General features: G+C 39.1%; 2 protein-coding genes across 6 annotated transcripts; one reads left to right on the forward strand and one right to left on the reverse strand.

Annotated features, from left to right (window-relative positions):
* Positions 1 to 23047: 23047 nt before the first annotated feature.
* On the forward strand, positions 23048 to 36120 carry LOC129762969 (protein ILRUN). 2 transcript variants are annotated; one of them, XM_055761609.1, is made up of 7 exons: positions 23048 to 23340; positions 23412 to 23514; positions 23630 to 23749; positions 23989 to 24009; positions 24076 to 24290; positions 24348 to 24475; positions 35969 to 36120. In XM_055761609.1, the coding sequence occupies exons 1-7, from the start codon at positions 23283 to 23285 to the stop codon at positions 36011 to 36013; spliced, it is 690 nt and encodes a 229-aa protein (XP_055617584.1). In that variant the 5' UTR covers positions 23048 to 23282; the 3' UTR covers positions 36014 to 36120. The 2 variants fall into 2 exon arrangements, with proteins under 2 accessions (XP_055617584.1, XP_055617585.1); XM_055761610.1 differs by lacking the exon at positions 23989 to 24009 and having other exon boundaries at positions 23050 to 23340.
* An 8737-nt stretch (positions 36121 to 44857) lies between these two features.
* Positions 44858 to 108180, reverse strand: LOC129762212 (uncharacterized). 4 transcript variants are annotated; one of them, XM_055760262.1, is made up of 4 exons: positions 62973 to 63192; positions 62671 to 62902; positions 61288 to 61394; positions 44858 to 47694 (listed from the first exon to the last, which is right to left on the reverse strand). In XM_055760262.1, exons 3-4 carry the CDS (start codon positions 61392 to 61394, stop codon positions 45096 to 45098), a joined length of 2706 nt encoding a protein of 901 aa, XP_055616237.1. In that variant the 5' UTR covers positions 62671 to 62902; positions 62973 to 63192; the 3' UTR covers positions 44858 to 45095. The 4 variants fall into 4 exon arrangements, with proteins under 4 accessions (XP_055616237.1, XP_055616239.1, XP_055616236.1 ...); XM_055760264.1 differs by lacking the exons at positions 62671 to 62902; positions 62973 to 63192 and adding an exon at positions 108046 to 108180; XM_055760261.1 differs by lacking the exons at positions 62671 to 62902; positions 62973 to 63192 and adding an exon at positions 107290 to 107723.
* Positions 108181 to 114983: the final 6803 nt, after the last annotated feature.

Below are 114983 nucleotides of genomic sequence, written 5' to 3' on the forward strand. Positions count from 1 at the left end.
GCAACTTGGCGACATAATTTCGCCGATCTGTTGCCTCTTTTGTACGCCATCAGTCTTCCAATTGCGGCGCGCTTGTTTAGGATCCGTTGCTCCAATCTCCTTCGCCATGGAGGCTCACGCCTTTCACGGAGATGTTGGAGCAGTCCGCCTCTTGGCCTAATACGGTATCCTAAACTTTTGGCGGTCGCCACAGCAGCACAGTAAACTTTCAGTTGCAGCTCCTCCATGTTCTCAGCATCAACCAAGTGCAGCGGAAGAACGTGCTCGTTCATGAGCTTTACTGCACTTGTCAGCCTGCGGGAATGCTGCAACTTCGGGATCCTGGGGCGCGACAATGGGTCTGTGTCGCGGAACTGTGAGATCGCCTCGTCGTAGTGGAAGACCAGATCGCGTAGTAGTTGTTGATCTGGCTGTGGGTCTTCCGGCTCAGGGGGTTGTAGTACTGTGGCCTCCACTGGTGCTGATTCGCGTGCCCCACTCGCGAATGAATTGCTCAGCCGTACTGAACTTCGTCTCGACACATCGCTTGCTCTGTTGTTCCTGGAGCTTATTTCTCTCTGCACCTGCTGCTTGATCTCGTCGATTTGCGTTTGGGAGAGCATGTTGTTGCGTACTATCGCTCTACGCCTCGCGTTCATCGCGTTCTGATCAAGCCTCCCGACGAACTCTGGATACGCTTCCTCGAACATTGTTAGTATTCGAGGGCGACCGCTCATGTCCGTCTCCAAAGCAGTGCAGATGTAATAGGCGCGGATCACGAATTCATTCATTTCGTGTGTCCACATGATCCGGCGCCTAGTGGTACCCACAAGTGTGGACGACTGTCGTCTGGCAGTCGCAACACGTCTCGTAGGCGCAGCGTTTCTTGGGTGATGTCGATGGCTGCTGTTTCCGTGTGGCGGTAGCTCTTCGGGTTGAACCCGGCTGGTGGCCCGCTCTTGCACATCGCCCTCCAGCCGCTGGCCGCTCGCTCTTACGCCCGTTCCAGGACCAGCTCCAGTTCGGGGACCCTCCTCGGGTGATCGCATTCTAATTACTCTTCGTGAACGTAGCTCCATTTTCTGGGTGTATCTCCTTTGCCCGGGAGACAGCGGGTTGGCAAGGCCTCCATGACCCGGGAGGCCTTCCCCGGGAGAGATATAGCGCTCTGACTCGCTCGCACCCCCTCACTTAGCCACTTTCGACACCCGTTCTCGGAGCCAAGACCAGGTGTGTGTTTCCAGTTCACGCCCGATCTAAAAATGTCGTCATATGATCTTCGTGGAGGCGTGAGATAGGAACATTTGAGACCAACAGGCAGGCTCCTACCCTATGTTGATCCCCATTTGAGAACCAACTGGGTCAGACTCCCTTTTATTCAATTCGTTTATTTCTTACAACTAGCTACAACCTAAATTCTATTATTATGCGTGGTCAGGCGAATTGTAGTAAAACACATAACACATGTGTCCGAAAAGATGTCAACCGGAATCGAAAGCATAAATAGGAAACGTTTGCGCATTTGCGCAAGCATGTGTTTGTCATTAAATTCACGCTAGCGAAGCTAGCGAAGAAGTGCAAAAGTAAACAAAGGAAGTTAATGGTCAGCGCGTCATATTATGCAATAAATAACCATCGGAACCTTGGCCTGAATTTACGACATGGTTCGCATGTTTATTTTGGTTGCACAGCGTGACGCACTTGCTAGAATTTTGTTGCCATAAGGGCATGTGTATCGGGTTGTAGGTGGTCCAGTGATCCTGTTACACACTGTTGGTTTTTCAGAACGCTTATAGCTCATCTATTTCTCGACAGATCGTAAAGTTCGTCTCCATTTCATTTTTATTTACATTGTTTGCGGAGACTACAAATCTTACAATTCATTCGTTTCCGAATCCACAGTTTAAGGTACGGTAATGTGCTCAATAGTGAAATATATGATAGTGAATGAGCTGAGGACCACTATGCATTCCCTATCATAGCCATCATTTTGATTGTACGATATGTGCATACGCCAAAAGATGCCCGGCGTTGAACATTGAATAAGTACAAAGCCTTCAGAAAAATATCAAGAAGCAACTATAAGATAGTGAGAAAAAATTGAGAATGTTTGTAAAAAACGCAAAAACACAACATCAAAGGTTCTTTTCAGAACCTTCAACATGTTCATAAAGAGTAAACAGTAAACTAATCCATTTTTCAGTTAGATAGGTAGGTATTCACGTAGGAGAAGAAAATAAAACAATATATTTAAAATATATATTTAGCAAAAGCTGTCCCCTTTGTATAGTCCTACGTCACTCCGGTTATGTCCCCGACATTACCCACTCGTCTTTTTTATTGTTCAAAATTTGTATTTTTTTCTATTTGGATACACCAAATGGAAGCCCTGAAACTGAACTTGTATCCTTTACGGATTAGATGAGATAACGTGGTAGAATCCGAAACCACATTCTATTCAAAAATGTGCACATCATCATTTATCATTTTTAAACACAAGTCTAAATAGTTAAGATCTTCATAAATATAAGCCTAATCCAAGTAAATCTATGACTACAAAAATGTGTTAAGGATAATAATAGCATTTACTCCTTCGTTGTCACGTTACCATTATTTGTAGGGGGTTGTAATAACTTTATGGCCAGGTGATGTATATTGAGCATCCTATTGGGTGCTCTCTTGGGAAGTTCGTGTAGTTGCTGTAGTGAACTGATCTCATTGGATGCTGAGTTCTGCTTAAGTATAGAAAAGGGAAAGGAGAATGGGCAAGTGCATTCGAGCTTCTAAGGAAGACATATATAGAGAACATAATATTACGATCGCGACTACTCAAGATATCATAATTTGATATGCGTGAGTGTACCCTTTCGAATTTCTGAATTAGCAGCCAGTTAAATTCATTTATTGTATTTTTTACGTAACCAAACAACATGCTCGATATTATGAAATCCTTGACATCAATTACATAAATTTTTAGTAGCAAGACCTACACGATAAAGACGTGAATTGAGCCCGAATTGATTGAACTTTGAGGATAATAGAGTAAAACTATCTTCCAAGATTATACTTTCATTGATTCTGCCAACTTATAAATGCCTGTTTGTTCGAAAATGGTGAATAGCTCGTGATACGCCCGACTCACATTGTGAGCTAACGCCCGAATGTAGCCATCGGGGAGGAAAACGAGTGGTTAGTGCAATCGAAAAAACATAACCATTTTAATAGTCAAATTGTTTATTTTTTTACTATATTTGTTTGTTTCAAGCAATGAAATGCTGGATAAATTTCCTGTTTAATGGTCTATAACACAATATATGTCACAATAACGATTTTGAGTATTATGCGTTTGAAAACTCTTAATGAATCGTTATATTTTTTCGTAGAGTGACCCCCCTATACAAAAATCAAAGACATAGCCCCATGTCAAAAGTATTTTGACTTAATGCTACGTAGTTTGTTGGCAACCCCGCAATATTTAAATACAGAACATGAAATTGATTCACAACTCTTCTGGAACATGGTTGCTATTTATTGAAATGTAAGCTGCCTTTTTTCAATTCATAAAGTCTTTTGTAAACTAAACATTCAGAACTAAATGCGGCATGGTTGACGTCCAAATTCATTTTACGTTCTCTATTCATTTTCAAACAATTAACACATTTCAATACAGTTGACCTGCATTCAGATGTCTTGTGTTTCTGACTACACCTAGAACACGTTTCACAATTTTGTTTGCAATCCGTGCTCTTATGTCCAAATTCTCCGCATTTGAAGCATCTTAACACACTAATCGCGGGAACTACGGAGCACCGATCAAACCCCACATTTATTTTTTTCGCACTCAGTAAATTATTATATGTGTCAACATCTACTTCATATCCCTCCTATCCAAACGATAAACTTTTACTTAGTCGCGGCAATACATACACACACTCTTTACAGATACACGGGCCAAAGGTTGTGCAGTCCACTTTTGTGAATTCAACAAGAGCCAAAGGTTGTACCGCTTATGACAACTCTACACGAGCTGATGATTGCGCCGGCTAGTGACCATTCTATCCTGGATTCCTCGAGTCGAGAAAGACGCACCACGCTAGATATGGGGTACAGACTAGGGGGTCAGCTGCATCCCAATAGGAGGTATCCCATGTCGGGCACACGTACAGAGCATCGAAGACTGCAACATACCAATTATGAGAACACTTGTAATACTAACCTCGAGCCAACCGCGAGTAATCGGTTACATATTACTAACATATTTGTAAGCAAACATTGTCGAAATATTGAATTCCCGGCCCCGTTAGGCTGACGCCATATGAGCTTTAATAAAAATATATATTTTGGATAAAAAAAAACAGGAAGTGGGTTATATCTATGGTATAACCGCAAGGGTGACGTAGGACTATCGTTGATTTAGAGATCATTTGTTTGAAGTTGAATCTAAATCCATTCTGAATGAATGAATAAATGAATATTTGGGGGACTTCGAAAAAGAGAGCGTTACGTTGGAGGCACAAGGTTTTATGCATCCAATATAGGATACGAAACCTTGTTCTGAAGAATAATCTTCAGAAGCTAACCTGCTAACTGTACTTGATTGACAAATCACAAACCCAAATGTATTATATGGATATTTTATGGATAGAAAACATTAAAATAAACTCTTTCGCTTGAATGTCATTTTTAATTCCAAGGGGAACTGGCAGATTATTTTCCAGCAACGATTAGATATTTCCACATTTTCCTCGATACTGGAAGCCAACCAGTGGTTAATACTAACTCGATAACCATCTGTTAATAGTACTTGATGAAAATTTTTGGTCACAGTGTTACATGGATAGAAAACATTCAAATAAACTCTTTCACATGAATGTATTTTTAAATTCCCAGAGGAACTGGCAGATTATTTTCCAGCAATGATTAGATCTTTCCGGAACTTTCTAGATGCTGAATGGCATCCTGCGCGTGTATGTGTCGATCCTTCGCCGTCCACCTCCTCCAGCACGTTAGGCAACGATGTTGTCTTGTCGATGTCCTCTCGAAAAATGAATGTGTCTCACCACCAGAATATCGCTTAAGTATGCTTTTTGTGTGTGATTGAATCGAGAGAAGGTGTGGTTTACGATGGCAATTTGGAAGGCAAACTAGAGGGGAATGAACTCTCTGAGCTCGGAACTTTCGGCGACTGAGCAATAATCGATTGCGGGCGCATACAATATTGGATACGGAAATATCCTACTGATGGGGAAGAATAATCTTCTGAAGCTATCCTGTTAATTGCGATTGATTGAAAAACCACAAAACCAAATGTATTTGGTCACAGTGTTACATGGAAAGAAAACATTCAAATAAACTCTTTAACATGAATATATTTTGAAAATTCCCAAAGGAACTGGCAGATTATTTTCAGTAACGATTAGATATTTCCACATTTTCCTCGATACTGGAAGCCCACCAGTGGTTAATGCCAACTCGATAACCACCTGTTAATAGCACTTGATTGAAACATATTTGGTCACAGTGTTACATGGATAGAAAACATTCAATTAAACTCTTTCACATGAATATATTTTGAAAATTCCCAGAGGAACTGGCAGATTATTTTCAGTAACGATTAGTTATTTCCACATTTTCCTCGATACTGGAAGCCCACCAATGGTTAATGCCAACTCGATAACCACCTGTTAATAGCACTTGATTGAAACATATTTGGTCACAGTGTTACATGGATAGAAAACATTCAATTAAACTCTTTCACATGAATATATTTTGAAAATTCCCAAAGGAACTGGCAGATTATTTTCAGTAACGATTAGATATTTCCACATTTTCCTCGATACTGGAAGCCCACCAGTGATTAATGCCAACTCGATAACCACCTGTTAATAGCACTTGATTGAAATATATTTGGTCACAGTGTTACATGGATAGAAAACATTCAATTAAACTCTTTCACATGAATATATTTTGAAAATTCCCAAAGGAACTGGCAGATTATTTTCCAGCAATGATTAGATCTTTCCGGAACTTTCTCGATGCTGAATGGCATCCTAACTGAAAGAGTTCTGCGCGTGTATGTGTCGATCCTTCGCCGTCCAACTCCTCCAGCACGTTAGGCAATGATGTTGTCTTGTCGATGTCCTCACGAAAAATGAATGTGTCTCACCACCAGAATATCGCTTAAGTATGCTTTTTGTGTGTGATTGAATCGAGAGAAGGTGTGGTTTACGATGGCAATTTGGAAGGCAAACTAGAGGGGAATGAACTCTCTGAGCTGGGAACTTTCGGCGAATGAGCAATAATCGATTGCGGGCGCATACAATATTGGATACGGAAATATCCTACTGATGGGGAAGAATAATCTTCTGAAGCTATCCTTGTTAATTGCGATTGATTGAAAAACCACAAAACCAAATGTATTTGGTCACAGTGTTACATGGATAGAAAACATTCAATTAAACTCTTTCACATGAATATATTTTGAAAATTCCCAAAGGAACTGGCAGATTATTTTCAGTAACGATTAGATATTTCCACATTTTCCTCGATACTGGAAGCCCACCAGTGGTTAATGCCAACTCGATAACCACCTGTTAATAGCACTTGATTGAAACATATTTGGTCACAGTGTTACATGGATAGAAAACATTCAATTAAACTCTTTCACATGAATATATTTTGAAAATTCCCAAAGGAACTGGCAGATTATTTTCAGTAACGATTAGTTATTTCCACATTTTCCTCGATACTGGAAGCCCACCAGTGGTTAATGCCAACTCGATAACCACCTGTTAAAAGCACTTGATTGAAACATATTTGGTCACAGTGTTACATGGATAGAAAACATTCAATTAAACTCTTTCACATGAATATATTTTGAAAATTTCCAAAGGAACTGGCAGATTATTTTCCAGCAATGATTAGATCTTTCCGGAACTTTCTCGATGCTGAATGGCATCCTAACGGAAAGAGTTCTGCGCGTGTATGTGTCGATCCTTCGCCGTCCACCTCCTCCAGCACGTTAGGCAACGATGTTGTCTTGTCGATGTCCTCACGAAAAATGAATGTGTCTCACCACCAGAATATCGCTTAAGTATGCTTTTTGTGTGTGATTGAATCGAGAGAAGGTGTGGTTTACGATGGCAATTTGGAAGGAAAACTAAAGGGGAATGAACTCTCTGAGCTCGGAACTTTCGGCGACTGAGCAATAATCGATTGCGGGCGCATACAATATTGGATACGGAAATATCCTACTGATGGGGAAGAATAATCTTCTGAAACTATCCTGTTAATTGCGATTGATTGAAAAACCACAAAACCAAATGTATTTGGTCACATTGTTACATGGATAGAAAACATTCAATTAAACTCTTTCACATGAATATATTTTGAAAATTCCCAAAGGAACTGGCAGATTATTTTCAGTAACGATTAGATATTTCCACATTTTCCTCGATACTGGAAGCCCACCAGTGGTTAATGCCAACTCGATAACCACCTGTTAATAGCACTTGATTGAAACATATTTGGTCACAGTGTAACATGGATAGAAAACATTCAATTAAACTCTTTCACATGAATATATTTTGAAAATTCCCAGAGGAACTGGCAGATTATTTTCAGTAACGATTAGATATTTTCACATTTTCCTCGATACTGGAAGCCCACCAGTGGTTAATGCCAACTCGATAACCACCTGTTAATAGCCGCGCGTGTATGTGTGTGTAGCGATGTCTTCCCAGGGAACCGTTTGTGGCATCACTCTCCTCCTGATAGATTCCCTTCTGGCCTAGGGTGCACAAACAGGCTCTTGGTGACACCGTTCATCCGCGCTTTCATGATAAATAAAGAGCTTCACCGCAACAGCGACAACATGCTCCAATCGCTGTTCAATTAGAACTGAGTGGATTTCCGAGCGCCGCTCGCTTATATACCGATTGATGATTTCAATAGCCTGTTTTGAAAGCAATTTTAAGACTATTGAAACAAGTTTTTGGATCAAAAAGTAACAAGTATATAACGCGTAGACATTTTATCTTTCGAATGAAGTGTTTATCATACCATTTCGTTCAGTTGTTTAGGAGCTATTAACGCTCAAAATCTCGGTCTCCGGCGTAACGCTTTCGTTTTCGAAACATTGATTTTACACCCCGGTATAGAAATGAAAGACGTAGTCCTACGTCAAAAAAAACATCTACTTCAATCATAGCGCTATACTTGTTGTATGTGAAGCGTGGATTTTCGAGAACTTTCAAAACTTTTACATCTTTAATTGCGATGTTTTCATTTTGACTCTTTAAATAGTCAATGAAAACATCGGAGGAATGCTGATCGCTCATGCCCACAATTTTTAATCTTGGCACCGATATGGGAACAACAGCATGATAATTTTCACCCAAATTGCTTTCAATATCATTTTTGACATCATTTATGTTGGCTCCAGTTGAAAACACAACAATGATGGAGCCATCTCTACCATTCCTAAAATTACCAATTTTGTGTGTTTTTGGATCTAGTTTCGTTTTTAAATGCTTACGAGTTTCCTCGCAAGCTTGTTTGGACTCTTTGGGTTTTATTACAATAACCGACTGAGTCTTACGACTATTTTGCTTGATACTATTGCTCTTTATATTATTATCATTACCATTGTTGGAACTTTTGACTACATCCGCGAAACTTATGTTATTTAGAATGACATCATCGTTATCATTGTTCTGATATTTTCGTTTCTTACATTTAGGAATGTTTTGATGCGATTCAGAAGGAATTGCACCAGGTTCATTGAGCGAATCATTCCTTGCAGCTAAATTATTCTGCGCGGTAAATGTTAAAAATGAACTTGTCATAGAATCCAATCTCTCACATATCAATTTTTCAAGAGACTCACATATATTTTGTCTCAAATCTTTCATACCGCACTTTGGCGCGCTGTCTAACTGAGCCGTAATGTGATCTCGCATGTCCGTAAGCGAGTTGAAGAGTGAAGACAGTTTCATCACCTCCTTCTCTACCTTTCGCACACCCGAGATAAGATCACTTTGCTCCCCACAACCCTGGTCTGAAAGACAGTCATTACATTTGAAAAAAAAGTCACAGGAGGGTTGTATCCAAGACACAACCGCATAGTTGACGTAGGATTCCGTTAGGCTATCTGGTGCATGCTGATTTTGGATAAATTGTAAAACTCTTCGATAATGATTTGGGTCCGTTTTGTCTGGTTGTTAGTACTGTTTGTTCACTGATAATGATAGAAGGATGGTGATTAGTCATTAGATAGTGCGTATGACGTACCAAAGCCGCCCTCTGTATTCCTGGACGAGATGGCTTCTGTGTAATGTATGGACGAAATAAAGAAAAAAAAGCTCATCAATCATCATCGAACACAAGTTTTCTCACCAGAAAAAAAGTGTTACTTTAGTATAGAGAAAATATATTTGAAATGGAAAAGGTAATTTCATTTATAATTTTTTTCTGAGTGTTTATTCAACCCATTTCCTTTTCGCTTTAAACCCAACGGAACACGATGCTACATGCCTCAAGGCGAATTTCAATAGAGCTAACAGCACCCAATACGATATATAGAGCATATGTGGAATCACTTTTTCGAATACTCCTTCATTTTTCAAATTATGCTCGTCGCATGAACTTTCCTTGGGAGAAAAAAAAATCGTTTCATATTTCAAGTCATTTCAACACAATAGCTACCATATTCAATTTTACGCTTATAGTTCTGCTAAAAGTTTCAAAATACATTATTTCAAGTAATTTTAACACAATAGCTATCATATACAATTTTACGCTTACAGTTCTGCTAAAAGTTGTTTCAAAATACATGATCGGTCATTGATATGAAATTTCACGAAGCAACCAATATAAAAGTTCCAAATTTTAATTTTATTTATATTCCATCTAGCATAAGTTCTATTCAGCTCATTGAAACATCATTCTTCAATCTACCCATCGAAAGATTCTTATTGGAACGAAAATAACAAAAAAAAAACACTCATTCATCGCTCCCAACTTATCCGCCAGCACGTATGCAATCAGCAATACCCACGCTAGTTACAATGAGCACTATCCATTTGTGCGCGTCGTTAGTATAACTATCGACCACGAGGGTATTTACATGCTGATTTCCCCCAGACACCTTGGATTTGAAATCTCTGTTAGGGAATACATGTCGGTGAGAATAAAAGCTCCCCCTACTTTCATGTATCTGCGATGCCGATTTCCCCCAGGCAGCTTGGTTTTAATGTCTCTGTTAGGGAACCGCCGCATGTGTCGTCAATTTCGACCTATCAGAAGTGAGTATTTCCGTTAGGATAGGGGTTGAGATTTTTCAATTGTTCGATAGTTAGTTCCATGACATATATTATTTTAGTCAATGTAAAAAATTGTTATGGAGTGCCGAAATTGAATGACGCAAAAATCTCATCAATCCATCATAAAATGGCTGAGCAATAAGCATTTCAAATTGGACAATCTTCACGGTGCGCTCGATTTTCGATTTTCAATTTGTACCCCAATATGTTCCCGAAAGACGTAATCCTACGCCAAAACATTTACGTTCTCCGTAATAAGCTTTGCTGTCGGCCTGCTCAGAAGTGTGCATTTGTAGTGGAACACTCCGCTACACTTACCGATACAGCAAACCGGCAGATTGCTTACCACTATCCCCAGTTTACACACCGAACATTCCATAGCCAACACAGATTAAGGTAAAGATGGAAGCTAGCCATTGTAGTAGTATAGGTAAACCCACGTGTAAAAATGGGGTAATAGTGTTTGTGAGAGAAGAGCGAAGCACATGTAAATAGATCAATTCACTTATCAGACTGTGTGGCGCTTCATTGACACTGACAATACTGATTATACGCGAGCGTAACATGAGCAAATTTATAACACATGCGAATTGGGCCTCTTTTGATATTAACAAGTTCTTCCGCATGCTGATAATTCCTTCATATTTTCCTTCGTTGGTCGTATTGTTTTCACATATTCACGTTGGAGAGCCTTAACTCTTCTCTTCGTTGGCCGAGACATTTTGATTGAATGTAGTACTTTTCCGTTTATTGTTTTTGAAAGCATAGGCAGCCGTGGCAGTGTTCCGAGCTCTGCAATACAATGAAAGATTTCGAATGCTTAGAACTCGAACATTTCTTAATAGATCGGAAAGACACATCAATCACTATTACTAAAATGTTATTTTTCCTGAGATATGCAATTGGATAACTATAAAATTTCAAGCGCTATCTAAACGCCCTAACTGCGCTGTTTTGATTTTCCGAATTTATGGTTTCCCAACACAGCTATCAAAACCAAGGTGCCTGGGGAAATGGGCACTGCTAAGCCCCGCCGCACATGCCCACACTCGCATTGGCCGCCACGAGCCGAGTGCGAGTGGCTGTATTTAAAACCTATGACGCAGTACCAAACTCCGCATTTGCTCTAACGTGTCGACGCAGGCACGTACATGAACGTGCACGTGCGTATCTGCTAGGTGACCGAGACATTGTTTTCGAGTGGCAGTGTCACGAGTGCAAAATGGAGGAACTGATTGAAGCTGTTCGAAGTGAATAATGCATATACGTGGTAAAACACCAAGACTATTTAAATACAAAATTAAAGGATTCTATTTGGAAACAAATAGCAGAGGCGCTAAATCTCAAGGATGGTAAGTATTACTTGTATAAATCTTACTGATGATATAAATGTGAAAGTATGGATGTTTGTTTGTTCATGGCATAAAATATAGTCTAGTATTTGTATAAAATAGATTAGGTATGTAGGTAATAAAAACTAAAACTGTTCTGTAGGCAGATATGAAATTCTACATTTATTTAATATACTAATATGTGTAGGTATTTACAAAATAATTACAAGTAACAATGTTGTATTAATTGTCGAACGATATCAATACGCGCCCCGTTGCACGCTGTGGTTTTGCCAAGTCACTCGTCCTTCTACGGAGTTAAAATAATCCGTAAATTTGTCTCTTAATTCAAATGCCCTTTTCGAAACGGGACCTCTCAATCGCGACAGCACGTTAGGCAACGATGTTGTCTTGTCGATGTCCTCACGAAAAATGAATGTGTCTCACCACCAGAATATCGCTTAAGTATGCTTTTTGTGTGTGATTGAATCGAGAGAAGGTGTGGTTTACGATGGCAATTTGGAAGGAAAACTAAAGGGGAATGAACTCTCTGAGCTCGGAACTTTCGGCGACTGAGCAATAATCGATTGCGGGCGCATACAATATTGGATACGGAAATATCCTACTGATGGGGAAGAATAATCTTCTGAAACTATCCTGTTAATTGCGATTGATTGAAAAACCACAAAACCAAATGTATTTGGTCACAGTGTTACATGGATAGAAAACATTCAATTAAACTCCTTCACATGAATATATTTTGAAAATTCCCAAAGGAACTGGCAGATTATTTTCAGTAACGATTAGATATTTCCACATTTTCCTCGATACTGGAAGCCCACCAGTGGTTAATGCCAACTCGATAACCACCTGTTAATAGCACTTGATTGAAACATATTTGGTCACAGTGTAACATGGATAGAAAACATTCAATTAAACTCTTTCACATGAATATATTTTGAAAATTCCCAGAGGAACTGGCAGATTATTTTCAGTAACGATTAGATATTTTCACATTTTCCTCGATACTGGAAGCCCACCAGTGGTTAATGCCAACTCGATAACCACCTGTTAATAGCCGCGCGTGTATGTGTGTGTAGCGATGTCTTCCCAGGGAACCGTTTGTGGCATCACTCTCCTCCTGATAGATTCCCTTCTGGCCTAGGGTGCACAAACAGGCTCTTGGTGACACCGTTCATCCGCGCTTTCATGATAAATAAAGAGCTTCACCGCAACAGCGACAACATGCTCCAATCGCTGTTCAATTAGAACTGAGTGGATTTCCGAGCGCCGCTCGCTTATATACCGATTGATGATTTCAATAGCCTGTTTTGAAAGCAATTTTAAGACTATTGAAACAAGTTTTTGGATCAAAAAGTAACAAGTATATAACGCGTAGACATTTTATCTTTCGAATGAAGTGTTTATCATACCATTTCGTTCAGTTGTTTAGGAGCTATTAACGCTCAAAATCTCGGTCTCCGGCGTAACGCTTTCGTTTTCGAAACATTGATTTTACACCCCGGTATAGAAATGAAAGACGTAGTCCTACGTCAAAAAAAACATCTACTTCAATCATAGCGCTATACTTGTTGTATGTGAAGCGTGGATTTTCGAGAACTTTCAAAACTTTTACATCTTTAATTGCGATGTTTTCATTTTGACTCTTTAAATAGTCAATGAAAACATCGGAGGAATGCTGATCGCTCATGCCCACAATTTTTAATCTTGGCACCGATATGGGAACAACAGCATGATAATTTTCACCCAAATTGCTTTCAATATCATTTTTGACATCATTTATGTTGGCTCCAGTTGAAAACACAACAATGATGGAGCCATCTCTACCATTCCTAAAATTACCAATTTTGTGTGTTTTTGGATCTAGTTTCGTTTTTAAATGCTTACGAGTTTCCTCGCAAGCTTGTTTGGACTCTTTGGGTTTTATTACAATAACCGACTGAGTCTTACGACTATTTTGCTTGATACTATTGCTCTTTATATTATTATCATTACCATTGTTGGAACTTTTGACTACATCCGCGAAACTTATGTTATTTAGAATGACATCATCGTTATCATTGTTCTGATATTTTCGTTTCTTACATTTAGGAATGTTTTGATGCGATTCAGAAGGAATTGCACCAGGTTCATTGAGCGAATCATTCCTTGCAGCTAAATTATTCTGCGCGGTAAATGTTAAAAATGAACTTGTCATAGAATCCAATCTCTCACATATCAATTTTTCAAGAGACTCACATATATTTTGTCTCAAATCTTTCATACCGCACTTTGGCGCGCTGTCTAACTGAGCCGTAATGTGATCTCGCATGTCCGTAAGCGAGTTGAAGAGTGAAGACAGTTTCATCACCTCCTTCTCTACCTTTCGCACACCCGAGATAAGATCACTTTGCTCCCCACAACCCTGGTCTGAAAGACAGTCATTACATTTGAAAAAAAAGTCACAGGAGGGTTGTATCCAAGACACAACCGCATAGGCAGTAATTGTTGAAAATTTGGTAAATTTTCATATTCCTCATCCATAGTTCTAGTTATACTTTTTGTGCGTAAATAGTTATGCAAGACACAACTCGCCATAACAATTTTGTCTACTGTTTCTCCTTTCATTTCAAAAGGCCGTATAAATATTCTAAACCGGGAACTCAATATGCCGAATGCACATTCAACTGTTTGTCTTGCTCTTGAGAGTCTGTAATTAAAAACTTTGTTTCTATAATTGTCTACCACTTGTCTCTGAGGAAAAGGTCTCATAAGGTTTTCCATTAAAGGAAATGCAGCGTCACCAACAATAACATAAGGCACAACTATGTCTTCTCTTCCAGGTAGACCCTTGGGCTCGGGAAGGTGCAGCTGTCTGTTCATCATTATATATTTCCATCTGGAAATCTGCCTTTAGAACACACATCAATAAATACAAATGTTTAATTTGCGTCTACTACCGCCAACAGCACAATAGAATGATGTTGCTTATAATTAAAAAATGAGGATCCACTGTTTATCGGTTTCTTAATTGTCACGTGTTTTCCATCGATAGCGCCCACGGTATTAGGCATTTGCCATATATTTTGAAAATCGACGGCATTTTTTTCCATATATCCAGTGTAGGTTCCGGCAAGTAAATAAGTTGCATGTTTCTCCAAATAGCTGAAGATACTTTGGTTATAATATTTGAGATAGTCCTTTCTCCCATTCTGTAACTATAACCAATGCTCCGATATGAGTTACCGCTCGAGACAAATCTGTAAAGAAAAAAAAATACATTTATTATATTTCATATAGTCGTGCTTGTTTTTTTTTTATTTAAATCGTTTATTTTTACAGGCTCAGTTACATAGGTTTAAAGGAGCCGAACTCCTTACTGTATTGTTACTAGTATATATACATTTTTCCTTAATTCTAATGTTAATAATATAGGAAACCGATTACTCGCGGTCAACTCGAGTTTAGAAGGGTGACATATTTTCTTCAGGAAAAGGAGGGGATATGAGGATATGTTGACAATGATCACACTCACACTCTCAATCACACTCATCACACTCAATTCTTAAACCTATCTTATATCTAATATGTATTTACATTTCATCTTATTCTTAAGAAGGGATCCGATCTCTCACAAAGGAAAAGGAAAAGGAAAAACTAAGGGTATAAGGACAATCACACACGAAGATCGATAGCTTTAAGGAATACATATATTTGGGACATGTAATCAAGGTCTAACCGAGCCAACACATCTCTCACCGGCACCATGGGCTGCCTTCCTCGGGCCCGAAGGGTGACTACTAAATTCGATCTGGCGACAAGATACAGCTCGCACGACCAAACAACGTGCTCGATGTCGTGGTAACCTTGGCCACAAACACAAAGATTGTTGTCGGCAAGATTAATACGAAAGAGTAGCGCATCTAACGAACAGTGATTGGACATGAGGCGGGAGAAGGTGCGAATAAAGTCCCGACTCAAGTCCAGACTTTTGAACCATGGTTTAAGGCTAACCTTAGGGATAATCGAGTGGAGCCACCGGCCCAATTCATCTTCGTTCCATTTGCGTTGCCAGTTAACTATGGTATTTTTGCGGACTAAAGAATAAAATTCATTGAAGGCGATTTGACGCTGATAAATATCGCCTTCAATTGCACCTACCTTTGCTAATGAGTCAGCCCTCTCATTACCCAGAATTGAGCAATGTGAAGGGACCCAAACAAAGGTAATGACATAACAGCGTCTGGATAAAGCACTCAAAATTTCTCGTATTCTCTCAAGGAAGTACGGCGAGTGCTTTTCCGGCCTCACTGAACGGATAGCTTCGACAGAGCTAAGACTATCCGTTACAATGTAATAGTGTTCAACAGGTCGTGAGGCGACGCTGTCCAGCGCCCAATGTATTGCTGCCAATTCAGCAATATACACTGAGCAAGGATTCTGAAGACTGTGTGAGGTGCTAAAAAATTCGTTGAACACTCCAAATCCTGTGGACTCGTTTATAGTGGACCCATCAGTAAAGTACATATTATCACAATTGATACCCCCATACTTTTCATCGAAGATCGTTGGAGCGATCCTCGATCGTTGGTAATCTGAATATCCATGGATATCTTGCTTCATGGACAGATCAAAATGCACAGAGGAATTGATGTAGTCAGGGAAACAAACACGATTGGGAATATACGAAGAAGGATCAACCTGCATGGAGATGAATTCATGATATGAACTCATGAATCCGGAGTGAAAATTTAGCTCGATCAGCTGCTCAAAATTTCCGATCACCAATGGGTTCATGACCTTACACCGGATGAAGAACCGAAGAGATAATAAATTGAAGCGATCTTTTAGTGGGAGTAGGCCTGCCAAAACCTCGAGACTCATGGTATGCGTTGAGGGCATACATCCCAACGCGATACGGAGACAAAGATACTGAATTTGCTCGAGTTTAATGAGGTGTGTTTTGGCAGCTGATTGAAAACAGAAACTGCCATACTCCATCACTGAGAGAATAGTTGTTCGATACAACATTATAAGATCTTCGGGATGGGCTCCCCACCAGGTGCCGGTAATTGTACGGAGAAAGTTTATTCTTTGTTGGCATTTTTTACTCAGATACCTAATATGGGCCCCCCAAGTACATTTGGAGTCGAACCAGACCCCAAGATACTTGAATGACATAGCATGAGTGATCGGTTTACCCAAAAGTTGAAGCTTTGGTTTTGCTGGTTTATGCTTCCTAGAAAAAACCACCATCTCTGTTTTCTCCGTGGAGAATTCGATCCCTAGCCCAATGGCCCAGGTTGAAAAATTGTTCAAAGTATCTTGTAAGGATTCTTGCAGGTCGGATTCGTTTGATCCTACGACAGACACCACTCCATCATCTGCAAGTTGTCTTAGGCTGCAATTTTGTGTAAGGCAATTGTCAATGTCGCTTACGTAGAAGTTGTACAAAAGGGGGCTTAAACATGAGCCCTGGGGGAGTCCCATGTAAGAGACCCGACTTACTGCCGAATCTCCGTGAGAAAAGTTCAAATGTTTCTCACAAAGCAAGTTATATAACATATTATTCAATAGAGGCGGCAGACCCCGAGATTGTAATTTGTCTGACAAAACCTCTATTGAAACAGAATCAAAGGCCCCCTTTATGTCCAAGAATACTGAAGCCATTTGTTTTTTTTCGGCGTAAGCCATTTGAATTTCTGAAGAAAGCAACGCAAGACAATCATTCGTCCCCTTGACCCTGCGGAACCCATATTGTGTATCTGAGAGTAGGCCATTCGTTTCAACCCATCGATCAAGGCGTAACAAGATCATTTTCTCCAACAATTTCCGTATACAAGACAGCATTGCTATTGGGCGGTACGAATTGAAGTCGGACGCGGGTTTTCCGGGTTTTTGAATAGCTATAACTCGTACTTGTCTCCAATCATCTGGAACAATATTATGCTCCAGAAACCGATTGAATAAATTCAACAAGCGATGTTTCGCCACATCAGGGAGGTTTTTCAGCAAGTTGAACTTAATTCTATCCGATCCCGGAGCAGAATTGTTACATGAAAGCAGAGCAAGAGAGAATTCTACCATCGAAAACTCGGAATCAAGATCGCACCTATCATGTGGTATATCTCGAACAATTTTTTGCACAGGAGCGGAATCGGGACAAACCTTTCGTGCAAAATTAAAAATCCATCGATGTGAATATTCCTCGCTTTCATTGGATGAAGATCGATTTCTCATGTTTCGAGCCACTGTCCATAATTTTTTCATTGACGTTTCTCGTGACAAACCTCCCACGAAATTTCGCCAATAAGCACGTTTTTTCCCTTTGATCAAGTTTTTAAATTGATTTTCAAGGTCCAAATACGTTTGAAAATTCTCAATGGTTCCACGTTTCCGAAAAGCTTTAAATGCATTTGATTTATCTCCATAAAGCTTGGAACACTGGCTATCCCACCATGGATTGGGAGGCCTTCGACGAATAGTGGAACCTGGGATGAGTTTCGTTTGAGCGCGAACCGCGCTGTCATAGATCAAACGAGAAATGAAGTTATACTCCTCCAATGGAGGCAAACCATCTCTGGAATTGATGGCTAGAGCAATCGCGTCCGCATATTTTTTCCAGTCAATGTGTCTTGTGAGGTCGTATGCCACCCATTGGTGATAGTAATTTTGATTGGCAAGTGGTCACTACCGTTGGGATCCTGGATTACATTCCACTTGCAATCTAACGATAGTGAATTCGAGCAAAGCGAGAGGTCAAGAGCACTTGGGTTAGCAGGAGGTTTAGGTACACGTGTTGTTTCCCCAGTGTTCAAAACGGTCATATTGAAGCTGTTACAAAGGTCATATATCAACGACGAACGATTATCGTCGTACGGTTCCCCCCAGGCAGTTCCGTGAGAGTTGAAGTCTCCCAAGATTAATCGTGGCTCAGGAAGGAGTGAGCACATGTCAACAAGTTGCTTGCGGCTAACCGCAGCTCTCGGAGGCCAATACAAGCTGACAATACAGAGGTCTTTGCCTCTGATGTTTGCATGACAAGCAACAGCTTCGATCCCTCCAATAGATGGAAGGTCAATTCGAAAAAATGAGTGGCACTTATTGATCCCCAATAGTACCCCTCCGTATCTGTCATCGCGGTCCAAGCGTATTATATTAAAATCGTGGAAAGAGAGATCATTTTGAGAAGAGAGCCAGGTTTCGGATAGAGCAAAAACATCACAATTGAGTTTATGAATTAGAAATTTGAATGTATCCAATTTAGGGATAAGACTACGACAATTCCACTGTAAAACAGTGATATCTCCGACCTCTCTATTTAAATTAGACATCAAGAGAGATAATCATTGCAAGGAGGGGCCATGTTTGCATCAATTGCTGCAAAATTGTCTTTAGTACTGGAAGCATTGCGGTGACAATGGTTCTGATGGAGTCGGAAACATTAAAACACGTGAAGATTTGATCCACAAGGTCAGACAACTTTATAAATCCCGATTGGGAAGTTGAACTTGACGGAAAAACAGGGACAGTTGGGGTTTTTGATGTCCCCTCGAGTGCTGGGTCGTTCGAAGGTGAACTATTACCACGGAGGCCAGGAGGGACCTGATTTTGCTTATCCGCTGCACTCGATTTTTTGGGCAAGCTAACAGGGGGTATCACCGGAGGGACTTGTCCTTGAACTTTGGGAGTGGTCACATTTTTGCGCCGGGGATTCCCTTGAGAAATAAACGGCGTGCCCCCGTTAGCTGTATCCGCTTCCATTTCGTCAACTGGCAACGTAGCGAAGACATTGTGTGTATTGATTGGTTGTTGTTCTTGAGCCAGTTGAGAAGCGCCCTTCAAAATTTCTGCGAAAGTGCGTTTAGAGCGTTCCCTCAAAGAGCGCTTCTGTTTCTCCCAGCGAGCCTTGTATGTTTCACAAGCTGAGAGCACGTGTGGGGATCCCCCGCAATATGGACACTTATGCTCAGTCGCACTGCAGGATTTCCCCTCATGTTGTTCTCCGCAAGTGGCACATCGTTCTTTATTGGCACAATAAGCAGCCGTGTGACCAACTGACTTGCACTTTAGACAAGTCATTGGCTTTGGAATAAAAAGTCGCACGGCTAACCTCAATTTATCTACCATCACGTAGTCAGGGAGAGCTGAACCAGCGAAGGTGACTCGAAACGAGTTGGACGGCGTAAATTTCTTTTCTTCTCCTTCATGGGAGACTGTTCCGAGCTGGCGGCAACCCAAGATCTTAACAGTCGTCGAGGGCAGTTTTTTAAAACGGCCGGTACCTTCACTCGTAATGTATTCGCACGTCAAGCCCGTTTCGGTTATCACACCCTCAATTTCGACTATGTGAGAGGGAATGTAGACCCGATACTCAATTGTAAAATGCTGATCGACAACAATCTTGTTTGCGTCTTTTCGATCATTCACGACAACTCGCAATTTGTTTGGTCTAACCTTCGAAATTTCCGAAACGGAGGTATACCTTGCCAGATCTTTCGCGATCTGCATGACTCTCAACGCCTCTCCATTTGACTTAGGCCTGAAGAAAACAACCCAGGGACCAGTTCCGGGCGCATCTTCTGGATAGACCTTTACACGGGGAGTGGGAATAACAGAGGGGGAAGGCGAGGACGGGGATTGAGAGTGGGAAGGCGAAGGTTGAGAAGGAGCGGGAAGAACAGAGGGAGAAGACGAGGTTGAAGGTAGAGTGGGATCGTTAAGGGCAGATGGGAGATTTGCTAGTTTTTTGGAGGGAGGCTTGGTAGGGTTAGCTGACTCGTCCCCAGAAGAAGTATCTTCCGTATTTGGAACACGTTTGAGTGACTTTTTTTTATCCGTTAGGAGGGAACTAGAGTCAGAGACCTCCATATCCGAAGGTCCCCCACTCTCTGCCATTTTAAATTTTCACTTATATTCTAAGTATTTTTTTAAACAATATTTCACAATAAAATAATTCACAAAAACCAAAAAAAAAAAAACTTATAATTATTAAATATTTTCTCTCAGTATATTTAATGTTATTCACCTATGAACGCACTCCAGTGCAGATGAACGGCAGCGTGCTGAAAGCTCGTTGGTGGTGGGAATGTGCCTACGACACCACTACACACAGTCGTCGGTGAAAGCTTACCCGCACTGTCACTGTTGGCACGATGACTCGGCGAAATCTCCAATGTCGGCGAAGCAGCGACAAAACAAAAACCAATGCTTGGCTTTCCGAGGATGAAAGCCTCTATCCACTTGCAGGCAGGGCACTTCACTCACTATCCAGATAGCGAAATGAACTCTTCAGCGGCAAAAAAACAACAATCACGCTGTAACCGATAACGGAACTTGGACGCGACTTTCCTTCGTCTGGTTACTACGGGCAATCGGCGAAGAATGATCGTCGTGCTTGTTAATGATGACTAATTTTATTGCAGGAAGTGAAGCCAAGAAATGTTGGGAAAAACTGAGAAACAATCACCGAGATGCGCTTCGTCGGCAGAAAATTTCTAAACCGAAAAGTGGATCAGGGGCTGTTAATATAAAGCCATGGCGCTTTCTAAAAAAATATGGCATTTTGAATCCCGCATATGGCAAATAGGCCAAGTAACACAAATTTTACTGAAGACATACTAAATGACGAATCATCTCATGGTAACTCAAATACTACAGAAAATGACATTCAAAAAAATGTTGATGATACGGATATTCATGAATCAGTAGTTGAAGAAACTATTGAAAACCCTGAATCACCATCTCCTGGTACATCAGCTGATGAAGGAAGTAAAAGACGACGAAAAAAGAACACTTTAAATAACTTACTAGCTAAATCGATTGAGGACCATGAACGTAGAGCAGCTAAAAGACAGCAACAACGGGAGCGCTTAATTGCTAACACCAGTAATGATTTCACCATAAGCAATGTTAAACATGATCCACTTTTTCATTTTTTTATGAGTATATACGAGACCACAAAAAGATTGCCGCCACTGGCTCAACACAATACCAAAACAAACGTATTTTCATTGGTGTCCCAAGAAGAATCTAAATACTTGGTAGAATATCCGCCTCGTCCACATTCTTCCTATTCACATGTTAGTGATGTAGGATCATATTATTCATCATATACGCCTTCACCTGCAGAACAGCCACATTTTGATGCAGAAACATATCGTATGCTTCCTCCTATACAACAACAGCCTCAGGAAAGTGGGACACCATTGACACCAAATATTATAGTCATTCAGGGTAATGAACTCAACAATTCTGGAAATACGTTTCAAACTATTTAAATTAAATTTATAAATTATTATGGTGCTTTAAATAGTTCCACTTAATTTTGTAACCGTTTACCTACATAATAAACTTACCTTAAGAAAACGGCCAATTTTTCTTCAGTACTAATTCGTTCATGACCACCATATCCTTGATCTTCTAAATCTGTAGCAATCATCGCATGTACTTCCTTAAAATCGTTCCTAGTCATTCTAAAATAATTTTTAAATTTTTCATCTGAAAACTCAGAAGTCAAATTGAATTCTCCATGTGTTTTCCTTTTGGACAGGTAAGAGCTCTTCCATATTTTTTTTTCGGATGATTTCCTTATTAACAATAATCTATTTGAAAACTCGTTATCACTGTCGGATTCTGAACTTATATCAATCGCGTCCATCTTGCTTCACTGACTGATGTACGACTCGTGAAACGAATTGCGGACACACACGTGCCCACCAATGTCAATGTGACATTGGCGCAGTGTCGTGAACGAGTGCGAGTGTGGGCATGTGCGGCGGGGCTAATACATGTAAGTTGGGGGAATTTTTGTTCCCACTCGCATGTGTTCCCTAACATAGCCATGAAAACCAAGGTACCTGAGGAAATTGGCTTTGCAAATACATGCAGGTTGGGGAAACTTTTGTTCCCACCGAAATGTGTTCCCTAATACAGACATCAAAACCAAGGTGCCTTACATTACATGGCGTTTGTTCATTTTTTTTACTTACACAGTAAATATGTTTAATTCAATTGATTTCGAAAATTGTTTCATTCTATCAATAATTTAATCAATACAAACAAATGATTACTAAGCCAAAGGTGGTCCCACGTCATCCTTGCAGTTATATCATAGACCCATTTTTTTGGTGATATAGAACAAGTATTAACCACCGGAGCAATTTTATCATTATTTTAGTTTTCCGACCCACCGACGGAAGCTTCACTGTTCACTCCTTTTACTTTCCTCAGAATAAATTTAACTACGAAAAAATAAAATCATAATAAAAACTGCGCTCCGGTGGCGTTAATACGTAATACGTAAATTAACTACACTACATTTCAGTCACAATTTAAAAAAATGAAACAAAACATTTCACATTACTGTGTATAGAAAATCGACATCGATAACTTTTGCAACACTTTCGGTGGCTTTGTTTTTATTATTGTGTGTCATTTTCGACGTTTGCGATGGATACATGATAACATCCACGAGAACATTAAAAACATATATCTGTCGATTTCTTGAAAATACTAAAGAAATGGTTCGTGATCAATAGAGTTTTGCTGATTCGATTGTTTCGCAAGCTGTGTAACTGCGTCAAGAGTTATTGTTGTCATATAAAATAAAGGATTAATCACATCGCAACAAAGGAATCATTCATCGAAAATGGAGGACAACCAGAGCATGGATGATATCGAACAAAACTTTTTAACACAATTCAGTTGTGAGGACATTGATGTTTTCAATAGTAATTGAATTATATGATTTACTTTGTAATATATCTCAACATTCTAGCAATGGTGACTACTGACAAGGAAGATCTTATTAAGCAGTTCCAAACAATAGGAGAGAATCTGAATTATTCTACAGCAACATTTTTCCTGGATATGAGTAACTGGTAAACACGCTTGAGAGTGAAATATAATAACTGCTAAACCAACTCTGTTTTGAACACGAAAAAATTTGATTCGCTTTTTTGCTCGCGGAAAATACATTATTTTATTTCTTTGTAGGAATCTACAAACCGCTGTAGGATGTTACTTCGATTTCATGGCATTCTCGCGAGTTCCTTCAATGAAAGTTTTGAATGACCTCACTATTGGAAAAGACGAGAAAGTCACCCCGAATACTCCGTAAGTGTGCCTCTTTTCAACAAATATTTATGATGTAAATAAACTTTTGAGTAACTATATGCGAAACAGAATTTCGATTTGTAGCAAATGCTACATGTTGGTGGGAAACAAATTATTTTTTTATACAGTAGATCATCAATTTCCTATAAAGTGAGAAAAATGAAATTTTCCGATGGTATTATTTATTTATGTATAACGTAATGTCTGGATGGCTGCTGATGATATGCAAAAACACCTAGGATCATTAAAATATCTACAGAGTACGAGATGAACATCCATTATCCATAGAGTATGATTGAATGTGAACTTTTTGTTTTCTTCCACAGTTTCCAGTTATGTTGGCTTTTACAAAACAACGGGGAATCGAGTTGGCCCGATGGTGTGTACATGAAAAATGAAGAAGATAGTAGGAAATATTTTATGCCTGCGTTATCACCAAATGATACGGCGACATTAACAGTTGATCTTGTTAGTCCAGCTACTTTAGGTTCGTTTGTATCTAGATGGTTTCTGCGTACAGCGAATGGAACTGTTTTTGGAGGTATGATTTACATAACTAGATCACATTAACTACTGTTAGATAACTCTGGAATTTCAGAACCAATTTCATCCACTATTGAAGTATGTGAAAGCGGCACTCTCGCCATAACTCAACGGTTGGCACAGTTGCAAACTGTGAGCTCATCTGATGTAGAAATAGTTGATAGTCAACCGGAAATTGAACAGGTAAGATCTGTCTTGTTTTTTTTCGTTTGTTTGAATGGTTGTATGTTAACAACGTTTTTTTAAATGATCTGTCTGGTCAGTGCCGTTACTAGTTACACATGATAGAGCAATACAAAACCGAATGTTTAAACCATATGGTCGGTGTTCCACATACCGAAACTCGGTTACAAAATAAGAAAAAATGAGTCAATACAGTAGAATCCGTTTGCTATGACTATGACCGTTTATATTGATCAACCAATTATAATGACATTATTACACAACGAAGTTTGGTTTCATTTGAAACTCTTTGTAAAAAAAGTCGGATATAATGCCTCCATTCACAGTGACATGTCACCTATTATGATCCATTTCTAATAAATTATGCTCGGTTATAATGACCGACATTTTTTCACAAAACGCTATGAACACGGAAATGTAACTTATATTGATACACAATGTATTTCCTTTTAAACAACTTGATGAGCGGATGGATGAGAAATTTAGAGGAGACCTGAATGAACAGTTGAGGCATATCCATGGTATAATCAGCAGTACAGCGCGAGAAGTGTTGGGCTCAACAGTGGCACCTACGCCCAATGAGTGGTTTGATGCGGAGTGCCAATGAGCGACAGACGAGAAGAACCGAGCCAGAGCTTACATGCTAGCTACAACTGTGATACGTCAGAACAGAGGAAGATGTCGTGATGCTAGGGCTGCTAAAAAGAGATTCCATCGCAGGAAGAAACGTCAGCATGGGGAACGAATTCTTGCGGGGCGGAGGATTGCTTCTCCAGGCACGACGCGAGGAGCTTTTATAAAACAATAAACGGTAACAGGGACCGCGGACCGTGCCAACCCCTGTAATGATCAACGACAGGGATCAACCTAATTACCGATAAATCGGAGGTGCCCAGGCGTTGGCAGCAAAATTTTGATGAGTTGTTGAGTGCTGAAGATGGAGTTGTCGAAAGGAATAGGATTGAGATAGATGAAGTGAGGAAAGCAGTGAAAGAGCTGAAGAACGGCAAAGCAACTGGGAAGGACGGCATACCTGCCGAGATACTAAAAGTCGGGGCGAGTAACTACTTTGTTTTATGTATTGAATTATCCAGAGGATATCGTCCGATGAAGAACTACCTGCGGTCTGGTTGGAAGGACTCCTTTGCCCGATATATAAAAAGGGTCACCGCCTTGACTATAGCAATTATCGCGGCATAACTCTCCTCAATCCAACTCTGAAGCCCGAATGAGCTAATATTTTGCATAGGGTATTTTATCGTGCAAATCAACATTTTGCAGGAAGTCCCGTATGACAAATCGATATGATGATTTTCATTGGCCATACCATACGTTTTGCCTCGTATTCCGAAAAAACAACTATGCCCAAAGTGTCGATTTTTATTTATTACAAAAAAAAATGTTCGAGATGACAGTAGATCTCGACGTTTCATGCAATTTTACGACATTTGGCATCAACATTTTTTTCGATAACCCCGATTTCCTTTACTACCCCCTGGGTTTTCAAAAAACTCAAACTTTTACGGTTGTGCGACACTAGTAAATGAAGTTCGATTGAGTTGATATTTTGCAAAGGGTAGTTTTTCGTGGGAATCAACATTTTTATTCAAGCTCCCTTTGAAAATTCGAAGGTCCTTTTTGCCCATACATCCATTGGCACTCTAATGAGGATATTTTTGAAGTAGTCGACGAATTTATTTACCTGGGTACATTAGTGACATGTGACAACGAGATGAGCCGTGAAATCAAGAGACGGATAGCGGCTGCAAACAGGGCGTTCTACGGATCGCGTAACCAGCTGAGGCGCGACAAAAATTAAGACTGGTTTTAAAATTCATGGTGAAAAAAAATAAAAACAAGAAAATTCATACCGTGAAAAGCTTCTAGGGTTAGTACTTAGTCATGTAATTGTTACGCATCACTTCACGCACCCGGTTCGGCATTTATTCCACATGTTGGCGTACCAACAAGCTTGAATTCTATCCCACAGTCTCTCATAGATTCTGTATAGGGTTCAGATCCGGTGACTGCGCTGGCCACCCAATGACGTCATGACTTTGTTATCCTGGAACCACTTTTTGACGGTCTTGGTGGTGTTGCTTCGGATCGTTATCCTGCATGAACTGCCATTTCAGAGGCATCTCCAACTCCGCGTGTGGCAACCTAACATCCCTTGGGCGATGGACGCAATGGTTTTTCCGTCCGAACCGATGAGGTTTATCTTCGTCTCATCTGACCACAGTATATTTCCCCACTGCTCTTACTTCTCCGGACCGCTCCAAGTGGACGAACCAGCCTACGGCTGAAAGTTCTCTATAATAAAGAACAAAAAAAAACCAAAATGATCGCCACCACAAAATAACGCCATATATATTTTTTTCATAACCCTATCAATATGGGTATCAAATGAAAGGGCTTGACTAGTAGCATATAGTTATTGATGAAAAATGTAAATTCAAGATAGCGGGCGCTAGAAAATGGCAGATTACATATTTTCTATGGAAGGGCTTGACTAGTAGAACATAGTTATTTATGAATAATGCAAATCCAAAATGGCCACCACCACAAATTGGTGATACATTTTTTTTTTCAAAATCCCATCGATATGGATATCAAATGAAAGGATGTGACTATTAAATAAAGTTATTGATGAAAAACGTAAATCTAAGATGACGACGGCTACAAAATGACGGATTACATATTAAAGAAAGGGCTTGATCAGTAGAACACATCTTTTTATGAAAAATGCAAATCCAAAATGGGGCACGTCGGATTTCCGTTATCCACAGTTAGTTGTTTCATCATATGCCCCACGATTTTATTTTAGTTTCAATGCCCTTGGAGAATGGAGGGAGGGGTGTGATAGCTACTAACTGCTGCTTATCTGGTTATTTTCAAGCTTTTAGTACATTATCTGTATTATTATTATGTTTAATCACAATGAAACCGTTTAACTTGAAAAGTTTTTTATTTAATTTATTTTCTAGCTGTTTAGTACATTATCTGTATCATTAGTATATAGCTCTCCAATAAAACCGTTCAACAATTTTTAAAATTTTGGATTTGCATTTTTCATAAATAACTGTGTTCTACTAGTCAATCCTTTTCGTTTGAAAGCCGGAATTCAAATTATGATTAAAAAAAAAGTGTTCGGATTTTACGGATTCACGATACAATTAAAAATATGTTCAAACTTAAAAAAACAAATATTTCATGATTTTGTGGAATTCTGTGATTCATAACTTACATGAATGTCTTCTAATTTTATAGGAACGGTAATTTTTCATGATATGGTTATACTTTTTTATAAGTTGAAGCTATTATCGTAAGCGCTTAAGCGTCCGAATTCCGATGCTTTATTATAAATAAGTGCGCTATACATACAACGTCCCGTCACCGTAAAGTCAACGTAATGCAATGAAACATCAAATATTATTCCATGGAAATCGTATGGTAGCATTCACATACACCATCAACGACAACTTTGACGTCGGCAAAAAAGTTCTAGAGAATAGTTGACGGGACGGTGATGTTGACGCAGTATGTGTAGCGCACTTTAATCAGAAACATCAACTTCAAAGTCAAATGTTCAAGGCACCATGGCAGCACTCTCTATTGGTGGAACTCTATCTATTGTACTAGTACTAGTGACGCCATCTACAACAGTTGCAATGCCTTCTTTCGAATCAGCATGCCTAGAATCAGTTCTAAATTTTGAAAAATTCAATGATTTAAATGCTTAAAACCTGAAGTCCCGACTCTTCTTCAACAATAATACTATAAAAACTGTTTTTCTCAGCTAGTCGCGAATGATTTTGAATGAGAAATTTGGAACTGGGAGATATGTTGGCATAAAAAATGAAACCAAAATCAAAACAAAAACCGAGACACCGATTCCAGACAAAAACCCAACCGTCCGTCTTCGTAAATTATTCTTGTCTACAAATCCTATCGGTCGTTTTCATTGAACGTATGCTGTAAATTAACGTGACGTGGATGTTGTATGTGAATCGCACTTAAACGACCAAAACATACCGTTATTGTTGTTTAAAAAAAATGGGTGAGATATTTTTCCTCACGCGCCTTACAGTCTAGATTTTGCCCTTTCTTATTTATTTAAACCTAAAACATTTAGATAAGTATAGAACGTTCTGACTGGTACTCCTTTTATTCCAGCACAGTGTGTCAAAAAAAGGTTTGTTGCATTCGTGGTCCCGAAAGATACTTCAACTAGAGCGCTGACTGGCATCGTCTAAATCAGCCTTAAGATGAGATCAGACAACTGGCTTCTACCGAGATGAAAAATAGAAGGTGGGAAGATTCAAGTGGGAAGGTTTTGGTTGTGTTGAACTTTGATTGTGTTAGTAGCCAGGAAGATAGGAGGTTCACATACCAGGCATACCAGTCAGTTACTCAAATGGTACAAAATTGAATGTGTCAACGAATAACGTTGAAAGAGGATATACAGAAGCTAATTACAGATTTCCAAATCATATTTTTCGCATTATGAAACAAACAGAACATATTACGAACTAAAATGTTTATTTTTTTCTTTGATTTCAGAAATAGTATTCTAATGTCTACTATGTTTGGATTCTAGAGCAACTTCATGGAAGTTTGATTTTTGTCAGCAATTGTAATTATTTTTTTTCACAATTAAGGTGCTGAAAACTTCAGTCGTCTAAAATTAAGACGCAAGCGGAAAACTTTTCGTCTCAATCTAAGTCATACGGAGTCAATTGAATTTATTTTTCAAGTTCATTCTACATGAAAAAAACTTGCAACTTTTTTCCCATGCACTGTCAAATGTTTATCCGTCAAAGGAACAAAAGATTGTGTGACTATGACTTTGTTCGTTTTTGGTCGACGTAACGAGAAGTAAAATTGAATTGAAATTAAATTTAGAACACTTCAAAAATACTGAAATTTCAGTTTCTGTTAAAATGTCGGGCCCTTATGATTTTGAACGCTAACATTGATTTAGGAAAAAAAAACTAGTTCGTTCATTTCATTTGCTTATTTTTACTTTTAGTAACAAAACTTTTCCTATGTAGTGAACTATTATAAGAAAAGTAACATACATAAACAAAATCTGTGACGTCACAGATTTAAAAAATCTTCCCACCTTTCATTTTCCATCTCGGGCTTCTACCACAGCAGTGGAACTCCATACAATTCACTGATTAAAAAGTGTCCAGATTTTCATCGCTTGTTTACGTGAAGAATATATTTTTTTCAGGCACACTTGATTTGAGAGTGTATGGATTTCTAGCTGTCTTGACGCAAGGTCTTTAATGAAGAATGATAAGATTGGAAAGTTTCTATAAACATGTTTATAATTACATAAGTTTATTCAAATATTAATATTGCCCTTCTTTAACTATTCAGTGCAATTTTATCAAAATTTGAAGGAGAAATGAAGTTGATTTATAGAAGAATAAGATTTCATTTGATATGACGATTTTTGAAATCGCCTCGATGGTTGTAAAGTTATGACGTTTTGGAAGAAATCTTACTTAAAGGCCCCAGTGGCATGTGCTGTACACAAAAGTCTTCTCCATTCACATGAATTTTATATTTTTTTTCCAATTTTTACCTTCAAACCAACATATCATATCTTTCCAATCATCCGCAAACATGCCTAGTAGTAAATTAAATAAACCAAACTCATAAACGACAAAAAGAGTCTTCGATTGTATATTTTTTATATATTTTTCACAATTTTTTCACTACCATTTGCTTATTGGCGCTTTTTTAGTTGGAGTGCCTTTTAGTTGGCGGTTCACCAGTTGGACCAAAAATCAATTATCCGTCATAATTGTATGTCACTTTTACTCTGTTGTTCCAATGCCATTTTTATAGAAGGGTCTTTGAACGTTAAACTCAAAAAATGAAGGCACAGTATAAAAGTATTTAGTTTTGCAGTTTGTTTGACAAATGAATTCGTTTGAAAATATTTAATCATATATATACATATATATAAAGTGAATTATATCACATCCACTATTCAAGGAAGTTAATGATATTTTCTAGCATCAATCCAAATGCAGTAATCCTAATTATTCTTATGGCCGCACTAAAAGACATGAAAAACGCGAACTTTGAAATTTGTGAACTATTGCAGTATTACTTCAGCCATTCCATACCAAACTGATATAGTGGTTTTCAGATTTTCGTGAAAATTGGTAGCTTGTTTTCGTTATGGTAAAACATTGAACCTGTATTTTTTTTTGGGTGATTCGATTTCTTTCACTTTTTGCCAAAAATGACTTTTATCAAAAACTCATAACTGTTGAACCACATAGCCGATTCAGCTGATCGATACATCAAATTGAAGTTAATTGGGCTAGTCTTTGTTGAAAGAATATCAAACTTGTAAGAAATTTGAATTTTGTTTCCGTAATTCTTGATTGTATCCGTTTTTATAGTTTACATGGTTTCGGAACCAACGGCGCTATATTTTTCTATATTTTTTCTTGAAAACTGAGCTTTTTTTACAAATTTACATTTTTTACTAAAAAATTGGATATGTTCTTTTTTCTTTTTCGAGGTTTTTTAAAGTTAACCGATAGTTCGGAATATTTATTTCTTCCCCTTTTTCCTATTCTCAAAAATTCATAACATTTGAATTGCTAGAGCGATTCAGATGATCGATATAACAAATTAAAGCCTAGATTTTTTTGCAAGTGTGAAATTATTGACTTAAATTAACAATATCGATTATCTAAATCGGTTCAGTAGACCAAAGTTATGATTTGTTAAAAAACGTCATTTTTGGAAAAAAGGAGAAAAATGATTTTTTGAACCATCGGTTAAATTTGAAAAATCATAATTTAAAAACGAAGAACACATTTTTGGATATGTTATCTAAAAAATCCTCAGCTTTCGAGAATTAATATAAAAAAAATATAGCGCCCTCCGATGAAAACTATGAACAATCACGATCAATAATTAACAACAAATTTTTTTTTGCGGTATAGTATTTTTTTCAAAAAAAAAACTAGCTAACTGTCCAATTTAATATGTCGATCATCTGAATCGGTTTAGTAGTTCAAAAGATATGAATTTTTGAAAAAAAATATTTTTGGAAAGAAAGGGGAAAAACTAGATTTTTCGAACCACCCTAAAATGGAATGAGATCTGATATTTAACGATAAGGAACAAAACTACCAATTTACACGAAAATCTGAGAACCACTATGTCGGTTTGGCATATAGTACTTAAAAAAATATAGTTTGGTGTTCATTTTCCCTGCAACTAAAAAGCTGATTACTAGAAACTAATTGACGTTAACGTTTCATTACCTTGTAAATTCTAGATACAATACCAACAGAGGGTATTTGAAAAAAAAAAAGACGGGTGGGTAATGTCGGGGACATAACCGGAGTGACGTAGGACTATACAAAGTTATAAAAAAATCAATTTGTGTTTTATTATTATTTTGGATATTATTTTAGAATGCATTGAACTGTATTTCGTAAACTCTTTTTTGAAAGGTTTAATGGCCCTGATAAGCGCCGTGTTTTATGGAATGGTTCCAATTTAGAAAACTTAGTACTCGTGGTTTTGAAAAAAACCATTTCGAACGCCCTCGATGCCGCCTTGTTCTGGATTTGCCACCAAAGCAGATTGTATAAAGAACAAACTTTTTTCTTCTGCTACCTGATGCCGTTTTGCGATTGCGTTTGCCACTCGCCACTCGCTGCAACTGCCTGTTGTCTTGATGTCCACCGAACCGAATGTGTTCTGGTCTGAATGCGGGTTTTCTTATCGTCGCGAGCAGCTTTGCCAGCTAATTCGATCACTTCGGCGGCCGAAACTATATAACGCCGGCTAGGTGGACTGGCGCACTGGTACTAACGCGCTCGGCCTAGCTACCCTTGCGGGGAACTCCAGATCAACACGGTTCAAGCGGGATTTTGCCTTTCCCTTCACTTTTCCTCCTTTACCATGTCCAGACATGGCTGCTTGGGTTGGTTTGTTGATGTGTTGTGATGCGAACCGATGTGGTGTACGGTTTGAATGAGAATGATCGTTACGGAAGGAAGGAAGGTATTGTATTATAGAGACTTTAAACTTTTGCAGTTCATTCGTCTCTAGCCTTAAGAAAGGCCCTTTGAAAACTCTACTCTACTCTACTCCAGCGCTACCACCTCCGCCCTCTTGCCTTGAGAAAGGCACTCGATCCCTCGTCCAGCAACGATGTTGTCCAGTCGGTGTCCACACAAAGAATGATCGTTACGGCAGCGGAGCGGGGATTTTTAAGCTGACTGGCTGGCTCGAGAATTACGCATGTGTGAGACTGCGACCAATGTTTCGTTCATTTTTTCTTTTTCATTTCCAATCGTGCTTCATTCTATTTCGCTGCTGCTCTGGTTGACCGTTTTGGTCGGTAAGATTTGAGGAGCACAAAATGGACCAATCAAAAATGGGCACATAGTGCATTTGGACAATGCTTGATATTTCACAATTATTCAATTATTTATCTCAAGAAAAATGAAATGTTATTCGTTATGATAGATGCGTAGATATATTTCCTATCAATTGATGCAAAAACCTTTGCGATCTATTGAGAAATGCTCGAGTTATAAGCGTTCCAAATCTTGCTTTTTTTCCTACTTGTTCAGTGCCTAGATTTTCATTTCACCCCCTATATCTTCCGGTTAGACGTAGTCCTACGTCAATAAAAATGGCTTTTTACGGGGTGTGTTCGAAACTGAAAAAAAAGAAATTTATTCAAGAATCATATTTTTATGTTGTTTTTTAAGCGTACCTACATTATTTAGTCGTATAATTATTGTATCATTCAATTTATTCCGATTAGAATGCTTTAAAATATTTCAACTGATGCTCTTACCACATTTTAATTTTTTAATTCAATGTTCAGTTTCTATGGCGAAGCTTCATTCGTAAATGACACATTTGTCATCATTGGTGAAATACGACCATGAATGTTGTTATGAATAGCACAGCAAGTTATGATTACAATACATATGGGTTTATTTTGATAATGCATTATACATAAACCGATAAAAATGCATTATAATATTTGTCCACAGCGTTTCAGCGTCTATATGTATATTTTATTCAATTTTGAGTTCGTAATTTCTATCCCATTCGCCGTGCTTATCATGATGATGCTAACATTAATAACATTGTATACGAACCTCCCACCTTATATATGATGTCTCCCACGCTTTTAGAGACATCTTAACATTATGTTCAATTTTTAGAGCGTAAACCATCTGTCAATTTTTTCACTGTTTACATTTTCTTGCCACAAATCGTTGCCACTTTTTTCTCTCAAGTTCCATTTCTCTTCTCTGCTTCTACTCTTCATCGTCGCCCAAAAACGAAGCCATGACATGCAAATTCCAGAGTTGCCAAATATTATAAAAATTCGAATTTTTTAAAGATTATCTGGAGAGTCTTTTCTCGTTGATTCATGCAAAACAACGGCGCTCAACTCCATTGCAATTCAGGAACAACTTGAAAATTGTCACTCTTTCGCAATACATGCCCTTAGTACCGGATGCTTCGTACACAGCCGATACACAAGAACATCTTGTTGGATTGATGGACTTGCTATCAAAGCGGTGAGAAGAATGTTCAGCCCAGAAATTGATGGACAGTGATGCAGCATCGAAATCATATCGAAATTCAGCTTCATCTAATTTTACTGAGAATGTGGATGACATAAATATTGAATTCGACTATGAGTAAATCGTCGATGAAGCGAAAGCATTCCAAAACAAAATTTGTTGTTCCATATAGCTGGTTACATCATCAAAATGAGACAGTAGGAAACAACATGTCAGCAGTGTAACAAGGGATTGATAATCAGCAAAACACAATCTGGATTGTATCAACCATCTCTTTTGACGTAGGACTACGTCTTTCATTTCTATACCGGGGTGTAAAATCAAAGTTTCGAAAACGAAAGCGTTACGCCGGAGACCGAGATTTTGAGTGTTAATAGCTCCTAAACAACTGAACGAAATGGTATGATAAACACTTCATTCGAAAGATAAAATGTCTACGCGTTCTATACTTGTTACTTTCTGATCCAAAAACTTGTTTCAATAGTCTTAAATTTGCTTTCAAAATAGGCTATTGAAATCACCAATCGGTATATAAGCGAGCGGCGCTCGGAAATCCACTCAGTTCTGATTGAACAGCGATTGGAGCATGTTGTCGCTGTTGTGGTGAAGCTCTTCATTTATCATGAAAGCGCGGATGAACGGTGTCACCAAGAGCCTGTTTGTGCACCTTAGGCCAGAAGGGAATCCATCAGGAGCAGAGTGATGCTACAAACGGTTCCCCGGGAAGATCTCGAAGCAGCCGCTACACACACACATACACGCACGGAATTCTTTCCGTTTGGATCGAGAAAGATCCGGAAAATAATCTGCCAGTTCCTCTAGGAATTTAAAAATACATTCATGTGAAAGAGTTTATTTGAATGTTTTCTATCCATGTAACACTGTGACTAAATATGTTTCAATCAAGTGCTATTAACAGATGGTTATCGAGTTAGCATTAACCACTGGTGGGCTTCCAGTATCGAGGAAAATGTGGAAATATCTAATCGTTACTGAAAATAATCTGCCAGTTCCTCTGGGAATTTAAAATTACATTCATATGAAAGAGTTTATTTTAATGTTTTCTATCCATGTTACACTGTGACCAAATACATTAGGTTTTGTGATTTTTCAATCAATCGCAATCAACAGGATAGCTTCTGAAGATTATTCTTCCCCATCAGTAGGATATTTCCGTATCCAATATTGGATGCATAAAACCTTGTGCCTCCAACGTAACGCTCTCGTTTTCGAAGTTCTCCAAATATTCATTCATTCAGAATGAATTCAGATTCAACTTCATACAAATGATCTCTAAATCAACGATAGTCCTACGTCATCCTTGCGGTTATACCATAGATATAACCCACTTCCTGTTTTTTCATATTTACGAGCTAGAGCTTACAACTCTCCCATCTGCATAGTGAATGATGAGACTTTCCATTTCTTCTAAGCAATGGAAATTATATTCCGAAATATAAACATCGCCGTTCACTTTATTTCATTGTGAAAAAATACATACATAAACTTGTATATAATTAGCTCACATATCCCTTAAACTAAATATCGCAATATTCATTACAATCACTATTTCTGAATTCAATACAAATTCAACGCTATTTATTTTTATCGGCAACACTGAAAAAATCGACTTTGTTCACAATATTTATTGAAATCAGGCAATCAGTGATTGACAAAAATTTGGTCCGTAAAAGACCCCCTATTGTCTGATCTTATTTTAGAGAAAAGCAGAACGACAGACTATTGATTTCTTCAATCCCTTTCACAAAATTGAGTTGACACGGGTTCATTTATTTATTTTTATTTATTTACACAATAGCACAATAGCACACCACAGTGACCAGAAATGTACACTCAACAATATAGAACCATCTTTCTTTTTTTCTTGCAGAATGCGCAGTCTGGAACATTGGAGGATACAGAAATGTGGGGTTGAAAGTACAAATTTCATGAGTGCTGATTGATATATTGAATTTATTGATACGTTTATTGATAAAACCGCGAGATCAAAACTTTATCAAAATATAAGTTTTTACAATTAAATAGTGGTTATACTCGACCATAATATCCGAAAGGTAGACTACCATCCATTTAGTTCGCTGGAAATCGTTGGTAATTGTTGGCTATTCATCCTCCAACACGAACACGCATTACAGCTTGGGCTAAGATTTTCCTGTTCCCGGCAGTTTCTAGTTGATTTTATGTTTCTAATTTTGTAGGAAGAATTGGTAAGAATCGGTGCGGCCCGCAGTTGGAAAACTGCAGCTTTGGACCGGGATTATGGGCGAAACAATACTGTGAATAAGATCCAATCTATGGGATGTGGATGGGATCATTGTAAAGTGTTTTTGGTAACTTGACAGATTTGTTTCTTCGTGTGAACGAACCCTTAGGACATTATAATGATCTGTCAATGTCAAAACGAACGAGCAACGCTTTTTTTTATCCCTTTCGTTTATTTCAGGCTCATTAGCATTTTGGCTGTAACAGAGCCGAATTTCAATCGTGTACATGTCACATGTTTATAATATCTATAATTAGCACATTACACAGTTGCCATGTTTTCGGCGTTAGAGTATTCCCTTCTATAACATTGCATATGGTACACATTTACACAGTTGCCATATAGGCGTAAGAGTTTTCGTTCTGTTCTTCCATTATCCAGTTAGACCGGACAGCGGAGACGGTTGATTGATCATTGTTGAGTTATTTATAGAACAGCAGCCCGATGTGTCTTGCAGAGCAGAGCAGTTGTATGGATGAATCGATCTTATTTCGACCGTGGATCGATCTCCATCGCTGATGATTGTTGCGTGGACGTAGCTATTCTGTAACAACACAAAGATGGTCAAATGAGGGTCCTGAGTTTTGAACTCACGATCGATCGCTTACTAAGCGAACGCGCAACCAATGTGGCTACGGAGACCCCCAAGAGCAACGCTTAATAATTATTAGCTAACCCGGTGATCATCGCCCACTCACAATTGATGTTTCAATTTAGATAATTTCGGACACTAAAGTTTCCACAGAACTCATTTTCCTGTACGTGATCTATGTTCGTGGTATATAATTTCTTTTCTGATTTTTTTTTCGGATATCCCCGTCCGGGATATCTTAGGTAGCCGTGATCCTGATCTTCTGCTTCATCTATACCTGTTCCTCAGAAACGCCGATGTCAACGTTTAATGATGTTTCCTTCGTTGTGTCCCTGTTTCATATCCCTCCTATCCGATCTATAAACTTTTACTTAGTCGCGGCAATACATACACACACTCTTTACAGATACACGGGCCAAAGGTTGTGCAGTCCACTGATGATTCAACAAGAGCCAAAGGTTGTACCGCTCATGACAACTCTACACGAGCTGATGATTGCGCCGACTAGTGACCATTCTATCCTGGATTTCTCGAGTCGAGAAGACGCACCACGCTAGATATGGGGTACATACTAGGGGGGCGTTGCTGATTAATGGTCGGCTGCATCCCAATAGGAAGTATCCCGTGTCGGGCACACGTACAGAGCATTGGAGACAGCAACATCCCAATTACGAAAACACTTGTAATACTAACCTCGAGCCGACCGCGAGTAATCGGTTACATATTACTAACATAGATAATAAGAAAAACTGTCAAAATATTGAACTCCGGCCCCGTCAGGCTAACGCCATATGAGCCTTGATAAAAATATATATTTTGGAGAAAAAAAATATAAACCTGACGCAGACTAAGACGCATCCACGATAGATACAATACGGTAGCGCGACTTATGAGAAAGGCCTTTCAGCCATCTTGGATTTTGTATGTAAACAATCTGCAATATTTTGCAATATCTTTTTTTTGCTCTTTGTGTGTGGTATTGTTTTGATGGGAATAAGAGCATTGGAAAGTTGAAAGGTAAGTTTTTTACGGTTAAAGATAGGTTTGTAATATACTCTATCTTATATGTTTCAGCTCAAGAGAAAAAATCGACTTTCGGTGTCGGTCGGTGATGGAGGAATTTTTCCCGCGTTTTGCAGCTAGAGACGTCGGTTAATTATTCGATTGTAAGGTTTCTGGGATTTCAAGTTTTCCTATATTTAATATTCTTTGTTTCTGTGTTCTTGGTTAACATAAACTTAATGCCTGTTTTTGATGGGGCATAAAAAGATGATATAAAAGGATTTCTAGGAACTTCCTGCGATTTGTTTTATCGTCGATATTGTTCAGCTCATATATTATAGAAAAAAAACCCGAAGCTGTAACTGTAAAAATAACTATAAGCCACCGATTAATTTATAATTTACAGTTTACAATTCTTCCGCAAGTGCATTTATTTCACAAGTGTGTATATGCGTGATTATATTTAGTGAACAACTAAACGAATGTCAAACATTTGTACTTTACTTTGGCACGTATGAATCTAACGACGAGTATATCGACGAATAATATATGAATCCGTTCAATCCGGTGACAAAAGGACTAAAATCAAATAATAATAGTCCGAAAATGATATTATGCATTATATTTAATAAATATTCCATTCCACGCATTAATTTATACATTTCATTGAACAATATTCTAAAATAGGAAAAAAAAGTCACTTGTCCAAAATAGTTACTCCTGTACGCGCGTCGGTGTCTCAGACCGAAGGTGGTGAAAAAGTGACATACGTCTCCTTCGTACCAACTTATACGATACGCTAAACGATGATGAACAACGAATGACGAAGCTAGAGAGAATCGCAATGTCGTAGTGTTGATGTTTTCTGAGAAATGAACGAATTATTGATTTCTTGGTCTCTCAGACCTATGCGCGAGTATAGGAGTGTTAACCGTCATGGTGTTTCGTCGAAATTCTTCGGATATGCTAAATCATTTACGGTTGAACCATAAAAATGTTTCCCTGGTGGTGGAGGAGACTGGGAAGAAGAATTTAGGGTCTGCAGGAGTAAAATGCGGACTTAAAGAAGGTGGTCTCAGCTCCCGTTCTAAAATAGTAGTATTCAAATTCAGAGTGCCGAGGAAAATATACCATACTAGTGGTCAATGATTCTATAAATGTACCTCTTTTGAACTAGTAGCTATAAGGACCAAGCAGAAATATTCAAACAAATCAGCTATTTCATTCAACATTCAAAGAACAGGTAATTTTGAACAGAAAAAATTTTATGTTGGTACAATAATAATATTGTACATCATTCTCATTGTGTACTTTTTTTTAAATCGTCCTCAAAAAATCATGAAATGGTAAATTTATCAATATACTAAAATACCATTTCATTCAAAAACCATTATTCTGCACCATGTTTATTACAAAATTATATTTAATGTAATTTTTAGAATTATGCCATCATATTTTTTATCATGAATGTCTGTTCTTTTTGATTACAAGAAATAAATATTTGCTCGATTAATCGAATACTGAAAGACAATTATTCGAATGAATCGAATATTTAAAAATGACCCCACAATTAATCGACAATTGAATAAACGAAAAAATTAGACATCTCTATTTGCAGTCAAATCCCTTTCCACAGTCCTCTGTATATTTATACCGTTTCCCCTCGCGCACTTATTGACGACACGGTCACACCTTTATTCCACACATCTTGGACGCATCAAGCTTGATACTGACTTTTCAAGTTAAATCGTAAGGAACGGACACCAAATCATTTTTATTCAACTCAATTGTCTCGATGCTGTTCCCGTGATACGGAGCCCAAACTACGGATGAGTACTCAAAGATAGAGCGAACCTGAGAACAGTACAGAGCTTTGGGGTATTGTATGTCGGTAAAATGTTTGGTGATACGAAATATAAAACCGAGAGCTTTGGTAGCTTTAGAAACTACGTATGAAATATGTTCTCGGAGCGTTAACTTTGAATCCAAAATATTTCCTAGGTCCTTAATGTTAGTAGATGTTATTAGAGTAGACCCATGTAGCTCATAATTGAATCGTATCGTAGATCGTTTCCGAGAGAAAGGGATGACAGAGCACTTTGAAGCGTTGAGCGACATACGATTGGATTTACACCAATTGTCAACTGTTTCTGGAGAAATGCGGCATCTTCTTAGTTTTCCACGTATAGTGATCCCCGATTTTTGAAATTAATCGTTCATCCACTAATCGAATACTTTTGAGCAGTTTCTTATTCGATACGATTAATCGATCCAAATAATCGATTAATCGATTAATCGTCACACTGAGAGAAATAATTAGTTAGACTAATATTTTTCATTTATTAGAAAGCCATCTGGAATCAAAAAAGTGTTCATTACGCCTGAAAATCAATTATTATTTTTTACGCTCCCCTAAACTCGTAAACGAAGCTCATCTCGCATCGACGACATTGAACTTCTTTTAGGAGTTTAGGAGAGCGTCAAAGATAATTATTGATTTTCAGGATAAAACTGCAGCGGCTGTACGGTTTTTTTGCTCTGGGTTTGAATCGATTAATCGATGTAAATTATTCGTTCGCTTCGATTATTGGTTGTGCAGTATTCGTTCGATTAATAATCGATTTCTGTAGGAAGTATTCGATTAATCGATTAATCGAACGATTATCGGGGATCACTATCCACGTACATAAAAAGATTGAAGTCATCCGCAAAAGAAAGCTTCTTACTTTCTAGAATCAGGTTGACGTTGTTGAGGTACAGCAGAAATATTAAAGGTCCCAAACAGCAGCGTAGTGAGAGTAGACAGCGCCCCTGGCAAACTATGAAAATGGCGCCCCAAAAAATACCACTTTTTTCAAATTTATAACTATAATTACACATAGGTGCCTACTCTATCAAATTTCTTTTAAAAATCCTATTCAATTTGAACAAGTACAGTAAACATTCGCTAACTGGGCGAAAAGGGAAGACCTGTTATCGACATTCGCGTTCTAACTGGTCCGGCATGCAAAACGTCAAATAAAATCGAGGGGAACTTCAATTAATTGTTTGATTCGCGTTGATCATGAAATTGGATAAACAAAAGGATTCCAATGGAAGTTTCGCATTGAGTGCGACAACAGGTATAAAATATAATTTGTAGAAATCATTTTTCTGTAATTTAATCAACGTTTTTGTCATGCAAAAATAATTGAAATTCTCATAACATTTCAAATGACATTCGAATGTCCCTCACAGCAAATCTTCCATTCGAATATAGCGTCGATTGTTTACAAAATTATGCTTTTTAACTGGACCAAGGACTCACTCGCCACAGCTTTCACAGTTGGAATATTTCTTCCCATCCAGCTTGTGACATGTTGTTCAGTAAATTACATTTGATGCGACGTGCCGGAGAAACACTTTGCCACTCACTGAAACTAATTGTTGCCTTGATGAGCGCCGAACCGAAGCTGCTCTGTTCTTGATGCGGGTTTTCTGATTGTCGTGAGCAGCTTTGCAAGCCAACTCGAGCACTCCGACGGCCGAAACTCTATAATCGCTGGTGCTCCTATATACTGGTGCTCCGGCACCAATCCGTTCGGCCTAATTACCCTTGCGGAGCAATCAGTGAATGCGACCAACAGGGAACTGGAGACTTGCACGGTTCGAGTGAGACTTTGCCTTTCCCTTAACTTGTCCTCCTTTGTTACGTCCACGATGCCGATGCCGTACAACCACACGGGTTTACGGTTTGAAAGAAAATAAGATATTTTTTTGGGGTCCGCGTGTTTTATACTCTAGCGGTACACACTCACAGGATAGAGACAAATCGGCAGACTCAGCCAGAGGGGCGAGTCCAACGAGACGAACGAATGAGCGTTAAAAGGGAGCGATGGCAAAAAAATACATTCATTACGATTTGTTTCAAAAATTCATAACTTTTGAAGTACTGATCCGATTCAGATGATCGACATATCAAATTGAAATCAATGGGCTGGTCTTCTTTGAAAATATTATGCTTGCGAAAGAAATGGATTTTGCTTCCGCAATTATTGATGTATTGGTTTTTTATAGTCTCGGGATCAAGGGCGATATATAATAATGGGTTGAAACCCGGTATTTTTATTTTAAACCTCATTTAATAACGAATGGAACAGAATTGAACTCCGATCGATAGGTGAATGTCGTTTAAATAGTCGTCATTCTTGTTTATTATCCTTGTCTATCCTTGTTTATCCTTATTTGTCACTCTCAGAATATTATTGCTTCGCCTGTTGGCCTAAGTAAAAAAGTAAATAAATCCCATCGGTCTGAGTGCTTTGTGCCGTCCTTCTGGTGATGATACAGTACAGGTTCCGATGATCCGATTATTGTTGTTTGTTACCACTGATACCACGTGGCTTGGACAATCACGAAATTTGATATATTCATTTGGAATTATTTTTCATTTTTTCTTAAAACTTAAGGTTTTTTACATAACATATCCAGAAAATAGAGAAAAAATTCGTCGTTTTTGAGTTATGATTTTTAAAGTTGATCGATGGTGCGAAAAATCAAAATTCTTCCCATTTATTCATTTTTTTTCTTATAAAGGAAGACTTGCTCATTGGCTTGAATTTGAATGTCGATCATCTGAATCGGTCCAGTAGTTCAAAGACTACTTTTTATCTCAAAATGATTATTGAATATCAGTGTGGCGCATAACAGGATGGAATAGTAGATGAAGTATATTGGATCGGTAAACAAAAAACGACGTCATTGATTACATTGAATATGAAGTTCATGGGAAAGAAACAAAGAAATGTTGAAAATACATTCGATTTCGTGATATTTTGAGGCAAAGTGCAGATGAAATCATAAAACTGATTATTCTTAGTCTTTGGGAATTTTTCGGTGAAATAATATTCGTTTGCGGATTTTATTCCACGTCCCATACACTGGCACTGTGGTCCATGACAATATCACCTTGGTATCGCTGAAATAATAATTTTCTGAAGTAATTTCCTATGAAATTGCAGTCAACTTACTAACCCATTTCACCATATACATCAACGTATTCCTACACATTAACTGGATGTCTAATTTATTTAATATAACGAATTATTGCACACAATTTTGTGTTGCATACAACATTCACGGGAACCAAACTGAAAAAAAGAATGCATAATATAGGGTTGGAGAAAAAGAAATGTCGTATTTCTGATCGAAATTTGACGCTTTATTTAACATACTTAAAATTATCCTTACTTGTTGCCATTTAGAAGGCAACTTCATTATCCCCCTCTTAAACCCCCCCCCCCCCCCACCTTATTTGCAAAAAAATCAGACAGCCAGTTTTCGCAAGCCTCTTGAGGCCAACTTAGTATCACCAAGAGCGTTTTGCATGGACCGGAAGAGATGATAATCACTTGGAGCCAGATCCGGACTATACGGTGGGTGCAATAGGACATCCCATCCGAGCTCCCGTAGCTTCTGGCGAGTCATCATAGATGTGTGAGCCCGAGCGTTGTCCTGGTAGAAAACAACACCATTCCTATTGATCATTTCTGGCCGCTTCTGGTCAATCGCCTGCTTCAAACGGTCAAACTGTTCAAAGTAGAGAACCGAGTTGAGGGTCTGGCCATAGTTGAGCAGCTCATAGTGGATGATTCTCTTCCAATCCCACCAAACACACAGCAAAACCTTCCTGGCCGTCAATCCGGGCTTGACAATGGTTTGGGCCGGCTCACCGCGCTTCGACCACGACTTTTTTCGCTTTAGGTTGTCGTACGTGATCCATTTTTCATCACCAGTCACCATCTCCTTCAAAAATGGGTCGAGTTCGTTCCATTTCAGCAGTGCATCGCAGGCGTTGATTCGGTCTAAAAAATTTTTTTGCGTCAACTCGTGTGGCACCCATACATCCAGCTTTTTTGGAATCCAATCTTCTGCAAATGGTTCCAAACGGTTTCATGGTCTATACCCAGTTCCTGGCTAATCGAGCGAGTGCTCACATGCCGGTCTACTTGGATGATTTCAACGATTTTATCGGTTTCCACGACGATTGGCCTACCAGTACGGGGTGTATCTTCGACAGCCACTACACCAGAACGAAATCGATCAAACCAACGCTGTGCTGTGTGAATCGCTACAGTATCGGGTCAATAAACTACACGAATTTTTTTCGGCCGCCTTCGTTGCAGTTGCGAGGTAAAACTAGTAAAAACTAGTAAGGTAGTAAAAACGTAAAATATGGCGAATTTCTTGCTTGGTGGACTCCATCTTTGACGTACTATAACTTGAGACTGAAAAGGACAATCACAACACTGTCAAAACGACACTTGTAGCACAGATTGTCGTCTTTATATAACCGTATAGTATGACTCGATGCGATAAGTACAACACAAGATATGTTAAGTGTTGCCATATATTGACAATATACGACATTTCTTTTTCCCCAACCCAATACATTATTTACCTTTGCATTCTACTTTAATTTACCTAAATTGCTCACTTGTTTAACAATTTCGACTTTAGATATCTCAAGTGAAAAAATTGCTGGATAAATTTGCCGTCTAATGGTATATATATTATAACATACATCGTAAGAACGATGTTATAACATACAAATCAAAGACTTAGATTTGTATGTTATAACATGGCGCCGGCATAGCGGCGAAAATTTATTTTGATAATTATTTCACAAATTACGCAACGGAAGCAGAGGGGTGAAGGGGTCGATGTTGCGTTACTTTATGTGTATTAGAGATAGTAGGTGCGTTACGTAAGGGGGTAAGGTCCAAATTCCGGATTTTTAACGTTACGTAATTTCTGCACCACGACGTAGCTTGCTATGATTTTTTTTGTGCGCGAATGAAACGTCTTTGTGGAGATGACAACCGCAAGGAAATTTCTCTCGAAAGCAGTAGGGTCGGATGGGAGATTTTCGAGGACAATTTATTTTTAGTGAAATAAGATCAACTTTACTAGATCACTGAATGTTTTCGATTGGATGCGACGAATAATTTATATGCTTCCAATAAATATTTTCTTGCATTTATTGATGACTTATTAAAACAAAAACTAGACGCTATTTATCACAATCAGCCAGAGATTTATCAATGACATTTCTCAGAATTGTGTTATTCACATAGGTACATTGCACATCATTAGGGACAACTATTTTTTATATTTCAGATCGTGTGGGGCAAGGAAATATACATGAGCTTTATCACCTGGTAATTGGTACTGAATAAGTGGTTTTGGGTTTCTTCCGTTATATGGCAAAATCTCACTATCAGGGTTGATAGCGGGTAACGGATGTTTATAATTAATCAGTACGTCCCTTTCTAGGTACGGATCGTTCGCTTGTTGTGAATTCCTCAAAACGTATTTTATATTCTGCTTCACGCTAGTAGCAGGTGAGTGCGGGTTTTTATTTTCATAGGGCCGCTTAATTGGGTTGATATTCGCCCGATCATATCCTGAGTTGTCCTGAACGGGGAATTTACTAGGTAGATACAATTTTTGATTGTATCCGCTAGCCCCGTTATTGTAAATGAGTGGCTTAGGTATTTCTTGTAGTTTCACCTTTTCAATTGTATACCAATTAGGTTGATCATAGTAATATGGTCTCCCCGTGGTAACTGATAAATAATCTGCGTTTGTTATGTGTGTATTTTGAACTGGGTTTGTGTTGTCATGATTGTTATATCGGCCCGGTTTGTTATTGTACAATAGTGGCGTTCCTCTGAAAGGATTAATATTCTGGGGAGTAACGGGAGGACTAACATAGTACTGTTGTTGAAAAGCCGGAGTTGTGGATCTATAGTTCCCATTGATATCTGGAGATGGTTGCGTGGGTTGATTGTAATTCAAAGGTATGTGGTTGACTGGGAGAGGTAATTGGGTATGTGGCAATGGACCTGGTGGCCTAGCCTGGTTCGCATCATATCCCACATCATATACTGGTCTTTTCTTCGGTGTTCGAAGGTTGCTTATCAAGGACACGGAATTTTCATAAAAACGCAGTGTCTGACGAATAGTTTCTATTTCTCTATCGAATTCCTGCATTGACTTGTACCGATAATTATCGATGTCAGGATCGACATATGGAACATCTTTGTTTTTGCTCGGTAAATATGTTTTAGATGGCGGACGGTTTTTATTCGTGGGCTTATCGATGTGAGGTCTTATGGTAGTTGTCGTGTATGGATCAACATCAGCTATCGTAGTAATGAAGGGCAATGGAGTTGTTAGTGAATACTCATCGTAGAATTGTAATGTAGGAGTTCTTGCATCAAAATATTCAAAGTATATAGGATTGCCTCCAGCATTATGCTGATTGAGGGAAATCAATGGCGGAGCGATTGGAGTATTCATTTCCTGGGTGGGTTTTTTAACTTGTGTAGGATTTTTGGGTCGAGGTCTTTTCTTAGTTGGGTTGGCAACCAGTGGTTCCGGCTGGTTGGAAGTTGGCCTTACATCATTTTGAACAATTGTTTCATTTCTAGGATCGAAGGCCTTCACGTTAATCTTCTCAATTTCGATGTTGTAATTCGGAGTCTCAATCTTAACCGTTCTATTATTGGTTGGTTTGAGACTTGTTGATACCTTTGATAGCCTTGTTCTTTGTGTTGTTACTAATGGTGAAGACGATGTAGTATTTTTGGGGTGACTCCGGGGCTTACTATCTTTGATTTTGTTTGAAACTGGGTTCATCTGAGTCTTCAGAGATTGTTTTCCGTCTTCCAGTGGCGCAAAAAAATTAGGCGGTGGAGGTAATATGATTCCGGGAACTAAGGGACCTGGTGATACTGGATTACTGTAATTACTTTTGTATACAAAACTGTACGGAGGTGGATAGTATAGTGATGGATCATCTTCGTCAATTTCTGTACCATTCTGCTGATCAAAAGAGCCTTGGGATGGTGGAAATGGTGGCAAATTTAGGAAGGGATTCGAGAATGTTTGGTTCGGCCGACCGAGCGGAATTGGGGCTGGCGGTGGGTACTGTATTCCATTGAATTTTTGAGTAGTATCGTCCTTTCCATGCCAGGCAGGGGTATTTTCTTTATTAATATTCTCGGCTTGAATGTCTGGGACTCTTTCATTAGAGAAGAGAAATACTGTCTGATTTGTGAATGGATTGTACACCGGTAGTTGATTATTTCCGATAAACTGTACCGGGCCATCGTCGGTGAGCTGGACAGGAAAGGGAGGCGGTATTTTTGGATTCAACGGAAGTTTAACCTGCCTATTAGGCGCTTCATAATCGTCGATCGGTCTCCAAACGGGTCTGTTGTTGTTCTGATTAACTGATCCTCCTTTCAGAACCAATAGATGGTCTTCTGACAGCCATATTTCTTCGTCCTTCAGGCCTCCGTAATTCCGAGCGTCGTCCTTCGGAACTTCCGAGTTTGATTTATAGCTCAACACACCTGGCCTCCTCGGTGGCGTTTGAAACAGCTCCTTATGAATTAAACCATATTTACCTTCCGCTACCTGATCCGATAAGGTTTTCTTGCTGTCATCTTTCTTAGTACCGTTCGTTGCTTCCTGATCGTTTCCGTCCCCAGCGCTTGCTGTAATTAGTGCTATGTCATCGTCGATAAAGTTATTTTCTTTTAATTGAATATTTTTTCCTTGGCCTAACACAGCTGCATTCAAACTATTATTATTTTTAAAATTATTCCTAATGCTTCTATATACATCATGATTAAATAGTACGTGGCCACCAATCAATCGCTCTATGGTTCTTCCATGATTTCTCTTAGATCTGAAAGTATAAAAAGAAAGTGGAAATATTATGTTATAATACATATTCTAAGATTCATCAGTAATTTGTTTAAATGATAAATAAAATAATATTACTAGTTTTTCGCATTAGGTTCCTAAAGGAACTTCACCGTCTCAACGTATTGTTACAACGTATTGTTTGCATTGAAAAAAAAATTGACAAAAATTACCGATTTTTCATGGTGTTACCTTCAGAAGCACTGACGAACTACCCATGGAAATACATGTCAGGAAAAAAAAAGGAAATCCCGTCCACTGGTCTCGGAACCGCAGGCAATGACGCAGCAGCAGCGGCTGAATAAGATGGTCAAGTCGATTTTCCAAGCAAACCGCGACGTGGCGGTAGTGATGGACGACGAGACCTATCTCACCGTGGATGGCAACGACTGGCAGAGCTCCTCGTATTTTACTTTCCACTTTCCACGAAGGAAGTGAGCTCCGAAGTTTATTTCACACACCAATTTCCCCAAGAGGGGTCTCGCTGACAATCAGCGGGAAGGGGATGTCAAAGCCGCTTTCTTTAGCTCCGGACTGGAAGTGAACGGGGAAATTTATAGTACGAAGTGCCTGCCAGATGTTACGTCGTTCATTAAGAAATACCATAAGGGCGAAGACGCGATGTTCTGGCCGGATCTGGCGTCGGCCCACTACTCGAAGCGATCGTTAAAGGGGATTTTTTTTATTTATTTACTATGACTCTACATCCCATTGAGATTAGATCTGATTCACTACTCTTCGTTAAAGGGGACGGAACGGCTGAATATCGATGTTGGCGAACTCGCCCAACGTCACTATGCTGCGTTCCATCGAGAATTTCTGGGCAAACCTGGAGCGTAAGACCTACTTCAACAATTTTGTCGCAAAAACTGAGAAGGAATTGATAAATAAAACGAAGAAGGAACTCAAAAACATGCCTACACACATGTTTTCGTCCGCTATGGCGAAAAGTCCGGTTAGTTGCCGGAAGGAGCAAGGGCGTAGAATTTTTTTAGTTAAATTTTTTTATCACCATCCGAAAAAAGTCAATTTTTTAATGCAAACGTTATTCCACTTCTACTCCTTCGAGAACAACAGTATATCGGTGGTTTAGTAAATTTAAAATAGATCGTACAAGCACCGCAGATGCACCTTACTCTGGAAGGCCAAAAGATGCTACGAATCCAGAAATTGTAAAACAAGTACATCGACTATACACGTTTAGGAAAAATTGGAAATGAGCGTTGCAGAATGTAATTTCGAGTAGGAGATACAGGATAGATACATGACTTAGTCCGGAAAACAGATCACGTTCTTCCAGTTCCCTATGAGTAATTTTTTTCTATATTGGTAGAATAAATTCAGAACACGATCAACTTTTTTTCCCTTGTTAGGTGTGAACCACTGCGTCCATTATTTTAAACTATTGTGGTATGCCCCTCTTTTTATACTACGCTTTAAGCTTATCTACTGCTTCTTGATGAAGCAGTAGACTGAAAGCTATAGCTTGAAATTTATAATTCTGATCGGCGACACAGACCAAATTTCCTTGAGCTCCAGAATAGGCTCATCAAGGTGTTGAAGTCTGCGTCTTGTTAGTACTCCGCAATTGCAGAGCAAATGTTCCGAAGTTTCGCTTTCGGCATTACAAAAGCGACAGATATCATCTCGCACTAAACCTATGTTTTTAAGATGTTATTTACTCGGACAGTGTCCTGTTATAAGACCAGTGAATGTGCTGAAGTCTTTCTTATTAAGACTCAGCAAACTCACTGGTTAATGAGTGCCTAGAGCGTCCGTCAGCGTCACCAAGAGTGGTAAAACTGGTCCCTAAAGGGACAGATCTAACAGTCCTTCAAAGTAGGCATCGACGAAGCGCACAGAGAAAAGGCTCTGTCTACCCATTCATGGCCAGTGAACGTATGTTTTCGTGAATTTGACGATAATCGATCAAAAAACGAGGTGCAAATTGTCAGACTATCTTCAAAATAGCTACTCATCAAAATGAACCCGATCGCGCCGCTCAAGTTACTGAGCTTGGTTTCTCAGGTAATTACTTGAATAGTATGTGCCCTGCCGAAGCAGGAAATGATCACTACACCGTCGTACAAAGTTCCCCCACATTTCCAGTGACTCCTCTCCACGACGGTTCCAACGGAAACATTCGCATCGCATCTTTGATCCAGGAGGAGGAAGTATTGCTCTACTATCAGAACGTCGGAGGCATGAACACAACCGTAGCTCAGTACAAACTAGCGTGCTCTGATGTTTGCTACGATATATACGCCTTCACTGAAACCTGGCTGAACGGCAATACGCTTTCCAAGCAGATCTTCGGTCCGGATTATATGATTTATCGAACCGATCGTTCTCGGGCTACTAGTACTAAAATTACTGGAGGTGGAGTTTTGTTAGCAGTTCATTCAACATTTACTTCTCGTTTAATCCACCCTCCCAATTATACGGGTGTCGAGCAAGTGTGGGTGACTGTGACCCTACCAACAAAAACAGGAAGTGGGTTATATCTATGGTATAACGGCAAGGGTGACGTAGGACTATCGTTGATTTAGAGATCATTTGTATGAAGTTGAATCTGAATTCATTCTGAATGAATGAATATTTGGAGAACTTCGAAAACGAGAGCGTTACGTTGGAGGCACACGGTTTTATGCATCCAATATTGGATACGGAAATATCCTACTGATGGGGAAGAATAATCTTCAGAAGCTATCCTGTTGATTGCGATTGATTGAAAAATCACAAAACCTAATGTATTTGGTCACAGTGTTACATGGATTGAAAACATTCAATTAAACTCATTCACATGAATATATTTTGAAAATTCCCAGAGAAACTGGCAGATTATTTTCAGTAACGATTAGTTATTTCCACATTTTCCTCGATACTGGAAGCCCACCAGTGGTTAATACCAACTCGATAACCACCTGTTAATAGCATTTGATTGAAACATATTTGGTCACAGTGTTACATGGATAGAAAACATTCAATTAAACTCTTTCACATGAATATATTTTGAAAATTCCCAAAGGAACTGGCAGATTATTTTCCAGCAATGATTAGATCTTTCCGGAACTTTCTCGATGCTGAATGGCATCCTAACGGAAAGAGTTCTGCGCGTGTATGTGTCGATCCTTCGCCGTCCACCTCCTCCAGCACGTTAGGCAACGATGTTGTCTTGTCGATGTCCTCGCGAAAAATGAATGTGTCTCACCACCAGAATATCGCTTAAGTATGCTTTTTGTGTGTGATTGAATCGAGAGAAGGTGTGGTTTACGATGGCAATTTGGAAGGCAAACTAGAGGAGAATGAACTCTCTGAGCTCGGAACTTTCGGCGACTGAGCAATAATCGATTGCGGGCGCATACAATATTGGATACGGAAATATCCTACTGATGGGGAAGAATAATCTTCTGAAGCTATCCTGTTAATTGCGATTGATTGAAAAACCACAAAACCAAATGTATTTGGTCACAGTATTACATGGATAGAAAATATTCAATTAAACTCTTTCACATGAATATATTTTGAAAATTCCCAAAGGAACTGGCAGATTATTTTCAGTAACGATTAGATATTTCCACATTTTCCTCGATACTGGAAGCCCCCCAGTGGTTAATGCCAACTCGATAACCACCTGTTAATAGCACTTGATTGAAACATATTTGGTCACAGTGTAACATGGATAGAAAACATTCAATTAAACTCTTTCACATGAATATATTTTGAAAATTCCCAAAGGAACTGGCAGATTATTTTCAGTAACGATTAGATAATTCCACATTTTCCTCGATACTGGAAGCCCACCAGTGGTTAATGCCAACTCGATAACCACCTGTTATTAGCACTTGATTGAAACATATTTGGTCACAGTGTAACATAGATAGAAAACATTCAATTAAACTCTTTCACATGAATATATTTTGAAAATTCCCAGAGGAACTGGCAGATTATTTTCAGTAACGATTAGATATTTCCACATTTTCCTCGATACTGGAAGCCCACCAGTGGTTAATGCCACCTCGATAACCACCTGTTAATAGCCGCGCGTGTATGTGTGTGTAGCGATGTCTTCCCAGGGAACCGTTTGTGGCATCACTCTCCTCCTGATAGATTCCCTTCTGACCTAGGGTGCACAAACAGGCTCTTGGTGACACCGTTCATCCGCGCTTTCATGATAAATAAAGAGCTTCACCGCAACAGCGACAACATGCTCCAATCGCTGTTCAATTAGAACTGAGTGGATTTCCGAGCGCCGCTCGCTTATATACCGATTGGTGATTTCAATAGCCTGTTTTGAAAGCGATTTTAAGACTATTGAAACAAGTTTTTGGATCAAAAAGTAACAAGTATATAACGCGTAGACATTTTATCTTTCGAATGAAGTGTTTATCATACCATTTCGTTCAGTTGTTTAGGAACTATTAACGCTCAAAATCTCGGTCTCCGGCGTAACGCTTTCGTTTTCGAAACTTTGATTTTACACCCCGGTATAGAAATGAAAGACGTAGTCCTACGTCAAAAAGATGTTTATTTGTGTGGTATATCTTCCTCCGGACCGACTTCGCGATTTTGAGTTGGTAAATCAACACATCAATTCGATTTTTTGGGTCTTATCGACGATGAATATTAATGATGATATATTTGTTGTCGGTGATTTCAACCTGGCTTCAATCAACTGGACCAAGAATGATACAGGATTCTACCACTTTCGCATCAATGGCTCTAGTACAACATCTCTAGTAGCATCTTTGCTGGACTGCTATAATAAAGGGTGTGTCACATCAAATTGCATCACGGAAAAAACGCTGTAGAAATTTAATTTTTAGGAATTGTATCTTCAGCTTTCGCTTTTAATCAGATAAGAGTGTATAGATCACGTTGGCCATGCTTCACTGTCAATTTTTCGTAAATTTGGAAAAATGTCGTCGAACGAAAAAGAGCGTCGTGAATTAATCCTGTGCACTCATTTCGAGAATCCGGAGTTGTCACATCGGGACATCGGTAAGATGCTGGGAATCGTCCAATCCACGGTCAGCAGAGTACTAAAACGATACTTCGAGAACCTAACCATCGACCGGAAGGTGAAGAACGGCAAAAATGGATGCTCCGTCAGTGAAAAAGATCACAAGCGCGTAGTTAAGCAGTTTAGACGTGATCCGAGAAGTTCGGTCCGGGATGTCGCCAATAAGCTGAATTTGTCAAGTTCATTCGTCCAGCGGACCAAACTTCGGGAGGGCCTGCGTACATACAAGGTTCAGAAGGCTCCTAACCGCGACGAAAGGCAAAACATGGTGGGGAAGACGCGAGCCCGGAAGCTGTACACCGAAATGCTGACGAAGCCGCATTACCTGATAATGGACGACGAAACCTACGTCAAAGCGGACTTTCGTCAGCTGCCGGGCCTGTTGTTCTTCTCCGCAGAGGACAAATTCAGCGTTCCGGAGGAGATTCGCAAGCAGAAACTATCCAAGTTTGCCAAAAAGTACATGGTGTGGCAAGCGATCTGCTCTCGCGGAAAACGGAGCGCCCCCTTCGTGATGACCGGCACGGTAAACGGGCAGGTTTACCTTAAGGAGTGCCTACAGAAGCGCTTACTACCACTATTGAAGCAGCACGAGGGCGCGACCATCTTCTGGCTGGATCTCGCTTCGTGCCACTATTCAAAGGACGTGTTGGAGTGGTACGAAGCCAACGGAATCACCTTCGTGCCAAAGGAAATGAACCCGCCCAACGCGCCGGAGCTTCGCCCAATAGAGAAATATTGGGCGATTATGAAGCAGGCCCTCCGGAAGAACCTAAAAGTTGTCAAATCGGAGGCGGTCTTCAAGAGAAAATGGATTTCTGTTAAAAAAAAACTACAACCTGACGTTGTACAGAACCTTATGGACGGGGTAAAGAGGAAAGTGCGAGCATACGGGCTTGGGCTCGAAGTATGAATAAAAAGAAAATGCCAAAAGTTGTTTAATAGTTTTTATTTTACTGTCTAAAATTTTCAAAAGGATCGGTCTACTGGGCGAATTTCTACAGCGTTTTTTCCGTGATGCAATTTGATGTGACACACCCTTTACCGCTGATCTTCAGCAATTGAATGGGGTCTTCAATGACAACAACAGATTACTCGATCTTTGTTTCGTCAGCCGCGAACTTGCCTCTAATTGCGCGGTTCTTGAGGCACTCGAACCACTAGTCAAACGATGCAGACATCATCCACCGCTGCAAGTAACATTACGTTCCCGTCAGGCTTGTTCGTTTCGTAGTACAATAGACACCGTTTCCCACGATTATCGTAAAGCTGACTTCGAGGGAATGATCTTTTTTTTTATCATATCAACTGGGACGATGAATTTCGAGATTGTGACGTGAACGCAGCCTCATCCGTTCTTTCGAATATTGTTGTTTATGCAATCGATCAGTTCGTACCAAAGAAAATTCCGTCCCCACCTATTAACCCACCTTGGTCCAATCTTCGACTGATGCGACTAAAGTCATATAAACGTGCTGCTTTAAAGAAATTTTGCAAACAGCGTACGGTCGTGGCAAAACGGAATTATAACAACGCCAACAAACAGTATAAGCGACTTAACAATCGACTTTACCAAGCCCATCAACGTGAACTTCAAAACAAGCTTAAAGTGAATCCGAAAAGTTTCTGGAGACACGTGAATGATCAACGGAAAGAGTCAGGGTTACCTTCTTCTATGTTCAATGCAGATCAAGAGGCAACGGATACTGTGGGAATTGCTGATCTGTTCCGGTCGCAGTTTAGCAGTGTTTTCGTCAACGAACATTTGTCTAGAGACCATATATCAGCTGCCGCTAGTGAGGTTCCTATACATCGTGACATTGGGTCGCATCCGCCAATTTCGGGTGATGACGTACGGAAAGCTAGCCTCCGTCTCAAGAATTCTGTCTCCGTTGGTCCAGACGGAATACCTTCGCTCGTCATTAAGATCTGCATTGAAGTTTTGTTCTCACCATTAAGTAGCATCGATCTTCAACCTCTCGTTGAATTCTGGAATTTTCCCCGAGATCTGGAAGTTCTCGTTCGTTTTTCCTATTCAAAAAGAGTGATAAGCAATCGGTTACGAACTATCGCGGTATCGCTGCTTTATGTGCAGTCTCTAAACTATTTGAACTGTTGGTGCTGGATTATTTGAAGTACAATTGTTCCAGCTACATTGCCTCCGAGCAACACGGGTTTATGCCGAAGAGATCTACTGCTACAAATCTCGTACAATACACCTCTTCAATCATACGCGAGATGGTAAAGGGACATCAAGTCGACGCTATTTACACCGATCTCTCGGATGCATTTGATAAAATTAATCATGACATTGCAATTGCCAAATTAGAGTTACTTGGCTTCCACGGTTCTCTTCTTAATTGGCTTCGCTCATATCTTACCGGTCGACATATGGCAGTAAAAATAGGTGATCATATTTCCGAATCGTTTCCAGTATCTTCTGGTGTGCCTCAGGGTAGTCACCTTGGACCCTTCATCTTTTTACTCTATTTCAACGACGTTCATTTTTCTATTCGTTGCATGAAGCTGTCTTACGCCGACGATTTCAAATTGTATTCTGTTATAAAGGACCGAGGTGACGCTTTATTTCTGCAGCAGCAGTTATACGTTTTCGCTGATTGGTGTCACAAGAACAGAATGATGCTAAACGCCTCAAAATGTGCATTTATCACGTTCTGCAGGAAAAAATCGCCAATCTGTTTCGCATATTGCCTGACGGATCATATTATCAATCGTGAGTGAAAGATCAAAGACTTGGGTGTCATACTTGATTCGAAACTAACCTTTAAGGATCAGGTTGATTACGTTTCCGCCAAGGCGTCAAGTCAACTCGGTTTCATATTTCGGTTCGCCAAAGAATTCAGGAATTGTTTGAAAGCTCTCTACTCATCTTTGGTTCGCTCAACACTGGAGTACTGCTCGGTAGTATGGGCTCCTTCTTACGGTTACAGTGTGAATCGCATCGAATCCATCCAACGAAAATTCGTACGGTTTGCTCTTCGTTGGAGGAATCGGCTCAATCTTCCAGATTATAAATGCCGATGCATTTTGATGGACCTACAGTTACTATGCGTTCGCCGCGTCGTTTCAAAATTTATATTTATCGCTGATCTGTTGCGGTCTGATATTGATTGTGGTGCATTATTGCAACAACTGAATATCAACATCAGACGCGTGAATCTACGTTCTTACTATTTTTTAAACGTCCCAGTCTTTCGTACGAACTACGGTGCAAATGAGCCGATAACCGGCATGTGCAAGGCGTTCAATAAGTGTTACAATTGTTTCGATTTCAATATATCCCGTGTTAGGCTTAAGAATTTGTTTTACGGTGTTCTTCTTATTAATTGATTGTTTTTGTATCCAGACCTTTTTTAATGTGTTCGCGTTTAGTTTAAGATTAGGTTTAGGTAAATGTAACTGTAGGATTTTATGTAGTCTGTTGATACGTAAAAGATGAGGTTTTGTGCTCACCTTGTGGGCTTTTCCCTCCAATAAAGAACAAATATCGACAAGAAAATAAGAAAAAAAGAATTTGTTGAGTAACTTTAATACCCGGCGTGATAATTTTTTTAGACTGGTTAAGTTGTACAACCATCCAATTAGCCGTCACTTCTCGGTTTTCCCATTTCTTCAGCTCATTCTTCAACTCACATTCAGAAATTCCACAGAATGGTTCTGGACCAGTGTAGGGTGAGCTTGAGCCGCGTCTTGCAAGTCCATCTGCTTGGTCATTTCCCTGTATACCGTAATGGCCAGGAATCCAGTACGGTTGTACCGAACTTATATGACATAGTTGCCGTAAAAGGCAAATGCATTCCCAGACAATTTTTGAATAGCACTTGAAACCATTGAGGGTTTAAGTGCTGCTTGACTGTCTGAGCAGAAGCAAATGTTAGAATGTCTACAATTTCTTTTCATACATTCTATTATTGCAGCTTCTTCTGCCTGGAAAACTGTTGCCCAGTTCCCCATAGCTACAGAAATTCTTATACTAGGACCATACACTCCAGCATCTGTTCTGTTACCCATTTTCGACCCATCGGTATAGAACAGGATTGAACCATTACGAACATTGGGACCATCTTCATCCCATACTGAACGAAAAAGTTCGATAACTCTGTATGGAACGTCATAATTGGTCCTACGTTCCATCCAATCACTGTTCATCTCTGAGGCTGATCCAACGGGTAAGAGATTCAGGATGACCAGTTTTGTCCCCGTCCAATATTTTCTTATATCTTTTTAGCTCTAGAGCGCTTCCATTAGCCTCCAGCTTAATATGTTGACCCAAAAGTAACAGGTCCAATGCCTGAGGGTGTGCTTCGCATTGCTTCTGTTACAGTAACGCATGCAAGTCGTTGGAGTTTGTTTATCTTTTTTGCAGCTACAATCTCTTTGGTCTTTGGCCACCATACTAGTGAGGCATAGGTTATCCTTGGCCGTACGATGGCAGTGTAGACCCACATAATCATTTTTGTTTTAAGGCCCCATGTTCTGCCCATCATTTTAGAACATGCCCATAGGGAATTGCTTCGAAGCTTATTGAGGTTCTTGATTTCCCTTGACTCAATAGTGTTCAATTCCGGTGATTGCAGAGGTGTTTTGAGTTGATATTATAGGACATTATAGAGCAGGTATTCCCGCACGATGAGGTCAGTTTTTTTTTATCCAAAAAATATATTTTTATTAAGGCTCATATGGCGTCAACCTGACGGGGCCGGGAGTTCAATATTTCGACAATGTTCGCCTTATAACTATGTTAGTAATATGTAACCGATTACTCGTGGTTGGCTCGAGGTTAGTATTACAAGTGTTTTCGTAGTTGTGATGTTGCTGTCTCCAATGCTCTGTACCTGTGCCCGACACGGGATACTTCCTATTGGGATGCAGCTGACCATTAATCAGCAACGCCCCCTAGTCTGTACCCCATATCTAGCGTGGTGCGTCTTCTCGACTCGAGGAATCCAGGATAGAATGGTCACTAGCCGGCGCAAACATCAGCTCGTGTAGAGTTGTCATGAGCGGTACAACCTTTGGCTCTTGTTGAATGATCAGTGGACTGCACAACCTTTGGCCCGTGTATCTGTAAAGAGTGTATGTATGTATTGCCGCGACTAAGACATAGCGCGTATAGCAAGTTGAAGGCGTGAGTAATTAATATTCTCCTCTGGTTTCAGTCTCCATTTCTGTAGCAAAAACATTTCTTGGCACATATTTTTTTCATACCCCATACCCCATACCCCAACAACAGAGCTTCATTGCTGTTGTAGACTCGTCCAGCTGGAGAGCTCCAACGTATTTCAAAACGCAAATGAGCTTGCAACCTAAGGGCAAGCTTGTTATACAATAAAATATCAGGAGCATGTTCGGACATGAATTTGATGATAACTTTTTTCGTGTTAAATCGCGTATATGTTGAAAATACAGATAAATTTAAAACGTGCCTGAAGGACCTGTACGGTCAAAAACATTATCTTGTGCGAACCTGTTCACGTTTTTTACTTGCCAAATTTTTCATTTTGTACTTTATATAGATTATAGATTATATAGATAGATTCTCCTTTTTGAATCAGGGCTGGAAAAATTCCATCTGCACCTGCGGATTTGTTTGGTTGAAAGGATCTCATCGCGCTTTCTACTCTGGCCCTCGTGAAAACCAATTCAGCAACTATGTTTGCGACTTTTTCCGCACTTTCAGGATACCTTCGAGAGCATTTTATGTTATGACAGATGTAGATCCCGGGAAGTGAGTTTTCATCAGTAAGTCTAATACTTCTGAGGGAGATTTTGTGAACGAACCGTCGTCTTTTTTAAGGGAACTTAGCCCGTTCGAGTGGTCTTTTGCAAGAGTCTTGCTTAGTCTTGCAACGATTGGGGTACTTTCAATGCTTTCACAGTTATTTACTCAAGATTTTCGTTTAGATCGTCTTAGTTCTCTGTTATATTCGGTGAGGGCGCTCCAATATTGAGACCAATCCGAATTAATTTTAGCTCTGTTGAACAGCTTCCGCGCTGTTTTGCGAAGCCGCTCGAGCCTTTTGTTCCACCACGGAACGTTTATTGTCGAACAAACTCTCTCTAGTGGACAATTACTGTTATAGACAGAAACTGTCATATTATTTCATTCTTTTGAAGTTGATTCGAGCTGTTGAATCGACCTTATTCTTATATTAAGAATTTTTGACTCGAGTTCAAGTGAATATCGTTCCCAGTTGGGTTTTTTCTTGGATCACGATATTCTCTCTGTACTGTGAAGCCACCATCCCATTCGAAGATAATGTGTCTGTGATATAAGTGCTCCCGCTGTTGAGTGGTTAGCAACCCACATTATCATGCCGGGGGTTCGGGTTCGATTCCCGTTCTGGTCGGGGGATTTTCCGTCAAATCAATTTCTTCCGGCTTACACTGTGGTCACGTATATTCTAGAATTTGCCATTCCAGAATACATTCAAGGCGTTTTATCCGGCATAGAAATCTGAACTAAGTACTACTAATAAGAATGACGCAATTAATACCTACGTTGAGAAGGCCAAAGTTCCAGTGGGAACGTTAGTGCCATCCAAGAAGAAGAAGAAGTGTCTGTGATCAGACAAAAACGCCTCTTCTGAAACGTGCCAGTTGTGTATTTTCACAGAAAATACTAGACTGCACAGTGTTAGGTCCAGGACTTCTTGTTCGATAGCGTTTATAAACGTTGGTTCATTGCCTATATTGGCAATGTCAATTTTGTTTGAAGAGGGAAATTCTAAAAGACATTTACCTCGACTGTTTATGTCAGTAATACTCCACAAAGTGTGATGGGCGTTGGCATCATAGCCGATGACGAAGTCTTTTTTTATTTCGCTGCAATAATTTACGAACGCCGCAACCTCTTTGGGAGGTGCCGCAGGTACGTCGCCAGGGAAATAAGCCGACGCAATTATTATGTCGGATCTTCCCTCGGCGGTTGGTATATCAAGTCTGATCGCGACGATGCCCCGTTTAATTAACTATGTTATAGGAAAGCATTTAATATTTGCTTTTACTAGAACAGCAGTTCTTGGGGAGTCATGCTTGTCGTCGTAGAATAAATTGCATGAACCAGTATGAATACCAAGTAATCATCCTTTGTGGATCAAGGCTCTTGAATTAAAGCTAAATCCATAGCGTCTTCAATAAACCTCTTAGACAGCACGTTCGACGCTGCTTTAGCGTGATGGAGATTCATTTGCAGAACCTTAGTGTTCAGCGTTAGTTTCAACCACTCATTTTGTTCATTTGGATGAGGATTATTCATAGAAGTCCCACGAGTCTCGCGGTAAAGAAGGTCCGCTGCATCATTGACCGGCCTCATGCAGCAAGGGCAGACGATACTGTGGAGGATGCCCAGGCTCCGTTAACGGCAAGGTTTAAACCTCCCCCCCCCTACCATTCATCCCTCGGCACGGGCCGCCACACACCTTATTTTGCATAAATGGTTACAAATTTAATATTCAAATCGCCCATCGCTAGTCACAACTTTGTTCCATCTTTCTGGCAATTCATGGATCCTTTTGCGGAAATAATCGGCTGGTTTGTCAGCTAACCACGAATTAATCCAATTTTTGATTTTATCAAAATGTTCGCACGTGAGAAAACGGCGTTCGACGTATCGTGGCTTCAATTCATACGACACCCAATGTCCTATCTTTCGGATTATTCCAATTGCTTTTAAACGATCGGATATGGTTTGCTGAGCTACTCCAAGTGAATCTGCAAGTTCTTGTTGCGTTTGTGACGGATCTTGATTGCGTAAAGCCTCCAATTCTTCATCTTCAAACTTTTTTGTCGGTCCGGCAGGTTCTTTGTCTTCCAAGTCAAAATTACCACTTTCAAACCGTGCAAACCACGTCTGACACGTTCGCTCACTCTCGTAGGTACGAAATTCGACATATCCGAAGTGGAAAAATACTATGTTGTTTACGCTTCAACTTTATGACATATACTGAAAAAGACGCGCATCTCTTTTGAAACCGAAGAAACTTACCGGTACACCTATTATAATTTTTGGGCATTCAATGTTATGATGAACCATTTCCACCAATATGCAAAGAGGGTCAAAGGGTAAAATATAGTCACGAAGTATTATGATCACACATTTGGAATGTTGGTCTATATTGATTTTAATGTATAGGTTCCTTGTGACTGGCGTACACATTCAAATGGCTACTCGAACAGATGTAGACACAGCGGATATACAGCAGTTGGTTATAAAAATCTCATAGGGTGCACCGCATTACTCAAATTTCACAACAATCAACACGCCACCGTCACGGGACACCTGACTGACAGAGATACGTCCCGTAGTTACTTGATTCAGCACTTGCAATTCTAAAATGAAGCCCTATTGGTGCCAATCAACACCATTTATCTGTGTTTAATTTTAATTCGAAGTTTTATGCCTCTGAGAAACACTACTTGAAGTATTGGTTGTATCTAACATTTGTTTTCTGTACATGCAGATATATGAAAATATCAAATAAAATATTAAAACATTCACAAGATTGCGAGATGATTTTAATGTATACTTACTTCAACTTCGCGAAAGAGCTGTTATGAACTGCATTAGAATTTTGCAGTGTTGCACTACTCAGGAATATCGTAAAAGGTATTATTGATAGAATTATTAATATCCGCATCTGTAAAAAAAACAAATTGAGTAATTTAAGTATACATGTTATTCAATATGTCTCTAAAGTTTGTAATGTAAATTGTAGTTTGTTTGAAATACGCTTCAAAGATTTATAACATCAATAACAATTTTTGTGAATGAGTTTTTAGTGAACTTATGCGAATATTGATACGTGATGCTAATTTCACCATTACTGCTAGAAATCCAAGGACAATCATTTTTTAAGGGTACGCTTTAATTTACGCTTTCATATTCTCTTCAAATCACTCAACGCGGTTCGACTTCATTGAAATTTGTTCTGAAACGAATCGAAACTAGAAACTATGCGATTTTTGGGATCATTTGGTCTTAGTCTGTTGTTGTTATTTATTATGATGTTATAAAAATCAAAAATTAAGGAAATAAGACTATTCACATTCAAATAATTGATTTTTGTTGAAAGTTTCAATGATGGTACGAATATCGGATTGATTTGTGATTTGAAATAAATATAATCCTAAACTTGGAAAGTATTTACAACATTATTTCAACTCTCAATAAACGCTCTATGATACTCAGCAATCATACCCATGCTTCCGGATGACAGATTACCATTTTCTTTACCATCGATTAGTGAAGTTGAATTATATTGTAAAATGATTTCACTTTCCACCGTGTGTCTGTAGACAAACGGTATTTTTGTTGAAACTCTACACGCGTATAATTAGATGCAGAAGCCACGAAGTTTTCCCAGACCTTGAACAATTATGAAACTCAGAGAAATTGCAGCTCCACAATAGCCATTGTGCGGCAGCTTGATACACGAGTGAGGTGTGAGCCATTCGCCCATCCCAGTTCTCGTTTACTGCTTTGCTTTCGGGTGAATGAGTTCCATTCAAAGCAAGTATGAAGTGAAAGATACCCTAACGAAACAGAAATCCTCAGTTCAGCTACTGTTTCATGATGATTTAAATATTGCTCGAATTTTATTGTTCACCGGGTCGTGAAATTGCTGAAATTATCTTTCGTTGTTTACGTTCAAGTAGATAAAACAAATGAAATGAAATCATTTTCCTTCACTTGAATATTCAATTAAACTTTTGAAATATACTCCGGAAATTCGATTGAACTGGAACTTGAACTTGATATACAGTGTATTATAACGAAATTGTTATTGCTTCGAAAACTGCATTAAAATTATAGAACATTTTTAGGAATAGAAACTTTATAAATGTAAATAAATCACAGAATTGAATGCAAAAAAAGGGACGGGAAATACAGGAGAAGAAATGCATTTAACGTACCCAAAATTTCAAATTGATACCTAATATGGCTGCCCTTTGTTGCAATTACTGTGGACTCTCGTTTTGATATTAACCATCTCACAGTTTCTGTGAGAAACTGTCATATTCCTGAGAATACATACATATTGCAATGTTTCGAGGCGATCCGTGAATCTTTTGACAAGATTGTTTATCCATTGAGTCGTCTCCAAAGTACCCGACTATTCCAAAAATGTGGCCAAGCATTATTGGGCTGAAATATCGCTTCGTTAACATTTATCGACTGCCGTTCACTGAGTACCGGCTAATTTTTCGTTACATACCGTGTTACGCTTATTCCTTTTGTTTCGAAAGAATCATCTATTGTTGTTAGTTATCCAGTGCTAGTCTTGTTAGGCTGGAGTAGATCACTCCGAGCATAATGGAATAACATCTTCAGCAATAGTTATTTCACACGTTGAGCCGCGCGTCGGTCCCTAGGGACTAACAACAAATTTTCCCTCTGATTCGAGCCGGTCTCATCGGAACGACGGTGGACTTCTCGTTTGGAGTACGTCGATACTGGGAACGACAGTAATCAAGTTACAAAATGACTTTTAGGTCCACTGACGCAAAATGAAGTTCACTATCAGTCCGCAGGGTTCATTGTTCATTGTCGATGTCCTATTTCGGCCGGGGTTCAACTTGTCAAGAGAGAAATCTCGACCTGGAGGGGCCAAAAAGCCTATGTTTTGACGTAGGACTACGTCTTTCATTTCTATACCGGGGTGTAAAACCAAAGTTTCGAGAACGAAAGCGTTACGCTGGAGACCGAGATTTTGAGCGTTAATAGCTCTTAAACAACTGAACGAAATGGTATGATAAACACTTCATTTGAAAGATAAAATGTCTACGCGTCATATACTTGTTACTTTTTCATCCAAAAACTTGTTTCAATAGTCTTAAAATTGCTTTCAAAACAGGCTATTGAAATCAAAAATCGGTATATAAGCGAGCGCCGCTCGTAAACCCACTCAGTTATGATTGAACAGCGATTGGAGCATGTTGTCGCTGTTGTTGTGAAGCTAATTTCGTTTATCATGAATGCGCTGATGAACGGTGTCACCAAGAGCCTGTTTGTGCACCTAAGGCCAAAAGGGAATCCATCAGGAGGAGAGTGATGCCACGGTTCCGCTTGAAACATCGGAGCAGCCGCCACACACACACACACACACACACACACATACACGCGCGGAATTCTCGTTGCTATCATCGTTGCTGAAAAATAATCTGCCAGTTCCCCTGGGAATTGAAAAATACATTCATGCGAAATAGTTTATTTTAATGTTTTCTATCCATATAACACTGCAACCAAATACATTTGGTTTTGTTATTTTTCAATCAATCGCAATTAACAGGAAAGCTTCTGAATATTTTTTTCCCCATCAGTGGAAATTTTCGTATCCAATATTGGATGCATAACATGAAAAACGGAAAATGTTTCACATCGCGAAAATCAAGTCATTTTCGAGCGATTCATTGCTTTCTACTCATATAATGCTTCGACCAAATACATTTCGTTTTGGATTTTTTCAATCAAGTGCGATCAACGTAAGACCACGTATTTCGGCAATTTATTAGAGGTGCAATGAATCTTTAGGAATTCCCGCTCTACGCGCACTGGCAAACAATGTTTACTCAACAATTTCTCAAACGAGAAATGGGTGTTGTGAGAAAGGATTAGCGAACGCGAAAACGACAAACGGGAGAAAGATACGTTTGGAGGTTGAAGGAAATTGGCAGAAAACTTCTTCATTCTATCATTCAAATAATGTGATTCATACCACATCGTTTTGCCAGAAAGAGATTATTAATGCTCAAAGGAGGAATTGAGTCCTCCGAGGAAATTACCCAGCGCAAATTAGAGTCGACTGTCGATTGCGGCATTCGTACACAAATAATTTTATAATGCAATTTCACCAAAGTGATTTCTTCGGATATATTCACTACATCATGTCATGTATTTCATATTCTTCATAAGGAAATCCATATCCATGGCACCTATCGGTAACGAATTATTATCGAAACCACGATTTTCGCTAAATGCTCCTTTCAGTTCGGCCTGTAAAAAACTTTTCTGTACTCTAATCCATCAAATTTGGAGCCCTGAAAAGGGCCGTTGATTATATGCTAAGCTAATATAGCACGCTCTCCTCGGATACGATGGGCCAGCTGGATGTCCTTGGGCATGATGTGACGCGTTTTGCGTGGATATCACACAAATTGGTATCTTCGAATAAGCCTCCTGCAGCGTCATAACCGCGGAACTTTGGAAGCGCAAGTCGGTTTTGAAGTCCTGAGCAATTCCACGAACCAAATGCTGCAAAGGTAGCTTGCGGATCAGCAATTCGGTCGACTTCTGATAGCGACGAATTTCATGCGAAGTTCCCGGTCGATAGCGATGTGGCTTCTCCACCTATCCTACTACTGGTGCGCTTATCCGAGCTGACTTCGTGTGCCTTACCACCGAATGACTAACGAGCTGTCTGCGAAAGACTAACGAGCTCGAGTCCTCACGGTGCGAGAGTAGAGTAAGAAATGAACGAAAGCAAAGGAAGCGTCATTTTATAAACCATAAAAGTATAGAATCTAAATCCCACCCTTATTATATTCGTGAGTATACAGTAAGCTTATATAATAAAGAGGGTGGGGTTTACATTCGATACTTTTATGTTTTATAAAATGACACTTCCCTTGCTTTCGTTCATTTCTTACTCTACTCTCGCACCGTGAGGACTCGTTTCATCGGGACTAAGCAGACAGCTCGTTAGTCCTTCGGTGGTAAGGCACCACGAAAGCAGCTCGGATAAGCGCACCAGCCACAGGAAGCGTGAAGAAGCCACATCGCTATCGACCGGGAACTTCACATGAAATTCGTCGCTATCAGAAGTCGACCGAATTGCTGATCCGCAAGCTACCTTTGCAGCATTTGGTTCGTGGAATTGCTCAGGACTTCAAAACCGACTTGCGCTTCCAAAGTTCCGCGGTTATGACGCTGCAGGAGGCTTATTAGAAGATACCAATTTGTGTGTTATCCATGCAAAACGCGTCACATCATGCCCAAGGACATCCAGCTGGCCCATCGTATCCGAGGAGAGCGTGCTATATTAGCTTAGCATATAATCAACGGCCCTTTTCAGGGCTCCAAATTTGATGGATTAGAGTTTAGAAAAGTTTTTTACAGGCCGAACTGAAAGGAGCATTTAGCGAAAATCGTGGTGTCGATGATAATTCGATACCGATAGGTGCCATGGATATGGATTTCATAATGAAAAATATGAAATATATGACATGATGTAGTGAATATATCCCCATATCGAAGAAATCACTTTGATGAAACTGTTTACCGTTTGTCGTTTTTAATTGTTGGGAATGGGCATTATTTCTGCTGACTAAATTCCAAGAAAAAAAACATTCCTTTAAGCGTGATTCATTCTGCTTCGGATCAACGGAACAGTATGATAATCATTTCATACAAAAGATAAAATGTCCAAGAGCTATATGATTGCTATTTATTGAGTCGAAAATTTTTTCAATAGCTTAATAATAGCTTCGAAAACAGGTTATTGAAATCATTCGTATCCGTATGTAGCGCGCCCACTTGGAAACCCATTAATCTTATTGGAATGTGAGATGGGGAAGCTCATACTTACGTCTATGCATTATGCTGTACACTACAGACTTTTTTCTCCGTACTGATTAAGAAGCCGACCGAACTATCGGTCGACAAGTCAGTCTACAGTCGGCGGGGGCTCTTAATTTCGTTTTTGCAGGCCGAACCGAAAAAATTTCAGTCGAGTTAACTCTTTTTTACAGTAATGTTTTTGAATCCGGACACTTTGCATTACATTCAATATCATACCACAGCCATAAAATTTTTTTCATGTTGAATTTATGCCATTAATAGTTGCTAATATAGTTACTGATAGTTTCTTGATAGTTACTTATCAATCGCATTAATTCAACATGCAGAAAATGTTGTGGCTGCGGTATGGTATTAAATGTAACGCAAAGTGTCCGGATTCAAATACATTACTGTATACTTACTTCGATGTTATTCGTTTCTCTCTCAGGGTAAGCAACGAATATAATAAGGGTGGGGTTTAGATTCTATACTTTTATGGTTTATAAAATGACGCTTCCTTTGCTTTCGTTCATTTCTTACTCTACTCTCGCACCGTGACGACTCGTTTGTTTGGGACCAAGCAGATAGATAGTTAGTCTTTCAGTGGTAAGGCACACGAAAGCAGCTCGGATAAGCGCACCAGCCGCAGGATAGGTGAAGAAGCCACATCGCTATCGACCGGGAACTTTGCGTGAAATTCATCGCTATCGGAAGTCGACCGAATTGCTGATCCGCAAGCTACCTTTGCAGCTTTTGGATCGTGGAATTGCTCAGGACTTCAAAACCGACTTGCGCTTCCAAAGTTCCGCGGTTATGACGCTGCAGGAGGCTTTTTCGAAGATACAAATTTGTGTGCTATCCACGCAAAACGCGTCACATCATGCCCAAGGACATCCAGCTGGCCCATCGTATCCGAGGAGAGGGTGCTATATTAGCTTAACATATAATCATCGGACCTTTTCAGGGCTCCAAATTTGATGGATTAGAGTTTAGAAAAGTTTTTTGCTGGCAAAACTGAAACGAGAATTTTCGTTTGGATGCCATACAGCATCGAGAAAATTCCGGAAAGATCTAATCGTTGCTGAAAAATAATCTGCCAGTTCCCTGGGAATTGAAGAATACATCCATGCGAAAGAGTTTATTTTAATGTTTTCTAATTATATGGCGAACACAGCGACCAAATACATTTGATTTCGTAATTTTTCAATCAAGTGTAATTAGCTGGAAAGCTTCTGAAGATTATTCTTTCCCATCAGTAGGATATTTTCGTATCCAATATTGGATGCATAACATGAAAAACGGAAAATGTTTCGTATCGCGAAAATTATATAATTTTCAATCGATTATTGCTCAGTCGCCGAAATTTTCATACTCAGAGAGTTCATTCTCCTCTAGTTTGCCTTCCAAATTGCCATCGTAAACCACACCTTCTCTCGATTCAATCACGCACGAAAAGCATACTGAAATGATATTCTGGTGGTGAAACCGATTCATTTTTCGTGAGGCGTCGTGCACAAATTACGTAACGTGATAAGGGGGGAGGGGGTAGATGTTGCGTTACTTTCTGTTTATTAGAGATAGGAAATTGCGTTACGAAAGGGGAGGGGGAGAGGTGGTTCAAAATTCGAATTTTTAGCGTTACGTAATTTGTGTACGGCGCCTGAGGACATCGACAAGACAACATCGTTACTGAACGAGCTGAACGGCGAGGGATCGAGGGATTCATTACCTGGCCTGACCTGACCTGAAATGCAATCAGTTTGTTTTAACTGTGAGGGAGCGCAGAAAAGCCGATGCTGATACTCTCGTGACCAAGAGAGTATCAGCATCGAAATACGGTTCCTCGGGAAGACATAGAAGCAGCCGCCACACACACACACATACACGTGCGCAACTCTTTTCGTTTGCTGGTTATCGAGAGGAAACCTGGAAAGAAATGATCGGTGCTGAAAAATAATCTGCCAGTTCCCCTTGGAATTGAAAATTACATTCAAGCGAGTTTATTTTAATGTTTTCTATCCATATAATACTGCGACCACATACATTTGGTTTTGTGATTTGTCAATCAAGTGCAGTTAGCAGGAAAGCTTCTGAAGATTATTCTTCAGAACAAGGTTTTTTGTATCCAATATTGGATGCATAAAACCTTGAGTCTCCAACGTAACACTCTCGTTTTTGAAGTCACCCAAATATTTATTTATTCATTCATTCAGGATGGATTTAGATTTAACTTCAAACAAATGATCTCTAAATCAACGATAGTCCTACGTCACCCTTGCGGTTATACCATAGATATAACCCACTTCCTGTTTTTTTTGACGACTTATTATATAATTTGAGATTTTGTTGAGTGTTCGAATTTCTTACGGCGTGTTTAGGGTAGTTTGAAGATGTGTTTAAAAAAATGGGAATTGATAAGTCCAGGCACTGATAGTGTCCGTGAGTGCCCTTTACCAGGTGAACAAATTGAAACTGTCCGGTTTTTCTATGAAGAAAATTGTCTTTCGATTTGCAATTCTATCATTATTTATTGAACAATTAATCATCGATTTCATTCAAACAAAAATATCTCTGTATTAAAGGTCCTACAGGAACGTTATAGACATCAAATGAAAGCTGGTTGATAAGGCTAATTAGATGTGCTATTGAATAAGTTGGCATAAAATGATACAGTGTGCTCCCGTGGCCGAGTGGTTAGCGTCACACCTAACATGTCGGAGGTTTGGATTCGATTTCCGTTCTGGTCGGGGAAACTTTTCGTCAAAGAAATTTCCTTCGTCTTGCACTGTGGTCACGCGTATTCTAGAGGTTGCCAATCAGAATGCATTCAAGGCGTGTTATTTGGCATAGAAATCTCAACTAAGTACTCATACAAATGACGCAAGTAATACTACGTTGAGATGGCGAAGTTCCTCTAGGAACGTTAGTGCCATTCAAGGAGAAAATTATGCTAGTCCACAAAATCTTTGAAATTATAGAAAGAAATCGATTTTTTATTTCTTCGCAATATTTTTGTACACTACATCTACTCACACCAAGATAAAAATTTGTTTGTAAAATATTCCAAAACTTTTTACCATTGAGCCCATATTTATGCGTTCATTGTATGTACAAAAAATTGTATTTTATTTGAAGTGGAAAAATCGGTAATTACTTTTCGGGCTACTCAATATACAGCCATTCCATGCCAAATCGATATAGTAGTTCTCAGATTTTCATGGAAAGTGGTAGTTTAGTTTTTTATCGCCCGTTATTAGACCCATATTTTTTTATTTTTTCATTATGGTGCCATTTTCATTTTAGGGTTGTTCAAAAAATCAACTTTTTCCCTTTTTCCCAAAACTACCTTTATTCAAAAGTTCATCACTTTTTGACTACTGGACCTATTTAGATGTTCGACATATCAAATTAAAGCGAATCAGCTGGTCTTATAAAAAATATGAAACAAAATGTAGCGCCCTTGTTCCCGAGATAATGAAAACCATAAAAAACAAATACAATCAATAATAATGATGCCCCCTCTTGTACAGTTTTTACGTCAATGATATGGATGATTGTCTAACTAGAGACTGCACGCTGAGACAACTTGCAGACGATGGAGTTATTTCCATCACGGGTACTAATCCCGTCGTTCTGCAAAAGTCGTTGCAAGATACCCTGAACAATCCGTTCACGTGGGCCCTCAAGCTGGGTATCGAATTCTCTACGGAGAAAACTGAAATGGTCGTTTTTTCTAGGAAGCACGAACCCGTCCAATTCCAGCTTCACCTATCCGGCAAAATCCAACACTCTATGTTTTTCAAATACCTGGGTGTATATTTTGATTCTAAGTGTACCTGGGGAAGACACATTGCGTATTTGAAACAGAAATGCCAGCAAAGAATCAATTTACTCTAAACAATTATCGGAACATGGTGGGGTGCCCATCCAGGAGACCTCATTCAGTTGTACAAAACAACGATATTATCAGTGTTATAATATGGCAGTTTTTGCTTCCGATCAGCTGCCAGGATTCATATTCTCAAGCTGGAGAGAATACAATATCGTTGCTTGCGTATAGCCATGGGGTGTTTGCATTCGACACATACGATGAGTCTCGAAGTTTTGGCAGGAGTATCCCCGCTTACTCTTCGGTTCACAGAATTATCCTACAGATTTCTCATCCGTTGCAAGATCATGAATCCATTGGTGATTGATAACTTCGAAAATCTACTCCAACTGACTCCTCAGTCAAGTTTTATGTCTTTATACCATGAGTACCTTACCCACGACGTGCACCCTTCACCAGGCATCTCCAACCAAGTTTGCTTCCCATACTTCTGCAATTCCTCTGTCATTTTTGATCTGTCCATGCGACAAAAAATCCATGGAATCCCAGATCACCTACGCTCCGATTCTATTCCGCCGATATTTTCGGCAGAATATGGGAAAGTTGGATCTGATAAAATGTTCTTTACTGACGGTTCATTCATAAACGGGTCCACTGGCTTCGGCATCTTCAATGAAAATTCCAGTGCCTCTTTCAAACTCAAAGATCCTTGTTCCGTGTATGTCGCTAAACTGGGTGCGATATATTACGCATTAGGGATCATTGAAACATTGCCTATCGACCACTATTTTATTTTTTCAGACAGTCTCAGCTCAATAGAGGCAATCCGCTCAATGAAAGTTGATAAACGCTCATCTTATTTCCTAACAAGAATAAGACAACTATTGAGTGTTTTGGTCGAAAAATTATTCAAGATTACCTTAGCATGGGTTCCCTCTCATTGCTCGATTCCGGGGAATGAGAAAGCGGACTCGCTAGCTAAGGTGGGCGCTTTAGAAGGCACACTTTTTGAAAGGCAAATTGCTTATAATGAATTTTTCCACATTCCTCGTCAGTATACGCTCGTAAGTTGGCAGCGCATGTGGAGTGGTGATGAGTTCGGTCGTTGGTTACACACGATTATCCCTAAGGTCTCGACGAGTGCATGGTTCAAGGGATTGAATATAGGTCGTGATTTCATTCGCGTGATATCTCGGCTTATGTCCAATCACTACAACCTAAACGCGCATCTCTATCGCATTGGGCTCGCAGCAAACAATCTTTGTAATTGTGGTGATGGCTACCACGACTGCGAGCATGTTGTCTGGTCGTGTATCCGGTTCCATGCTGCTCGCTCTCAGCTCTCTAGAGCACTGAGAGCACAAGGCAGACAATCGGATATCCCCGTCCGGGATATCTTAGGTAGCCGGGATCCTGATCTTCTGCTTCATCTATACCTGTTCCTCAGAAACGCCGATGTCAACGTTTAATGATGTTTCCTTCGTTGTTTCCCCGTTTCATATCCCTCCTATCCGATCGATAAACTTTTACTTAGTCGCGGCAATACATACACACACTCTTTACAGATGCACGGGCCGAAGGTTGTGCAGTCCACTGATCATTCAACAAGAGCCAAAGGTTGTACCGCTCATGACAACTCTACACGAGCTGATGATTGCGCCGGCTAGTGACCATTCTATCTTGGATTCCTCGAGTCGAGAAAGACGCACCACGCTAGATATGGGGTACAGACTAGGGGGGCGTTGCTGATTAATGGTCAGCTGCATCCCAATAGGAAGTATCCCGTGTCGGGCACACGTACAGAGCATCGAAGACTGCAACATACCAATTATGAGAACACTTGTAATACTAACCTCGAGCCAACCGCGAGTAATCGGTTACATATTACTAACATAGTTGTAAGACAAAAATTGTCAAAATATTGGACTCCCGGCCCCGTCAGGCTAACGCCACATGTGCCTTAATAAAATATATATTTTGGAAAAAAAAAATAATAATAATGAAGACAAAATTCAAATTCTCTGAAATCCCCAGCCAGCTTATATGCTTTAATTTGATATGTTGAGCATGTAAATGGGCCAGTGGTTCAAAAGTTATGAATTTTCGAAAAAAGTCATTTTTGGAAAAAGGTCTTCCCAAAGGCGTTGGATTATTTGGACCACCCTAAAATGGAAATGGGCACTCTAATGAAAAAATAAAAAATACGGGTCTAATATTTTGTAGAACAAATCTACCACTTTTCACGAAAATCTGAGAACCACTATATCGGTTTGACATGGAATGGCTGGTTTATATATTCAACTGAAATAATTCATTATTCATTAAATCCAGCAAGACGTTGAACAGAATATTGCACACAACAAAAAATTTTATCCGCTAATTCCAACAAGTCCGTAAAGAAAGAACGCGAAAACGAGAAATCTCGTGAGCGGTCCGCAAAGTGTTAAGGAGCGCGGATACAAAATTTAAAACGCGTTTTTCTCGAAACCAAATTTTGCAAACTCCCGGGCCGGTCCATACGATTTCGATGAAATAGTTTTTCCCAGATTCTCTACTGAATTTTCTGTCATCGTACGTAGGATTTTTTTGATATTTTGTAAAATAAAATTTTGGTGAATATTTTTGTCTCGATTTTTGAGGCAAAAACTAAATTTTTTTCAAAAACCAATATTTTGAAAAAGTCCTACGTACGATGACAGGAAATACGAGGTATGTTCAAATAATATCGCGAATTTTGTGTTTTTTTTAATTATTTATTTATTCATGAATATCTATATTGTCTCTTTCAAAGTAATCCCCATGAGATATCATACACTTGTGCCAATGTTTTTTTTCGATCTTCGAAGCACTTCAAACAAATTTTTTTTCTTGCTCAGTTCCTCCTTCGATGCCGTCTTTTACTTGTTAATCGCAGAGTAGTGTCGTCCTTTCATGACCTCTTCAGTTTCGGGAACAAGAAAAAGTCACAGGGGGGCAGATCTGGGGAATACGGTGGCTGCGCCATCATTAGTGTGTTGTTTTTGGCAAAAAAAGTCGCGCACAAGCAACGATGTGTGAGCAGGGACGTTATCGTGGTGCAAAATCCAATTTTTGTTCTTCCACGAATCCGAGCGTTTCTAGCGGATTGCTTCATAACTTGCGCATAACTTGCAGGTAATATTCCTTACTAGCTCACCCGGCAAACTTCGTCCCGCCCAAAATTTGTTTTTCGTTATCACATTCACGTTCAAAATCTCGTTCAAGATTTTTCAAGCACTTGCAAAGAACATTTTTATCCGTTACATGGAATAAATGTTTGATACAGAAAATATGATAGAATAAAGACAGCCCTAAATCGGACAATTCCATTCTCGAGTTTTGCTCTAATCAACACATTCGGTGATCCATTTTTATTTATATAGATAGAAGAAGATTTAACAGTGCGTTTTATCACATTAAAAAAAATCAATTGTCATGTTTGGTTGAAATACGTGTATTATTTTTACGGGACCCCCTCTCCATTTCAGAGGAGAGAGGAGTGTCATACCATCATAGAAACATTTGATTGATTAATTTTCGAGTAATGCAGAAATTTGTGTTTCATTTGTATGGTAGCTTCCCCTTAGAGAGGAGGGAGGAGCGTTGAACCACCATAGAAACGTTTATCGATCCCTAAAACCCCTATATGCTAAGATTAATTCCATTTGTTTGATCAGTTATCGAGTTTCTCAGCATCCCCTCCTCCTCTCTAGAGAGGAGAAAGGGTGTCAAACCACCATAAATACATTTATTGCTCCCTAAAACCTCCATATGCCAAATTTGGTTCCATTTGCTCGATTAGTTGGCGAGTTATGCAGAAATTGATGTTTCATTAAACCCACGATTCGTCACCATTTATGACTCTCTGGAGCATATTTGGGTCGTCGCGGACAGAGTCCAACAAGCTCATCAGCAATGTTCATGCGATGCTGTTTTTGGTCGAAATTGAGCAATTTTGGGACGAATTTCGCGGCGATCTCTCTCATGCCCAAATCTATCTTCTATATACATAAATTCCAAATGAAATCGTCCTAAAAATGCAGATTTTTAAAACTTGTATTTTTGATTCCAATGAAAGTGTGTATTCCGTTTGGGTTGGAGGAAATATGAGTTTTTCACAGCAATTGGAAATTTTTTGACTCAAGCGTAACTTTTGAAAAGGGCGTATCGATTTAAGTAAGGAAAATCTTTGATAATTTATATCTCAAAAACTATGAGTCGTACCGAAATAGTGTCTTAGAAAGAGTTATAGAGTATTGATGGTTGAATATTAAAAAATGTACACTGAGAAAAAAATTAGTACTATTTTTTTTATTTACAAAATAAAAATTGAATTTGCAATATCCAAAATACATATTTTTAATTTTTTTTTAATTTTTTCATACAAAATAGAAGTCATGTAGAAAATTCAAAAAATGGGCCCAAGATGGTAAAACTATTTGTGACGAACTTTGTGGAACATCGAATTTTTAGGAATTCTCGAAACTTCGAGTTTTTGTATGTTAGGAGTCATTTTTAATCACAAATTTCAACATATTAAAAGGGATTATTTACTATAAAAAAAAACAACAAATTAGAAATATTTTTTTAAATATCTCGAGAATGGTTGCATTTAGAAGGAGATTGATGAACCTTTTTTTGTTTTAAATAACATCAGGATTCATAATTTGTGTGTCTACCAGCGTTTGAACTGCTCGATAAAACTTGAGGTCGTCTGCATACAACGATTTCGGCGATTTCAACGCTTTACAAATGTCGTTGATGAACAGAACGAAGAGCAAGGGCCCCAAGACACTGCCTTGGGGTACTCCGGAATGTGTCGGGAACGAGGTGGATAATACATCACCAATTTTCACTGAGGAACTGCGCCCAGTAAGGTAAGACAGGATCCATCGTGTCAGCCACTCTGGAAGTCCTATTCTCCTGAACTTTTCAACAGCTAGTATGTGTGGCACTTTGTCGAAAGCTTTGACGAAGTCAACATAAACAGCGTCGACTTGCTGCCGCTTTTCCATTTTGTCCACCAAAGTCGATATGAAGCTTAACAAGTTGGTTGTAGTCGAGCGTTTTTTCATGAAACCATGTTGGTCGGCAGAGATTATGCATTTCGTAGCCTGGTAGAGCACATCGTGTATCATTCCTTCGAAGATCTTCGGCAAACAGCTAAGAATGGAGATCTCACGATAGTTTTCTACATCGTTAAGCGATCCAGACTTATGGCGTGATTGAGGCGGATTTCCAGATAGTGGGAAAACATTTCTCACTAAGAGAACGATTGAACAGTATGCTTGCTGGAGAAGCAAGAGAGCTCGCACACTGTTTGATGAAAAATGGCGGTAATTGATCTGGCCCAGGTCCTTTCGATCCGTCGATAGATTGCAGCTTGAGCTGGACTTCGCGTGTTGAAAAATTCATCCGAGACGTCATCAAACTGCGGAATACTGTTCAGGTAGCTTTCAGTCAAAGGTGGTGAGTTATTACTTGACACACTTTGAAAAAAGGACGAGAACATATTCGCGGAATCCTGCGACGTGATGGTAGTAATTCCCCGGTAACGCATGTTTTGAGGTATACCTTTCGTTGTTTTTCTATCGTTCACGTAGCTCCAAAATGATTTCGGATCTGCCTTCACACTATCTTCGATGCGATGAATGTAGTCACGAAAACATCTTGCTTTCAGAGAGTTGTATTGGGCCTCAACTTCACGCATTTCAGTTTTACGTTGCTCACTTCTGCATTTAAAGAATCGTTTCCTTGCTTTGCGTAGTCGATTTCGAAGAATACGTAGTTCAGCATTCCACCACGGTTGGTTTCTGTGAGACTTTCCTCCGCTTTTTCTCAACGGCACAATTGTTCGAATAATTCCCAAAAGCTCTTCGTAAAAACGTGCAACTGCTTCGTCCACTGATCCCATTCCAAGTAATTGCTCCCAATCGACATGCTGGATTTTCTCATTGAGTGCAATCATGTCACAACGATGAAAATCAAAACGATCAATCTTCTCCTCGATAAAACTGTGCACAGCCTCGAGCCTTAAAACGATCGGCTTATGATGCCTATCTACATTCAGTAGCGGCAGTAGTGGTTCGAAAATATCTGCGCTAGCTTCCCTACTAGTAAAAACCAGATCGAGTAGCCTGCAGTTGTCGTTAACGAAACGATTTTGCTGCTGCAGTCCGGTAACTAACATAGGTTCTACTAAAGCCAACTCCGGCTCAGTAGATGCATTCATTGGCAAGAAACAGCTCATATCCCCGTCATATTGCCAGTATAAATTTGGCAGATTTTAATCGCCTACCACAACCAACTTATCACGATTCCGTGCCGTCGAAGTAATTTGCTGCATACAAGTTGAATGCATCTCGTAAAGCAAAGGCTGAGAATTCGGAGGTAGATAAACGGTGGCGACAAAAATATTAATATCAGTCAACATAATGCAAACAGCTTTTTGTTCCAGTGCGCCGTCTCCAGTGAGAGAAACAGAAGAGCATTTAAAATCGGTTTTAACTCCAATCAGTACACCACCACCTCGACGATATTGGCGATCATTACGATCGCAACGATAGAGCGTATAACTGTTGGTTAGCTCTGAGTCAAGAATATCGTTCTTCAGCCACGTTTCGGTAAAGACTATAACGTCATAATCGCACGAAGCCAGAGCAACAAAAAGCTCGTTTGTTTTGGTTCGAAGTCCTCTAACGTTTTGATAATAAATAATCAGAGAAAGTTGTTGGAAATTATAAGCAAATTCATAAAATTTCATGAACATGACGGTATAACACGACAAACATATTAAAAGGGATTATTTACTATAAAAAAGACAATAAATTAGAAATATTTTTTTAAATATTTCGAGAATGGCTACATTTAGTAGAAGATTGATAATAACCTTTTTTGTTTTAAATCACATCAGGATTCATAATTTGTGGCTAAAAATGATTGTTAACATACATATTCGAAGTTTTGAAAATTCCCAAAAATTCGATGTTCCACAAAGTTCATCAAAAATAGTTTTACCATCTTGGGCCCATTTTTTAAATTTTCTGCATGACTTCTATTTTGTATGAAAAAATTGAAAAAAATATATGTATTTTGGATATTGCAAATTGAATTTTTATTTTGTAAATAAAAAAAAGAGTACTAATTTTTTTTCTCAGTGTACATTTTTTTCATATTCAACCATCAATACTCTATAACTCTTTCTAAGACACTATTTCGGTACAACTCATAGTTTTTGAGATATAAATTATCAAAGATTCCTCTTACTCAAATCGATACGCCCTTTTCAAAAGTTACGCTTGAGTCGAAAAATTCCCAATCGCTGTGGAAAACTCATATTTCCTCTAACCCAAACGGAATACACACTTTCATTCGAATAAAAAATACTCATGTTTTGTCATTTGTCGATTTCATTTGGAATTGCTGTATATATAAAAATGGATTTCTGTCTGTCTGATTCTTATGGACTCGGACATGAAAATTAGTATGTAGGGGTTTTTGGGGCCGGGGAAGGTTTTCGTGATAGTTTGAGACCCCTCCCCCTCTCTAAAGGGGGGCTGCCATACAAATGAAACACAAGTTTCTACATTTCTCGGAAATTATTTAAGCAAATGAAACCAAATTAGGCAATTGAGATTTTAGGGTGCAATAAATGTTTCTATGGTGGTTAGACTCTCTACCCCCCTCTCTGAGAGGGGGCTGCCATACAAATGAAACACAACTTTCTGCATTACTCGAGAATTATTCAAGCAAATTAAACCAAATTAGGCATATTGAGATTTTAAGGTGTAATAAATGTTTCTATGGTGGTTAGACTCTCCACCCCCCTCTCTATGGGGAGGCTGCCATACAAATGAAACACAAATTTCTGAATTACTCGAGAATTATTCAAGCAAATGAAACCAAATAAGGCATATTGAGGTTTTAGGGTGCAATAAATGTTTCTATGGTGGTTAGACTCTCTATCCCCCTCTCTAAGGGGGGGCTGCCATACAAATCAAACACAAATGTCTGCTTTGCTCGAGAATTATTCAAGCAAATGAAAAGAAAATTAGGCATATTGAGGTTTAGGATGCAATCAATGTTTCTATAGTGGTTAGACACTCCACCCCCATCTCTAAGGGGGGGCTGCCATACAAATGAAACACAAATTTCCGCATTACTAATACACTCCTCCCGCTCTCTAAGGGGGGGCTGCCACACAAACGAAACACAAACTTCTGCATAACGCGAGAACTAATCAAGCACAATTTGGGATGTGAGGGTTTCTATAATGGTTTGACACCCCTTCCTCCTCTGGAATGGAGAGGGGGTTCCATAAAAATGTTACACATATTTCAACCAAAAATATTCCAACCAAACATGACAATTGAAAATTTTCGGAAAACACTGAAGGAAAAAGGGAAAATTCGGAAAATTAAATTCTCATATGTTCTACAATTACATAGTGCATAGTGCAAGTGCTATTAGTCCATTTGATGTTTGCGCTAGCGGGACGAAGTTTGATGTTTTGGGCGGGACAAAATTTGCTGGGTCAGCCAGTCATTGATAAAAATCGAGTAGCACGAGTCAATCAATATGTCTAGGTCCTCAGCAACTTATCTAAAGGTGGAATTCCATCTATTCAACATGCTACATGCTACAAGTCAATGGTTCTTGCTTATTGGAGAGTCTCTTTCTACAACATAATTGGTCTTGTCGAGCAATGTTAGCCTTATCCAATCGCCTGCGGATCGATGCGGTGTGTGTAGCACGATAATGTTGAAGCAACTACGTCATTTATTGAAGATTATCATAACTCACCACAATAATGTAACAACAGAATGTTTGATCATAAAAACAAAAACATCAGAACAGATATGTTGGAGCAATGAGCGTTCTCATACTGCTGTATAGAGGCTGAGGTGGAAACAAAATTTAAAAAAATCTTCGTCGTTCACATTTTCTCGGCTTTTTGAGAACATTTTGTACCACCGATAAACGTTGCTCCAGTCCGTATGCCACAGTCAACATTCGGAATGCATCCGCGCTCCTAATTTCGTTTTTCACATAAAATTTGATACAGGCTCTTTGATCCATTTTTTTTGAATAGGTAAAAATCGAAAACGAGCCAAACACGTGCAAGCCAACAATTAACTGAACATTCAAAATGGCCGTATTAGTCGGCATAAGTGAGAGACATGAGTACCAACATAACGTCACTCAATAATCGAAATTCGAAAAAAATCCGCGAAATAATCCTAAATTCAAAATTCACGATACTTTTTGAACATACTTCGTATATCCAAGATTACGTAAAAAATCATTGGTTGAAATCGGTCCACTAGAAAATTTTGTAGAACTCCCACCAGTTTACAAGGTTTTGGCTGCAAGGGTTCAACAACCCGGTTGCACCTATTCAGGGGATAGCCTAATTGACACCAATTTTTTGTTCATTTGTTAAGTAATATATACCTAATAAAACTGTGATATCAGATTAATCGTAGTAAATTACGTAGTGATCACGAAAATCACATACTTTTTATGATGTTCATAGTGTACTACTCGGCCCTAGGGCATCCATATACTAATACACTGCATTTGACAGCGTCATACATGTCCGAGTCGCAAATGAAATTTGCGACCACTGTCACTTGCGAGAACTGCCAAACTCTCAAGCTGGTGTAAATCAAGGCGCAAACATACTGGCAGGTGGGTCAAAATGTGAAAACCACTCTACAACCACGAATTTACAGGATGACATTAACACACTTCTAAAATAAAAAAATAATGAATAAAAATTTACTTTTCTATTTCGAATATGTATTCTATGCAATACAGTATTACGTAATATTGAACTGGAATTGTGTCTGATGATGATTTTATATTATAATCGCGAGTTTTTGATATGTTGTGTGTTGTGAAATATCTAGCCAAATGGTTAAGAGAGCGTCGTGTTTTAAGTAATCGAATATGTTTCAATCCGCAAAATCTCCTAGGCTCTCTTTTTGCTGATAATATCCTTCAACTGGATAGACAATTTCATTGGAAATTTGCAAAAAAAAACAACAAAAAAGCGTTTTCCCAACACTAACGGTGTTGGTGATTACGTCTCATATGCAAACACGGGCAGTCGAGATAAAAACTTCATTTCTTCTAGTGTTTCGACTACTGCGTGCTATAACTATAAAACCACTCCATTTTTCTGAGTTTCCAGAGTTTCCAGAGATAAGTAAGAAGTCGGTTGAATTGAACTATATAGTGTAGGATATAATATCTATCTTCATTTATAAGACTGGCCATTTGATCTTTATTGTTGTGTTTAGGTGCGAAACATTCAAAAAACAAAAATGCCAGTGTTTCATAACTATAGACCCAGATGGAAACACTCTCACTCATTTACAAAATTAACGTCAATTTCCTATAAATTATAATAAGTTTCAAAAAACTTAACTTTTGAACTTAAGAATAGTTCAAATAACCTACTCGGGGTGGTTTCGACCAAGCTGTGCAATGTTGTAATGTCTTAAAATCTCTTAAACTGCTTGTAAGCTGCATCTACTATTCGACAATGACACCCCATAAGTTTTTAATAGTGTTTTGATCTGGTGACCAAACTGACCAGTCCAGAATTTGAAGCCCCTATTTATTAAACCGTACCGTGGCTGTCCAGTTCTCATAAATTGATACCAAATTACACAATTGTCACGGTGTATTTGGTATAAATCGGCTCATTCTAACTTTACTAAACAAAGTTTTGAAATTTACGTGAACAAAATGGTTCTTCCCTCAACGTAATGTTGTCCAGAAATAAATTAATAACCCAATGTGAAAAGTGCAATATACTTTAATATTAACTTAAGCTGTACCTATCGCCCAGTCTATTAATCACGAGAACATTTGACATGAACGTGTTCACAACCAATATTTTTTATCTTTCATAGATTCTTCTTTGAGACTCGTTATAATACCATTGATTATTTAAAACACAATGACAACTGATATCTGTTTAAAATCGGATTCATATGTCAATCGGAGTAGGAACAATCCCTTTAGTAACAAGTGTATCTGATCGAATCAATTGCTCACCTAATGGGTATTTTTATCGTATCTTTCTACAGTTGTAGCGTATAGATTAACTAACAAGTACACACCACGTTAGAAGATGTAGCGAGCCAAAGAAACGAATTTTAAGGTGCTTCCCCGAGCTTGGGGCATGATTCAAGTAGATGTCATCACGTTTATAGTTTAGCGAACATCTCAATTTTATAATATCCATGTTCTAAACTAAACTCTTCTGCTAAATCTGACAGAAGTTAATTTTCCGCAAAACGTTCACCTCTAAAATGTGAACGGGCGAACGAGCTGTCTAGAGGGAATTTCCACATTCGAATGGGCGTGAAAAACGTGTTCCTCTTGTATATATAACTGGATACGGCTGTGTGGAGACAAAACGAAAGCTGTCAGGGTGCGCAAATGTTTGCTGACCCACAGAATGGAACAGTTGGTACATTCGATATTTAACTAACAATACGAATCAAACGTAGGTACAGCTGGTTTGAATTTCATCAGTTCTGGAATTGGTATCGGAATCGTTCGACGTGTTAGTTAGAACATTTATCATATTTTAACCCATTCGGAAAGAAAGGAAAATTTTAGAATTAAAACCACATTCCAACAAATTCTATCATTTATACATATAGGTACATTCGAACAAACCTCCTAACACGGATCTGAACATTCGCATGCCGACTGGACTTTGAAAAACAAAAAAACTCAGATGCCATTGAGAGGAAGACTTGTTTTTTTTGTTTGGCGGCTTATGATTAAAAATTCATTGTCGTCCGCTGCCAATGAACTGCAGCATTTTTAGTTTTGCTGATGAACCGATTCACGTTCATAACTTACTATGGGAGAAGGTCACTATGCCAAACTCTGCTCGGAGCAATAAACAGTATCTCATCTGATATGCTAAGCACATGGTGGTTCATAGCGAAGTGTTTTTTTAAATAAAAACAAAATAAACCAAATTCGAATCATACTTTCATTTATTATTAAATATTTTAGGATCACATGAATAACGGCAATTTGTTTAAATGACGCCTTTGATGAGTATGACATTCCATATAGATATTATGTATTGGAATACGTACATGTGGAACCGGTATTTCAGTTGTAGTTACGAATTCGAGATGTGTAACTTGCTTCTAGAACAGGCAGAAATGATTCGCAATGTGGGAAAAATATCCACGTTATTTTTTAGTTTTTCTATGTTAGCGATACAAATAAAAAACGAAACAAAATAACTTGGCAGGTCCCGCAGACAAAAAATGGTTGTGCCTATTTTACCAACGTCAGAATAGAACTTCGCCTTTGAGATTCTTACAATCATGTCCAGTATCGTGCTTCATGTGTTACCTTTTGTTATTGAAACTTTCGATACTAATTAGAAATTAGATATAGGTCTGTTCTATTTCACCTGGGAAGGAAAGAGGCTTCAAAATTCGCTTCCTCAATTCATTCGTGCTTTGTAAAGTATCACTCAGCACCTGAATATTGCGTGGTCGTTTTATACAGATAAATTTTATTATTAGGAGTTATTGCATTCTTTTATAGAGAGGCTACTTCCTTTCCAGCTGTATGTTCATTAAGCAGGCTTCAACTCTGCTTATTAAGAACAGTCAATTGAAAAATCTAAACGGTGCAAAAAGCAAATAGAACATTTGTTCTTCACCAGATTGTAGATGTATCAGGAAAGTTCTACACGGGCGTCCAGGGTGATTATTTATTTATTTATTAGCTGACCCGGCAAACGTTGTTTTGCTATATAATTTATTTCTAGAATATTTTGGTTGGTAAAAATAACGAATATATTTCAATAGAGTTTGTATGCTATCGTTCAGATCTGTAAAATTGATCTAAATAATGATTTTCACTGCGAAACATACATATGCGACCCTTTTTTTCGAATTTTCCCTATTTAGTTTAAATATCCTTGTTTTATATATTAAGAAGCTGACCTGGCAAACTTCGTCACGCCTAGAATGTATTTTTTACAATGAATTCTTCCAAACATTCACGTTTTCTTAATAAACGAACATTCAACGTTCTAATTGACCCTTTACAATTTATTTTTACTGTAAGTTTCCTAGTACTTCTACCAAAACTTGTCATTATAATATTTTCGCATAATATTCACAATTCTCGTTCAAGATTCTTCAATCACTTGCAAATAACAAGTTTCTCCGTTTCATGGAATACATGTATGATATAAAAATATAATAAAATAAAGACAGCTCACGATTCCTTTCTAGAGTTTTGCGCTTACCAATACTTTTGACGATTTATTTTCATTTATATAGACATCAAACATCAAATGGACTAACAACGCTTAGTACGAGGTTTTTTGAGAACATATGGGAATTCAATTTCCCACATTTTCCCATTTTCCGAAAATTTTCATTTGTTTGGTTCGAATTTGTTGTTTGAAATATGTATCTTATTTTTATGGGACCCCTCTTCTCCTTCCAGAGAAGGAAGGTGAAATCATCACTCCAATTTTGGTTCGGTTTGTTTGATTAGTTCTCGAGTTATGCAAAAATTTGAATTTCATGTGTATGCCAGCCCCTTTCCCCTATCGAGAGGGGGAGTAGTGTCGAACCACAATAGAAAAATTTATTGCCTTCTAAAACCTCAATATGCCAAATTAGGTTCCATTTGCTTGATTATTTCTCGAGTTATGCAAACCAAATTTACAAACCACAAACAATTTGAGAGATAGGAGGAGTCGCATCATCGAAAAAAGGGGTGGTTACATCGAAAATGTCATAAAATAAGTTTTATTTTGGTTTTTTAAAAATAAAAATCGGTTCACTTTTGTAGAAGTTATTAAATTTGTTGCGTGAGCGTTTAATCTGAAAGACCCTGTACTTGAGACATTTCGTACGGAGTCCGAGTTTTCGATCTTAAGGATCTGCGGAGCCCATACTAGGCGTGACTTTCGTTGACCATGCGCCTTCGAATTTCACGGCTGTTGTTGTCAGTTGTTATCAACGAGCCAAGACAGATAAATTTCTCTGTCACCTCGAGCTCATCCTCATCGATCACAACACTACTGTGTTTCTGCTTCCAAGGTGTTCCAGCATTCATCGATTCACTGGTAACGCCGCTTCAGGACACTGTGAGTATGTTGCAGCAAAGCTCAGCTCCTGCAGTCGTCGTAAGAACTGATAGTTTAGAACGCAGTTTGACCATCATTATGTAGTGGTCTGAATCGATGTTAGCGCCACAATAGGTGAGAGAAGTGCCGACCGTCGATCGAAACGGAGCATCCCTGCCAGTTGCTAAATTTAGGTTGTTAAACAAAATTAGGTAACCCTTCATCATAACTTGGCAACTACACCGGGAGTTGCCATTCTGGTTAGTAAAATAACAACGCACCCCCAGGATAGTAGCCGGAGCATAAATTTGGCAACGCAGTAGTAGCTTCATCGCAAGGTTGCTATTTGCAGCAAACGTCAACATTTTTATTTTGATTCCTTCCGTTCTGTGTTGGTTGCGATTATGTTTTTTTAAGAAATAGTAATTTTTGTTTTTCTTTTGACGATGCATGAGCAAAATGACATCGAAATTCGTTCAACAATACTCATTCACAGATAAAACTCATCCTTCTATTCTCCGTTTATGCCTCTCTTTATTTGAGTCAGAAAACATTCACCTATCATCTTCGCAAAGTTCATTCTCGAGTTAAACGGAAAAATACTGTCTCGATTCCGCTCATCTATTCTCAGAGAATTTTGCACTTTCTCATTTACCTCTCGGAATGACGTTAGATGGTGATAGAATCAAAGTGGAAACTTTTTTTTGAACCAGCGAGTATCTAAAAAATTAGTAAAATTATTCGTTTTTCACTCAAATGGCAATCATTGAGCCTCGATCGCGGCAGTAAAATATAGGTAGTTTTAGTAGTAGTTTTGTTTCGTGCGATCCTTCCAAAGGGGTTTCATGCATTGAATGTTGTTTTCCACTCTTTGTTTTGTTATGTTCACTCTTAGTCCTGAATGAAGATGGTCTTCGCCATGATTATTCCATGCAGATACAAGAGTGATTTGAAATTAGGTGTGGAGAAATGAACGAATGAACTTTTGCATACTTGCGCATGAGTTTCTCAAAACTCGGAGCAAACAATCATAACAACAAAAACAACATCCTAGTTTGGCAACCACCGTTGCTTCAAGCAAGTTGTGAAATTACCAACGTTTATAGCAAACCACCGGTGGGGATGCTCTTAGTGATTCATTAGTCAGCCAGAAATGGTTTAGCGACTAAGAAGTATATTTCGAACCGTTTCGAGCCAACAGTCAAAGGAACCCAAAATAGAAATAAAATCAATACGAGCAATATCAGCATCAGAGCTGCAGCAACAACACCACAAGCAGCAGCAAAAGCGTTCCAATCCATGAAATCCTGGCGCTCTCGTACTATCGATTCAACACTAGGTGTGTTGCTAAATCGAACTGACGATACAATTACAAACATCTAGCTAGTAACCAGTCAACGGCGGAGGCGAGGCTGTCCAAAAAGGCATTTTTTATTTGAATTTTGATTTGAGATTTGAAACTCTTCAGAATTATTATGTAATTATTAATGAAACGAGTCATTCCGAACGGGTGAGTTATATCGTTAATGTTCATAGCGGTGGTTCGAATTTGCATGGATCCGATTCCACTTAACAATACTCTTAAAAGACCGAGTCTACAATTCATGACGTTGGACGAAATATTACCAGAGCTAAGCAAGGCGAAAGTTATTTCAACTGTGGATGCAAGAAAAATATATTGACATGTCGTTCTAGATAAAGCAACATTCCGACATTTTTTCAGATCATGTCGCAGGAACTTATCGAAGAGTAGAACGGCGTTCAGTTTCTTGAAGCTTATCCACGTCAAGCTGAACAAGCTTACTTACTTAATCAGCAAAAGACCCCAGTGGATTGCGCTGTACACAGAAGTCGTCTCCATTCACCTCTGTCCATATCTGTTTGTCGCTAGTCATGCATTCTGCGTAGGATCTGCGAGTCGGCTTCTACTTGGTTGGTCATCTTGCCCGCTGCGCACCTCTTCTCGTTCCTGTCGGGTCGTTGTCGAGGACCATTCTTACGACGTGGCCAGCCCTTCGCAGCCAGTTGATTTTCACGGTATGAACCGGTTGTTAGCCTTCTCCACGTTCCGTCATCCATATGCACTCAACCGTGGATGGTGCGCAATATCTTCTGTTTGTACACACTAAGGGCACGCTGGTCCTCCGCGAGCATAACCCACGTCTTTTGGCCGTAGAGGACTACCGGCCTTATCAGTGTTTTATAGATGATTGACTCTGTGATCCGGCGAATTTTACTCGATCGTAGTATCTTCGGGTTTCCAAAGAAAGCAAAATTTCCTGCCATAATGTGTTTATGGGCCCTATTCCATAAGACGTGACGAGCAGACGAGCTCTCGTCTCGTTTGTTTTCATATTCCAGAAGTGGAGCTCGACTCAAAACAAACGAGTAGCTCGTCTGGCTCGACGACCGTTTGGCCGCGCTCGCCGATGAATCAGTCGTGTCGCCTAGTTTGTTTGATGTGTTTGTTCACCTTGTTGATTTGAAGCATCGGTATTCTTCCGTTCCGCCTTATCTTCAAGAATTGTTTCATGGCTAAACTAGTATTGCATAAGCAATGTATGTTTTCAACTGCAAACATCAAATTCATTCAGTAATTGCATAATTTTACAGATTTTCAAATGGGCCTCTTCCAAACAACACAATCAAATGTGAACATTGAACTCATACCCAGGGATGCCAGGTGACTGTTTTGAATATATTTCATGGCACGAAAAGTGTCTTCACAATCATATTGAACAAAAAAGAATAATTCAAAAAACAATTTTTGAGCAATTTTGGTAAATTTTGTATTTATAGTATTTTGGTACTGATTTATAGTTTACAATAATGCGTTTCACTCGTCGTATCTATTATTTAGAAGTTTCTTGCTATGAATGTGAAAAAACTAGAGTACTTTATTGTGCAAATGGTAATGGGAATACATTAAGAGAAATCGCTATTGGGGTCAATGTTTCTTCACCTCATATAAACATTGACTTAAATAATTCCATAATAACGATATGTCTGAGTGATGAAACCATAAGATAGTAGAAAAAAAATCAATATAACAAAAAAATATATGAAACTTATTCCTCTTTGCTATGATTTTAAGATTTTGCACTGAGAAAAGAGTATCGATTGATCAGTTGATCAACATCTGACATCACTGATCATACCGAGAAAAAGTGACATAAGTCTTTCCAGTCTACCAAATAAAACATTTCAATGAAACTCGTGTACTGGAATAGGATATTTTGCTCGTCTCGACAGTGACTGAAGCCGAGACGAGACGAAATGAATTGCTCGTCTCGTTTTCTGGAATGGGGCCATATGTATCTCTCTGTTGGTGTAATTTTCGGCGGTTACCAGTGTGCCCAAGTACACGAACATTTGTCTCCTTGAAGCATCTTCCTCGCATGTGTTTTGTCTTCGACGTGTTGATGACAAGTCCGACCCTACTGGACTCAGTCTTCAGTCTGATATAAGTCTCCGTCATCATTCCATAGTTTCGTGTCGCAATGTCAATGTCGTCTGCGAAGCCGCAAAGCTGGACTGACCTTCGGAAAATCGTACCATTTGTGTCTATCCCCGCTCTTCTGATTACACCTTCTAAAGCGATATTGAACAGCAAGCAGGAAAGCCCATAACCTTGCCGTAGCCCTCTCCGAAATTCGAAGTGACTCGAGGGGATTCCCGGTACTTGAACCACACACATTATTCGGTTCATCGTCGCCTTGATTAATCGTGTCAGCTAATCCGGAAAACCGTATTCGTGCATAATTTGCAATAGCTTGTCCCGTGAAACCTTTCAACCACCTCACACTCGTTAGTGAGAAGATTACCCTTCAAATCTCGATATATATCGACCTTTGCGCGAACGGTTAAGCTTACCTAAAAACTTCCGTGCGTCGTTTGTTCATCGTTTCGCGATCCCTGTTTTCCTGCTGACGCTCTTTCGTGCGGAAGATCGAGTTTTACCTGTTCCTGTTGTCTGTATCGTTCCAAGTTAGCTCTCGCACGGTGCTGCAGCATTTTCGCTCTCGCTGCACTCTTCTCCTCAACTAACTGCTTACATTTACCGCCAAACCAGTAATTCCTTCGGTTCGGGCCGTAGTACCTAGCGCCGCCATAGTAGTGGAACCTATGACAACCTGTCCCTCCAGACATCTTCAAAAATAGCTGCGCCTATCTGATCTTCCGTTGGTAACGCTGGCTCCAGCCGCTGCGAGTATTCCATGGCAACAGCGATGTCAGCGGGTGCCACTGTTGAGAGTTTTAAGCGCATGCATAATGCAACTAGTTAGTGGTCCGAATCACTGGCACTGCAATACGTACGAACATTGATGATGTCGGAGGATATCATTGCAGGGGAAGAAATACTACCTAGGACTACCAAACCACGAGAGGCCGCAAAGGTTACACATCGTTGGCCGCTTTCCTTTGATACGGCATGCAGGCTATTAGGCCCAATCACCGGTCTATACATTGGGTTTTTTTCTGAGAGTCAATTCGGTATAAGTGAGATTTTTTTCTTTCGGGGTTACATGACAATTCTCACCCAATTCTAAGAGTCGGACGACTCGGAGGTACAATGACAAATGAACAGAGTTCATTGCACATTGCATTTTTTTACTTCCATCGATTTTCAGAATACTGACACGTGTGCGAATTGACTGTCACGACTGTCGGAATAACCCCCATTATCTGTCGCCCTACTTGAGCATTCATGTCCCGATGACGATTTTCACGTCCCTCTGTGGGCAGGTGTCATACACTTGCTCCAGCTGCGCGTAGAACGATTCTTTTTCGTCGTCGGATCTCCCTTCGTGTGGGCAATATACGTTGATGATACTATAGTTAAAGAAACGGCCCTTTACGCTCAGTTTACATATCCTTGCGTTGATCGGCAGCCAGCCGATTACGCGTTGGCGCATCCTACCCAGCAATACAAAATCAGTTCCAAACTCGTTGGTTGGTACCATATGTCTTGTCCAGCAAAATTCCTGCAGCGCTTCGTCTTCGAAATTTCGGGGTTGGAATTCTTCGTATATTATCCTATCACTACCTGCGAAGCATAGCGATTTACAGTTCTATGTTCCACACTTCCAATCGTAGTCCTTATTTCGACGCCTAGGTTTTTGCCGATTGTTGCGATCCGTAGTTACTTCTCTGTCATTCGTAACTTTTTGTTTTGACAGGGCAGTTTGTTAGGCCTGCTGAATAAACCGAAGCTAAAACTGTGCTCGAAATCAGTTCTAAGGGCACGTTCTGACCGACGAAGATCATAAGCTGAATGAATCGAATATTATGGCGGCCAGTCAGTATCCTCGTCTACATACTACTTGGGACGTTTCTCGAGCCTTTGCCTCGGTTTTTGAGTTCCGACCCCTCGCGTCAAGCGAGTTATCATCGAGAGTTGCTTTTCCGCAGCAAAGCAGCGTTATATGCATGAACTGCTGCGTTCAATTCCTCTCGGTAACTTATTGCATTTGCATACGCCGTGATCATGGTTTTTTAACCGGCTTCATGCAGCTCTCGGCTATTCTGTTCTACTGAGGATATAAGGATCTCGAAAAAGTGGCGAAAAGTTTATCTCATGGAATATAACATTTTATTAATTGTGATAGACGCGTAGAAATATTTCCCATCACTTGATGCAAACATCTTTCCGATCCATAAAGAAATGTTCGAGTTATAAGCATTCGGAATCTTTCATTAATTCCTGCATGTTCTGTGTTTAGGTTATCATTTCACCCCCATATACTCCGGTTAGACGGAGTCTCACGTCAAAAAATCTCGGGGGTCTTCGTAGCCACTTGGTTGCGCGTTTGCTTACTAAACGATCGATCGTGAGTTCAAACTCTGTGTTGTTATAGGATAACTACATCCACGCAACAATCATCAGTGATGGAGATCGATCCACGGTCGAATGAAAATCGATTCATTTTGATATGGATGCAATTTCATTCAATCGGATCTCTGCGCGGGTTGAAAAACTTCGTTGGTTCGGGTTGATTCGTGAACAACTGTATATTTTATCCGAATTACTTTATTGAAGATCGATGTTCATTTACTTCACGTTTACTGCCGAACTTTTAATTTGAACGTGAACGTGAACAAAATCATTCTATTCACCACGATTTTTTGAGTTGTTTGTTCGCAATGTAGTTCACCGTGAAATGATCAAACTATTCCACCACCTGTTCAAGTTCACATTCACGGGAACTCTATACCACGCTTTAGCCGCAGAGCACACGTCTTGAACGTGAACGTGAAAACAGTGGTGAATAACGGGTGTTAAATAAAAAATGAGAATTTTTTCAATCACATATAAAAAAAATTTTTCTTCATCGATTTCAGTATTTTTTATTAATAACATAATATATTTTCTTCAAAAAAATGTCAGTGAATGTTTTAGTAAGGGCCGTGGTCTGCTGTTCGACGCAACTTTGTTACGATGCTCTCACAAGAACGTTGTACGGCACTTACCTCCATTTTCCGGATACAATTCCGGATTCTCGTAGTCAGTTGCTTCGTGTCCTTGGCCCTCCAATTGTTTTTATACACTAGGGCACTGAGTGAGCCAAAGAAATCCTCTATTGCGCGGCACTGGAGCAAGTTTGTTGGGTTACGATCTTTCGGCACGAACGGTATCTTTTTCTCCTCAAGATACGCCAGCGTCTTCTTGGCGTAATGGGAAGACGCCTTGTCCGGCCAGAAGACGTTCTTCCCATCCGCGTGATGCTCGTTCAGGAACGACAGCAGGATTTTATCGAGGCACTCTTCTCGATAGATTTGTTGATTGATTGCCAGACCGCTCGGCTTAAACCAAGGCTTTGAAATGCCCCGGTCGGAAATGGCGATGTACAACATAACCTTTTTTTTTCAAACTTGTGCTTGAACTTGTATTTCACTTCAGGTGGTGTGGATGACTTGTCGCTGGAGTAGTAATTATCATTTCCTGGAATATGCGTTTTGGACAGCGGAAAATAGCTTTCGTCGTCCAAAACGAAAGACGTCCCGCGGTATTTATTGGTCATCCACCGACACTGTGATTTAACCGTCTCAATCTGCTCCATCGTGTACTCGACCTCGTCTTCTTCCTGCAGACGATTCCTTCCATCTTGAGGGTCCTAAGGGTCAATACGTGGGAGCAGCCATATTTCCAACCGGCATCACGCAGGCTGGTTGCGTCCTTGTTGTCAAACAGCTTCTTTAACGATGTCTTCCTCTGCTTCGTCATTATCGTCACCGGACGACCACTTCCGCTTTACGTTCAGGGAACCCAGGATACGATATACCGTACTGACAGGTACATTTTCTTCCTTAAAATGTGCCACCGTGAACTTTTTTCCTTGCTGGAAATGCGTTTCGTAGAACCGTACAATGCGTTCGTGCTGTTTCGACGCCATCTTTGCTTTGACTAAATTCAAACTAGTAAAACCAAACACGCCTACTGTTTCTAGGGAGCCGAAAGAGCAATTTTCTTGAAGAAAGAAAATATTACGCTCTTTATTTGAGTTACTGAAAGGTATTGAAAAAATTCTCATTTTTTATTTAACACCCGTTATAGACGTCAAAATATTTTCCCGTTCATGTTCACGTTCGAATTCCCCAAGGCATTCTGAAAATTATTTCACCGTGAACTGTAAAAGGATGTTATGCAACTCTCGAGTTTTCAGTGAAAATTTCCATATGGATGCAGTTTCATTCTATCGGATCTCTGCATGGGTTGGAAAACTTCGTTGCTTCGGGTTGAACAACTGTATATTTTATCCGAATTACTTTATTGAAGCTCGATGTTTATTTACTTCACGTTTACTGGCAAACTTTTGATATGAACGTGAACGTGAACAAAAACATTCTATTCACCACGATTTTTTTAGATGTTTGTTCGCAATGTCGTTCTCTGTGCAATAATCGTACCTTTTCACTACATGTTCATGTTCACGTTCACGGAAACTCTAAACCTGCCTTCACCTTCACCGTTGCCAGAATACGGAAGAGGCCGGGAACTCGTGCTGCGTAATACTTATGACAGACATACATCTGTACTTGCGTTGTACTTCGAAAATTGTATGTCTGTCACCATGTACAGCGCTAGAACCATGCAAGCAACTCGGTACAATCGCTGTACCTGTACCGACCTGTTTTACCGCTGTACATGGCTACAGTTGTACTGTGCGCAGCGCCATAGACGGTTAGTGGTGGGTAGCATGAACAAGCAGAATCAAATCACTTGATAAACGTTCTTTTCACTGACTTTCTCTTAAGTTATTAACTCAGATTGGAAACTTGTTTGTTGTGTTTGATAGTTTAGACACTAAATAAAAACCTTTTTCATTGAAATATGTGGTGGAAATTGGAAAAATATCTAATTGTCAGTTCGACAAACGGTACAATGTACAACCAAAGTATGTCTGTCATGGTACGATGGTACCTGTACAACGCTGTACACATACAACGCAAGAACAGCTGTATGTCTGTCCCTGGTATAAGGGTAAGGCGACGGTGACACTGGATGCAGAAAAGTGGTCATACGAATTGTATGCGATAGCGAAAGTAAACAACCACATTGAGTTGTATTGGTGTGGTTACCAAGGCGCCTAGAAGTATATCCTAAGGTGGGCCAACTTTCTAAAACCGCTCTTCAGCCATCTTGGAAGTCTACTGTGTTTTGTTTGTAAACAAAACACAATACGCTTGTGCCCAAGCTTGCTCGTCATCATTCTGTCTCTTTCACGTTTCAAACAAATAATTCCCCTTCTGCTTTGTTCCGTGCTGTTTTCATATACCGCTCCCCTAACCAACTTAGTGTCGAAACGGCCTCACCTTAGGATATAATTCTAGGCGCCTTGGTGGTTACATTGCTTCCCCCTTTCTTCGTTCGAGTTCTAAGTTACTAAGGCTAAGGTTACTTTGGATCGGAGTACGCACGAAAATTTGAATGTACGAAGAGAAACAAATAATTTTGCTCGATAGAAGCTGGCAAATTCGAACGAAGCAAGGGGTTAGCAATGTAACCACACCAATACAACTCAATGTGGTTGTTTACATTCACTATTGCATACAATTCGTACGACCACTTTTCTGCATCCAGTATCACCGCCGCCTAATTGGGTTGGACGATGCAGGGTTGGAGCAAATCTCAAGGCGGGGAAATATGGGCGGCAGAACTGCGTTGCATAGGCACGGTATGTATAAAAGGGAAGACAGCGCATTGCAAGCGGAATACGTTGGATGCAATAGGAGGAGGAGGATCCCATCAAGTTGTGCTCCATTATTTGGCTAATCCTCTAGGTAAGAAGGTAAGAAGAAGAGATGAGCGGGAAATAGTTAAAATAGCTTCGAATACCTTAAAATCATTTATACAAATAAAGCATTCCTTGAATTTAAATGTTTCCCGGGAGACAATTCGTCAAGTTTTGGTAAAAGGTCCTTACACAAACAGGGCTAAAAAGGTTAAAACTTCTAATCTTACACCATCTCACATCGAAAGACGTCTGAATTTTGCCAAAGCTCACATTAACCGGCAGTGGGATATGGTATGTTATGACAAATAATGTTTTCAAATAATACATTTTGCTATATATAAAACGAAAAGTGTATGGTTTGGATGGGGTTCTGTGCAACCAAAAAACTCAAGATAGCTTTCACATCCTTCAAAATGCATAGCAAGGATAATATACATGCTCTGGAATCCTCTCTCCTGCCGTTTTTGCGAAGATTTCGTCGTAAAAAAATCACATTCCAGCAAGACAGTGCCACTTTTTACGCCAGTAAAGAAACTAAACAATGGATTAGGGACTAAAAACTTGACTTATTGGACTGATCGGCTCGCTCTCCTGACCTCAATCCTATTGAAAATTTTTGAGGGATCCTATTATACAGAATCTACACCACGGTTGATGAACTCAAGGCCGCAATTTCGGAGACATGGGAAAAAATCGAGAAATTTGTTCTGAAGAATTTGTTAAATACTAGGTAGTGCGGACTGAATCAAAACGGCTGTCAAAAAAAATCCAATTGAAATGTCAAAAGAGATCCAACGATCAGGAGTGTTATTTTTCTTATGATAATGATTATGGTATTGTTGTCAGGGGCAAAAAAAAATTAAAATAACAAAATGAACGAACTACATTTTTCCGTCAATTGTTTGATTAACCATTGTATCTCTGAAAGAGCATCTCAGCCTTTCACTGAGCTACGCCTTTTTAATGTCCCCTCTCTTTGACATAACGTTTTTCCGAACGAAATAAAAACAAACGAAGGCAGAGTCACGTAAATGTTTACTCCTGCGATTTGAAAATATTCGATAAAAAGTGGAAGGAAGAGATGCCAGATTATTATTGGAAAAGTCTGTAAAAGTGTGCAGATCTATAGAAATGTCTTTTAACGTTAATTTTCACATATTCATGAATACTTTGTACATCGTGATGCACGTAAGATTGTATTTTGTTCTCAGATCTTCGTCAAAAGTGGTAATATTGTTCTTTATCGCAAAACATTAGACTCGTATTTTTTTATTTTTTCATTGGGGTGCCCATTTCCATTTTAGGGTGATCCAAAAAATCTTTTTTTTTCCACTTTTTCCCAAAATGACTTTTTTCTAAAATTTATAGCTTTCGAACCACTTAACCGATTTAGATGATCGACATATCAAATTGAAGCCAATGAGCTTTAATTGAGAAATATTGAACTTGCAGATAATATGGATCCTATTTTCGTAATTATTGATTGTAGTCGTTTTTTAATGTTTTCATGGCTTTGGACTAGGGGGCGCTATATTTTTTTATATTTTTTCTTGGAAGCTGAGAATTTTTTACATAAAATATTTCGATATCAGAGATGCTATTTTTTTCGTTTTTGAAATATGATTTTTCAAAACTAATCGATGGTTCGAAAAACAAATTTTCCCCATTTTTCCCACTACAAAAACATAACTCTTGAACTATTGGACCGACTCATATCATCGACATATCAAATTGAAGCTTACGAGCTATTTTTCTTTGGAAAAATGTTACTTTTGCGAAAAAATTGAATTCTTGTTTTTGTAATTATTGATTGATTTATTTTTTCATAGTTTTCTCGTTTAAAGATAGGAGCGCTATATTTTTTTTATGGAAAGCTGAGGATTATTTACCTAACATATCTCGATATCAGAGATGTTATAATTATCGTTTTTAAGTTATAAATTTGTAAATTTAACATGTTTTAAGTCTTCGATCAATATTCATATGTGACTAAACTAGAACTATGCTACTAGAATCCTTCCCGCAGGTGTGATATTTTTTTCAAATTTTGCTTATTGGCTTCAATTTAATACATCGATCATCAAAACCGGTTCAGTAGTTCAAATGTTATGATTTTTTGCAGAAAGTTATTGGACAAAGGAAAATGATTTTTCGAACCACCATTACTTTGAAACATCATATCTAAAAAACATAAAAATAGCATCTCTGATATCGAGATATGTTATGCAAAAATCCTCAGCTTTCAAGAAAAAATATAAAAATATAGCGCCCTCTAGTCCAAAGTCATAAAAAAATAAAAAACGACTACGATCAATAATTACTAAAATATAATAATTTTTTTTCGCATGTTAAATATTTTTTAATAAAAGGTTACGTCAATAGTTTCAATTTTATATGTCGATCATTTAAATCGATTCAGTTATTCAAAAGTTATTAATTTTCATTTGTCAATTTTGGGAAAAAGTGGAAAAAAATTATATTTCGGACCACTTAATAACTTATGTGTCGTAAGTGTGTTTAAATGTTTCAATGGTCTACACATACATACATACACATACATACGCGTTGTTAATTTTTACAAAAATCAGAATTTCTTCGTTGATATATTGGACATCCACCAAGGCTTGCAGTCTTTTTTTTTTATTAATTCGTTTATTTTTACAGGCTCAGTTACTTAAGTTTAAAGGAGCCGAACTATATCTTTAAGGAAAACATATATATGGGACATGTAATCAAGGTCTAACCGAGCCAACACATCTCTCACCGGCACATTGGGCTGTCTTCCTCGGGCCCGAAGGGAGTTTTCTAAATTCGATCTGGCGACCAGATACACCTCGCATGACCAAACAACGTGCTCGATGTCGTGATAACCTTGGCCACAAACGCAGAGATTGCTGCTGGCAAGATTGAAACGGAAGAGTAGTGCATCTAACGAACAGTGATTGGACATGAGTCGGGAGAAGGTGCGAATAAAGTCCCGACTCAAATCCAGACTTTTGAACCACGGTTTGAGGCTAACCTTAGGGATAATCGAGTGAAACCACCGGCCCAATTCATCTTCATTCCACTTGCGTTGCCAGTTAGCGATGGTATTTTTGCGAACTAAAGAATAAAATTCATTGAAGGCGATTTGACGCTGATATATATCGCCTTCAATTGCACCTACCTTTGCTAATGAGTCAGCCCTCTCATTACCCGGAATTGAGCAATGTGAAGGGACCCAGACAAAGGTAATGACATAACAGCGTCTGGATAAAGCACTCAAAATTTCTCGTATTCTCTCAAGGAAGTACGGCGAGTGCTTTTCCGGCCTCACTGAACGGATAGCTTCGACAGAGCTAAGACTATCCGTTACAATGTAATAGTGTTCAACAGGTCGTGAGGCGACGCTGTCCAGCGCCCAGTATATCGCTGCCAATTCAGCAATATATACCGAGCAAGGATTCTGAAGACTGTGTGAGGTGCTAAAAAATACGTTGAACACTCCAAATCCTGTGGACTCATTCATAGAGGACCCATCAGTAAAGTATATATTATCACAATTGATACGCCCATACTTTGCATTGAAGATTGTAGGAACGAACCCCAATCTAAGATAATCTGGATTTTCATGGATTTTCTCCTTCATGAACAGATCGAAATGTACAGAGGAATTGATGTAGTCAGGAAAACAAACACGGTTGGGAATATACGAAGAAGGAACAACCTGCATAGAGGTGAATTCATGATATGAACTCATGAATCTAGAATGAAAATTTAGCTCGATCAATTGCTAAAAATTTCCGATCACCAATGGATTCATAACCTTACACCGGATGAGGAACCGAAGAGATAATAAATTGAAGCGATCTTTTAGTGGGAGTACGCCTGCCAAAACCTCGAGACTCATGGTATGCGTTGAGGGCATACATCCCAACGCAATACGGAGACAAAGATACTGAATTCGCTCGAGTTTAATGAGGTGTGTTTTGGCAGCTGATTGAAAACAGAAACTGCCATACTCCATCACTGAGAGAATAGTTGTTCGATACAACATAATAAGATCTTCGGGATGAGCTCCCCACCAGGTGCCGGTAATTGTACGGAGAAAGTTTATTCTTTGTTGACATTTTTTACTCAGATACCTAATATGGGCCCCCCAAGTACATTTGGAGTCGAACCAGACCCCAAGATACTTGAATGACATAGCATGAGTGATTGGTTTACCCAAAAGTTGAAGCTTTGGTTTTGCTGGTCTATGCTTCCTAGAAAAAACCACCATCTCTGTTTTCTCCGTGGAGAATTCGATCCCTAGCCCAATGGCCCAGGTTGAAAAATTGTTCAAAGTATCTTGTAAGGGTCCTTGCAGGTCGGATTCGTTTGATCCTACGACAGACACCACTCCATCATCTGCAAGTTGTCTTAGGCTGCAATTTTGTGTAAGGCAATTGTCGATGTCGCTTACATAGAAGTTGTACAAAAGGGGGCTTAAACATGAGCCCTGGGGGAGGCCCATGTAAGAGACCCGACTTTTTGCCGAATCTCCGTGAGAAAAGTTCAAATGTTTCTCACAAAGCAAGTTATATAACATATTATTCAATAGAGGCGGCAGACCCCGAGAGTGTAATTTGTCTGACAAAACCTCTATTGAGACAGAATCAAAGGCCCCCTTTATGTCCAAGAATACTGAAGCCATTTGTTTTTTTTCGGCGTAAGCCATTTGAATTTCTGAAGAAAGCAACGCAAGACAATCATTCGTCCCCTTGCCCCTGCGGAACCCATATTGTGTATCTGAGAGTAGGCCATTCGTTTCAACCCATCGATCAAGGCGAAACAAGATCATTTTCTCCAACAATTTCCGTATACAAGACAGCATTGCTATTGGGCGGTACGAATTGAAGTCGGACGCGGGTTTTCCGGGTTTTTGAATAGCTATAACTCGTACTTGTCTCCAATCATCTGGAACAATATTATGCTCCAGAAACCAATTGAATAAGTTCAACAAGCGATGTTTCGCCACATCAGGGAGATTTTTCAGCAAGTTGAACTTAATTCTATCCGATCCCGGAGCAGAATTGTTACATGAAAGGAGAGCAAGAGAGAATTCTACCATCGAAAACTCGGAATCAAGATTGCACCTATCTTGTGGTATATCTCGAACAATTTTTTGCACAGGAGCGGAATCAGGACAAACCTTCCGTGCAAAATTCAAAATCCATCGATGTGAATATTCTTCGCTTTCATTCGTTGAAGAGCGATTTCTCATGTTTCGAGCCACTTTCCATAATTTTTTCATTGACGTTTCTCGTGACAAACCTCCCACGAAATTTCGCCAATAAGCACGTTTTTTCCCTTTGATCAAGTTTTTAAATTGATTTTCAAGGTCCAAATACGTCTGAAAATTTTCAGGGGTTCCACGTTTCCGAAAAGCTTTAAATGCATTCGATTTTTCTACATAAAGCTTGGAACATATGCTATCCCACCATAGATTGGGAGGCCTTCGACGAATAGTGGAACCTGGGATGGGTTTCGTTTGAGCGCGAACCGCGCTGTCATAGATCAAACGAGAAAGGAAGTTATACTCCTCAATGGAGGTAAACCATCTCTGGAATTGATGGCTAGAGCAACCGCGTCCGCATATTTTTTCCAGTCAATGTGTCTTGTGAGGTCATATGCCATGTTTATAGATTCAGAAGAATTCGACCCAATGGTGATGGAAATTTTGATTGGCAAGTGATCACTACCGTTGGGGTCCTGGATTACATTCCACTTGCAATCTAACGATAGTGAATTCGAGCAAAGCGAGAGGTCAAGAGCACTTGGTTTAGCAGGAGATTTAGGCACACGTGTTGTTTCCCCAGTGTTCAAAACGGTCATATTGAAGTTGTTACAAAGGTCATATATCAACAATGAACGATTGTCGTCGTACTGTTCCCCCCAGGCAGTTCCGTGAGAGTTGAAGTCTCCCAAGATCAATCGTGGCTCAGGAAGGAGTGAGCACATGTCATCAAGTTGTTTGCGGCTAACCGCAGCTCTCGGAGGCCAATACAAGCTGACAATACAGAGGTCTTTGCCTCTGATGTTTGCATGACAAGCAACAGCTTCGATCCCTCCAATAGGTGGAAGGTCAATTCGAAAAAATGAGTGGCACTTATTGATCCCCAATAGTACCCCTCCGTATCTGTCATCACGGTCCAAGCGTATAATATTAAAATCGTTGAAAGAGATATCATCTCGCGAAGAAAGCCAAGTTTCGGACAGAGCAAAAACATCACAATTGAAGTTATGAATTAAAAATTTGAATGTATCCAATTTAGGGATAAGACTACGACAATTCCACTGAAAAACAGTGATATCTCCGACCTCTCTATCTAAATTAGACATCAAGAGAGATAATCATTGCAAGGAGGGGCCATGTTTGCATCAATTGCTGTAAAATTGTCTTTAATACTGGAAGCATTGAGATGACAAGGGTTCTGATGGAGTCGGAAACATTAAAACACTTGAAGATTTGATCCAAAAGGTCAGACAACTTTATAAATCCCGATTGGGAAGTTGAGCTGGACGGAAAAACAGGGACAGTTGGGGTTTATGATGTCCCCTCGAGTGCTGGGTCGTTCGAAGGTGAACTATTCCCACGGAAGCCAGGAGGAACCTGATTTTGCTTGTCCGCTGCACTCGATTTTTTAGGCAAGCTAACTGGGGGTATCACCGGGGGGACTTGTTCTTGAACTTTGGGAGTGGTCACATTTTTGCGCCGGGGATTCCCTTTGAAAATAAACGGTGTGTCCCCGCTAGCTGTGTCCGCTTCCATTTCATCAACTGGCAACGTGGAAAAGCTATTGTGTGTTGAGATTGGTTGTTGTTGTTGTTGGGCCAGTGGAGAAGCGCCCTTTAAAATTTCCGCAAAAGTGCGCTTCGAGCGTTCCTTTAAAGAGCGCTTCTGTTTCTCCCAGCGACTCTTGTAAGTTTCACAAGCTGAGAGCGCGTGTGGGGATCCTCCGCAATATGGACACTTATGCTCAGTCGCACTGCAGGATTTCCCCTCTCCGCAAGTGGCACAGCGCTCCTTGTTGGCACAATAATCTGAAGTGTGACCAACTGACTTGCATTTGTTGCAAGTCATGGGCTTTGGCACGAAGAGTCGCACAGGTAGTCTCAATTTGTCCACCATAACGTAGTCAGGGAGGGCGGCACCAGCAAAGGTGACTCGAAACGAGTCTGACGGCGTAAATTTAGTTTGGTCCCCATCATGGGAGAGTTTCCCGAGTTGGCGACAGTCCAAGATCTTTACTTCCATTGAAGGAAGCTTCTTGAACTTGCCTTTTCCTTCTTTTTTTATTTGTTCGCTCGTCAGACCCGTTTCAGTTATCACCCCCTCAATTTCTACGTTATGGGAGGGTATAAATGTTCTATATTCGAGAGTGAAGTGTTGGTCAGCAACAATCTCGTTTGCGTGTTTCCGTTCATTCACGACAACCCGCAATTTGTTCGGTCTAACCCTGCGAATTTCAGATACAGAAGTGTATCTGGCCAGATCTTTCATGATCTGAATCACGTTAAGGCTTTTTCCTTTTGGTTTTGGCCGGAGGAAAACAACCCACGGGCCAGTTCCAGGTGCATCTTCTGGATAAACTCTGACACGTGGAGCGGAAACAACAGAGGGAGAAGACGAGGACGAGGATTGGGTTGGATCGGAAACATCAGAAGGGGGAAGCGAAATCGATGATGTGAGAGGGGGAGTGGAAGTAACAGTCGGTTCAGAAGGGAGGCTTGCTATTTTCTTAGAGGGGGGCTTGGAAGGATGAGCAGATTCGTCCCCAGAAGAATTATCTTCTTTTTGAGGGACTCGTTTATGTTTTTTCCCAGATCTTAAATGGGATTCATTATCGGAGATCTCCATCTCTGGAGATCCTCCACTATCCTCCATTTTACAAAAATTTCTGTCTTATTTCTAATATATTATTGATTTTAACAATATTCTCGAAAAAAAAATAACAAAACAAAAATAAATTATGATAATAATATTAAACAATGAACAAATGAGTTGAATAATAATATTAATATTAAATATGTGTACCTTAAAATAAAAGTTGTTCCGATACTGCGCTCTACTGCCCTAACCAGGGAGAGACAGAGGCTACGCGCTATGGATCAACACAATAGCGCAAGAATAGCTCACACGGTCACGTGATGTTAATTCCCGTTGACGACAGCCACACGATGGCGATCCCGTTATGCCGATGTTCAACAGCCGCCAAGGGCTGCAAGCTGCAAGAGCGCTGCTTCCTTTGTTCCACTTCACAAAAGGTCAATTCGAAAGCGGACAGCAATGACCTTCACTCGTACACTATACCAATCGCACAACAGTAAAAGTGGCAACGCACAATAACGACACTGAACTTTACTCGTCAAGAGTTGGATAGCGAATGAAGGCTTGCAGTCTTGTCGTTGATGAAATTTATAAGAAAATACAGTGTATATTTTCCATCCGCCATGCAAGGCTATACAAGTTTTAGATCCCCACACGGCCATGAACCATGTCTGTGGTAACAATAACGAACAGTAACCCATATTTCGTCATAAGCAGACCCGAAAGCGAATTTAATTGTTGAGAATAGAATGAAAATTTTTATTCGATTTTGTTTTAATACTTAGAAGACAAAGTCCTGACCCTAGCTTAACTATTTTTCAATAAATCTCCTTGCATTTCAGCAAAACAATCTTATCTAGAACAAAAAATAATTATCAGAGACAATTTTCGTTCAAGGTTTTTCGTTACCTGCAGAGAATGCAATTTTTCATTAATTGTGAATAACCGTATCCTCTCTTTCGTCTGCAATGATGTCAGGGCAAAAGTACTTATGTGTATGAGTTCCAAACTTCATACACACCAGATGGGCCAACCAGAAAGACTGCCGGGCCGCAGGTTGAGTATCGCTGGTCTAACGTCATGTGTATTGATATAAACTAAATATAATAACTTTTCTGTATTAAAACTATGGAAAAATGGCATATGGTGAGTCAAATATCTTTGATGTGATGAATAGAGCCCTTTTATTTTTCAAAAACCTGTGAAATATTGTTATATCCAAAGTCTACAACAAAGTGTTTTACAGATATGTCTGTAAATTCACAAACATATTTGTAAATCTGGCATCTCTGGTGGTCTAAGAATTTATTGCAAGAAATCGCTTGAAAACATGCATGAATTTGGTTGAAAATGAAGTGGATTGAGTCCGCACCACTTAGGTTAAATATGTAGTATGCAGGTTATTCCAGGTTATTAACCGAAATGACTAGGTTACCAATTACAGTCAAATCTCTCTATAGCGACATCGCATGGAACCGTCGTTATAGCGAATTGTCACTATAAGAAACTATCGTTATAGAGAACTTGGATGTCGCTATAAAGGGAAAAACGCTCAAAGCCACACATACAGTTAAATTATATTATAAACAAAGGTAACACAATAATTGATTTCTTACCATCTTGAACATACTTTTCATTGAATCAAATAATTTAGTAAAGCTATCGTTTGGTAGACTTTTTTTGTTGACAAAACAGTATTCATAATCTGCTTACTGGTTTCAAAAGGGTAGACTTATAGTATCGTCAGGAATGCTTCGTCAGACCCTGGATTAATAGAAGATTGCACTTGAACTGTTTTCATTGTGTCGTTGTCAGAAAAAATACAGCAATTAACCAGCAACTGTTGAAGCCATTATTCTTACATATTCACGAAACTGGCCTATATCTTCGTTGACGGATGAAATCGTATCTTCCAATTATGTCCAACTTATTTTTTAGCGTTGAAGTTTTTCTTGTATTTCAACTCATGTTGGACTGAAAAGTCGAAGTAAAGTGAACAATATTTAAAACTATTGCCTGGATGCGAATTTCCTCATATACAATATGTTCCTTTTTAAGTTTAATAGGAATTGATTTTTTTCTCGAGGATGGGGTTCTTGTACAACTCTTGCTTCCCTCTATTTATCCCCAATTTTTTTTATGTGTGCTATGATGCTGAGTGTTTTGAATTGAAAAGTCTGCCAACTGAGAAGAAATAAGGGTATCTGATAGCATTCCTATGCCATAATGTGTCATTATAGGAAAAGGTCGCTATAGAAAGATGTCGCAATAAAAAAAAACAATTTCTATGCGATTTTCAAGGGACCTGTGGACATGTCGTTAAAGAGAGATTTGTCGCTATAGAGAGCTTTGACTGTAATGACATGTAAATCTGCCGATTATTTTATATTTTTCATTGATAATACTTATGAATTTAAAAATGATCTTACAAAAACTGCACAGCTGAATAATCTCATTTAAGCCCAATAGATAAACAAACGACTCTTTCGAACAATATAAACTTTGAATATACTTTATAATAAACACTCAACAATGTACGAGAATATCTTGTTGAATGTCTAACTGTTTGTGTTACAACGAAATATGTACAAGGCATATAAGGTCGTATAGAAGTTGAACAGAGTTTGGAAAGGTAAAGGGTGTGTCACATCAAATTGCATCACGGAAAAAACGCTGTAGAAATTCGCCCAGTAGATCGATCCTTTTGAAAATTTTAGACAGTAAAATAAAAACTATTAAACAACTTTTGGCATTTTCTTTTTATTCATACTTCGAGCCCAAGCCCGTATGCTCGCACCTTCCTCTTTACCCCGTCCATAAGGTTCTGTACAACGTCAAGTTGTAGTTTTTTTAACAGAAATCCATTTTCTCTTGAAGTCCGCCTCCGATTTGACAACTTTTGGGTTCTTCCAGAGGGCCTGCTTCATAATCGCCCAATATTTCTCTATTGGGCGAAGCTCCGACGCGTTGGGCGGGTTCAATTCCTTTGGTAAGGTGGCCCCGTGCCATATGAGCCTTAATAAAAATATATATTTTGGATAAAAAAAAAGGTGGCCCCGTTGGCTTCGTACCACTCCAACACGTCCTTTGAATAGTGGCACGAAGCGAGATCCGGTCAGAAGATGGTCGGGCCCTCGTGCTGCTTCAATAGTGGTAGTAAGCGCTTCTGTAGGCACTCCTTAAGGTAAACCTGCCCGTTTACCGTGCCGGTCATCACGAAGGGGGCGCTCCGCTTTCCGCAAGAGCAGATCGCTTGCCACACCAGGTACTTTTTGGCAAACTTGGATAGTTTCTGCTTGCGAATCTCCTCCGGAACGCTGAATTTGTCCTTTGCGGAGAAGAACAACAGGCCCGGCAGCTGACGAAAGTCCGCTTTGACGTAGGTTTCGTCGTCCATTATCAGGTAATGCGGCTTCGTCAGCATTTCGGTGTACAGCTTGCGGGCTCGCGTCTTCCCCACCATGTTTTGCCTTTCGTCGCGGTTAGGAGCCTTCTGAACCTTGTATGTACGCAGGCCCTCCCGCTGCTTGGTCCGCTGGACGAATGAACTTGACAAATTCAGCTTATTGGCGACATCCCGGACCGAACTTCTCGGATCACGTCTAAACTGCTTAACTACGCGCTTGTGATCTTTTTCACTGACGGAGCATCCATTTTTGCCGTTCTTCACCTTCCGGTCGATGGTTAGGTTCTCGAAGTATCGTTTTAGTACTCTGCTGACCGTGGATTGGACTATTCCCAGCATCTTACCGATGTCCCGATGTGACAACTCCGGATTCTCGGAATGAGTGCGCAGGATTAATTCACGACGCTCTTTTTCGTTCGACGACATTTTTCCAAATTTACGAAAAATTGACAGTGAAGCATGGCCAACGTGATCTATACACTCTTATCTGATTATAAGCGAAAACTGAAGATATAATTCCTAAAAATTAAATTTCTACAGCGTTTTTTCCGTGATGCAATTTGATGTGACACACCCTTTATATCGGAACTGTTTTTTTCTGCCTACGAATGATTGAATTAATTAACAAAACCGTTTTGAGGATTATTTTTGTACCGCTCTTTTCATGCGTTTTGCATGATTTGACGGAATGATTCGCGAACAATCACTGCCAAACACATCTTTATTTTTTCTGTTCGGTTAAGCGTGTCGAATTTTTCGGAGTATATCGCGCACTCAAAATGGAAAAAAATGGGCTAATGGTTATATGTAATCTGCTCGAAAATGAAGATTATTGCTTCTGACCGAAAGCCCTTGTGCCCTGATCTGGTATGTTGACCTTTCCGAACCATTACGTTCTTTGTGGTTTAGATTTCATTATCCACCCCGATATATTCTTTATAAAGCCAAGTTTCCCTAATTTGCCCAGCCGACTTTGAAATCGGCTCATTCGATAATTTGCGAAGGTTTCCTCACGCTCCTCATCAATTAGAGGCCAGTAGCTTTAAGTGAGTACACTCCAATTATTCATTTCAAAAATATCAAATGAAGGCGAAATGAATGAATTACTCAACGATGACACTTTTGGACGGTGTTTTTGTATACATATATTAATTGTGAAACCATTGCGATGACTTTCAATGCAAGGATGTAATCAACATTTATCGAAACAATGTTGTCTAGCATAGGATAAATGCCATAATGTTAGCTCCTCCATGTGAAACTATTTCTGTCGTATATTCAGTGGAATTATGTGAAAGGCTAGCGTATTACATACTGATGAAGGCTTTCCGATCTCAACAATTCTTGGCCCGGGAAAATCAATGAACTGCGTTCAAAAACGCGTCGTTGTTTGGTATAACTATCATCAGACGATTTTTGTTCGTATAAGCATTGCATTCCCATGCAAGCATTGCATTGCAGTTGTTGGCGAGCGGTAGCTGGATGTGATAACCTGGTGTTGTGTTGGGTGCTTAAATTAGATAGTGTTGACCTCGAAGAGGTGTGGATGACAAACACCACAATAGGTAAAAAACGTTTTTCATAGTTCTCTGTTATTGCATTAAGAAAGTTGAGTGCTTCTCCTGAGTAATTCCTGCGCTCAATCAACGACCGAACGCCATAGTTATGCATATTTAATTGATCAAGTACGCTTCGAAGGTGATCTGATAACTGTTGTTTTTGTATTTTGCTTTGGCGATCGCGATTATATTTAATAAAACATGCGATACGAATTTGCCCAAAGTTGCTTTTGTCGTTTTGCAATAACTCGCGAAAAGGAGTGTTCGCTACACCTCAGATAAACCGGATATTGTTTCGGAAACGATTTTTAATTTGTTTCATGCAATTCAAGCACTGTTGACGTTAGTCTGGGATTCAATAAACAATACTGGTATCTGGTAGCGATTGAAAATTGATGCCTAGTAAAGCTCTATCATGTTCTAGCTAATCCAGCGTTCGTACTTTCCGATTCAATAATGTTCGTAAGGGAACATGAATTAACATTTCTAGCAAAGCCACTGGCTGAGAAACAACCTTTAATTCAGACTCACTGGCTTCGATTGTATAAAACTAAAACTGCTTTGTACCCATGCTCAAGAAAGATAAAAAAGAGCGTGGCGCAATTTATTTTCAAGGAGATTGAAACAGAAAACGACCACATAGATGAAACAGTTATTTGGCCATTTTTTTTTATAACCGCTTATAACTATACGCTAGACGTAGAACGCGGACCAGCAGAACAAAAAAGCACAACACACCCACCTGTTATCTGGATCAACCTCTGTAGACTGTATTTATTTTAATGTTTCGCTTCCAATGCAAGCAGTTCGCCTCTATGTACTGCTATATGAACATGGCAACTCTATTTAATAATTCAACCAGCGTTACATAACTAATTGCACGTAATATATTTCAATCCAATACATGCATATATCAAATGGGCAATGCATAAATCTCACCTTTTCCTATGTGCACTATTTATTGGCAACTAACGTGTGTGTAGCTTGAGTTATATGCGTTTCAGCAGCTTTTGTCAGCCACACCAATCATTTTAAAAGTTTGTCTTGTCTCGAGGCGTAGCGAATTTTCAACGTTATCTCTTCCAATCTCGTAGCGCATTTTCGATACACTGTATCATTTTTGTGGTTCAGATGTCACTGATGCAACTGTCATCTAGGTATATCACGAGGAAAACTGGATGTAAACAGTATTGGCACCACACTAATCTACATACAATATAAAAAATCACTCGCGCAGCGTCACATTTGAGGTTTCACGTGTTAAAAGCATTGAGTCTTACTGAGCACTACTCTGGCGGGTGCAAATAAAACGCTCAAACAAGTTTTTCGTATCGCACGAAAAATCCCCACCCGTCAAGAGCTTGTGGCCGACTAGATTTGTCTGGGAGAAAAAAAAACACATATACATCTAGTATCGATTGTACGCATTGTACATTTACTTGCATTTTTCAGGTGAAAGAAACCCGCAAATATGACAACACGATGTTGTTCGAATCTGAAGGCAGTGTGAAAGTGCAATAAAGTCAGAATCAAAACATTTTGATTCAAAAAAATTCGAATGAACTTCCTCTACCGAGTTTGTTATCGATCGCAAAAATCAAGTGTTTCAACACAAATGAACTACCTATGCAATCGGGGGGAAGTGTTATATTTCACATATAATTGAAGCAGAAATTCACATTTCATTCGCCTCACCTCTTATTTTCTCACTGAAGGGTTAGAACAGCTGCCAAAAGAATTTAAATGCTAGATAGAAACTGAACCAGTACACGTTGTACAACTCTAGGTGGTGTTTTTTTTCCCTCTTGTAATTAACTATCACTCGCGAACACGTTGTATTGGCCACAAAGCAAAGTAGTTTACCCTTAATGTTTCTCCCTCGCTGTTTAGGATATAAATCACCGAAAGGAGTGGCATTTGAGATCAGAATATGCGTTGTACTCTGTTTGATCGCGCGCTGTATCATGCTGCTGCTGTGCGATATAATGGAACCGAAATAATGTTATGGTTTATACAGTTATATATAGTTCAAGGAAATGCATAATATAGGAATGAAACAATCGTTTCAAAATACTTCCAGCCCGCAAGGATGTGTTCGCGATTTGAAAAGATACATTTTGACATGCCGGTTAGATTAAAAGCAAATCTAAAAGCCTTCTCTTCTTTCGATCTACGCCTTTTGCCAATCTAAATATCAAGGCTCAAACGAAAGTAACACTATTCTAGGACAGTCTCGGGTGATGAAATTTACATCTCATGCCTTTTTCAAATTCATTTATTCGTGAATGCTAATTTGCATAAAAGTCGGAATTCCACCCTATCAACAGTGGGTTGACCTCCGTTGTCTAGAATAGAACAAAGTGACAACAATACAACAGAATTGAGAAAAAAAATACAATTCAAACCTTTTTGGAAAAAAATTAAATTGAATAGTCAACAGTCAGCAGTGTATTATGCATTTCATAACTGGTCGGTGTTAAGTCAAAGGGGACCAGGTCGCAAAATTGAAAAATTGAAAAAAATTTTAATTATTGATCAGATTTGGAAAATCACACGCTCAACAGGAATATCGTATCGAAATTGTTTCGAATGCTCAATGGAAAATCTTTATAGCACCGAACTTCAAACTCGTTTTTCTCGAAAACATAAAAATGTCACATGGTCCGGTCGGACCTCACACCGAGCAACTAAAGAACCACTCCATTTTTCTGAGTTTCCAGAGATATGTAGAAGATAGGTTGAATTGAAGTATAGAGTGTAGAAAACAATAACTATCTTCATTCACAAGACTGGCCATTTGAACTTTATTCTTTTGTTCAGGTGCGAAACATTAGAAAAACTAAAATTCCAGTATTTCATAACTATAGAACCAGATGAAAAAACTCTCCCTCTTTTACAAAATTAACGGCAATTTCGCATGAATTACAATAAGTTTCTAATTCGTAGGTCATCTTTAGTTCTCAATCAGTCTTCTATTCGTGCGATCACTCCTCATAAGTTCGTGCTAGGATTTTGATCTGGTAAACAAGCTGAACAGTCTAGGATCTAAACCTTCCTTCCTGACCTTCCAGATTTTATGAATTGATGCCAAATTACACAATTATCACATAGATTTTGATGCAAAAACAGCAGAAGGGGAACTGGGGGGAATGTGGTCACCCTAAGGAACATGCTCATTTCCTGTGTCCACTAAAATTCCCGTTCTTCGAAGGATATTGTAGCTCAAATTATTGTAGTTCAAGATAGTAAGCGGTTTTCATTATGAAAATTTAAAATAGTACATTTTTCATTATTAGAAAAAAAAGTTGAAAAATCGAACATTTTTTAGTGAGGAGGTAAAGTGGTGACCTGTGGGGGGTAAGGTAAAGTGGTCACTCGCACATATGTTAGAAGGGATAGATTTATGCATGTTTTCTTGGCCAAATTTGTTTAAATCATTATTGAAATAGTAGGTACATGTATGAAATGAGCTAGGCCTATTCACCTAGGGTCGTAATTGAAATTTTCTCATGCGTAAAAAAAACGTAGTAGGAAACACATAACGTTTTTCAAACTGAGGCTTGGTTTTGGTTGGGATGGCATATTTTTATTGGATCAAAACTACTAAAAGAACCCCTTTAGGAGCAGAAGGTTATATATCAGCTTTTGAAAACAGAACATTGTCAGTAGTAATCCTCCATTGACCACTTTGCCCCCCCAAACAACAAAATGCGAAATATGCGAAATAATCGCTGAAATTGAACAAAATATATGTTCACCTCTCCTAGAATATGTGAACAGTCGTCCAAACTATTGATTTGTCGGAAATGTCAGGTCAAATGAACTAAATTTTACTAGATATACCCTAGATTCGAAACGCAACAAAACTACGGCTGAATGGCGACCGAGAGAGTGATTTTTTGTATTTATATTTTGACATGCGACAGCTCCACTGAAGTACAGGGTGACTCAAAAGTCATAAAATTCATTAAACATAAGATGACTATCAGTACGGTGTCAATAGTCAATAGTTATACTACCAAACAAGCAGGTGACTACTTTACCCCACGTGACCACTTTCCCCCCAATGGTTCTGAAGTACTTCGTAGCACTTCTGACAGTTTATTCGTGTTGATGGTAAGCTATCTGGCGCAGCTTGGTCGAAACCACCCCGAATGGGTTATTTGAACTGTTTGAGAACTAAAGATGACTCAATTTTTAACGAATTAGAAACTGATTGCAATTCATGTGAAATTGATGTTAATTTTGTTAAGGAGTGAGAGTTTTTCCATCTGTTTCTATAGTTATAAAACACTGGAATTTTAGTTTTTTGAATATTTCGCACCTGAAGAAAACAATAAAGTTCAAATGGCCAGCCTTGTAAAAGTTGTTGTATTCTACTCTATATACTTCAATTCAACCGACTTTTTACACATCTCTGGAAACTGAAAAAGAGGATTGGTTCTAGAGTTATGAAACGCAGTGTATGATTTGCGTCGCTCCTGTCAACATTATGTAGCGATCGTTCTTTTCCTCGCTTCCTCGTAGCATCTTTAACACCACATCCATTCCAAATTCTTCCGTCGAGCCTGACGCCCTCTTCTATATTTATTCTAACACTTAAATTATATGGGCTGAAAAGTCCCGGGATTTTTAATGAAGACAATCGTTTTTTTGGTCAAAGCTAATATTTTTTCCTCAATAAAGTTTCCTTGGAGGGCAATACATTTAGTATAGCGAGTTTCCAACATTTCGATTCCCTTTTTGTAGTACGAAACGTCTTCGCAATATGCCTCAGTGCCACTCTGCAGACTGCCTATTGGACTCAGGAGTGTGGTAACCGATACACGTTTCATCCATTGTCACTAAACGTCGAAAGAAATCTACTCGATTACGCTTCAACAATGCCGAACCAGCTGTTCCATTTTCTATACGAATACTCAGGTAGTGACACTTAAACAACTGTAGTTTGAGAACAAATTTTCACCCCATGTAGTACCTTCGACAAAGTGTCATAAAATTGATAGTTCTACAATTTTTCTAAAGACAAAACTCAACTATCTCATATGTACAAAATGTTAGTTTTTCTAAGTTTTAGTCTATCTAAGTAAGAGTACAAAAATTGTACAATTGTCTAGATCAACATTCTAAACAACTTCTTTGAAGACACCCAACCTCGAATTTTTTTTGTATTTTTTCAGAAATTTTGGTTGTTTTTTTTTCAGAACTGTCCCACTGTGCAATTCCATGCCAAATCACAGCAATTCCAAATGAAATCGTCCTAAAAATGTTGATTTTAAAAACATGTATTTTTGATTCCAATGAAAGTGTGTATTCCGTTTGGGTTGGAGGAAATATGAGTTTTTCACAGCAATTGGAAATTTTTTGACTCAAGCGTAACTTTTGAAAAGGGCATATCGATTTTAGTAAGAGAAATCTTTGATAATTTATATCTCAAAAACTATGAGTCGTACCGAAATAGTGTCTTAGAAAGAGTTATAGAGTATTGATGGTGGAATATGGAAAAAATGTCGCCCGATACCCCCTTTTCAAAAGTTACGCTTGAGTTAAAAAATGAACCATGATGATGTATTTGGAAAAGTTGTTGGAAATTATAAGCAAATTCATAAAATTTCATGAACATGACGGTATAACACGACAAACATATTAAAAGGGATTATTTACTATAAAGAAGACAATAAATTAGAAATATTTTTTAAATATTTCGAGAATGGCCACATCTAGAAGGAGATTGATAATAACCTTTTTTGTTTTAAATCACATCAGGATTCATAATTTGTGGCTAAAAATGATTGTTAACATACAAAAATTCGAAAATTCCCAACAATTCGATGTTTCACAAAGTTCGTCAAAAATAGTTTTACCATCTTGGGCCCATTTTTTTAATTTTCTGCCTGACTTTTATTTTGTATGAAAAAATTTAAAAAAAATTAAAAAATATGTATTTTGGATATTGCAAATTGAATTTTTATTTTGTAAATAAAAAAAAGAGTACTAATTTTTTTTCTCAGTGTATATTTTTTTCACATTCAACCATCAATACTCTATAACTCTTTCTAAGACACTATTTCGGTACAACTCATAGTTTTTGAGATATAAATTATCAAAGATTTATCTTACTCAAATCGATACGCCCTTTTCAAAAGTTGCGCTTGAGTCAAAAAATTCCCAATTGCTGTGGAAAACTCATATTCCCTCTAACCCAAACGGAATACACACTTCCATCCGAATAAAAAATTCTCATGTTTTGTCATTTGTCGATTTCATTTGGAATTACTCATCAACCAAAAAACAACAAATTTTTAACCCGACTTCTCCGATTTTTTTGAAACTTGGTACTTATGATGGAAGCTACCCAAAATCACAATTTTCATTATCATATGACCAATTTAAATTACGGCTGATTCTGACTAGAATATGTAAAAGCATTCATCTTTATTTCAAAAAACCGTAACTGAAAATAAACTGTTAAAAATTACAATCAAAAATTGAATTTATTAATAAAAACTATTATATCTCAAAACACTCCCACTTCGACATTTTTTGTATATTTTTACTGCAAAACCTTTTCAATTTAACATAGTTTGACATAGAGTGATGCCGTGGTAAACTCACTAAAATGGAGACATGAATTTTTGAACATTTATTAAATTATAATACTTTGTGAAATGGTAACCATTCAAGAAAAGTAACATAAAAATATAATCTACATGCGATTCAACAGGATTATCTATAACAGTTTATCCTAGGACCAATCATTCTCGAGATATAACCAATTTCTTACAATGAAAATAATGTTAGTAGAATGTCGGAACCACAATCGTTGTGTCCAACAGCAGTAAGCATATTTCAATATTTCATGAAAATGATTTAATTATATTCAATTGTTTATATCTCGAGAACGATTAGTCCTAGGATAAAACATTATATATAGTTTTCTTTATATAGAATCGCATGTAAATTCCATTTTTCATGTTACTTTTCTTAAATGGTTTCTTAAACGGTTTCACAAAGTATTAAAATTTCATAAATTTTCAAAAATTTATATCTTCATTTTGAATTCAATTTATGTCTCCATTTTGGAGAGTTTAGCACGGAATCACTCTGTGTGAAACTTATTAAAGGGTGTGTCACATCAAATTGCATCACGGAAAAAACGCTGTAGAAATTTAATTTTTAGGAATTATATCTTCAGCTTTCGCTGAAGAGATAAGCTATAATCAGATAAGAGTGTATAGATCACGTTGGCCATGCTTCACTGTCAATTTTTCGTAAATTTGGAAAAATGTCGTCGAACGAAAAAGAGCGTCGTGAATTAATCCTGCGCACTCATTTCGAGAATCCGGAGTTGTCACATCGGGACATCGGTAAGATGCTGGGAATCGTCCAATCCACGGTCAGCAGAGTATTAAACCGATACTTCGAGAACCTAACCATCAGGAAGGTGAAGAACGGCAAAAATTGATGCTCCGTCAGTGAAAAAGATCACAAGCGCGTAATTAAGCAGTTTAGACGTGATCCGAGAAGTTCGGTCCGGGATGTCGTCAATAAGCTGAATTTGTCAAGTTCATTCGTCCAGCGGACCAAGCAGCGGGAGGGCCTGCGTACATACAAGGTTCAGAAGGCTCCTAACCGCGACGAAAGGCAAAACATGGTGAGGAAAACGCAAGCGATCTGCTCTTGCGGAAAGCGGAGGTAAACGGGCAGGTTTACCTTAAGGAGTGCCTACAGAAGCGCTTACTACCACTATTGAAGCAGCACGAGGGCCCGACCATCTTCTGGTCGGATCTCGCTTCGTGCCACTATTCAAAGGACGTGTTGGAGTGGTACGAAGCCAACGGGGTCACCTTCGTGCCAAAGGAAATGAACCCGCCCAACGCGCCGGAGCTTCGCCCATTAGAGAAATATTGGGCGATTATGAAGCAGGCCCTCCGGAAGAACCCAAAAGTTGTCAAATCGGAGGCGGTCTTCAAGAGAAAATGGATTTCTGTTCAAAAAAAACTACAACCTGACGTTGTATAGAACCTTATGGACGGGGTAAAGAGGAAGGTGCGAGCATACGGGCTTGGGCTCGAAGTATGAATAAAAAGAAAATGCCAAAAGTTGTTTAATAGTTTTTATTTTACTGTCTAAAATTTTCAAAAGGATCGGTCTACTGGGCGAATTTCTACAGCGTTTTTTCCGTGATGCAATTTGATGTGACACACCCTTTACTTCCGGGGTCAGACGGAGCTCCGGCAACACCTCGGTTCCTGGTCTGAGCCTCGGGAACCTTTGAGGTTGGGCTCTCAAGGCCTCTTTTCATGCTGGCAAGCTCGAGCTTGAGGCCAATCGCTCTCAGGGTCGGCTCTTCGGGGAAAAAGCTGATCAAGGCTCGGATGTGGAGTATGGAAAAGCGTGTAGATATATTTTTTTTCTTTTTATTACCTAACCTCTATAAACCTGTGTGGTGAGTGTCGGTGTCTGGTGTGTCCTCCGGTTGGATCTCGAACGTAGTACGCTGGCTAACTTGTCCGATGCTTCTCTCGAGATACGAGATTCAGTTTCGTGGTTGAATTAATCCCAGAATAAACGGGTCCTGTTCACCCACAGAGAGATACAAAGTTTTGCAAAGGTCCTTTTTTTGTATAAAG

Source organism: Toxorhynchites rutilus, chromosome 1 (genome assembly GCF_029784135.1).
Source record: "Toxorhynchites rutilus septentrionalis strain SRP chromosome 1, ASM2978413v1, whole genome shotgun sequence".
NCBI lineage: Eukaryota > Metazoa > Arthropoda > Insecta > Diptera > Culicidae > Toxorhynchites > Toxorhynchites rutilus.

Coding starts and splice junctions, on each gene's coding strand:
- LOC129762969 (XM_055761609.1), top strand. CDS start 23,283: ATGGAGGACAACCAGAGCATGGATGATATCGAACAAAACTTTTTAACA. Junction 24,291..24,347: donor GAATGGAACTGTTTTTGGAG/GTATGATTTACA, acceptor CTGGAATTTCAG/AACCAATTTCATCCACTATT. Junction 24,476..35,968: donor GTCAACCGGAAATTGAACAG/GTAAGATCTGTC, acceptor TTTTTCTTGCAG/AATGCGCAGTCTGGAACATT.
- LOC129762212 (XM_055760264.1), bottom strand. CDS start 61,394: ATGCGGATATTAATAATTCTATCAATAATACCTTTTACGATATTCCTG. Junction 47,695..61,287: donor AGCTCTTTCGCGAAGTTGAA/GTAAGTATACAT, acceptor TTATACTTTCAG/ATCTAAGAGAAATCATGGAA.